Source organism: Melanotaenia boesemani, chromosome 14 (genome assembly GCF_017639745.1).
Source record: "Melanotaenia boesemani isolate fMelBoe1 chromosome 14, fMelBoe1.pri, whole genome shotgun sequence".
NCBI lineage: Eukaryota > Metazoa > Chordata > Actinopteri > Atheriniformes > Melanotaeniidae > Melanotaenia > Melanotaenia boesemani.
In genome coordinates this window covers 28,397,015-28,522,055 of record NC_055695.1, presented here as the reverse complement: position 1 = coordinate 28,522,055, position 125,041 = coordinate 28,397,015, and the positions used below count along the sequence as shown (strand labels likewise).

The following is a 125,041-nucleotide window of genomic DNA, read 5'->3' as shown; positions in this document are numbered from 1 at the left end:
TAGTATTTGGGTGGCTGAGACATTTTAGAGATACTATACATCAAACCCAGATGGATGCCTGGCACTGCCCCTCTCTGTCCCCACTCAGCGTGTGCCTGTTCGGGACCCCATTCATTTTGGGATTTTTTTTCTAGGTGGTGCTGTTGAGCCACATTTGCATTGAAGTGTATGGGGACCTTAGAATATCGAAATTTTCACTGGGCTTGAAGTGTGTGCCAAATTTCACAACTTTTCATGGGTGTTTAGGGGGTCACATTTGGCCTCAAAGTGCTTAGAAGAAGAATAATAATAAACATTTCAACAACAATAGGGTCCTTCCATACTTCGTATGGCTCGGACCCTAATAATAAAAATATCAAGGGCAGCCATGTTTATGACATGTCTCCCTTGCTAGAGCAAATCTGTCAAGCAAAATATAGCACACAGACCACCGTTCTGTATGTTAGGATGCTGGACAGGACAGGGTTAAAAATAAATAAATAAATAAAAAAATTCCTTCCCATGTTTCTTTCGATTAACCTTTGATTCATGCCTGTTTTGTGTTCTGCTTTGTCAGTCTTGCATTTCTCAATTCCTCGTTTCTGTTGCCTTAATCCTTGACAGAATTTGCACAAAAACTTTTTAAGTTGGTACGATGCCTCTTTAGTTAGGGCGGTGCATAAAAAGAAAAACCCAGTTAACCAAAACATAGAAAAACAGTCGTGACTATAAAGATAAATCCTATAATAAAGGTATATCCCAATTCAGGATCTGCGCACTTCGAAGTGTGGATTCGTTGGCTACATAGGTCATCGTGGTGCGCGAAGTACTGTCCAAATTCACCGAATTTGAAGGACCCTCCAAATCCACGCTTCAAATCCGCACTTCGTTTAGTCTCAAACGAAGGCTTTTGGTGATGCATCCTTTGCGGTCTCGTTTCTCCCAGAATTCATTACGCACAAGACGGTGGCGAATCAGCAACCACAGAAGAGTTGTATTAAGTTTAAATCAAGTTTTATTTATTTATTTTTTTAAAAAAAGTATGCTTTTTTTAAACTACACTTTAGTATAAACGTTACAAAACCAAGTACATTTAAAGCATGTTTGTTAAATGATGACATTAAAATTCTGTAATATTTGATATTCAAGGACTTTTAAGGGGTTAATGAAGTGTGTACCGGCTGGAAAACAACAGAGCCTCAAACGTGTTTTTTTTTTTTTTACTGTCGTTGTTGCCGGTCCGTGTCCATCGTCCACTGAAGTGTCCTATGAGTAATTTCAGAGTTTTAAGTGATTTGATGTTCTGTGTTGTTGCTATGGGAAATTCTTGTTGAATAGGTAGGCTGTCCCATTTTATAAACGTTAAGCAGACTTTGAAGTGTGTAGACTACGGAGGACACTGTAGCCTATGTAGTCTGTGCACTTCGAAGTGTGCAGACCCTGAATTGGGACACACCTGAAGAGTTGAGAAATGAAGAACATCTGAGTGGAAGCCAGGGGACTGAAGGGGAGTCACCTGGTAAGGCCAAACAGCTGGTTTACCTGAGAAGCAGGTGGCTTTTTTTTTTTTTTTTTTTTTGTCTATAGATAATCGCCAAATGTCGACATTGGACCTATCCCCATCACAAAATGGCGGCCGTCACGTTTGAGCTCATAACTCCCTTATTCCTGGACCAAAACGGCTGAGACTCCAAATATATGTTCAGAAACCCCCAATGAGTGTGTGACATCAATTTCAGATCGATTAGTCCAGAAATGACCACGTTATAGCTTCTGTCCACGAACTTGACCTGACGCACAAAGTTCAAGTGTCAGATGTGGACGGCGTCTTTAAACACTGCCAACTTCCCCATACTTGAAACTGGAAGGCTCAAATTTGGAAGAGGGGTTCTTCGTACCCTGACGAATGTTGAAGGGAAATCTGGTCTCGGTCAGACAAACAGAAAAAGAACGCCAAAGCTGAATTGCGGACTATCGCGGGTCCTGTGGATTTTTAAAGATGGCCGCCGTGACGTTTCGAGCTCATAACTCAACAACGCCTCATCCCAGAAAGATGAAACTCGCAGGGCATGTCCAGCAAGGTCCCCTGCGAGCCCAATCCATTCCGAAATGAGCGAGTTATGGCCCACTGTCCGCGGTTCGGAACGGACGCCCAATGTTGAGGTACAGGGAGGTGGACACCTCCGATATTTCGAGCTCACGGCTCGACTGAGCGTTTTCCCAGAGAGATGAAACTCACTAGCTCCGTTCATATACTTCCAAAGAGCGCGTCCTGTCGGTTTCAGCCTGATCCGTCCAGAAATAACCCACTTTCCAGAATGCATTGCGTGGTCAGAAGTCTGCCCCCCGGTGGATCGTGGGCACAATTGCGAGTGTGACCCTGACTTTGACCCTTTATTTTGGGGTGACCGTTGGGGGTACGCGCGCGCTTGGGCTCCCGTAACCTGGAGGGGTCCGAGACAATCACATGGACACCCGGCACGCATCTCTACGCCCCCGGGGGAGCCTATGCTGTGTTCCCGAAGAGTGTCCACAAACTACACCCAGACCCCAGTGTCCGGTATAGGCTCTCGTATGCCCTCAGGCGCTAGGGGGGATCTGCACCAAAGTTGACAGTATTCATACCTGTTGGGTCCTTAACACATTACAACACCTGTTGCCATAGCATATTAGCATGCTAGCAAAAAACTAGGTATATCAACATTTCAGATTCTCAGCTGGACATTTTACCATGTTACATAGTATGTTAGCAGGTTAGCTAACATGCTAGCAAAAAGTGTATGAGACGGGTCACGAGGCTCGGATCCGATGGATGCAGCTTGCGGCTTTAATTAGGGTCCGAACCATACGAAATATGGCAAAACCCTATTGTTGTTGAAATGTTTATTAGGGTCCGAGCCAAACGAAGTATGGAAGGACCCTATTGTTGTTGAAATGTTTTTTTTTATTAGGGTCTGAGCCATACGAAGTATGGAAGGACCCTATCGTTGTTGAAATGTTTATTCTTCTAAGAACTTTGAGCCCAAATATGACCCCTTAAACATCCATGAAAAGTTGTAAAATTTGACTTAGACTTAAAATAAAAAATGGCTTTGATTGAGAGCAGTTTCATGTCTTCATACTTACATTAATAAACTACCAGTTACACCAGGCCAAATGGGACTGTTGCGAAGAAAAAAATAAATAAATAAATAAAAAACTGCGACTTTCTTCAAATTTTAAACAAGTTTTATTGTCAAAACACATCTTAGACAAAAAGGCATCAAACCAAGAACAGGCTAAAAAAAAAAAAAAAAAATTCTATCCCGTTTGTTACATAAATATTTGGACTATATGATTTAAATGAAACGGCCTCTCAGCCTCAGTGGGAGGACTGATCAGAGTTCGGATCGCCTGTTAATTTCTTCCTTCGTTTAAATCAGTTATAAATGGATTTTTTGTTACCATTCATGTGATATGAAGAATTTTAGTCCAGGAGACTTTTGTTATCTCTCTTTTCAGATAACAATTTGAACAAATCCAGTGATGTTTTCTTGGAGGTTTTCATGTGTCTAGTGTACTACACTTTTTTAAAAAGGTTATTCTTTGACAAACTGTGCAACTTTTTGTCCTTTTCTTTTATGTATATATAAATAATAGCCACATTTTGATATCACTTTTTAAATGTTACCAGTGGTTAGACTTAGCACAGCAAAGCAACAGGCTGTAAACCAGTCAGTGGATGGATGTACTTTTTCTGTGATCAAATGTATGATTTTCTCTGTAGATGTGAATTTAATATATTTCAAACAACCAGACTTAACTCTGAAACGCGGACCTATTTTCCCCAGCAGTGATCTCAAAACAAAGCAAAACAGCAGTGATCTCTATGAAACATAATTTTAATTAAACATTAAATTAAGCACTGGTTTCTTTTATTGCATCTGTCTTTGTTGGTTTTGTGTGGGTAACCATATAAAGCACGTGATGGTCCAGAAAGAACAGAAAAGAATTAAACAATGGATTCATGTAAAAAAATTATCTATAAATCTTGAATAAAAACATATTTCATGATATTTAGTAATAACTGTACAATGAAATTTCATATAGAAGGTAAAAGGATACATTTTTAATGAGTAAAATAACAAATTTACTGAACATTTTCAAAGTAAAACATTAAATCCACGTCTAACATGCTGCGAGTCATCGACAAAGGATGCCAGAGACTTTGCTGCATGACTGTATATTGCTGAACATGATATATAAACACACACACCTCAAACAAAGATACAGACTGTCATTGATCCTCTCGGTCATATATCAGTTTAACATGATAATGTCTAGATGAAGTCATGTAAAAATGGGAATATCAAGATTTTGGTGTTTCAACATGTAAAAACAGATATGACATATAAGTAGTGCAAAAAAACACAAAATATAGACAAAATGTATATTTAAATCCAACATTTATAAAGTCCTGTGTCCAAGGCAATTAATGTGTATATTTATAACTGTGGAACCTTTTTTCACATCAAACAAGTGACTTAAAAATACAGTATAAATACATTAAAATACGCTGTATGACGGTTCCTCATGCACGGCCACTGGAGCTCTTTTTCTGTTCTGAACTCTAGTGAATATGGTGTTTACATGCTCGTGTCTTATGTGGTAAAAATCTGGTCATGCTTTAAATGACTCACACAGGTTTGATACCCCCATACTGACACGGTTCGCTACACAGTGAAATCTTTTGTAAACAGTACACCTCTTTTATCAGTCTCCTAATCAATAAATCATGCCTTAATAAGAGTAAAGTTAAAGTCGTATTAATTAATGTTTTCTGGTGTATGTGTAAAGTAAACAAGCATTTTCTGGACAACATCTAAATGTTTTCATATGGTTAAAATGATGGAAAATACTGGCAAAAAACAATGGACACACCACATTTTTAGGAGGTTAATTCAGCTTTTCATCTTGTGAAAACATCAGATACGACATAAACCAATTTTATTTCGTAGCTAAATGTTTTGGCTGTGTTAAATATAACCTTTTTTTTTTTTAAAAAAAAAAAAAAAGGTTGCAAGTAAGTATTTTTTTTAATGATTCCATTATTCTATGTGATTATGTTTTTTTTTCATAATTAGGAAATTTCATAATACTTTCCTTTACACCATCTGGAAGAAAAAAGAATAAATAAATACATTATAAAAAAAAAAAAGGCAGAATGTTCAGAAATAAAATAAGAATTATTAAAGTCATACCTGTGTTTTATTTATTTTTACTTTATATATTTATGTTTATTTATAACCAGATCAAGCTGAATGAACATCCTCTAAGTTTGCTGATTTGATGTTTTTTGACAAGCATTGTACAAAATGTCGTCTTGGTTTCCAACTTTGTGGCCAAAACATGATAAATTCAGCTTTAATTGATTAATTCTGGTTAAAACAGAGCATGAATAATACTGAACGTTGATTTCAGTGAAACCGATGTTGCCGTAAAAAGAATTAAAAAAGGGATCACAGTAGTAAACACCAAGGAATAAATATAATTAAACCATTGCAGTGTGTTAACCTGCTACATAGCAGGTAAACACACACAAACAGTTATATATATTCTCTGTTTCCAGCAGTAGTTTAAGGCTTTCAACAATAATCAGCAGTAAGAAACTAAAACATAAACAGTCAGAAACAGTGGGGGCCTGTAAACTACTTTTAAAGCCACTTAACAGTTGTGTTAACTGCAGCGATGTGTTACAGTGTAAGCAGAGCAAGTGCATTTTGTTCTCTGTAAACCTATAATACCAGGTTCAGGATAATCACAGTGAATTGTAAATGGGAATGATGCTGAGATGAAACATTGCTCTTTGGTTCTGTTCATGTAACACTCTTAACGTCCCCTTATGATATGCCCTGTTCTGTGTGTTTATCCAACTTAGTTAAAATGCCACTTTTTAATAACAATCAGCTGAAATCCAGCAGAAATTCCTCCAGAGTTGACAGTGAATTATGTTTCATTTCTGTCTCGATCATCACGTTGAACAAATAACTCAGCTAGAAAGACATAAAAAGTGCTACGTTGTCTTAGAAGGAGTAGAAAAACAAGAACACAGATGCACAGGAAAACCATGTCGGTGTGTGTGTGATTGAGTTTTCTCAAAGTTTAACGGGATTATCAGCTACATACAGCAGGATAACAGGATACAGCAGATGAAGGCGTCTGAGGCCTGCAGACGGTGTTTATGTGAGTCCGATTTCCTCCAGGACGCTGCGAGGGGTCTCTGCTTCCTGTGAGGAGACAGAGGGGCCACAGCTTACTACACAACTTCATACATTTATAGTTTTTATAGTTATTTAAATTATTCATTGTTTTCTGGCTCACAGTCACCTTTATTCTTTTAGTGTTGCCTTTTTTAAAAAATATTTTTTCCTATTCACTATATTTCCACATCAGTGGAATAGGGGAAACTAAAGAGTTGAACAAATTAACTTGTTATATTAAATCGTATGAATACATGCAAATGAAAAACAACTTTGCGATTCTGATCTCTGTTAATTTCTGGAGATTTTATACAAATTAATCTACATTATACACATTCACACACTTGTATAAATAAAAAATAATTAAATAATAAAATATTTATATTTCTATCCCCATTGTTAAATGTGTGTCACATGTGGGTTTATTCTAGTTGGGTATCACTTAAGTTTATACCAGGTCATTGAAATGTGCTGTAAACTGGTGATATGTAAATAAATCTAAGCTCTAATTTCTTACAGTAGTTTAATTTACAGTTGGATGTTTTTTCTAATGTAAAAATGAAAAACTAAGACTAAAGAAATACAATCCTCATATGTGGAATATAATTCAAGTACACCTTTCTTTAGATTAAAATCTATTGATTTTATTTATTTAACCCTTGATATTTGCGGACCATTTAATTTGACTACTGATCTTGTTTGAGTATACAACCACAAGAGAAAAATAATTTATTGACTGAATTATGTCCAACTTCTGTACAATGGCTGGAAATATGATCCCTTTTAGTTTATTAGTTTCCATCTACAGGAAATCTCAACAGGTTAATAAACAACTTAACAGGTTGCAAAATAAAGCTTTACAGTGGTGTTTATTTTGTATTTACATTTAATTTTTTATCCATATTAATTGCCCATTATCCTTATAGTGCCTGTATCCAAGCAGAGTCCCACAGACTGGATTATCCAAATATAACTAGGCCTCCAGTTTTTAGGGCTTTGTTTTTCTATTTACCATTTTTATAAATTGTGTATATAAAGACATTCAAGCTAACTTGTGTTTTTATGGCGATGATACAATCCTTTATATAATGACTATAAGTTGTTTGCTACTGTTTTTGCTCAGAGATTTAAATTGATATTGGATAGTATTATAGATGAAAATCAATCTGGTTTCATGAATAATTGACACATCTTCAATAACATAAGACTAATACTTAATCTGGTTGATTATTCTGACCTTATTGATGAAGATAGTTTCATCCTCTTTTTAGATTTCTATAAGGCTTTCGACACTGTTGAGCATCCCATTATTTTATTTTTTTTAGTTTAGAGAAATTAGGTTTTGGGAATTTTTTTGTTCTGCTATGTCAACCCTTTATGCTAATAGAAATAGTTGTGTTAAATTAAGTACCGGTACAACTCCAAGGTTCCAATTAGGTGCCAATTATTGGCAAGGGTGTCCTGTCTCTGTGTACCTTTTTCTTATTGTGGGACAGGTTTTCTGTCATTACCTGAAATCAAGTAATATCGAAGGAATTTCTGTTGCTGAAAGGGTTTTATTATTGAGCCAGTTGGCAGACGTCACTTGTTTATTCTTGAAAAATGCTGCTCAGGTGCAACGGGCTGTTAATGTCATATCTGTATTTTCCAAAGCTTCAGGTCTTAGTTTAAACCTTAATAAGTGTGTTCTTTTCCCCTTAAAGACATGTGCTGTACCCTCTATTAACAATATTATGGTCAAAGATCAATTAAATTATTTAGGCATTACTATTTCTAAAGTTCAGAAGGACAGAGTTGATCTTAATTTTGCTCCTCTGCTTAAGAAAGCAGAGAGCAAGTTCAACATTTGGTTACAAAGGGACCTGTCTTTAAAAGGTTGTGTTCTCTTGTCCAAGGCTTAAAGTATTTCTAGACTTATACTGCATCCTCATTGTCCTTAGACAACAAAACCACCCAAAAAATTGATCAACTACTGTACAATTTTCCATTGAAAAACTGTCTACATTACATTAGAAAATCAGTTGTTGCCAATTCCTATGAAAACGGTGGCCTTAACTTTTTGGACTTCTCTACTTTGAACTACATGTTTAAAGTCAAGTGGCAAAACAGTTTTTAATGAATGACTCCTTCATGTGAAATTTCATTCCTAAATTTGTTTTTGATAAAATTGGAGGATTGTCTTTCATTCTAATGTGTAACTACAAAATTAATAAGCTTCCTGTCAAGTTGTCTAATTTTCACATGCAAGCCCTACAAGCTTAGAAACTTATTTACAAGCACAACTTTTCACCTCATAGGTACTACATCTGGAATAATGACAGCATATTACATAAAAATAAGAGTATTTTTCTAAAACAGTGGTTTGATAGAGGTATTTTTTTAGTTATGCAATTGATATCGCCTAACGGTCAACTTATGAGTTTTGCTGATTTTGTTTCTCGTTTCTTAAAATCTCAGATAAAGAATATGCTATGGTTATTAAGGCCATCCCGACTGGATCAGTATTGCTTTTTAGAAATGTGCCACTTCAGGCCGATCCTGTTCTAATTCATCCCTGTGAGACCTTCTGTGGAAAAATGGGTTTTTCCTCAGGCTTTAGAAAATGTAACAAGGCTATCCGTAATTTGTTTTTGATCGATAATGTTACCAAACCTTACATTGCTGCATACTGGAATAACTTTGTCAAGGATATTCCGGGGGCCCAAGTTTGGACGCTGACAAACAATTATATTCTAAATAACAAGCTTAAAGAGGTCTCGTTCAAAATTTTACACAAATGTTATCCTGTCAAACATTTCCTCAATAAATTCATTAATGACGATGATACCAACTGCACTTTCTGTTATGCTCACCCTGAAACTGTTCCTCATTTATTTTGGCATTGTGAATACAGTAAAAAAATTTGGATAGATGTTTCCACATTTTTTATTGACAACTTGTTGGATGATTTTTCTTTGTCTTTTGAAGATGTGGTTTTTGGATTCTTTAAATATGATAAAAATTCTGTAAAGAAAGCTTATGTGATTAGGTTATTGATTATTATGGCCAAATTCTTTCTGCATAAGTGTAAATTCTCACAGCATAAACCTCTTTTCTTACTGTTTCATAGAATGTTTATGTCTTACGTTAAATCTTTAAAAACAATTGACGACAATAAGACTAGAAAGACTGTTGCTGCCTGTATTACACTTATTTGTGATTCATAATTTGTAGTCTTTTCCTGTCTCTTCGTATTGGTTACCCCTGGTTCTGTCTCCTTATTTATTTAGTTAGTTTTTTTTGTTTCATGCAGTATTCTGTGTTATCTGTATATGCTATTTTACTTTTGTATTTCAACTTTTATTGTTCCATATTTGTATTTGCTTTTTTTGTGAACTTAAAGATTGTTAAAAAAAAATACAACTTTGTCTGCTCCCTCTGCAGCAGAAAAAAAAAGCTCCAGACTGAGTTTTAGTCTTTACAGAGAACTTTAAAAGGTCTAAAACTGGTTTTAAATTCCCCCAAGACAAAAACAAAGTTTATGATTTTATCAAAAACTTTGACAATCTACACATAACGATATTTGGTCTGTTTTTGTCCCGATTTTGCCTCTTCCCTACCGCTGACGACAAACGCCCGATCATCGTTTGATTTCCCTGTCCAATCATCATTTGGTCTGTGGTGTGTTAAGAGCCAATTTGTCGGCCTTCCATAATTAAAGATTTCTGAAGAACTCTGACGACTTAAGCCTGGTACACACAAAACGATTTTTTTAATCTTGTAAAAATTTTTATCTGGTCGAGATCTCACACATGAAGATAAAAAAAAATCAGTTATGATCGTACTGTGTGTGGTGTGCTCTGAAAATGTAATCACGGAACAACACACACATGACGATGCTCTCCAGTAACTGAAATACAATCTAGTCCTCCGAGCCGGACAAATGTTGAAATGTAGAAGAAGAACCATAGCAACAACCGGCATAAGAAAAAAACGTAGAAGAAGAACCTTAGCAACCACCGGCAAAAAACGAAGAAGAAGAAACATAGTAACAATCGAGAAACACAACACACAGCATGGAAGGGGATATATAAGACGAGAGAATGATGGTGGTCTTGGGACTGTTGTTAACAGAAAAAGCCAGAACTGAAAAAATAACAGACTGGAGACGGCGTGATCACGGACTTCGTTTACTTCCTTGCTCACCCAGTCAGCTCGCTCTCTGATTGGCTACATTCCGTGCTTCATACTACAGTTCACATACCAATATAAGAAAGGCTAATTTAAAAGATTTGGATGATTATTTCTTTCTATGTAACCTTATATTGTTGTTGGCCAAATTTTATATTCACAAATGTAAAGTTACCAAAACAAAACCCTCATGTGTTTGTTTCCTAAAAGAAGTGGAGCTATATATCCGCACCCTGACCTCCTCTGATAATAGGAAAGCCCTGAAAACAGTATCCCTATGTTCGAAATTTAATATATTTTTATAAGTTGTATCTGCTTGTCATTGTTGATTACTTTCATGTAAAACCCCTGGCGTTTCTTGTTCTTGCTTTTGTTTTCTTTTTTTGTTCCCTGTTCTTTTTGTTAATTGTTTGTTAATTTTCCAATTAATCTGTATGTTCTAAGACCTCAATAAAACAATGGGGGGGGAAAAAAAAAAAAGAAAGGCTAATTTTATTTTATTTATTTATTTATTCATTTATTTTACATTTTTATGGAAGAACAAAATTCATCATAAATAAAAGACATTTGGTAAAATAATATGAAAAATGAAGTATTAGAGCATTAGATTTTGAGTCATTGGTAGGTACCATTAAAATTAATTTGTTAAAAGCTCTTTTTTCTTTTTTTTTTTTTTTTTTACAAATTTTCACACAACTTTTCTCCCCATGCTTCCACTTCATGGAATAATAGAGTGATAACCATCAATAGGAAGCCAATATTTAAACAGAATTGATATGAAAAAGGCATTGTCTTTGTAATGCACTTTCTGGACATAGATGGAAATATTTTATCAACATTTTTCTGCTAAATAAATTTTTGATTTTCCTAAAATAGAATTCATCAAGGTTTGTAAACCATTCCTGTACCCCTGCTTATTGTCTTACACAATGGTTTGCAATACTCTCTTCTGAAACCTTGTTTAACAAAAATTGCAGTCAGAGGACTTCATTTTTAAAAACTGATTACTACATTGTTTAAATTTAAGATATTCCATAATTATGATCGACACATCAGACAAACAGCAGATTCTAAACTTTTCTCAGTGATAAAGCCCAGTCTCCCTTCCTACCTTCTGCAATCAGACTTTGCAACTCCTCTACCTGTGTCAGATCTACTATTACACACCTGGTCTAATTCTATCTGTCACCTTTTGCACACACTCATCACATTGCAGTTATGTATCTTTGCATACATTGAACATGCTAAATATATAGGAAAAAATTATGTGTGTATATATTATCATTATGATTATTAGTTTTATAATAATTACTATTACTGTTATTATTGTTATTACTTTTGTTATTATGTTATTATTATTATTATTATTACTATTATTATTATCATATACCATTGCTGCTACAATCATATGCTGTTTTTATTACACTGTCACTTTTACTATTATTATATTGTCATCTCACAGGTGCCCTTAAATGTATCTATTCTATTTTTCTACTTATCTTTTATCTCAGCTTTTTTGTGTATTTTGTGTACTATTCCAGAATTCCCTGTAAGACCCAAAGTCAAGTAAACACATTTAATCACCCACAAATGGCAGAAAGAACACATAGTCAGTTTATCCATTTAAAAACAACAGGTGACTAAACTGCTATGACTAAAACAAAATAAAATCCTAATAAATAATAGGCCTAAATTACAGTCAATTAGTTCCAGAAAACATAAGCTCAGCCTATCAGATAAGGATTGCAAATGGGTTTGAACCATCTAAAATTAAATATTAAACATGGTAATTATTTTTTAAAAAGCTGAGTAACCTATGGGTGGTGGTTGGGGCATTAAAATTATCGACTGAATCAAAATCTATTGAGTAGCTCTGGTGATGAGTTTAAGGACCACAGTAAGGACCACTGATTTAGTTGCCACCCAGTGGTAGGGACCACTCATTACAGTGGTCCCGACCATCGATGGCAGGGACCACTCAGTGGTCCGGACCATTGACTAGTGGCAAGCACCACTCGTTACAGTGTGCAGGGACATTGTATTTATAAAATAAAGTGCTTGCCAGGACACTCAGACGCATTAAAATAAAATACAAGAATGAAAGTGCAATACATTTAAAATATAAATCGCCATAATCAAACATTAAAAACAGTAAATCAATTTAAACGATCGTGCAGCGGATTTTATTTTTTTCTATTTATTACTACTGCTAATATGTATAATCTTTTGTGAGGGAAGTACACCATGTAAATGTATAGTATGCACCGGATAAGCCAATCCAGTTATTTGTTATTTCTCTATATTCCCAATAAAATAAAAATGTTGATAACATCAGAGAAATTTGGATTTTGGTTAACTATGAAGTAGGCATAATGTCAAAAGCCTAAAGGCTGGAATATTGTATATCTTTAGTGACAGTCACCTCTTATATCAACCCAGAAACTGTTTGACAGAGTGCAGGAAAAAATGCTTTAAGGATTCTATTGCAGCCTTACAGAAAGAGCATGGGTTCACCTTAAATTTAAATCTACATTTTAAAATGTCTGATACTGGATGGATTTTATTTATATTTTTTATTTATTATTATTTTTAAAAACTGGCTTCCAGTTGCAACACGCATCAAATTCAAAGCTCTGCTTCTGGCTTACAAAACAATAACCCAAACGGCTCCTGTCTACCTCCACTCCTTAACCTAGAGCTCTCTCTCCACAGTAACGCTCTGCCAGCGAAAAACGCCTAGTGCTCCCTCCACAACGTGGCCACAAAATCAGTAGTTAGACTCTTCTCCTGTTGTCCCCCCGGTGGTGGAATGATATACCTAACTCCGTCCGGTCCACAGAGTCCTTATCCACTTTTAAAAGCAAGCTAAAGACTCAGTTGTTTAGAGAGCATTTCCGCACTTAGCTCAACTCTTCTACTCAACAGAATGAGTTAGAAGGATTTGTCCAGCTCTTTGGCTCAACCAAGTTCTGAACAAGCTCTGTGCACTTATGCCCAAGATGATATTGTGTGAAGAAATCGTGATCTTGTATTTAAACAAAATGACTTACAAAAACTATTCAAAACTAAATATATATATATATATATATATATATATATATATACATATGCACTATCTCTAGCACTACATGACAGCACCTGGGTCCAACTGGACTCACCGCTGTCTGACTACTACTTAATTATGACGTCCCATCTTGTTTGAATTCTTGCTTGAGTTGTTCTTACTCTCAAATGTAAGTCGTTTTGGGTAGAAGCATCCGCTAAATGACTGTAGAATAGAATAGAATAATTTTAAAATGTGTTTCCTTGACTTTGGGTCTTACAGGCCATTTTATAAAACTGTGAAAATTAAAAAAAAAGAAAAAAAAAAGAAAAAAAAGAGCTTTTAACAAATAAATTTTAATGGTACCTACCAATGACTCATTTTTCATAATATTTTACCAAATGTCTTTTTTATGTATGATAAACTTTATTCTTCCATAAAAAATGTAAAAAAAAAAAAAAGAAAAAAAGAAAAATAATAATAATATTCTTATATTGGTATCTAAAATGTATAGTATGTAGCTATCACTTATTTAAATGTCTCCTAGTGGCAAGGACCACTCATTACAGTGGTCTGGACCGTTGATATTGCCGCCCCCTAGTGGCAGGGACCACTCATTACAGTGGCCTGGACCGTTGATATTGCCGCCCCCTAGTGGCAAGGACCACTCATTACAGTGGTCTGGACCGTTGATATTGCCGCCCCCTAGTGGCAGGGACCACTCATTACAGTGGCCTGGACTGTTGATATTGCCGCCCCCTAGTGGCAAGGACCACTCATTACAGTGGTCTGGACCGTTGATATTGCCGCCCCCTAGTGGCAGGGACCACTCATTACAGTGGTCTGGACCGTTGATATTGCCGCCCCCTAGTGGCAGGGACCACTCATTACAGTGGTCCGGACCATGGTCTAGACCAGATCACTGTTTTCGCAACAACCCCTACTGCTGCAGTGGGTGCTGTATGCTGGCAGGCCAATTGCCAGTGTCAATATCATCTCCCCTGCAATCTGTTGCGGTCCACTGGCTGAATACTGCATGCCATGCTGTGTTACTTCGGCGGCGTAATGCGTGACAACTGAGTTTGGTGCCAGGGCAGTTCATCCAGACCTGCCGCAGTACTCCTGGCCTCTTCTTTCTCCCTCCCCATGGGAGGTGGGTGTGGCTACGAATACGGGGATTAGCGTGTGCCAAGCTATTTATGTGTGGATACCCTGCAGTTTTGTCTCCGCGTGTTTCCCTGCCACTCCTCCAGTGCATCGGCGGGTGGAGCCAAACGTCTGTGACTGACAAATTTGCTCTTGTGCCCCAGTGAGGGGTAAAGCACGGACTGATCATTATTGTGGGTGCAGCCCAGGTTGGAACATTGTTTGAGTTTTTTTTTTTTTTTTTTTTTTTTTTTTTTTGCCCGCTTTTAATTTTGATTTAAGTAAATCATGTTCTGTTGCATATTTAACGCACCCCACATGATCTAACTCCAACACATGGGGTTATGCAAGACATTGTCAGATTTTTAATTGTGTTTAAAGATAAAATTGTTGAAAATAAAGATATAATTGTTGTATGGGAACACACCTAGGTTTTTCTTGGGGTTTGCAACCCCCAGATGGCGTTGTCACATTCATTCCATTCCAACACACAGTACGATCAAAACTGATTGTTTTTTATCTTTACATGTGAGGTCTCGACCAGATAAAAAAAAACACATAAGATTTAAAAAAAATGGTTATGTGTGTGCCAGGCCTTAGAGAAAATCATGTTCAGAGGCTGTTTGCTGGAGCGGATGTGTCTCTACCTCTCTCTCTTTTCTTTAGAGGCCTTATTCTGTTTATTTTACATATACTATGCTTTAAAAACCAAAGCATTGATGACAAATGAACAGTTTCAGTGTTCAGGAGTAGGAAAATAACTCGCCAGATTGTTAACTTTGTGATTTTACCACATCACAGCAAAGACCAAAACAATAAAAAGTGTTTGTTAAAATGATTTCTAATCAGATTCAAGGCAGCCAACATTCTTGTCTGGCCAGAGTTTTCATTCTTAGTAAAGTGTGATTTTGTCAGAGCACATTGGATGATCATCATGCTGAAATATTGCTCTGCTGTCTGAGTCATGTCCTCAGCCATTCATGGTGCCATTTTTAAATGTCATCTCTTACTCAGTTTGACTGATGCAAGCCCACCTCAGTGTTAGTATTATTATCATGTTCTAACAGTAAAATGGCTTTTTTTTATTCCTTCTGATCTGTTCAGTGTCCATATAATTTTATAACTAGTAATAAAACTTTTTCCACCTTCTAAATATACACAGAAATTTGGTTGTTCATAAACAATGGAATCAGTTGAAGGTAAGCTTTAGATTATCTGATGTTTAGTGATGTGTTGAGGGCTGTATTTATGAAATCATGAACACTGCTGGTTTATGGCAGAAAGAAGGAAATGACTTACTTTGGCATCCTGAAACAAGGTTCAGCACAAAGGTAAAGAGAGGAATTTAATCAGAGCAGTAAGACAGAAATCTTTCTTCATATCAAGAGAACAAAAATATTTCTACACAAGTTTCTGTAATTAAGGAAAAAAAAAATCCTATAATTCTGTGGTTCCCAAACTTTTCTGCAGGGCCCCCTTTTCATTGACAACAATAATGACCATTACCATTACTTGACCATTACCTGGTCAAGTCCAGGGAAAGACATGCCTCATCAAATGTTATTGTTTTCTATTGGTGGTTGAAATGTCTGTGGATCCATCATTGTTTGATCCCCTCTTTATCTTTCTCTTTCTCTGAGCCATCACTAGGGAGCCCACCCCCAGTTTGGGAACCACTGCTATAATCACAAACCCTTTTCACCACAGACTGCTTACTCCAGAGCAACATTTTGTTGGAATTTCTCATCACCTATGTAGCAAAACATCTTCATCTGCAGAGCAAACAGGGCTGTTTGTTTTATTCCTGACACAGACGTCACCAGATGGGAGGAAAACTACATAAACTCAGAGTAAAGGGGAACACATCAGTAGCTTAATGGTCAAAGAATCATTCGTTTATTTATTGTTTACATTGATAAGTGAATCACTCCGTTCATCATGATGGTCCACTGATTCAACCAGCACACAGATACATGACATCAGATCATACAGAAGATTATTTAGTACGTGGTCAGTCTGCATTTATTTATGAAAGATAACTTGTAAGGTTAATTATTTAAGGATATTTTACATGTCTTTTATCAAAATATGGCAAGCAAAATGATGCCTTGTTTAATCTGTGCAAAGTGCAAAATCATTTTCACATAATCCCACTTTTACCACTTACCTTAAGTCTTGTTTATTTAAACAGAAAGTAATCACAATCATGTTTTTAAAAATTAAGTCACAACTTCAGGGTCAGTATACAACACTTAGAACCACCTCTAGAAACCATTTCAAGGAAAACTGAAATTATACAAAGTCAGAAGATACAGACAAAACTAATCAAATCAAAAGTGTAAAAGGAAATGATAACATGTGACATGTTGCATTCACTTCCCACATGTGGCTGCAAACCAATAATCAAATTCCTTTTGGACATAGTTAAAACAAAGATCACGAGTCTGTGTTTAAGTAGCTTCAGAATTTATCTGTGACCTGATTTTTAAGCTTTTTTTTACATCTAAAATACTCCGTTATTGTATACAGAAACACAGACTCTTTGGTGCAACTGTACCACAGCCTCTGCAACAGAGTTTCCTCCCAAACACAGAGAGGCTGAAGTACAGATGAACAGAAAATATTCTGAAAGAAAAGAACTTCTTTAAAAGATCATTCTGATCTAATGCGTTCCATCTAAAAGGGAAAAAAGAGGTCTTTCATCATGTGTCATCCTGATCCAAAAGTCTTGTCACATATTAGTCAACTTGTCAGCCTTGTTAAAAAAAAAAAAGAATATTTTCAATTAATTAATATTCAATGACTAAATTTTCTTTCAGAGCTTGAAGCTCTCTTATGGAGGACTCCAAAAGTTTTGGAAGTCTGATCAATGTGAAATAGATTTTAAGATCATTTGTCAAACAGCACATTATGACTCACAATGACACATGATGCAAACCTGCTGCTTTACGGTGACAATAAAGAGATGTTCAGCTACTGCAGTGATAAACAATTCAAGATACAGATGACAGGCATGTAAACAATATGTGACAACAATAAGCATTGACTCATGTTGTTATATCTGATATATAATTTTCACGCTTGTTAAACGGGACACTCAGCTTTCTGTCTTTGCTATAAAATGTGCCAAATCCAACCTGAATGTTATCACTTCCTTTCATTTGTGGTAGTTATTCTGGACCGTATTGTCTCATGGCTGTCATGTGTGAAACAGAGTATTGATACACTGCCAAACCAGTGACAATATCAGGTGCTTAGAGGGCAGAAAAAAAAGGTGCCAGGCACTGAGGAGCTCAGCATGCAGGGTGGATAGCAGCAGCAGCAGCAGCGATGGCAGCCAATCAGTACACAGGCACATTAAAGTACTCATGACGGGGCTGAGGGAGAGAAAGGCACACAGCTTAGAAGACAAGACGACATGGATTCATCCACATGACATGCAGGACACACAGCAGCTAGCGCGAGACGTCATTTTAAGTAAAACTACTTTCTCCAACTTTTCTTCAAGCAACAGTCTAGTTAGACTAAAACATTCATAACAAGTTTGTGTCTGGATGATAAACTTGAGGCTGGAGACGCGTGGCTTAGCTTAAAGTCTGAAAACAGAAAGCCTGACAGGTTAGCTTTGCTTCACACTTTAAAGCCTGACTCACGAAATAATGGGCAGAAAATTCTCTTTTTTTAAACTGAAGTCTTTATTTAGCCCTTTAACATAAAATTAGAAAATAAACTAAATAATTTGTACATGTGCACAGTTTATTACTGTGTGATATGTCAGACTTATTGTACTGCAGAAGGTGCGTATGAGATGATAAACATGGATTTTGAGCAAAGTTTTTACCATAAAGTGATGCAACAGATCTGACAAACAGTATATTTCAAGTATGATAGACAGCATTAAAAGGTTCACCCAAGAAAAAGGAAAAAAGTAGCCACACTCTAGTGTAGGGAAAAGTTTATATGAATCAGTAATTTCCTGTACAAGAAAGTAAACCTGTTTCATTATCACACTCAGTTTTATCCAACTACGAGTACAAAGTCAGTCTAAATGTATTAATGTAAAACACCTGGTAGTGGACAGTGTCAAACAGCACAAATAGAGAACAAAGACAAACTAGGACAGACTTGTGTGTATTATGAAGAGACAGCTACTATCGAGTGGGACCAGGAACAAACCGTGAGAGCCGTCCCAACGAGGAGAAACTGAGCTACACACAGATAGATACACTGCTTACACACAGTAAGAGGACTGGCACTACAGGGCTCTAGTGGTACAGACAACCTAAATCCACAAACACAAAGCATTCACCTTCGTGGGTCTAAGTCTGGAAAAGACCAGAGGATTCTGAGGCCATATTTGGGACCATCACACCTGTGAGGCAAACATTCTCATAAGCACAAACACAAGGATGCATGCACCGCCCGTAGACTCCACATCTACAGCTACAGTACGTGCTCAAGGAGCACCACCTCAGCATGGAGACATCTGTTCACAGGGACATCTCCACTCATTTTTATTTTATTTTTTTTAATCTCTGTTGTCTGCCATGTAGATACAGGGCAGCAAAACGTCTGAGGCTTCATTACTCCAGAAGAAGATCTCCCTGCTGGCACCAAAGTAATAACCAGCTCTTGAGAAACATTTCACTGAAGGCTTATCAAAACAGCTTCCACTAAATCCCCTGTGGAATGTTTTCTCTATAATTAGTCCACTATGTGCTTACTAATGCTGTTTCCAACCCGTCCCCCACCCCATCCCCCCAGGTTCATTTTACCCACATAACTTTCATTTGTTTTTGTCAAGATAACATAATAGTTTTTCCTTGGACACGATAATCAGTGAACAGATTTTGTTTGTCTCGTGCGCCTCCATTATAACACTGTGGTGTTTAAAAAGCTCCAGCCGAGCAGCCTGATAATTAAATTGCACTGTTTAGTAATCAGTTAGATCTAATTATGACAACCACAATGACAAGAGAAGACACAATATAAAAGATGCACATAATTTAGCTTTTTTCTTTGGTTTTAAAGTTTCCTCTAATAATAACCCATGAAAAAGCAAAACCAACAAAAAAGTGGTTAAATTATGACTATTTCCAGTACAGCAAGAGCTAAATATCTTTGGCTTCCTTATGTTTTGAAGATCAGCTGCTCTTTTACATAGTTCTGGAACTTCCTTGTTGAACTGGGTGAAAATACGCGCTGTCCTGCAACTGGAAAAGTCCAGTAATACAACAAATGTGTACAAATTCTGTTTCCAGAAAAGCTGAGAAACTCATCAAAATGCAACACAACTTTAACCTGTTAATTATTTAACTAACAGATGATAATTTGTTTAAACTTTAATGGAACAGACACAAATAAAAAAGACAAGTTGCTTTTAGAAAATAAAAAAAATCTCAAATCCACAATTTGATGCAGACAACTTGGCCTCATCGCTACTTTTTGAAGGAGGAAGTTGTCCATTTTCTTTTAGGAGTCAAGAATTACGATTAATCTAATTATTTGAATGTTCACCGACGCCCCGACTGTGTGTTGCCACCATCAAATTCTTGATTTTAATTTTCTGAACAGAATTAATTTGTTCAGTAATGTCACTGAAATAGTTTCCTTTTTACAGGGTCTGTTCATTTGTTTGAACCTTTATTTATCAGATTACAGTTTTTGATGCTGGAGATTTGTGATGTCAGCCAAACAGGGTCTAGGGTGGAGCTACAGGTACTTTGGAAGGTTTGCAGGTATTGACAGATCAACACTGTTTAGTTTTGATGGTCCCCTGAGATTTGTGGAGTACATTTCAGGATTTGCTATCACCTTGCAACAAGAGATCTATGGTGTAAAAATAGTCATTTTGGGCGAGATAAAAAAATATGTACTCTTGTAACTTACTTTTAAAAAGTCTGTTATCCGAGCAGTTTCATTGCTTGGTGTTAGAATAACATCAGACTGGTCTCAACACAGGCAGCAAAGCTCTTTAACCTCAATTTTCTAGTTCAAGTGCAAACTTGAATTCAATTAATTTGCTTTTTTTTTAAAGATCATTGATGAGAAAAACCAGATCAGTTGTAATTTTCTACAATCATTAAATAAACAAACAAATTTAAAATCATCAACATCTTTTATAAAACTGGAAATCACTAGACTACACTGCCTGTTGGTGAGACTGAGTGTTTCCGGGCATGTCTAAAACATTCAAGTTTGAGTTCATGCCTGCTTCGACCCTCACAGTTCGTCGTGTTTGTTTCACTCAGAGTTACGAGCCAGTCAGACTGAGAGAGGTGCATGCAGGTAGACATCACAGCACGCAGAGTTGGAAACCCATGCTGATTGACTGACTGCACCAGTCCAGTAGTTACCAATAGCCTGGATGGAGGCATAGATAGACTCGAGGACCTTTACAAGATCTCCTCATTTGGCAAACTTCCCCAGTCTTCACTCTGGCTCTAGAAATACAGAAATGAGCCAATCAGAGACCTTTTTACCCCTCCGAGGGTATGCTTGGATTGGCCCTCTTGTGGTTAGCACCCTACTTCTTCCTGTCTCAGTAAACATCTATGCACTTAATACACAAGAGTAAAAGCACTAAGAACGCACCGAAAACCTTTTACAGTCACTGTACAATCTGTTCTCTACAGTCTGTGTAGCTGATGGTCCAGCTGACTGTAAATCAATAAACCACATCATAGTTTAATCCAAGGCATTATGAACTGGGCATGACAGCTAATAACGACGGAGCTCGTTCCTAAAACTTCCCGACTTTATTATCTAATTTTAGGCTAAATTAAACTCCAGCTTTAAACTTTCCTGCCCTCATTTTTTCTGATTAATGTGTTATTCACATAATGAAGATAGATCAGTCAGGTGTAGATAAAGGTAATCTCTTCATTTATGTTAAGTCATGTACACACCTTACTTGTATGTTTATTTTTCATCTGTGAGATCCGGTGCTTGCAATCCAGACTAGAAAACTTTTAGTTTTAGTTGCCTTTTTTCTTTTCGACGTTGTACATAAAAATGTGTCCAAACGTTGCTTGTTCTTTACAAATAAAATCACTTTTCTCTGGTGGAAGTTAATGGATTGTCAGGAGTGGACTGATTTCTCCTCCCAGAACTCATCAGCTGTGGCCTTTTAGACACCACATTGAGCAAACAAATGCAGCAAACCCAGCAAGCCTGACGGATCACGTGTGGTATTTTACAGTCACTTTATCAGTGAAGGTCTTAAGACCACCGTTTCCCTGGAATGAATGGAAGACTCAACAATTATCACTCTTCAGTGATTTGACAGATTTAAGAATAAAACAGTCTTATTAGACTTTTATTATTCATCCTATGGATGTTTAATGACAAAAGGGAAAAGATAAGTTGATCTTTAAATGTTTGCTTTTAATAAAACAAAATCACATAAACAGCCTGACAGAGAAACTCCAGGCAGACAATTACACTTTGTTTCTGGGCTGCAACTTGAGCTTTGCTCTCTTTCACCTAGAATTTGTGGCAGCTCTGAAAGAACGATAAAGACTGTAGTGCAGCTTTCTCAGGCACAGAATTACAACTCTGAGGATCTCTCTTACTGATGCGTTGCATTTACATGCTGCCTATGATCTAAAGATTTACTGGTTAGTGTTTGGAAAAAAAACAGCTCCATGACAGATATGAGGGTTGCTATGGGTCAGTAGTAGGCAGAAAAAAAACACATTAACAACCTCAATATTCATGGTCTACTTCAATCACTTTCATTTATAATATTGTTGTTGCTGATGTGTTGTTGCCGGTGGCTTTAGCATCGTGTTGGAGAATCTACAGTCTATCTAATGCTACTGACCTAAAAACTACAGCAAGGTTTATTTGAAGTTTTGCAAACTGTACCTGCAAACAGACGCGTCTGAAAGTCTATATTCTGCAAATCACAACAGGGAAGAATATGCATGTGAGAGTCAATCAAGATAAAAACAAAGCAAACTAAAGACAGAAAAACACAAAGCACTGAAATAGCATGTAAAACCGAAACTTAATGTGCAAGTCTTCTTCGCAGCAAAAGCTTTAGGCAACACCTGTGAAGTAGAAATGTCAACATTTCTTTAACTGAGTACCATTTCTCATTAGGATTCAAGTACAATAAAATTCAACACATATTACTATAAAAAATAAATAAATAAAACATCTATAACCAACATCACTACTCCAAAAGAGTTCAGGTGCATCAATAAAACAAATCTGACTGCGCTCCAGACAACCAGGACTCATTTTCTGAAAGAAAATCCAAACATGATTAATTTTTAAATATTTACTCTGATAGTTTGGTTTTCAAATTCCTACAACTTCAGCTAATCTTTAATTATGTAAAGTTATGTGTGTAAAAAAGGGAACGCCAGACCAAATAAACAAGCTTCAGAAAGTGAAGAAGGAATACAGGGACAGTAAAAAAAAAGACTTAGACAGAAGTAAAGCTGGACGTGTTACAGGTCCACCAAAGCATGTTCGAGTTGTGTACATGTTTACATCTTAACATCTAATGAAATTCTCCTGCTTGTCTGTTTATATGGTTTATTTTGGGAAATTGTAGGTCATAATGGAGCCTGACAATTTAACAAAAACTCTACTTACTTCCACTGAGTAAAATCCTCCAACTTTACAGGCCAGTTCACCAGAGAGCACCAAAGCTCTGAGACTCCAGAACCGAGCTGGTACCAGAACCAGAACCACAATCAGAACCAGAACAGTGTCTGTCTGAAAGGGTTTAAAATGTCCCTGAAACCAAATCTTGACCCTCAAACAAACGCATACCCATGAGGACAGAAGTGAGGTCCCAACGCTCGCAGGAAGTCTCTATAAGTTGGTGTGTAGTCAGATCTTTATCCCCATTATGTAGTAAAAAAGTCAAACACACACTTCTAAAGTTGGTCAGGGAGTGTCTTTCTCTTGTTTTAGTAAAGTTTCGACAAACACATTTCCAGCAGAGTGGTGATGAGAAGGGACCGTGTGAAAACGTGTGGACATGTCTAAGAAATATCCCTCCAGCCTTTGTCTAAACTGATCTGATTAATCTCTTGATGAATTTCCATCCATCCAACAGGAGAGAAAAAAAGTCCAAAATAGCCTTTGAGTGTTACATCAATTAATAAAAAGTATTAAATCACATTCAATGACAAATGTCAGTACATACTGGAAAAGAAGTACAAATACAGATTAAACTAGAACTATCACTAAAATATTGACTTTAATGTGTCTTACCTCCTGTAGAAGGTCCGCCTGTTCGATGGCCTTCAGGACGTTCTTTTTGGACGTCTCCTGAGCCTCGCCACCCAGCAGGAATTCATCCAGAATGAAGTAGGCCTTCTCAAAGTTGAATATAATGTCTAGCTCACAAACCTGTTAAAAATCAAACAATCCTACATATTATGGTATTATGAGTCTGAGTTTACAGTAAGATATTATAAAATAATCCAGGAAGCACAAACGCACACTGCCAAAGTATTTATCCAGCAGCTCTACATATCTGTGAATGATCTCCAACGTGATGAGCTCATTGTCCTGGTCCTCTATGGCACAGCAGAAATACAGGCTGGCATATCTGCAACACAACAACACGGTGACCAACTTCAAGCCAGAAAAACTGCTGTCTCAGCCAGACACAGACTGGATCTTCAACTGATATACATATAAATGGTGCTGAGAAAACTCTTCTCAGTTATTATTAAGGGTAGCTGTTTACTGTGAGATGCAGGGTACTCGTTTAAAAGGCAGATGCTGAATGAGTTAAGCCTTATTCTGTCGTGGCTCTTTATCCCTGCTAATCCCAAAGGCACTCTTTAAGCATTTGATGATTGGCTAATAAAGGAGGTGGTCAGTTGATCCCTTGCAGCCAGAGGAGCTGCAGGGCTGAAGGGACTGTGCATTTAGGTAACAAGTGGCCCACATCTCAAACAAAACAAAATTGCAGCTTTTTTTTTTGGTAGGACTGATGCTTGTAACAAGTTTGGATTCTAGATTCTTAATTCATTCATGGTCCACTTCATACTTGTCTATTGTCTGTGCTAATGAGTGCTAAGCAGAGCCAAACTCTGGAAACACAAAGGGCTCAGTTCAGCTGTTCAACTGCCTCTGAAACATAGAAGCGAGGAAGCATTTTTAACTGTGACTGATTCACATCAGTGTGCAAGACCAAGTTTAAAACACATGCGCACATTAGCCACGTTTACATGGACACAAGTATTCAGATTAAAAGCCTGACTGGAATAAAACTGCTTCATGTAAACACACCAAAACTCTCACTGTAACGGGTGGATTATGCTCCAATCAGCTTGCATGAACACATGAATTCTGAATGATGGGTATAAATTATCCTTACAACACATGCCTTTTACGTCAGCTGTGTGTTAAAATAACATAAACCAGTACTTTTTGTTATGGCTTGTATTGCACTGTTAGCTTGACTTTTTCTTTTTATTTATTTCATTATTATATTACCGTATTTATTTAGCTTTTCCATAATTGTAAATAAATTCAGGCGTTAAGGAGGGAGAAACTGGAAATTGGTAAGATGGTAATAAATATGTACATGCAGCAGTATTTGTTTACACCAGAAAACGCAGTTTCTTTTTCTACTGTCGTTTCTAGAAAGTCAGACAGCGGTACAGTTCTGAGCACGTCAAAATGATTCACTCAGTTCAAACATGTCATGCATGTGCATGCACGCCATGATCGGAATAACCTTTTCAGGCTCAGGTAAACAGCACAAGTCTGATCCAAATTATGCAGAAATTTTGCACATGTAAACGTGGCTACTGTAAAGGAGGTTCTCTGAATAGTACATATGTTGCATCTGGCAGCTTGAGGACACAGACACTGTTTTAAGAAAATAATTTGTCCATATTAAAAAAAAAATCTTTGCATATGGTTCAGTAAAATTGTAATAACACATCAAGTAAAAACAACAGCAACAGAAGGTCGACCAGCAATAGATCAAACCTCAGCTGAGTTTTTAAATGGATTGTGACACATCAGATGGGGTAAAGTAATTCATGCCTAGCTTATTGTCCAGTTAATAACAAAACGTAAACATTTTCTGCTTTTCACTGTCATAATTAGTATCAGTGTAATCATATTCAGCTTTTGGATTTGTGAGGAGATACAATAAATGGCCTTGGAGCAGTTTGAGTCATAAAGCAAGTAATCGGGACAGAGTTCTTATTTTCATAATTCCTCTTTGCAGACCCAACGTTTCACCTCCGCTTTGGGCACCGTAGCTCAGGTTTATTTCAATCATGGCAAGAATTTGACCCCAGTTTCTTTAACTTTTTCCTCTATGGAAAAAAAGATGCTTAACTCTGCAACACAGTCAGCAGGCCTAATCGCTTTTTAATGACATTTAATAACCTTTTCTTAATATTGTCCAATAAGTGACCATGCAATTGCTGTAAGCAAAAAATGTAACATGTGGCAATAAAGTATTAATACATTTAATGGTTTAATTGTAGAAAAAAAACAAAAAAACAAAAAAACAAAAAAACTGGCTCAGCACTACTGGTATCATTTTTGTCGGTCACCCAGGTTCACCAGAGAGTTTGCCTGCTTGTCTGTTGGCATGGCAACAGGATATAATAAGACAAATTAACATTCTTCATTGCTGTAGTCTGAGTGCAGCTCATTCCTGACTCTCCAAGTGCACCATACATATAAATGATGGGTCTATGAATTGCCCAGGAGAGTATAATAATATTTTAATCCAGTTCAACCTTAAAACGTGCTGGTCACAAACTAGTCCAATTATTACCCACCTCTTATATACAATTTTTAGGTCTCTCCACTCTAGAAAGCTGCACATTTTGGGCTTCCGAGCCAGGACCGTCTGTACCAACTCTCTGGTGATCTTCTTTTTCTCCTTATCAGACAAAGGCACGTACCATTTCTGAAGCCTGAGCTTGCCTTGTCGACTGAACAGAAGCATGAACTGCATCTGAAATGAAAAAAGATGAAAAAAAGACGAGGTTGAAAATATGAAAGGAAGGAGTGGGTGGTTGCAGACATCCGCGGGATGCAACAAAAAGCATGAATGAACAAATCATACCACTCCTCGGTAATTTCACTAGTTAAGCCAAATAAAGTAAATTATTTCAACAAACATCGGGGAAAGATAAGACAAATAACTGACGACAAATTTGACTGAATCAAATCAAGTGTTCTCCCAAGACGGCGAGCAAAGAAGCAATCACTGTAATTAAAGCCAGAAAAGAATACTAATAGGTTGATAAGTTGGTGTTCATATATGCTCTACATGCGTCTAATCTTAAAGCACACCGTTTCACTTCAGGTTCAAATTCTGTCTTAACAACACATTTCACATAAATAAATATCATGTATTGGCACAAATTATATAATACTGTATTCTTTTCTATGCTTGTTATTTTCATAATTAGCATCTAGTTGGATCAAAAGCATGACTGATATATTAACCGCTATTAACACTGTGTAAAGTAAGTATCGTTAACACGTTCAAGTTAGCATGCTCTGCCACCGCCTAGCTTGTTTGAAATACGACATGTGACGAACGTTTAGCGCATATTTTAATATAAAAAGCCATGACATGTATCTAGGCTACTTACCTTGAATGTTAACACTGTACTCCCTACTAAAGATGTGCGCTACCCAATACCACCCTGTAACAACACCGGTTTGAAACTTTGCTTTTTATTGGCTGCGAGGCGCTCGCTGTGTTTTTAATTGGTTGCCGTGTTTCAATAATGCCCGCCTTCTCGACGCTTTAACTCGGTGCCTTAAATCTTATTGGCTGCTTTAGCCATCGATCAAATCATAAGGTTCCACCCATTAAAGACTTCATCACGACAAGTATTCCTTGGATAAAAACCAAACAAAACCAGGAGAATTTAGTTTTTATTGCTGCTCAACGGGAAAGCATTTAAATTCAGAAGAAAAATAATTGTCAGTGTTTCTGATAACCTAACTTTAAATTATAATAATAATAGTGAGTGATCTTCCAGTGGCTGACCCTCCTACTCAGATAAGTACCATTTCTGAAACCTGCGCTTACTTTGTGTGTAACATGTAACACTGAGAACGCGCAAATTCAACCACAACACAGGGGTAAGCGTTTAAAAGGAAAATATTTATTAAACAAATGTCAAGAGAGAATGGTGGCTGGCTGAGGCCTCTGGGATGACAGTCTGATCACGTGGGAAGGAGATGTTGAAACTGAGGGTTCCTTTCAGCACATTATCTGTAGAGTGCTCCCAGTGGCATAGCAAATGTTGACAGTGACAGCTGTCAGTGATGAAAAGCAGGAGTAATCCAGAATAAAAGCTTAAATTTGAGACACTGAAAAACTCCACAGTTAAAGCACCAATCCAAAGTCCAGATGTGTGGTCAATAAACAGGCAAAGGTCAAACACAGGAATGCAGATGTCAGGATACTTAAGGGAATAGGCGAGTATCAGAGCACGGATCAAGATAACCTAAAAGCAGAAGAGGTCCATCTTGGGCAAAGCAAAGAGACAGCAGGGACATGAACTTGGTCCGCAACTTGAAACAAATAAGCGCAAGCCTCTACTGGCACAAGGGTATCAATAATCTGGCAAGGGGCAGAGGCTGGTTAGAACCTATGTGGTGCTGCACACAGGCGGGACAGGGAAATTTTTAGGCAAAGCTCAGGTGGGCTTAAGAAGGCTGATTGGTGAACAGTGTCTTGGCCTGAATAACATAATAAAAGAGTATGAAGTGAAAACACATAATAAACACAGACTGTGGAAATGTGAACCATGACATTGCAGACTGAATAAAACAAAAATATAAATGAAAAGATTTAAATTGAATGGGTAAACGTTGATTGCCTGGTGTAGGTATATGTTTGCATCTTATTTGGCGCAAAAAAAGGCATCTGCAACAGGTAATTTTACAACTGCCTGCATCCTCATTTAACAAAAGAGGTCCCCCCTCTGGAAGTCAGACACTGATCATGCAGCTGATGTCAGGGCTTCTGGGTGGACATGCTTACTCACTAACTGCTGAGTAGCTCATTAACTTATTCCCAAATGGAGAGGTGAATCTCAGCTCAGTTAGCCAGACGGTGTTAGTGAGAGGAAATGATTTAGTTTAAGAGCGTCATGGTAAAGCTGCACATTCTGTCCCAGGTGCTGGTGCTGAAATGACCCAGGTCTGAGACCTGCCCAAAGTTTGGTCTCCCCACAAGGTCTGTAGTTAGTCCCAGTATGGCTAAATGTACCAGTTCAGAGCCCAAACTAGGTCAAATCTACATTCTCAAGTATATCACAACTGACTTAGCAACAATTACTGGAACAGAGCTGCTGAAAAAATAAAAAACAACGCCATATCACAACTCAGCATGCCAAAACTTAACCTAACATGACCCCAAATACTTTGCTACCTTGGGGCAAATAAGTTATCTTTTCAAAAAAGATTGATTTATTTAGGACTATTTTCTGTTTTTCATTCTCAACTAGATAACTTGATGTTGAGAAAAGCTAGAGAGATAATAATTTCCAGTTTGTAGCTGTAGCATAAAGACTGGACACAAGGAAACAGAACAACAACAACAAAAAAAAGTAAAAAACAAACAAACAAACAAACAAACAAACAAAAAAAACAACAGTGTCTCTGAAGCTGCATGTTCTGCAGAGCAGTGAGGTGCCAACAATCACTCTCGACTGTTGAGGTATTAACAGAAGTACAGGTGCAACACAAAAGAGCTCCCTAAGGGAGGTGTCTAAGGGCCACTAAGGAGTATTAGATAAGGCCATCATGGGTCTGTGGATTACTGTAATCCTGTCCAGTAGAGTTGGGCATCACACACATGCCATTCCAGTGCAGCTGAAGAAGAAGATGGAGGTCACTACTCGTTTTGTTGCCGTGCTGTTTCTCCTCCTTCTAACTCAAGGTAAGTCACTGCACACCTGCATGAGGGGCATTATTACCAAGCCCCTCTGGACAAAATGAGGGATATACTCATCCTTCTGGTGATGATACGTATTGTAATCACTATAATACAGGCTTGTTCTGGTTATATATAGATTGAAAGATAAGAAATGTCTGTTAATTTGTGCACCTGCAAACCAGTCACATGTTTGTGTCCCAACAGGTTTAATTAAGTTTAATCTTTAGAGTTTCTTTCTGTAGAATTTTGCTTTGGCTGCACATCTCATTCTACCATCTGCTTTTTCATTTTCACAGCTCTGATCACTGTTTATTCACAGGAGGTAAGACTGCAACCCAGACCAAGGTATGAAAAGCGGTTTTTACTGACTCAGAGTGTGACCTTGGATTCACTCCTCCCTTAATGTTCTTCAGGAGGAAGAGGAGGCTGTCCAGGTGGAGGACGAACTGCAGGAGGAGGAACAGCAGGCGATTGAGACATGGACGCAGAATGTCAAAGCCTGCACCTGTGACTGCGAATCTGCTGATTCGCCTACACGCACACCCACTGCCTTCTCACCTGTCTTACCGACCACGCTGCCACCACCTCAGGGTCACTCGTTGAACTGTATGCCGGGTAAGGATGTAAAATCACCTGATCAGGATTTCATTTGTTTTACCCAGCTATGTTAATCAGAAGGACATTTAGATGCTTGTAAACGTCACAAGCATTAAGATTAACAGTGGGCAGAGCAGATACTGTGTTTTTGTTCTGGAGTCTGTATGCATGCTGGGTTCCAGATGGTGTGATGAATCTGACTGCTAATAATAGCATAGGGCTATGTCCCCTCCAATACCCTTTGCCTAATTACTAGCTCAGGTTCTGCATCAATGCAAACTCACCACCAACTATGATGCCATTAAGATTTTTCGGCCGCTATCTTACTGTAAACGGAAATGGGATTGGATGGACAGCGAGGCTGAGGAAACCTGGAATGACAAGTGCTGTTTAGATAATCTCATTATCTGTGCAGGGATGTGAGGAGCAGATTAGGGATCTCAAAATAGGGCGTGCCCTTCATTAAGTATTGAGTGAGAAGGTGCACATCAGATGACGCTTTGATCAACTTATCATGCAAGCCCTTCCGAGTATCAAAGCTCACTGTAAGCTACATCGCCACAGGCAGTAAAGCTGGACAGGAAACCGAAAAGTAAGGGATTACCATCACTGCCAGTGGAATTCTTTAGAGCACATGTGGAGCACAAGAATGTGTCTTAGGTTAGGTCAAATGAAGTGTTTTTAAAACATAATGCCAAAGTAAACCTGACAATGTCCTCCACAGAATGCCCGTACCACAGAGCCCTGGGTTTTGAGTCTGGATCTGTAACCTCAGACCAGATCAGCTGCTCAAATCAAGATCAATACACCGGCTGGTACTCCTCCTGGATCCCCAACAAGGCTCGCCTAAACAACCAGGGATTTGGGTAAGTTGGGACAATCTGCTCTCCTCTCCAGCTCATGTCATGTATGCATGTATGCATGTATGTATGTATGTATGTATGTAATTTGTATGGCTTAAAAAAGATAAATCGATCTTCTATTAGGTGTGCATGGCTGTCCAAGTTCAATGACCAGCATCAGTGGATCCAGATTGACTTGAAGGAAGTGAGCGTGGTATCCGGGATCCTCTCTCAGGGCCGCTGTGATGCTGATGAGTGGATTACTAAATACAGCATCCAGTACCGCACGGTGGAAACTCTTAACTGGATCTATTATAAAGATCAGACAGGAAACAACAGGGTAAGTACACAAAACAGTAGTCAGTTCATGTGAATAATGCTTCCATCTAATCTATTACTCAATAACTTCCAAACCTTCCTTCCTCTGCAATGTATATCAGTTTGCTCCTAGACATTATTGCTAACTGCAGTTAAATCCCAGTTAAATTTAAGGAAGAGTCATATCCTGTTTACTTTCTTCTCCTTAGGTCTTCTATGGGAACTCTGATCGCTCCTCCACGGTGCAGAACCTGCTGCGCCCTCCCATTGTGACTCGTTACATCCGCCTGCTGCCGCTGGGATGGCACACACGCATCGCCATGAGGCTGGAGTTGCTGATGTGCATGAATAAATGTTTCTGAGGTGCACTGCCTGTGCTAATTCCTTACCATCACCTACCATTCCTTTCCACCTGTCAACCTGTCGTATGGCAAAAAAAAAAAAAAAGAAAAAAAAAAAGAAAGCATTGTTCCAGCACTGAAAGAACCATTATGTTATATATAATTTTCAAAATGTTTATCTTTGGTAAGGCTTCAACAAAATCTACATTCGGGCAGGTGGACATATTTGGTGTCCTTGGATGCACTGCTTATTTGTCTTAAAATTGACATAAATGTATTGTCTTAACATGTCCTGTATGAATAATGAGAGAGAAAAATAATTAAAACTGCTTCAGGCAAATAAAAAGAGATTTAACAGGTAAAAAGATCAAATAAGCTTGTTTTTATTGAAGATTTACTGTTACATTTGTAAACATGAATAATCTAAAATTGTTAAGCATTCATTAATTTATGGGTTTATATTCTCATGGAAATGCTCTGTTGGAACAAAAAGCAGATAAACACTGAATATGCTACTAATTTGTGTCTGTAACAAAAGCACAAACTTAATACTTGATTTAATTTAAACAGCTGATAAACATGTTCTGTTATAAATATTACCAAACAAGTAGTCACACATCAGTATTAATATAATACATGGTGCTCCCTCAGCAAAACAATGATCCAAAGAGAGAAATGTACTGTGGCGAGTACAGAGTGTGCACAGTCCTTACAGTTGCACAACACACAACACAATACGGTCATGTCTGGACTCAGTGTGTTACCGTTTCAGTCTTCATACACTGTGTTTGCACATGACAAAACATGAAGTGTGGAAGAATTTACAGAGTCAGGGCAATATTGCTGAGCCGCAAAGTACCATTTCAAAGTGCAACGTTTAGGATTTATTTCTGCCAAGCTAGTCTCATGGCACGTTATATCGAACTGAAATCAATGTTACAGTGCAGAATCAAGCCTTCACTGTGTCTCTTCTCATCCCAAGTGGTTCAGTGTGTGCAATCAGTTCAAAATACAGCAGTGCAGTGATTCCCAACTATGTACATGGAAATAGCCTACTGCATTCAAGCTGAAACCCAAATACTCACAATGATGTGATAAAAGTCAGCAGTAATATAATTTTGTTTTGCAGCTTAAAAGTTAGCAAAAGGTATGTGAAAAGTTGGCAAACAGCATGTGAAAAGTTATCAACAGCATGTGAAAAGTTAGCAAACAGCATAGCATGAGACAAGTTAGCTAAGAATCAAATGAGAAGTAGCATTAGCTAAAAACATACATAAGGAAATCACTAACCAAACTGGCCATCTAACATGAAAATAATCAGCAAATCCTAAAATGCTGGGTGATATTAATAAAGAGCCAAATCTATTGGCTAAAACGCTGCAGAAATAACCGATAAAAGCTAAAAGAAGCTTCAAAGATATGCACGTGAGTACTAAGTTGCAAATAATTTGTTAAAATGCTTAGCTAACTGTTCAGTAAGCAAACAGGAAAAAAAAGGAAAAAAAAGAGTGACTGGTAAAATATATTGACCTAATTAACTTAAACATTATCGTTTCAGTGTACTAATATACACATTTTACTGAAATAAAATATAAAAAATTCAGATGGACACAGCAATAGATGGTAGTGACAGAAGTCCTTGAATTTCTCTCAAAAAGAAATAAAAAAGGTTGGGAATCATTGCACTATACACCCAGAATGGCTTTTATGTTTCCTAAGCTACTGTAAAAAATGATTTTTTAACAATGACAGCAAGAACTCAATTCATACTTCGTAGATCAAACCTTTACAGCGGTTATTTTTATTTTTTATATCAAGTGTATTTGTGCATTTTATAACTGATTAACCACTTGGAGATTGTTCATGTGAAAAAGAGAAACAGAGAAAATACTTGTTAGTCAGTGAAAACTACATCCTTCAATATCAGCTTCAGATGTCCTTTGCCATCAACTGAATCCTTGAATTTTTTTTTTACTCAAAGCAGTGCAAGTAATAAAAAATCTAGGGTGTGTTGTAATACTTGAATAACATTTCAATACATTATTTTACCAAAAATGAGACTGATTTTAAGATTGGCTGTACTTGAAAGTGAAGTGTAATTACTGTTTTAATTTAATTATATACCTGCTTATATTATAAAACTATTTACACACATTGTGCATGATGTGAGTGATCATGTTAGTTGCAAAACCACTAAATGCAGTGCTTAATTATGTCCTGCAGAGGGCAATATAGTTTAGAATAACTATTAGTTTATGGCACCACAGTTTCTAAAATGGCTGCATTTTGTAAAGACGTAATAACCTAAAACATCCTAAAAAAGAGCAATCAGATCTGAGCTTTCAGATGGTCCGATTGCCAGCACAGGTAAGAACAAGGCTGCATTGACTTGCAGTTGCACATTTGAGAATCTGTAACCAGTATGACAGAGCACATCCAAAGACCAGGCAGCTTATACTGAGAGTTACAATCCTGGGTGAGATTAACAAAAGTTACTGACATTACCTGTCTTTATTTGTTAAGAATGCCTTAGATTAATCTTAAGGAAATACTACACAGTAAAATGTACTATATTTCTATATTTAATAAAAACAAAAATACTTACACTTAAAATCTACACTTTATCTATTCATATATATATATATATACATATATATATATATATATATGTATATATATATACTGAGTCTGTAATATATTTACTTTATGATACAAGTTATAATCAGAATTACATAAGTAATAATATAAAGTCTATCAAACATGGAAGCTTTAAAAAATTAAGACATATAAAGGCTTTTGGCCTGTTTGCAAGCAGTGTTTACAACAGTAGGTTTGGTAATAATGTGCTTGTGTGTGTGTTCAGCAGGTGCACTGATTTACAGGGTGTTGGAGGTGTAGGAGCAACAGAAGGGAAACAGGATGCTGAGGTGGATGTGAGAGAGCTGCGGGGGAACAAATATTACAGAGCTGTCTCTTTCAGGTCGTTGAGGTTTGGCAAGCGAGATCTGGACGGGCGTCCAAATCCGTGCCCATTCTGGCCTCCCTTGATGCCCATTTGCTCTGGGTAGGGGTTGCCCTCGGGGCGGCCCATGGCGGATGAGTGCCAGCCGGACTCTAGCTGTCCGGGCAGCGGGTAGGCTGTCTGTCGGCTCTTAAGCTGGGGCGTGCTTACCCCTGAGTGACCCCGGCTTTCGGTGAAAACGCCTTGAGTGGATGCTGAATTAGGCAGCGGCTGGTAGCGCATGTCAGAGGATGCCGTCTGGTTCGAGGATGAGGAGGAGAGGTGCAGGAGCTTGCGCAGAGACTTTAATGGCTGACTCTGAAAGACACATGACCCACTTAAAGTAATCAGCATCATGAAATTAAACATCTCAAACAATGATTTTTTTTTTTTTTTTTGGTGACTCACTGGGGAGTGTGAATCAGACAGTTTCTCAGGCGGCCAGTCCTTGTCCCTATCACGGTCCCGCTCTTGGTTCCGGTCTCTGCTCTTATCGCGGGACCTGTGGCGACTGCTCTGATGACCTGAGGACCTTGAGGACTTCTGGATGACTGTATCCATACCTTCACTTGGAGCCTTTTACACAGAAATAAATGTATCTTTTAGCCATATGTCATTCAGAAAAGACATCTGCACTTCATGCCATCCTTGACGCATGTTATCAATTTTAGTAAAGTTATTTTTGGAAATAGACCTTAGTATTGATTAGTTTCAAGAGCAGTTATTTAAAAAAAACAAAAGAAAACATGGCATGCATCTAAAACAAATCCATAAGCAGTTCCTGAGGAGGAGACAAGACAACTCAGACTTTCGAATAATCTACTCTTCACAAAGCAGAAATCATTTCCAGTGGCTCTGACTCTCTCCTGGCCAGATTGTGTTTATTTATGCTCTGTCTTGAGCAGTAAACCCCCTCACTCCTCCTTCTTCCAGCATCTGAACAAACTGTCACTTATAAATAGAAACATGAATGGAGCCTCATACATCAGTTTCATGCTGAACCAATACTCCCACAGTCAGTTTAACACGTCAAAATGTGGTGGCCTTTATAATTAAGAGCTATTTTTGTCCCACCCCGTTACCTCCTTCATCTATACTTTGTAATCAAGAAATAGGCTTAAATACTATTTTAATAGTTGGTGTGATGTTGGTGAGATGAAAATCTTATTTACATCTGAAAGCTTGTATGCCAAAGCCTCTCGCTCATCCTCAGCTCATGCAGCTTGACCAGAAACGTGCTGTCATGTTGTGGCTGTTTTTTTGTTTTTTTTTAAAATAGTGATTCACATCAGATACACCAGACACAGATGTTACCTGCTAGATCCATCTCTTTAACAGGAAAAACCCCTTGTTTTATTTAAAATATACAGGTCTAAAATCCAACAACAAATATCTATTATCTTAACAAACACTTGCTTTTTTGTAGATTTTGCTTTAATTTTTGAAGATATTAACTTTAATTGCATCTGTGTAAATGGATCTGATGAGTTTGCTTTTTTTTTTTTTTATCAGACACAACTTTATTGCTGGAAAATAAACCAAGCAAACCAGGCTAAAAATGAACCAATAACACCGTGCTGATTAATGTTGAAAATACATGCAGTGTTTGTGTTACATAGAGTTAGGAGGCGATATTGTAAAACAACATGTACCATGGGAGAGGACACTACAGGGAGGACTCTCACTGAGGATCTATGTTTTATGTTATTCTTTGGACTAAACAGGGGGAAAAGACATTTCTTGATGACAGGGGGCCTTCCATCAAGGACTTCCATCTGTAATATAAAGGCACATGACTGGTGGCACAGGTAAGCACGATGCACATAAAAACAGCAACAAATGGCTTTTGTAAAGGTGCCAGTGAGGCAAAGAATATAGAGATCCAGCAAGTCAAAAGACAACAAACAAGATACTGATGCCACTGGCAGTAAACTCTGCATCCAAAGCAGGCCATTTGTCTGTAGAGGTACTTAGAAGAAACTTACCATTTGAGATTTTTTCTTTTTCTTTTTTATTGCTCTGAAGAAACCCTGCTTCTCCTTTTCTTTGGATGGCTCAGATGCATTCAAAACTACAGTATCTGGACCATTCCTGAAAATGAAGGAAAAACTGAGCATGAGCATGTTGTTTCAAAGACCCGATTTGTGTCAAACCCACCATGTTGTCTGGCCAACATGCAGCTAAATATGACAGCGCTGTTTCAACAACAGCAACAAACACTGAACTAATTAGTGTTGCTGTCATACTGTCAAGGTTTAGAAAAATAGTTTTTTTGGCAAACAGAATAAAGTATTTCTGGTTGTGGTAATGTGATATAAGTACCAGGGGTCAAATGCAGGCTGACGTTTGGAGCTGCCATCCCCGGACAAGCCAGAGCCGCGGCTCTGACCCCTGCTGTCATGGAAGGAGTTGTCTGGCCGAGGTGAAGGAACTGTTTAACAACACAATAAACATTGTCATTCTCATTTATATGCAGCTAAAACAGCAAATTAGACTCTGTGAGTTCAAAACTATGACCTGAGCTCAAAAGGCCTGACTAATGTTTTAATAGATAAAATAGAGAAAAAGAAAATACAAAAAATTCATAAGATATAAAAAGAAGAATGTGGTGTAATCCTGCCATATTGGTGCAGCCATTTGCAGCTGGCAACTGAAATTTTGTCCATTAAAACTACTACGTGTAAAATTCTGGGTCTATGGTTGTGGTGCCCCATTCACTGTGATATAAAAGCAGACTGACCACACCAATTTCACCAAGCCTCTTTGAAATTGTGTCTATTAGTGTAGCTATTAGTGAGGCTGCTATGTTAGCTAAGCTACTACTGTAGTTGTGTGTTCACCTTTGCTGATAGTGTGATTGCTAGTTTTGATAAAATAACAGAAATTGCTAGTTCAGCTAGCTAAGTTAACATGTTGATGAATATGTGACAAACATTCTTGTTCCCCAAAGAATGAATCCAAATGGAAATAAAATTAAAAATACTTTATAAATCCCAGAGGGAAACTGATTTTAAAAAAATACTTTACTAATTTTCTTATTGTCTTAGTGTACATTTTTAATTTAAAGCAAAGTGCAACACTGATTATCTCCCAACTTTTCAGCATGTTGCAGCTGCTGAGTTTAGTTAATGTTATTGGCTAAATCTTAGCCATTTACCCATTAATTATGAACAATGTGTTCATGTCAAATGCTCAAATATATGTTGCTGGATTTTTTTACAAATATAAACTGTAGCAGGAAGTTAAAAAAAAGAATTAATAAACTGGAAAGTGCCCGGATGTAAATTGAGTTTTTGAGCTCACAGTCTGAGAGATCACTCCTGACTTAACAAACCTCTGTAGAAGCTGCCCACCCGCCTTGGCATGGACTCGCTGTAGATGTTACGGTTCTCTTTGGAAGAGCCCCCATCTTCAGTTTGCTGATCGTGATATAAGCCAACCTAAGTCACAACACAAGAACTAATCATATAAAACCACAGTTTTAGTGCATGCTTCTCCGTCTGAAATTATACCTTTATTTACCTGAAGGAAGAGAAAAACATGTGGGTGTATTGACTTACGAATGGTCGTTATAATAAAACATCTGCGGAGGCTACGCATGCCTTCTGGAATCAAACTGAAACCTGCTGTGATAACGAGCTTTGCTATGCTATCATAAGAAGTCACATTAGAAGGAAGCAAAGCAACATAGAAAATGAGGAGGCATCTGAAGCAGAGACAGAGAAAGAGAGATGGATAGCAGTTCATGACAGCAGTATCCACCCACATCCGCTCTTGGAAGACTGGATGTGGGTGGGGAGTGGTGGGTGCAGGCAGAATGTCGGACCTCGCTTTTTTGCCGTTGTGTGTGAAAAGATGCGGTGTTGTCCCTTGTGGAGTCTCTTATTGGGGGTCTGCTGTGGGTGACCTCAGTGGGTGCCTGTTCACTCTGTTAATGGAGACATGATGAAGTGTGAAGAAAGCTCAGCATTGCAGCACATACATACAAATACACACATGCACACACTATATATACTATATGTGTATATACAGTATATATAAATACACAATATAGCATGATTCAGCTCATATCCTAACAAGAAAACTACTTTCATAGTACATGCAGAGTTCACAGATGAAGTCGAAGTCATGTTTACCCTAGGACACCAGATCTGACCTAAAAACCTCGGCACAGACCAAGGACATTCTTAAATGAAGCAAGAGTAAATTCTGACTGCATTACTGGACAAACTACGACAGAGTTATCCAGCACAAACTGGTGTCTGAATTTGATGTGATTAACTCCAGTGGGCTTAGGCGTTCTTCAAGTTTGGAGAAGGTTTGCTATGGGCTGATCACTGACCCTGCTCATGTCTTCTTCTCTGGAGGAGCTTCCAGAGTGGCGGGGCAGTGTGCGGTGTTGCAGCTGTGGAGACAAGAGCTGGAGGCTACTGGCTCTGGTGGGCATTCCTTGCCCGACTGACAGCCCCTCGTCTGCACCGTGTGTCCTCTGGTGATCCCTTCGTACATACATGGAGTGGCGATGAGGTCGCTGCTGAGAGGAGAAGGGGCTGGTGTATCCCTGGTTGTAAGATAGAGGGTCATGTGGGGTGGACAATGAGTGGCCGTGGATTCTTTCCATGCTACCTTCCCCGGGATCAAGGGCATCTGGTGACTTTGCCTCTTCTGAGGTCTTATGGCGGGTGGAGGAGCGCCTGTAGGAGGAGTCCAGTGTGTTGCTCTCTCTTTCTGAACGCATGTTTCCTCGGCCAGCTGTGCTGGGTCCCAGTCTTTCCACCCTGCGAGATGCTGGGCTGCTGGGAGCTGTGAGGTCAAGACAGCTGGAAGGAAAAAAGCGAGACGTGGGTTCATCTGCATACAGGTGAATATCGTTTAAGTTCCCCACTGACTTTGCATCGCTAAGTGTCCCATAGCTCTTAGATAAGTTCAGGTAGGCAAACTTGGAAGAGGAGGGCGTGGAGCTGTGGGACTCCATGAAGCTGTGTCGTCCGTGTTTTTCCCCCGATTGAAGTGTGTTGGTCTTCCCTTCCACAAAAGAGTGGCGGTTCTGCTGTGAGCGGAAGTTGGATTTGAGGTACTTGGCTCCAGGACCGTCCGACACCTTGGACCCCAAGTTCATCTCAAAATCGCCCTTGCTCTTGGTGTCACCTGGACTGTGCAAATGAGACAAGTTGCTGCTGGCCAGGTCCATACTGCAGGCGGTGGAGTGGTTGAAGATCTGTGGCTGGTAATTCTTGGGATGCAGGGTAGGGCTGAGGTTGATGGCTGCAGGCATGTTGCCGTTGAGAAAGCTGTCATTGCTAGGGTGGATGTCCTCATGTCGGGGTAAGCTGGAGCACTCTCTGCTGCTGGAGCGGTGGCTTCCTGAGCTCTTCCCCCCATGGCTCCTGTGCATAAACAGAGAGCAAGGATATCATCTTATACATGTAGAAGCCATTTTGTCAATTCTATGGTTTTAAATTGTGAAGAAAATTAAAGCCATATTTTACCCATGAAACTCCACTAATCGCAGACGCCCCCGAGAGCTATTGCTTATATTATCAACAATTTCTCAATATTTATCACATTTTCAGAATAAAAAATGATCACTATCACTAATATGTTACTTAGGTACCTGTATTTATACCAGAAATTATGATGAAGCCACCTACTATCAAACCTTTGATCACCAGATAGATTAAATTGACAGTAATATCTAATCAGGAGCAGCCAAAGATCAACATGTGACAAGGAAGTTCTATGTCTGTCTGAAAGAACAAAAAATAACAAAAGTTATAGTCATCTATGCTAATAAAGGTTCTGTTTTGGGGCCTCTGCTGTTTTTATTGTACTTAAAGCATCTCTTATCACTGCTATGCAGATGATATATAGTTGTACACCTCGTCTAAACTCCACAGTTTGCTAAAATACCTCAACTCTGTTCAATTGTGGTAGCAGACAGTTTTCTTCCATTAAATCAAGACAAAACTTAAATTATTACATTTGTACTACAAATTTGCATGTTTGGGATAAAGAAGACCTCTTGGTTCCTTTGCTAAATCCTCTGTTAGGAACCTTGACGAAACCTTTAATTTGGGTTTTACTTTGAATGCACATGTCAAGTCTCTAGTTCATTCTTATTTTTATCATTTGAGAAATATTGCCAAGCTTAGCTCCATTGTGTCATGTCCTGAACTGGAAATCATTATTCAGGCTTTTGTTTAATCACGATTGGATTATTGCAATGAACCTTATACCTGTTTTATTTTTACATAAAAAATGACAGGGACACCAAAAACAAAAAAATGCTGGGAGTTTTAAGGATTCATTTTAACTAAACTTTATTAAAATAAACCCTGACTACTGTCTTGTATGGCTTATCAGAGTTACATCCTATAATAGGATAAACTAATTTCTGCTTGGCCTGAATCCGAGAGCAGCAGAAGTGGCTAAGACAACATTTGAAGACATTAGAGAGTAGAGTAAAGCCAATGGTCTGTGCAACACCTGCCTTTCGATGGTAATAAAGGAGAGAGCAGGTCCTCATCATTACAGTAAGTGGATGTGGTATAATTGGTCCACACAAGCTCTCAGCATTAACCACAAAGAGCAGAATAATAGTGGTCATAACGCTCCTTCATCATTATAATAAATACAACATTTTGTTATGGGTGCCTAATAAAACAAGCAGCAGTTTTAAGCTCTGTCTTTGCAGCAGAAGTAAGAGATGGTTCAGGGAAGACGAGAACACAGACGAGAACACATCTTCATATCTTTAGGAACCTGTTTTTGCTCCATCTGTTTGTAGAAAAGCTCTAAGACTTGCTTTCCTTTCCTTCATGCCTTTCAATATGAAACCAAAAGCAAAAGAGGCACCATAATTCAGATTCAATTCACTGTTAAAGCAAAAAAAAACAAAAATAAAGTTTAGGCAAGTAGATTGTATTGTCACCTGTAGCCTATACCACCACTGCTGTAGAAGAAGAAGTTGTTGTCTTAACCAGAAAAAAAGAAAAAGAAAAAGAAACAAAAAAGCAAAGAAAACTTCAACTTGATTTACTGATTTCATCTCTACGAATGTCTGGGAAGCAGGTCAGTCATGAGTTTATTGTTTGTCAGCTCAGGCTGGAAACACCAGTCTCAGCTGGTAAGTACCAGATTTAAATAGTGTTTTCAATGCCCTTTAATGTGTTTCAGGTCTTCCTTGAAATGGGCATTAGCCACCCCAAGCAAGCACAGACATATTTAGGTATGAGCGCAGATGCGGTGCAAAGGTTCAAAGGCCTGAATCTGCATCAAAACTCATGAAATTTTTACAAAATACAAGCTCACTGGAATTTTTTCAATCTTAAGACTTTCAAAAGAGGGTGTGGCAAAATTACTTTACAACGCCCCTGAAATTTTGTTAACTGTAGAATGTGTCCTGACATACAATAATGGAGGCATAGCCCAACACCAAAAAAGAGTAAGCCATTTTGTATCAACGAAGTCATTCTGTCATCTGGCTGTGACGCTCAAAGCAGGTGAGAACAAGAGTGCTATCAAAAGGAGCTTGCCGGGGACTGCTTTTGTTTGTTGTTTAAATAAAATTTAAATAAAAAAATAATAATTAGGTAAGCTTTTTTTTCAGTTTTCACAATCTTGTTCCACCCTTTCTTATAAGAAAAAGCAACAGACACCCAGCTCATTGGGCTTTGAATCAATATCTTTACCACTTGCTGGTCACAGTTGCAACAATCGCTATCAAAGAAGGTCAGATGACATCACTGACCCAGAATGCATTGCACAAATAAAGTAATTGTGGACTCTGTTGTTCAAAATACTTGGTAAACTTTGAGGATTCTGTGAAATCATTTAAATATTTAATATGTTTTAGCAGTGAAGTTCAATATGAGAGGGGAGTGTATTTCCTACAGGATATAAATGTTTCTTTTTTTCTGCAGGAAATTATCCCTTCATATAGCATTCATCGGGCCAGACCATTACAGGACAGAAGACTCTAAATCACCAACTGGGCAGGAAATGCCTAAATTTTCTTACAAAGGTCAAGACATTTTGCAGAAATGCCACTTGGTAATGACTGTTGCAGATAATGTGAATAAAGGTCTTTAGGATGGTGTTACCTGAACTGGTCACAATATAAGGAGGCATTAACATGCACATTTAAATATCAGGTAGATAGTGACAAGAACGCTGCATACACACTAGAGTGTTCACCGCTGACCTGCTGGGGGTGTTGTTGTCTCCATGGTGAGGCTTCCTCTTGGAGGAGCGTACAGGTGTGGGAGTTGGTGGGCCAGGCCGCTCCACCAGCCGCAGGGTCTGGAAGGTGTGGTGGTTCAGGCACTGCTCTGTGAGAAAGCGCTCGGTAGGGTTCAGTAATAGGAGGTTCTGAGAAGACAACACATAGAAGGAAACAGTGAGTTCTCAAGACACCCCGAACATTCAGACCTCACAAACAACCGAAACAGTCATGCTCCTGTGAGTCATCGTCATTACCATGAAAGTCAGCCTGCTGTTGCATTTAACAGCATCCTACAGTCACCAAAACAAGCCAAACAATCATATGAAATATGATTCATGACATTTGCTTTTTTTCTTACTCGATTATTAATCTGTCTCCACTCAAACCTACAGTGAAAGCTACTTTTCTAATCTATTTGGGGCAACAGCAGAAGCCAAAAATGTGACTCTTTTCATGTCATATCGCAATAGAGAAGCAGAGAAGCAGTTTGCAAACATATTTGGTTAAATTAATTTGTGATTATTAATGAGAGTGATGCCTGTCGTCTCTGAAGTCAGTCCTGGTGTAAATTTATGTTTAGAGTGAGTCATTATCTGCAGGGTAAAGCCCAAGTGCACGAGCACAGCCCACATTCTTGACACAGAGCTCCTGTTTACAGTGCAGACGCAGCAATAAGCAGTGCTGGAACTGAAGATGGGAACCTGGAGATGTCGACGGCATTGTACAGTCACGATGTAAACACAATGATAATGGCACAATGTACAGAGATCCTCAGTCCTGGTCCTCGAGGGCTGGTGTCATGCAGGTTTCCCAGCTGCAACACACCTGATTCAAATCAATGGATAATTAGCAGACTTGTGCAGAGTCTGACATCTAGCTGTTTACAAACAGGTGTGCTGCAGCAAGAAAACTTCTAAAACCTGCAGGACACCTGCCCTCGACGGACGGTTAAATGGTAAATGAATGAACCCATTCCCTCAGCAGCAATACACATCCCCACCAGACCTGTGATTCTTACCTTCAGCAGGTCAAGCAGGCCTCCACCGATGATTCCCAGGTATCTTCGCTCCAGCGTTTGGGGGTGGTTCACGGCAGGAAACTACAGCAATAATAGACAATGATACCTTCAGGGTTGTCCATGTGAGTACTGAATGAAAAATCACTACTTCAACCCTTTTAGATCTGTGCCTATATTTTGGCATCTGCTCGAAAATGGAAGAATAAAAAATGATGACACATAGCACAAATAAAAAAAATCTTCAGTTTTGCCTAAAAAACACTTTCAGGATGAATATGAACATCTCTTTGGAATGATGCAGCTTTAGCTCTAAACCAGTGTTTCTCAGATGGGGGGTACGTACATGTAAATGACTAAATAGGTAACATAAATAAAATCTAAATGTCAATAAAATACTAAATAAAATAAGAAATTATAAATAATAATAATAATAATAATAATAATAATAATAATAAAATTTTTGATAAAAATCTAATATAATAAATAAAATATATTTAATATATATGAAGATGATAAAAGTGTTTATAAAATAAATATAATAGTTCAATTTTACAATTAAACTTTAAATAAAAATATTTTTATAAATTAATATTTGCATTAGAATATAAATATATATTATATTTCTACATAAGTTATATATAAAGAAATGTCAAATAAATAAAAAATAAATAGAAATAGAATATGTAAATAAAAACATTTATTTATAACTGACTCAAAATATTGAAACTGTGCTTATTTTTCTCCAGAAATTACAGGTTGTTTTTAATGTTTTAGGTTATTTAATTAAGAACCACTAATCTAAATATCTGTCAGATCATAGAACAATATGAGAACGTTATCTCTGCAAAAACCAATAATAATAACCTCTAAAGCAGAACAAATTTAGAGAGGGTTCAGGTTCAGGCAAGGTCTCCTAAATGGCCATACTGGCACTGTATGGCGAAAGTATGTCAAAAAAATGGAAAAACAATGATCCCAGCTGTTGTTTTCCTTTTGCTACAGAACTTACAGAAGTAAATGTAATAAATTCTATACTCGCACAATTCATTCGAAATGGTGTGAATAACCAGAACTGCTACTTAACAACACAAGCAAAGAAGTTACTTAAATTTAATGGCGAATGAAAGTGTCAACAATTTTTATCTTACTGTAGGTTTAGGTTTTTGTTGATGTCTCACTTTAGAAGACCCAGTTCAGGATATCCGTCCACAGTTTTGTGGCCAGTACCTTGTTTTCTTGTAATTCCCAGTGCCAGTCTATGGATTTTGATTGGTGGAGTCTTTGTCCATCTTGTTGTACGTTGTAGAGGTTTTCCTCTTGTGTATTAAGCTAAGTTTACTTCCTGTTCTTGTCACACATGGACTGTTTCTCAATATGTTTACGCATCCAGACAAGTACGCTCCAAATTCCCAGATGTGTACTTGCTGCACCCATTTCATCGAGGATGCATCAGAGGTGACTTATGTGGATTTTGGGCAGCCTATTATCCCAGAATGCAATGCTACACAAACAGAAAGATGGCAGAGAAGAAAGCTCATAACTTTACGCCTCCTCAATTTCACCACTTCCTCCTCAGCTTCAATTAGAACATACCAGCAGTAAGTGAAGTATTTCGTTAATGTTTTAAAAAACAAACAAATTATAGCACCCTGTTTATACACAGCAAGTATCCAGCCCCATCGCTTGGTACCTATCCATTGCTTTCTATTTCTTGACACATGTCGAGGATTTTACTTCTTATGATCTGAAAATACAGAAAGTGCTTTTTGACGAGCTCTCAGTGGGTTGTCATGTGTCTTTTAGAGAGTAATGGCTCCAGTCTGACCACTCCACCATCACATCCTGATAGGCAATGAGTACCAGCTTTTCGTTACCTGTCTGAACAAAGTTCTTCGTCCTTGATCCCTCAGTTTGACTCGACAGGCAGATCTAAAGAGTCTACTAGTGAATTTTGATGAGTGCTGCTCTTTTAGGCTCTTTAATGCTGCATAAACGCTCTTCTTTGCTTTCCCAGATCTGTGCCTTGATCTGATCTTGTCTCACAGATTTATATACAATCCTCTTGACCTGATGACTTGATTTTACCTCACATCCTCTGTGTGGCCTCATGTAGGCAGGTTGTGCTGTCCTGATTATGTCAGATTAATTCAGATGGGATCAGATAGACTTGAAACAAGTTGCGAAGGGACCTTAAGGACCACTGATAGAATTACGATGTACCTTTATCTTGAAAAGACTCATTTTAAAGATAAAGAAATATAATTTCTTAAAAATACAGCTCTTGTGAAAATAAGAGCAAGCTGGGTGGAGGAGCTGAGAGCTGAAATAGATGAAGATATTAAGAACAGTGCCTTACTGAGCACCTCTTGTGTAAAATTAAATATACAATTTAAGGTCTTACATTGACCCCATTTTCTAAAGCAAGACTTACAAAAATGTATTCCCATTTAGGTGCAAATTGTGACTAATGTTGAAATAGCCCTGCCGATCTAACCCACAGGCTCTGGTCATGCTCTGCCCTGGTAAATTATTGGTCTATCTCAGTGGTTCCCAACCTTTTTTTCCTCGGGCACCCCCTTCATGCACCTGCTCCATCCTGTGCTGAAACCACGCTAGTTTTAAGGCTTTCAAAAGTGAGATTCTCCCCATATATAATGTATTCTAGTTGAGTCCTGTCCTTTGATAAAGCCAAAGTTTAAACATATAGCCTTACTTTTTCTCCTTAAAATAGGGACAATTTGTGGACATTAATCACAATGGCTCTAATGTTCAAAGCCTCAGGGACCCCCTGTGCTCTTTGGGGTCCTCCAAGGGGATCCCCGAAGAGCACAGGGTGCATGCTACTTTTTCTGATTGTTTTTTATCAGCTGGCTGTTTCAGTTGAGTTTTCTTTTTGCTATTTAAATTACCCCCTGCTTGTAAATTTTTTGCACATGCTCTGCTGAAGGTTTTTCAACATTCCCACACAGGGTGTGGACTGGATGACCGCTTCTCACAACCAGAAGCTGTTCTTTTTACATCACACATTTCCAAGTGTTACAGAAAGCACACTGTAGGTGGACAGCGTGATTAAACAGTCATCACACATCCTGCATTTCTGATTCTTATCAGAAAAGCAGAAATTCTTATCTTCTTGGAGCAAATGTGCATAAGTTAGCAGGCTGACTGCTTATATCAAAACAAGCACAGAAATATTGTGGAGGTAGGGATTTTCATTGAGCTAGTCCTAAAAATAGCAGGTGCGCAATGTCCATCGTTTGCCTGTTTTACTGCAGAGACCTGTTCCCTGCAGAAAAACAACTTGTGTATTTCTGAGCTTAATCAGGCTCCACACTACCAAAATTTTTAACTATGTCAGGGGGATTTCACTGTCAGAGGATTGGTTGATGGCAGGGAAAGGGAGGGAAAGGACGACCCAGGTCTGATCTACCGGCAGCCTGCCACAGAAGACTTATCACAGCCTTCCTTCACAGCGCACACAGGATACTTGATACACGATGAGTCACTGTGATCCAATCAGTCACGGCACGGCAAACTCGGCTAAAAAAAAAAAAAATAAGACGAGAGTGTAGAGACATAGCAGGGAGTGAAAATAAATAAGGGAAGAAACCAAAGAGGAGGAGGCAGAAAAATCCAGCAAAGGAGTGAGGAGATTAAGTCAAGAGTGATGAGGAAGAGAAGCAGTAACAAGAGCAACATGGAGGCATCGCTCAGTAGGATGAGGGTAAAGAGTGATGAAGGGAGGCCTGACTTTACCCTCAGCCCGTGGAAGCGGGGGTTGTTATAGAAGAGCTTCATCTGCTCTGGTGGCAGGGGCCCCAACACTTTCTGGATGGTGAAGAGCTGGTCGATCTCACTCTCTCCCGGGAACAGTGGCTGCCCGTCACTCAGCTCTCCTAAGATGCATCCTACTGACCACATGTCCACCGCCTTCCCGTAAGGAGCCCTGTGACCACAGATTTAGGGCATGGATAATGAAAGAAAGGCATAAAAATAGTAAATAAAACAATGTGTCAGTGCAATCACAAGATTCCCAAACAAAGCTTAGAAAATAATAAAAATAATGGTAATACCCAAGCAGGAGCTCTGGAGAGCGGTACCATCTAGTGGCCACATACTCGGTGTAATTGGCATCAGTTCCTTCAGAAAGATTACGTGCAAAGCCTGGCAAAAGAAGACAGAGTGAGCAATGTTGTTTAATGAGGAGCTTTTTGATACGCTCTGCATGCTTAGAAACCTAAAAATGACTTCAGCTGGGTAGCTCTCTGAACGCTCATTATGCTGCAAAGTAGGTGTGTTAGGTAAAAGCTGCACTGATGTAACAGACATACCATGCTACTGATGAAGGGGAACTTGTACTGGTACAGCAACTGTACTGTAATCAAATTAGAACTGGAAAGTGTTTAAGCAATATTAGATTGAAAAATATAGATTAGATTCGAAAAGATTTAATCATTATCCTGAAGCAGCTTTAGAGAATTAGTTGACAAGAGTTAGATGAAAAGTTCAATGCCACTCATATTTCTGTATATTACGTAACAAAATACATCCAGGAGATTCTTAGTTTAGTAAGATTAAAGTCCACAGACAGAGGACTTTTAAAGCTCACATATAAACAGGAAACATTTAATTCATAAACAGCAACACTTGCAGTAAATCAGCAGTAATTAACTGCCAACATCTGCGGACATGTTTTTATTTCTGTAAAGTTAATGACAACATTAGTCACAGTATATTAAGCTAATTATTGCATCATAACTCTACCACATCTGGCCTCTTTTAAAGTTTATTTCTTTTTATTTGTTTGATTTATTTAATTCTATTCATTTTCACCTATATATGTATGCATTTTATATTATTAATTTGTAAATAATTTTTTATTATTACTCTTTTCAATTTGTATTTTTCTCTATTTGGGTCTATCTATCTATCTGTCTATCTATCTATCTATCTATCTATCTATCTATCTATCTATCTATCTATCTATCTATCTATCTATCTATCCATCCATCCATCCATCCATCCATCCATCCATCCATCCATCCATCCATCCATCCATCCATCCATCCATCCATCTATTGATAGATAGACATACATGGCACTTTAACAAATACTATGTATAAATCAATCAAATAAATATCTTTATATTAGTTTTTATCTTATAATTTATTTTCATCCCATTATCTGTCATTATATTTCCCCTTTTGTATCTATCATTGACTTTCTTTGTTATTTTAATTCTGTCTTTGTTTTTCCCTCTAGTTTTTGTTCTGAGCCAGCTGGATTTGTCGGTTTCCTCTCCGAGAAATTCCTCCTGTTGATTGAGAAGATTACATAATATATCACCTAATTTAACTTAAACATCCATTCATGCTTGTGTCTGAGTAAATACTCTTAAAGACACATTGTGTTGCACTTTCGATGTGACAGTCCTGACTTTTATCATTTCATAGTCTGAACTCCTTTAAAAATGCTGAATTATGTGGATGCAGTCGAGTCAAACTGGTCATTACTCAAAGCTGCTTGGTCTCTTCAGCAACCAAAACAACACATGATGAAAATGACTGTGCAGGAAGACACAGCCCTGAATGTAAACCTTTGCAGCCGAGTCTGTTTGGCCGTTTCTGCTCTGACACAGAGCAAACAGCACGTCTTTAGTCTCTCACTCCAGATTGTCCACATGATGTTGGCTATGGCATGTTTTACGTTTCCCTCTGCATGTTGTGGTGCCACGAGACTGAATCAAAGCATGATCACACACTTGTTTCCCAACATGTTTCATTAATAGGGATGAGAGAAGAATGCACTGCAGCTGCATGAGAAGCAGCAGAGGGACGCATCCAGAGCCTGAGATAACCACATGACCTGCCGGCTTCATTCGTGAAGCACCGCTTTCAGACAAATATAGCATCTGTTGAAAAGACTCCCTTTACATCACAGCTCTGAGTGTTTGGCCACCTTTCTTACAGCTTGAGGATTTAATAGAGGTGCTCACCAAAGTCGCAAAGCTTGAGGATGTCATCGGAACTGATGAGAAGATTTTCTGGCTTTATGTCTGAGGAGGAAGAACACAGATGGGGAGTAAGTTGGCCGGTGGGCAGCTTCATTACATCATCACTTGCATGAATTTCTGCCTCCACATGTTCACCTCATTGAGATGACTACATGAATGATTTATCTTTAAAAAAAAATCCAGGGAAATTACTTATATCAGGAAAAATGCACAGATTGTAACCCCCCCAAAATCACCAAACAGTGTCATGTGTGTGCCTGGGGATCCTGCAGGCCGTTTGGATGCCTGCTCTGTTGCTTTTTCAGTGCCAAAAGCTCACATGGGCCATCTGGTTCCTTGAACTGCTGCCAGTGATTCACCAAAAGCTTGTCTTGTCAACAATATAAAGGTTTGTTACAATCCATCAGGCCACCTTAAAAATCTGCATTTCCAAACAGAAAAAAATTGGGCATGTTTTCATATTTGACGCTAAAACGAACAGTCCTGGACGGTGCTGCCCTTTGATTTCCTCATGATTTCCTCTCTGTCCCACAATCATTGTCTCCCCCTTTATGTTTTTTCATTATGTGATTAAATAAAGAAAATGAAGAAAAAAAACAGAGATTTTACCTCTGTGGACAATGTCATGCTTATGGCACCAGTGAATAGCTTTGATTAACTGGAAGATGTAGCTCCGTGCTTTTTCAGTCGGCACACCGGTAGGCAACTCCTCCAGCAGCTCAAGCATGTTCTAAGGGCAAGCAAAATTAAAATTTTATATGATATAACTATTTGATTTAATTAATTTATAAATAAAATATTAAAATAAATTATTTTAAATAAATTTAGATCAAATTAAATGAAATTAAATTAAGTTAAATTATCTTAAAAATAAAATAGCCAGAACCCAGTGAGGACTTGAAAAAGACCCTCTCTGTAGATGATGCTTACCTTTTCCACATACTCAAAAACAAGATATAGCTTCCCTCTTCTGCGGAAGGCCTCCTTCAACTCCACAATATTCTCCTGCTTGAGTGTGCGAAGCATCTTAAGCTCCCGTAGTGTTGTTTCTTTAACCTCCTCATTTTCTGACAAGACGGAGACAGAAGAGAGAGAAAAGTCATGATGAGCTTCTTTGTGGTGAATAATACGGGATGCAGGCCAGCAGAAACAAAGAGGATGGAGTGACAATTAACAGCCCAACTGCCCCTTCGTGACAACGAGAACCCTCTTACCTTCACTGTCCTTGAATTTCTTTATGGCCACAATTTCATTAGTCTCCTGCAAGAAAAGCACACAGCAGTCCATGAGAAATGAGTCCTGCTTTTTACAGCTTCTGACATAAATCATGGTAATGGAAAAAGTCTATAAAGATTGCTGAAGGCATACAGTATAGGAACAACCTCGCTATTGCTGCCTTCACTGCTTTTGAGGAATATAAAGTATGGAGTACAAGTTACCATTGGCAGTTCCCAGCAATGTGTTGGAGGTTGTATAAAGATAGCCGATGCATATATTTGTCACCTTTTGGCTTTTCCTTTTGAATCATTGCCATGTTTGGCCTTTTTAGGTGGTTTCTTTTAACATCCGGGAGTGAATACATCTGTAAATTGCCTAAAATTGTATTATTACTTTAGAGTTGGTGGTCAAACATAAATTGTACTGACAAAAACATAAATTGATGATATCTGGCATGCACAAATAAACGATTCACTGAAAGGTTTGTACAAATACAGAACAAATATACTTGGAAAAGTTTATTATTGCAGGGAAAAAAATAATCCTTGTTGGCTGTTTAAAAGGTTTGACCAACTTCTCAAGTTGCCTCTTGTTACTGCTTTACTGTCAGAGATGTACAACCACCACCAGCCCCATTTCATGACATGTCCTACTTAGGCCTGGTATTTCTGCCTATGGCTCAGAGCTGTGCTCCAGTTCACCCCCATCCCTCCAACCCTCCTCACTAAGCCAAAGGCAACATCGCACCACTCCAACATGGATCACAGTGAACAGCAAACTCATTTGACACACATCAGGGTCAAATCTTCATTTGCATCACTGTACTGTCCTTATGCAAGAGAAAAGTATTGGCATAGTAACATGTTTTATGGCTCATCTTTGACCACTCATGGAGGAAATAAGACTTGATCATTAGCTAACAAGATTTCAGTATATAAATGTGTACCTACAGGACTGCATCATGGTAGTCTTAACTAAAAATTGCCAGTGATACTCCTACTATTGTATTAAGCCATTTAAGAACCAAAATATTTTATAAATTCTCATTTTAAAAGAATGTCTCAGAGAACACTTAACTGTAATGATGTCCCCAAAAGCCTTTAACATTAAACACCTCAAGATGGCTATTACATACTGTAAGTATTTATAATTTATATTATTTACATAGTAAAGAGAAATGTGTGCAGAATTAGATAATTACTTGGAATAAATGTTGCTTTAATAAGAACTTAGCGCATGTTTACTTTCTGACTATGTGATTCATCAATATGCGTTCAAGGTTTCTTTATAGTGGAGGAATTCCACTAATAGGAATTCTCCACCTGGAACTTTCCATCAACATCGCTCCCATTGGAAACAGAAAAAAACACAAAGAACTACAAACATGGATACCTAAACGCAAGGAGATGATATAATATAATCACAGTATACTCTCATTTAAACTACAAAATACCCACATTAATAGTCAATAATAAAACATAATAACTAACATGAGGGGTGAGGGGTCGTGGTGAAGAAGGAGCTGAGCCAAAAGGCAAAGCTCTCGATTTACCGGTCGATCTACGTTCCTACCCTCACCTATGGTCATGAGCTGTGGGTAGTGACCGAAAGAACAAGATCGCGAATACAAGCGGCCGAAATGAGTTTTCACCGCAGCGTGGCTGGTCTCTCCCTTAGAGATAGGGTGAGAAGCTCAGTGATCCGGGAGGGGCTCAGAGTAGAGCCGCTGCTCCTCCACAGTGAGAGGAGCCAGATGAGGTGGCTCGGGCATCTGGTCAGGATGCCTCATGGACGCCTCCTTGGTGAGGTGTTCCGGGCATGTCCCACCGGAAATAGGCCCCGGGGCAGACCCAGGACACGCTGGACAGACTACATCTCTCGGCTGGCCTGGGAACGCCTCGGGATCCCTCTGGATGAGCTGGTGAATGTAGCCGGGGAGAGGGCAGTCTGGGTTTCCCTGCTTAGGCAGCTGCCCCCGCGACCTGACTCCGGATAAGCGGAAGAAAATGGATGGATGGATAACTAACATCACTAGACAATCCAAAAACATAAAACAATGTAATTTGCAAAAAAAAATTTCACAAAAAACATTAAAATCTAACTCCTTAAAGTCCCAGTCTGCTTTATTGTCAATTCTGCAGCATGTACAGGATGAACAGAGAATTAAAATTACAATTCTCTCAAACCAAGGTGCATGAAATTCAAGAATATAACAAAAGAAGTTCAGCATCCTGACAGCCTGGTGGACGAAGCTGTCCCTCAGTCTGCTGGTCCTGGCCCGCAGGCTCTGTGGTCTCCTTCCTGATGGCAGCAGGTTGAAGAAGCTGTTTGACAGGTGGGTGGGGTCTCTCGTGATGCAAAGGGCTTTATGGGTGAGGTGAGAGGTGTAGATGTTTTGCAGGGAGGGGAGAGTGGCACCGACGATCTTCTCAGCTGCTCTCACGATGTGTTGGAGGGTCTTCCTGCAGGACATGGAGCAGGCGCTGTACCACACGGTGATGCTGCTGGTTAGGATGCTCTTTATGGTGCCTTTGTGCAAGAAATAGAGGCACTGATTGGCTTTCTTGGCCAGTAATGGAGTGTTCAGGAGAGGTCCTCTATGACATGTACACTCAGGAATTTGGTGCTTCTCACTCTCTACACTGTAGCACCATTGATGGTCAGAGGTGCATGCTGGGGGCGCGTTCTCCCGAAGTCCACAACAATGTCCTTCGTCTTTTCCACGTTCAGAGAGAGATGGTTGTGTTCACACCACAAGGCCAGGTGACAGTCAGTTTCTGGTCACTAGTGGCCTTTCCCTACTGAAAATAACCAGAGTTATGCCAGAACTACCAAACAAAGACTAAAACCACTGTGTACAGTCGCTACGTTTTGGATGACTTCATCTTCTGTCCATGTAAACATGCCAGCTGGACTCCCTCATCAGATTGATTTCAATCGGATTGATGAAATATTTCTTCAGAAGAAGACGACGAGCGTAAACAAGTTGTTGCTCAATAATCCTGAACTCTTTCAGAGTTTCCAACAGAAATGTTGCATCTTCCACAGTCCTGTCCTGTTTTATTTCCACCATTTTCCCAAGTCTTTCCAGAAACTCATCACATCATCAAACCCTCACTTGGTTTAAGCACTGAAGGCAAGAATATATACCACAGAAATTATTATAATAACTGTATACATGGTAGTTTTCTCATGTTGATTGGATCGGGGAAAATGTTCAAACCATCTCACTTGATTAGATTGAATCTTTAATTAAATCGAGACCAACTGGATACACCGAAGTGTTTACATGATGCATTTTTTTCTGAAAAATGCTTCATGTAAACGCGGCTAGTACCAAATCTAAGAAAATGTTGTCAAGCCTAACCCAAATAAACCTGCCTGTGTTTAAACTACATTGTAGTACTCCCCTCAGATGTGGTTTCGCTGTTACTAAATAACAATAATTATGTTTGAAATGTAAAAGGGCTTATTTACTTAACTGAAAACTTTCAGTTTAGTTTTGTTTGTTGTTAGTACTTGCTTAAAGTGTAGTAACTACACCCATTACTTTTTGCGTAACTCCACCCACTGCCAAACTTGAAAAAAGCCTGAAACCACAAGGGTTGGGTTGGGAGGTGTCAGATGAACAGGGAGCGGAGAGTGGGCGGGCCGGGATACATAGGCAGAAATGACCGATAGGCAGCAGAATAAAGTCCGGTGTTACTTTTACACCCCCCAAAAGCACAAATCAGTCCCATTGCAGTAATATTTCATCAGAAACTCTGTGAAAGAATAGAAGTCTGAAACTCGCAAATCTACACCATATAAGTTCACATCCCTTCACATGCGTTGGTGGCGTGGTTTTCTAAGGCAAGGACCCATCTGTTTGCATCTGGAGGGAGGGGTTGTGGGGTTTTTAAAAATTTCTTGTAACATAGATATGGCTCTACATCATGAAAAACAAAACCTGTTTTTCCCACAAAATCACGTTTTTAAAATACATTTTAAAAATACAAATTTTATTAACAGTATATGTGGTTTTCATTACAATTAAGTGATTCTGTTGTTTACAGCTCAAAAAAAACATTTTTGGGTGAACTACCCCTTTAATGTGTAACTGGATGTTTCTGATTGAGCTTGACAAACCCATTAACCAAAAAGCAGATTCCAATTCCCAAAACATCACTCAAATACTCCTTTGAAAAGTTCCTTGTTTACATCAACCTCAGTCTAAAGCAGTTTTTACTCTCTGATGTGGATATAGCTGTCACCAATAAACACTCATTCCTTCCTGCAGAAGCACCGTTATGCACAACCTAAAGATCTCAGACTTGAATCTTCACCATCACCCCCACGTTCATAAAACTTTACTCAAACTACACAGCTGGTGACCTCATATCTTCAGAGACCCCATGTAGCTCATTTCTTTGCTCCAGTTCACAACGCATTACATCATTTAAAACAGTTCAAGTTATTTCTGCTTCAAGTGCAAACTGTACAATGCACCGCAGCCATTCAGACAGCAGATCCTGCTCTTATAAAAACACATCTCACGAGCATTTGCTAACCTCAATCTAAGATATAAAAGTCAAATTAGTCTGTAAGTTATTATAAACTGATCACGTTGGACCGATTAATGCAGATCACCAGTTGCTTTTAACCTTTTTGTGTAACGTTTTATTCTAGGCTCTTTGCTCCCATGTGACAATTGACTATGTGGCTCATATACGTGGAAGAAAATCTAAATGTTATTTAATATAAACATGTTATCACATATCCATGACCTGAATAACACAGATTAAGTCCTTGATTGAAAGTATGTAGATTATTCATTTGATATTTTTGGGCAACCTAAGCTATAGTAACTATTTCTAAAACAACAGGATGCAGAAGTAAGTAAGGTTTCTCACTATGAATATCATAAACAAATCACTTTTGATTACTGTGTACCAAAAGCTATTAAATTAAAAACCTTTTTATTCTGCTTACCAGCTCAATCTAACAGTCACTTTGAAAGATATTTGGCAGATATCTGTTGCAGCATCAATAACGCTGTGATTAAAACTTACTACGATGTAAACATTATCCTCTGGAAGTGATAAAAAAAGAGCAGTTTTTCATTCTGCATACTTGCCCATACACTCACAGGCCACCTTATTAGGTACACTTGTTCAACTTCTTCTTGACACAAATTTCTAATCAGCCAATCACATGGTAGCAACTCAACACATGTAGCCATGTAGACATGGGGAAGACGACTTGATGAAGGTCAAACTGAGCATCAGAATGAAGAAGGATGGAGATTTAAGTGACTTTAAACGTAGCATGGTTGTTGGTCTGAGTATTTACTGTGATTTTCACACACAACCATCTCTAGGGTTTACAGAGAATGGTCTGAAGAAGAGAAAATATCCAATGAGCAGCAGTTGTCTGGACCAGAATGTCTTGTTGATGTCAGAGATCAGAGGAGAATGGGCAGACTGGTTGGAGATGTGGTTGGACATCTCCAGCTGTTTTCTTGAACATGACAATGAGTTCACTGGACTCCAATGGCCTCCACAGTCACCAGATCTCAATCCAGTAGAGCAGCTTCTGAAGCAAAAACAGGGTCCAACCTGGTACTAGCAAGGTGGACCTGACAAAGTGGCCGGTGAGTGTAGTTTACTTAAAAACATTTTCCATGAATGCAGTCATTAGAAATCTGCTGTGTTCTTATGTGCACTAGGTTTTTCCATATGGTTTGACATGTGTCCTGCAGATATCCTGGACATAACTAAGCTACAACACTGAACCTTCAATTAGTGACAATGATTTTGTGTCAAAGCTTTTCAGGGCAAAAGTCAACTGTACTAAAATGCAGAGTGTCTTTGCTGTGATTTTATGACATAAAAAAGAAACTGCTTGGCTTTTGGATGGGCAGTCTAACAGTTTTATGTCTTGGATCATTATGTGATCTCCTTTTCATAAAGAGCAACAGTGTCCAAACATTCTGACTCCACATCCACTTAGTGTAACTGTGATTGGCCATGACATAATTAGGACATGCAGGCGGTGTAACTTATTTTGTAAACAGAGAACAGCATATCAGACAAGAGAAGACTTTGTTTCTAAAGCATGGGAATGGTTAGTTTTTCCAGATCACATAATCAGCGATAAAATCTTAACACAAAGTTTGCAGAAAACCATTTTGGACAACTGCAAGTAAATATTAAAACATTTAATTTCACATAAAAACATCATAGGCAGAAAATGTATCTTCTCAGACAAAAGAAAAGGAGTTCCTGTCTGACCTAACTGAGAGCTAGCTCTCAGTTAGGTCAGCTAACTGACCTACCCTCTTATTTTATTAATTTCCTATGATACATGCAAATCATTTGAGGATTGGTTCATGAAAATAGTCTACACCAGTAGACAAAGTTCAGCAGGAATTCTGGCATGATGACATCATAATCAGTGCAGACTTGGTGGTTTTCAGGCTGCTCTGCTCCTCGAGCTAGCATGTGGCTAAATGGACAGGTTTTTGACAACAAACAGACAAAAGGAGCAGACCAACAGCCCTGCCGTGGAGGACGCTGCTGCAAAAAAACCTAAGAACTCATGGGCATCTAAAATCCTAAAATATAAGTAGGAATGGCTTTACAGCCATACAGAAACAGTGCCATGATTGCCCGAGATGCGTCCTCTGTCTGGAGATTCTAGTTTCCCACTAGTGTAATCTCTGTCTGTCACTCCCAGACACAGACACACACCTCTGTGCACACGAGAGACGCTTGATTTCTTTTCTGTTCTTATCTGTCAACAATTTATTGAAAAGCTTATTGTTCAGTGTGATACAGTGTTTAAAAAATGTTCCTTAATTTTCTTATGCTAAACACATGTAATATTATTGAATAGTGAATAAGAGTAAGAATATACTTTCTAAAAGCTGATGTTTCTTTACATATTTTGTAGCATTATCTGTTAATTTGGGGGTCCCCCAAACAGTGGGGGACCTTAGCATGGAAAATGTTTGGGAACGCCTGGTCTACATAACACATTCAGGGTGTAAACAACATAATGCAATGATTTTCCAGTATCATCAACCCATATTTTATTCTCAGTAGAACATAAACAACATATCAGATGTTGAAACTGAAACATTTAACATTTCATGAAATTATAAGCTCATTTTGAATTTCATAGCAGCAACACGTCTAAAAAAAACAAAACAAAACAGGAGAACAGGAGACAACAAAAGGCTGGAAAAGTAACTGGTACAAATAAAAAAAAACTAGAGGAGCATTTTACAACTATTTATGTTAATTGGCAACTGATCAGTAACATGACTGGGTGTAAAAGGAGCATTTCAGAGAGGCAGAGCCCCTCAGCCTCTCAGAACTTTGCTGGATTTTTCCCTATTTCTTAAAGATGCATCATGTAAATTTCCGACCTTAAAACTCTGCGTTCCGGACTTGTTTGATGCCACAGTGACATCTGTTATGTACATTTCTGGAGCTGTTGCTGCCCGGCAGCATCCTGATACTGAGAAACCGCTTTAAACAACATTTTCTTCCAGGACGTTGCATAACTTTGCAGCAGCGTTTTGCTTTATACACCGAGTCATATGCTAGTAAGCATATATAAACACACCAGCGTTCTGAACATGTACCATGACTGACTCAGCAAAGAAATAAAAGAAGACATCTTCAACAGAAGAGAGGAAAAGAAAGAGAGAAAGAGACAGAACAAGAGATAAGACAAGAGTCAAGAGAGCTCATAGTACAGGTAGGATGCAAGATGGATGCCGAATTAACCATAGACAGGGGCGCATCACTGAGAAAATCTGTAAATACTCTGCAGTGCATCCTTCAGAACTATTAAAAATGACCTGATGGAAGTCTTTTTTTATTTGAGATAATTAATCAGCACTATTGTAAAGGTTTTTTCCACACTAGACAAACTAGACACTCACATTGAAATTGTATGATCGGCAACCACATGCTGATCCATCCAGATCATTTATGTTGATTTCTACATCCCCTTTTGTCCAGGGGTCAGTTGGACAGTAACACAGACGCAGCCGGACCGAGGATAAATAAAATACAATGATCTTTATTAGTTTTCAAAACAAAAATGGGTTCCTAAACACAAACAATTTTTCTCCGGCTAAGGTTTAACTACAAAACAAAACAAACAACCTAAAAGTGTCCCTTTCGGGTTTTATCAATTGTCTTTAACACTAACAAATAAACCAAACAAACCAAAAATGTCCCTAAAACGGGCTACACGCTCAAAGGCGGAATACTAACAAACAAAATAAATACACGCTCTCAGGCGGACTTCTAATAATCAAACCAAACACAAAACCTCCTTATTTCAGGCAGAGACGGTACTCAAACCTAGAACACAATTAGTTTTACATCCAAATCTCCAAAATCCACACACGAAAAGTCTCTGAGCCACACAAGCAGAAATCGCTCTTAAACTGGCATGCATGTGTCCCACCGTCCACAGCTGCCACGAATGATGGTGATGATGACTTCTTAAAGGAGGCCTCTCCTCCGGATTGGGTAGCTGGTTATGGAGTGACGCGTAGGGTGACCAATCATGAAGCAGGGGAGGCGGGTGCTGGGTAGTCTCCACAGTCACTTTGAGCCCAGCACTTCCTGCACCTCCAGTTCCTCCTGGCTGATAAGCCGGCGGGCGTAACATTGATCAGGTTCCAGCTTCCACTTTCAAAACCAGAATTCCTAATATATACTGTACAACAACACACTCAACAGACCCCATGATTTACTTTTTTGGCCCACTGAGAACCATTTAGCAGCAGGCGAATGAACATTTCAGAGACTACAGAGGAATTTTGCTTGCTCAAATATCCCCAGGTGCAAAGATCTGCTTTTGTAGGTTGGGTTTAGATTTATCAAAGCTTATGGAAGATGTTTGTAAATCCAATTAGTCATGAAAAACTTTAGGTGACTTGACAAAGAGAAAATCTGAAAGATTTGTTAGCTAATCAAAGAAGTGCAAGTCTGTGGCATGAAAATTCAGTGCTTTCTATCCATCCAGCTTGTAACCAGTAAAATTCATAAAAAGGTTTTACATCCACGCTGTGCATTCACCTACATGGATGAATGGACTGGGCTGGACAGGCTGCATTCAACTAAGCTTTAGTTTTAGACTTGAAATAGCCTGTGTCTATCAGGGGACAAGGACGACTTTAAATCAGACAGGAAATGCATGTCCTCTCTACATCTCTGTCTCTTCCACTGCCTCCCGATAGGACCCAATCGCCAAGTGCTCCACTCAAGGTGACCCATTTAATGCTTGATGCAAAAGTCCTTTTTTTCCTCTTCTGTCCCAGTTTCCGTTCACTGGGTGCAAAAATAACTGTTCCCTTCAAAGGGGCTGCTTAATAAATCTAGACATTATTGACTGCCACTCAGCTTAATGCACAGTATTAAAATCTAAGCAGACTGCATAAATTCTATTATCTGTGGAAAATGTGCCATCACTTATGAAAACAGATTAGGCTGTAACAACGTTAAAAGATATTACAGATCATTTCTTATCGATATGGGACAAATAGAGAGATGGTGAATTACTTTATGTTACACAGCAGCTTATACAAGAACAATGGGCATAAAAGATAATGTAAATAAACATATTACTCATTTTTCGATCATTGTGTTTCACAATAAAAACTCACAGAAAAGTCTGAGGAATTATTTCCAGTAAAAAACAGATTTCTTGCTGAGTAGAAGAATGACACAGCAAAAAAATGGATAGATAATCCATTAAATCTGGAGCTTTTTACAACTGGACACACCTCAACTAGAAAGCCTGTCTAGCCCTTTACAGTCCTCTAGTTAAAACGTGGTCAAAACTGCAGAACTCAACCTTGGTTCAACCTTTAGGACTTTAACAATAATGCTGAAGTAAATCAAGTGGTCTGATTCTGTCATTATATCTTTTTCCTGTTTAAAATGGAACTGAGAACGAGATGCAAACCAGTGTTGGTCAGAAGTACAGAGAGCTCAAATCAGCTCGTCATGCTACTGTTAACATTCATGGTGACATATATTATGAGATACACTCACAGGCCACTTTATTAGGTATGGCAGTCATATGGAATAGTTCAACTGCTTGTTAACACAAATATCTAATCAGCCAATCACAAGGCAGAAACTCAATACATGTACTCATGTAGACATGGTGAAGACGACTTGATGAAGGTCAAACTGAGCATCAGAATGAGGAAGAAAGAAGATTTAAGTGACTTTAAACGTAGCATGGTTGTTGGTCTGAGTATTTCAGAAACTGCTGATCTACTGGGATTTCCACACACAACCATCTCTAGGGTTTACAGAAAATGGTCTGAAAAACAGAAAATATCCAGTGAGCAGCAGTTGTCTGGACCAGAATGTGTTGTTGATGTCAGAGGATACATGTAGTCATATAGCTATGGTGAAGAGGACTTGGCAGACTGGTTGGACATCTCCACCTGCTTTCTTGAACATGACAATGAGTTTACTGGACTCCAACGGACTCCACAGTAACCAGATTTCAATCCAGTAGAGCAGCTTTGGGATGTGGTGGAACGGGAGATTCTCATCATGGGTGAAGCCGACAAATCTGCAGCAACTGTGTGATGCTGTCATGACAACATGGAGCAAAATCTCTGAGGAATGTTTCCAACATCTTGTTGAAGCCATGACACCAAGAATTAAGGCAGTTCAAGGTAAAAGGGGGTCAACCCGGTACTAGCAATGTGGACCTGATAAAGGGGCATTCTGCTTTCCTGCTTACAAAACAATAACCCAAACGGCTCCTGTTCACCTTCACTACTTTATCCAGAGCTACACCCCCTCTCCACAGGTACGCTCTGCCAGTGAAAGATGCCTACTGCTCCCACCACAACTAAAATCAGTAGCCAGACTCTTTTCCTCTGTTGTTCCCCGGTGTTGTAACAAACTACCAAACTCTGCCTACCGAACTCTGTTCGATCCGCAGACTACTTATCTACTTTAAAGAGCATGCTAAAAACTCAGCTCTTCAAGGAGCATTTACACATTTAGCTTAACTCTTCTACTCGAGGGAACGAGTTAGAAAGATTTGTCCAGCTCTTTGCACAACTCCGCACTGAATAAGCTCCTTGCACTTACGTCCAAGATGATATTGTGTGATGAAATCGTGATCTCGTAATTAAACACAGGACTATTGTAGTAATATATTTAAAGTATAACTAATAAAGAAATTACTTTAAAATTGACTTCAAACTGGTGTATTGACACTAACGATTCATACAGGTCTGGAAAGACTTTTCTGTCTGTTTCACCCAGTGACCTGTCAATCACCTGAGATGGCACCTGGGATGACCAATCAGATTTCAGAGGTGGCCAGCATCACCCCTCTGGCTCCACCCCTGACTTTAAGGCTACATCCACAAGGAGACAAAGCCGATTTCACTATCAAAAATTTTCTTTAAATATGGAATAATTTGCGCATCCACACAAAACCACAGAAAATGCCGCAGTTTATAAGCCATGGCTGTACATGGCGCAGTAATGTTGCCACGGAAGTACACCAACAACAGAGTGGAAGACATGGAGCATCTGCAAAAACTCATGTTGGCCGGGTTTGTGTATGTGGGTTAAGGAGGACTGGCATAATTAATTCAGGAAATTCAGATTAGTCCATCTTAGAACCCAGTTTTTAAAATTTTCAGCCTCCATGTTTTCATGTATACCTATAAGAAATTTAAGTGGCTACACCTAAACCTGTCTTGGTATGGGCATGGCCTAAGCTCCTCTCAGTAAAGTCTCTGTTCTCTCTCATTTCCTTCTCTTAACAGAGTACTTACAAAACTTGGGCATCACAGATTCAGTGAATAACTTTTCTATCTACTAAAAGACCTCCATGGTTAACTATGTGTTGTCAGACCTCCTGAACTTATAAGAAAATATGAACGTGTGTTCCCAGCCTTACAAAATTCATAGTTTGTAAACTTATAAGCACACAGACTGTTGAACTGTTTTCATTACTTTAGAAACCTCAAGCTGAGAGACAAACACAGGAATAGAGCAAGGAGAAAAAGTTATTGCTGAGAATTCTGTTAAACTATTAAACATTTGAAGTCAGAGAGTAGGGAATATTTTAGTGTCTTCACTCTTTATACAAGATACAAAGCACACAAATACAATCCAGCTGTGGTACAAATTACATTAATATTTCATATATGTGCTCTATTCATCAAATAGATTGATAGCAGAAGTACTCTCAGCACCACGCTAGTGAGCACATTAGTCACATGCCTAAGCCTGAGAGCAATATGCCGCAAGGAGAAATTATCCAAACATTAGTGTGCACTGATCTTATCACTAAATTTCTTCGAAATACCAGCATGATGGCATTTTCTGCATTTACAGGCCGTGATACGTGTTCTCATACTGGCTGTATCATTGTGAAAAATGGCATGGGCTATGACACACTGCTTTATCATTGGCTGAACATGTTTGCTAAGAATGGCTTCGTGCTGGCATCCCTCTTCAGCCCTCAGGAGTTCTGTGAACCTAAACCATGCCAGGAAATTACAACCCCATGCCACGGTGGAGCTGCCAGGAGCGCTCACCATAGGAAACATTGTGCCTGAAGACTCTGCTTGGCATGTGCCACATATGTTCTTGCTCACTTGCTAATAATAGAATGACTCGTGATCATATGATGCTCTCTGCTGCTCAAAAGAACACTTGTTGGGTTATTTGCTCTCCAATCACAATTACCTGGTTAATTTTAATAATATGATTGCAGACGGTTGACAGTTTGTGCTATTATCTGACAGGTTTCCTGGAGACTAATAAATCAAAGTGCTGACTTCCTGTGTAGGGAGAAATTGATTTACTTGTTTACTTGGCTGTCTGTTTTTATTTTCTTGCATGTCAAATAATGCATGGACATCCCTGTCAAAAAGTATTTCTGTCTACAATTGACTCAAGCTAATTTCTTTCCATTTGATTTTCATACTAACATATCATTGGCCAGAGTTCATGCAGCAGCCTTTCCTTTCCTTTATTAGTTTACTCATACCAACAATCAATCTGTTCAAGTTTTAAGAACTGGGTAAACCCTGCTCTTTTTACTTTGTTCTAATCCTTATTCACAGATTTTAACCTTGCTACGTCTGACAGAGTCAGACTGCTGTTGCATAATGTCATAGAAAAACACCAGGGAGTTCATTCAGACACATGAGACATTCAGTTTCTGTCAAATTAATCAAAAGTAATGTGTACTGTACTTGAAAAGGTATTTAAAGTCATACCAGAGTCTCAGTCAAACCATTAAAAGACATTTAAACGTTCCTCCATAGACCACTTAAAGTGTTCTTCAGCAGAATGCTTTTGGTAATTGTACTGCTGAAAGGGAAACTTAATCTCATTTAAATTCTCTGGAAAACTGAAGCAAGTCTTCCCCAAGAATTTGACTTTATTCAGGGCTCTAAATTATTCATTCATTATCTTAACCACCTAGTCCATTACACGTTGTGGGTAAGCTGGAGCCTATCCCAGCATTTTAGCAGGTGAGAGGTCACCAGTCTGTCGCAGGGCCAACACAGATATGGACAAACAACCATTCACACACACACACAGAGGGAGAATTTAGAATAACCAATTAACCGAACATGCATGTCTTTGGACGGTGGCAGGAAGCCAGAGAACCTGGAGAGAACCCACGCATACACGGGGAGAACATGCAAACTCCGCACAGAAAGGCCACCACCCCCAGGTTCAAACCTCCCCCCAGCTGAGGCTTTAACCGGCGACCTTCTTGCTGTGAGGCAGCGGTGCTAACCACCACACCACCGTGCAGCCAGTCTAAATTAACATCCACCAAATCTGGGTAAAAATTAAATTTGGCAGCCATATATAAAAACTTACACTTTAAAGGTGAGCAGTTTGGTTTTTTATTCATTGTAAAATCTAACTGTTAAAATTTTCATTTTTACACCGTGATTCAAAACTGAGAGATTTTTGTTGAATACGTTTTTATTTATTCTTCTGTTATTTGTAGACCGACAGATAAACTGTGTATAGAAACTTATTATACTTGGCCGGTGGGTCAGCAAGTGCAGGGGGGTTTGGATGAGACAAGCAGCGTTGGTGGATTTTCAGCAGGAGTGGGATTGGAAAAATAGTCCCGCTCAGGGCTTTATTCCACAGCATGTTTATGGCTAAGTTGGTGCAGCAAATTACTTGTGTTGCCGCTTCCAGTGACAAGTTTAGCTCAGCCAGCATTTGCAGTAAATAGCTGTTTAAAAAATCAAAGTATCTCCAGACAACAGATACGGCTCCTTTTTTCTGTTTCATCATGTTCAACTTCAACATTTGCTACAGCTTCACTTTCTGAACTCGTTCCCTTTGTTTCCTTCTGCACAACGTTTCCAACGTTGTTTATGGCGTTTAAAACTGTGTTTGTGGTATTTGATAAATTCATATCATAAATAAGAACAATTAAAACCCATTTTTGGTAAAAGCTGAAGCCTGTACGACGAAGCATGATTAACACACCCCGGACAACTCTCTGTTATCTGAGTTGACTTACCAGGGCATTCAGGATCCGGATAAGCAGAATGACTAAGCTGGTTATCATGTGCCCACATAAACGAGGCGGTGTTTGTAGCATCTGACCAATCGCAGACATGGAGAAACCCTGCAAAGCAGCCTACTTCACCATGGAAGAGCAGACAATTATTCTTCAGAAATATTAAGAATTTAAACACATCATCTAGGCCAAAAACAACTGTTGCTGCAGCAAAAGCCAGGAAGGAATGCTAGCAGAAAATAGCTGACTCTATTAATGCATAAATTCGTAAGATAATACAATATTAAAGGTCCCAAAATTTTTTCAACAGTTTCATATGGGTTTCAGAGGTCCAACAGAGGTATTTCCCTTCGTGAAGGCACAAAGGGAAAGATCTCAGACTCACCCCTCTGAGCACACATTTGCTAAAAAGCTGAGCAAGTAAGTGAGAGAGGAAAGAGAATTTTCTCATACACAGACTATGAGGTCACATATGACTGTTAGAAAATCTTTAGAAAGTGAATTTTGCGTAATATGGCATCTTTAATTAATCAAACAATATAAACAGACAGCACTCTGACGTTTCGGGCAGCTTCCTCAGTTCCTTCCTTTCCTTTATAGTTTCCATTCATTTCTCAGAGGCTCAGCGCCCCGTGTGTTTTGTGTTCGAATAATAATTCCTCAACGTGACGGCACGAGTAGCTGCTTGTTCCATAAAATCATGGTTCAGCAGTTCTCCAATGTGCGGCCATTATTATTAATCTAATTATTTCAGATGCAGTGCTCGTAGAGCTAAACTGACTTGAGAACAAGTCAAGAACAAATACAAAAACAAACTTCCAACGCTCTGTGACAAGGTTTTATTTCTTCATCAAAAGGATGCATCTGTCCCTAAAAACTCTTTCTCTCCTAAGAGCTCGACATGATCTACGCACTAAAGTGGACAGGATAGTCTAAGGATGGCTAGTTTTCCAAGAGAACTGATTGGTCAGGATGTGGTGCTTTTATACTCCTTGATCTCTTATCCAGAACATAACCTGCTCCATTCGGCTTAAGTTACCATGGTGATTTACCCTGGTAAGAAGTTAACCAGCATCGTAGTGCAGAAAACCCCGGGTTAACCCCGAAGTTACCTCGATAAGAGAAAATCCAGCTCTATAGTACAAGCCTCTGTTATACTGTCCAGCATCATATTCTGTACTGAGGAAGACAAGAAGAGCACACATGCAGGCACAGGCAGAACATCCATATTCCATTCAAAAAGGCTCAAACCATAAACATATTTTTACATGATATTAGGCATACTCATGTGAGCTTGAGCCATTTGTGAGTTAAAGCCAACAGTGTTACAATCACATTGAAATTCTGTTCTAAAACGTAGCATGGCTGCATTAGCAGTGTAGTAAAACATGGGTACAGCCTTGCATTTATTTCACCTGCTATTTCCATGCTTAATCTTCTTTTGTGCATTCTGACAGCACATTTAATGAAACAAACAAGACTGGCATTAGATTACCAAAAGCAACATCACTGAACAGGCTGCACTTAATGTAGTCTGCAAGCACCTTTACAGCCAGGGCAACAGCTTTCTTAACAGGCTCAATCCTTTAAATCTCCCGTGACTAACAAAAACAAATAAATGTAAAACTTTCTGAGAAAACGGGGCCCCAGCACTGTCAATGTTTTACCTCTCTTTATTTAGAGAGGTGTAGAAAACCAGATTATGGGATGATAAGCACATTCAGGGTGCCGCTGTGTGTACTGTGCATTTCTAAGAGGTGTTCCATGCTTGAACAAATAAAGCAGCGATGTTGATCCTCTCCATTCCACAGTTCACATCATGCCACATGCTACAGAACCTCTGTGGCCATTTACCAGCCTTATCCAGGATTTAGATTAGCTGCTAGAGAGAAGCCTTTGTGTTTGAATTACTTCAGAGGTAAGTTTCAACAAAGGTTTTCATTTTATAAGTCAACAGGCCCCAGAACTGGTTTGGAAAAATCTTAAAACAAGAGTATACCACGTTTTACCACAAACAGTCAAAGAAATCTCAACAGACTAGTCTGAAAATGTAAAGAGGCAACTAAACTGGCGACATCAAGCTAGTTGTGTAATCTCTGCTGAGCAAACATGCCTTTTAACAAGAAGTCAATGAAGTCAGGGTGAAACTAAAGCAAGTATAAAGGTTGGTTTCACTCTGTGTTGACATTCCCAGTTTCAGTAATACTGGGAACTAACCAACACATCTGCAACACTTTCAAAACATGGATTTTTGTATTTTGAAGGAAAAGCAGAAGCATTATAAACAATGTTAATGAGCAGGAATCAGGCGTGACAGCATTAGTGATGTCACGATTGCTTTATTTCACAATTAATCGCCATAGTTATTTCCCTTAATGCCATCACTTCCCAGAGAAGATCATGTCCGAACAGTCAGGCAAAAGAGTGCAACTCATGAAGAAAGTAAAACAAAGTTGCGCAACATCCACTTGTCACTGCTTCTGTTGCTTTGTTTTAGTTACGTATGTGTTGCAGAGGAGGCGTGTTGGATTGGGAAAGTACAGCAGAGGAACCATTGAAACTAATGTTTTAAGTCATTCTTGTTGAAAATCTCTGGTTTAAAAAAAAGACCAAGTTGTCCTTGTGGGGGACGACTCAGCAGCTTGTAAAACATGACATAGAAAGTCGGCGAGAAAAGAGAAAATACATCAGATATGTTTCACCACCTGCAAGAAAACCAGTCGGCCTTCTTCAACAAAATAAAAGTGAATGCACAGTAACCGGGTTAAATTATGTTAAAATACTGTTCAAACACAATCGACTCAACATGAGGTTGAAGCCTTTTTTAGTCATTGGTGTGCAATGACCCGTAGAAGCAACCATATTTAATTTTCAAATAGGTGGTCTTGTTTTTTATTTTCATTATTACACTTCAAATGTTTCAAACATCAGTTAGTCTACTAAAAGTCAAAAACTAGCTGAATGTTTGTTTCAGGAGATTCAAAATTCTCTATTCATGCGTAGAAGTGTCCAAAACAATTTTTTATGTATTTTACAAAAAGAAACCTCCCTAGATTCTGTAGCCTTTTCCATGATCTGTAATGTAATATGTACTATTTATTTACTGTTTACAGAGCAGATGGAATCGTTGTTTCCTTAACTTTGTTTCTATATTGTGTTATTCTGGAAACAAAAGATAAAAATAAATTAAACTTAAAGAGCTATAAGAAGTGTTATGTGATTTTACACATTTATAATGTTGTAAAAATAATTAACACATAATAATAATAACTGTTTAACTGTATCCAAAAATAATCCTAATAAAAAATCTATAATTGTGACATCCCTTGACAGCACACTTTAATCTGATCATTAAATTAATCATCACATTGAACACAAACTAAGGAAGCAACAATTTATCATATAAAACTTACTTTTTCTTACTCTCAGCTATGACTGTGAGAACTCCAGCTGTCAGTCATTTCTATTTATTTATTTATTTATTTATTTATTTATTTATTTATTTATTTATTTATTCATTCATTCATTCATTCATTCATTCATTCATTCATTCATTCATTTCAAACTAAAGCACCAGATAAAAAAGTGAATATTTAACACAAAAATCAAAGCTTTCAAAGTTCAAAAAGGGCATAAGATGAAGCCAAATGCTAACTGAGTCCTAACCCTTTTGTCCATAATAACCTAAACACTGAGACTTTCATCTGGATATTTAGCACATCACCATAAACCATAAACAATAATAATAAAAATAATACCCAAACATAAAAAATCATAAAACACATGTACATATTTACTTCGCTGTTTTCAAACAGGTGACTGAAGACCATCCAAACTACTATGCCACTTTCAAAAACACTGCATTCCCGACAGAGGCTGGACCAGGAAAGAATTCTTGAGGACAAATGTGTTCTTTTGGTTATCCATAATTTACACAGACAAGAAATTATTTAAAGATGAAGCAGAACTACAAGACAAAAGCTTCTCCACATCCCACAGTACTTAACTCTTCTGAGATACTTTTGCTATATGTTGCAGTTTTAATCAGGATACTTTCTTTATGTAAAAAAAATAAATAAATAAAATATTTTTAAAAAAAGCTGTCGCAAAATTTTGCATTTGAGCTGTGGTACAAGATTAAATGATGTTGGACTATTTAAAGATAACAGTATGTCCCACTAATGTAACACATAAGGTAAATAAAGTGCAGCATAAATCCAATATTAATTAAAAACTTACATTCTGTCTGCTTTTAGTAAACTTGTGTGACTGAACCACTCAACTCAGAGACGAGTCAGCTCTGGTTCAAGGAGAGCCAGAACCAGAAACCAGAGCAGAGCAACAGTCTGCAAAGCCACAAAATAACCCTGTTAATTCACAAAGTAAATACAGGCTGATTTATTTACTTCCTAAAGTTATGTTCATGAGTTTATGATTAAGTTTAATAAAGACCATGTTAAATAAAATGTTATTTAAACAATTTTTTCGTGCAAATGAGAATCTTTGTTCACAGTGTGAAGATTTATTTATGTTTTACTCACACTTAGAAGAAGTTTATCCCGTGTATAAAACATGGTGGCGGTTGTCTCATGGTTTGAGTGTATTTTGTAGCAATGGGACAGCTTATCATTATAGATGGTGAAATTAATTCAGTCATATCAGTAAATTATAAAAGAAAATGTTGGGACATCTGAATATGAACTGACACAAACACGCACACACACACACACAACCACACACACACGTTATTCCACCATATATTCATTAAAAAAGGCCACTAGTAAAGGCCACATTGGAAATATGTCCTAAGCCAAATACAAATGACTATGTTATGTGAAGTTATGTGACAAAACCCTTCAACCTCACAGAGTTTAAGCTGTTCTTTACAGAAAAATAAGCTAAGATTTCATTGCAGCACTGATCTATAATAACTGGAAATATACAGTTGCAGTTATTGTTTCCCAAGAAAGTTGCAAATACTACAAGGTTCACATACTTTTGTTACTTACAGATATGGATTATTAGTCTGCCTAACAAATGACTCAGTATAGAACTTCTGGTTGCTCTCTAATCACATTTTGTAGTTGTGTGAAAACCTGATCTTTTTGGTCATATTTATTTCAGATGTCATAAGCTTTAAAGCAGCACTTCAGATTGCTGACAGCGGAAGAAAATCGTGAATGATTAAGGTGAGTGATTACTTCAATGTTTGGTGAAATTCAATTATAAAACACACCAGTAGAACTCAGGGCTATGTTTAATATTGAAAGTAAGAACATTTCCACATGCACAATGCAAAGGGAACTCAAATGATGTGACTGAACAGCTGTGTAGTTTCAAGAGAAGCCTAGAAATAAAGCTTTATGCTAGGGTGCATAAGGATTAGACTCTGAAGCAAAAAATGAAGTTTATGTGATCTGGTTAGTCCAGATTTACCCTGTTCCAGAGTGATGGGAGCATCAGGGTAAGAAGAGAGGCAGAAGAAGTGATGTAGTCATCATGCCTAGTGCCTACTGTACAAGCCTGTGGGGGCAGTCTATGATCTGGGCTTGCTACAGTTGGTCAGGCTCTGGTTCAGCAACATTGTGTATTCAAAGAATAAGGTCAACTGATTATACTGAATGAACAGGATATTCCATCTTCCTTGAAGGCATATTCCATATTCCACGATGACAATGCCAGGAGTCATAAGGTTCAAATTGTGAAAGAGTGGCTCAGGGAGCAGGAGACATCATTTTCACATACGGACTGGTCACCAGAGAGTCCAGACCTGAACCCCAATGAGAATCTTTGGGATGTGCTGGAGAATGCTTTGCACAACCGTCCGACTCTCCCGCAACCCTGGATGGAAATAAATCTTGTGACATTGCAGAAGCTTATTGAATGAATAAGCTTCACAGTGAATGCAGCCTTAACCAAAGCTAAAAACTGTCCAAAAAAAAAAATATTAGAGTGGGACTTTTTTGGGATGGCACCTGAAATCTTAACACTGACATCGCAATTCTCTCTGTGCTCCCTCCTTATGGCACAATCAGCCCAGCTGTCTCTCCTGTTTATCCACATCCTGTACAGCAGATGTGGAGTCACACACTGTAATCCACCAGCTTTTCAAATAGATTCAGTTCATTGTGGAGAAACTGGTGAGTATTCTTCCTTTCTATATTTAAGACCACATCTTCATTAAATCTAATCACCCATGTTAAATACATGTATTGTATAACCAAAATACAAGGGGCGTGTCTCCGGCAAAATAAGCACATTCTGTGAGAGGAGGCAGCTGCGCTTCCATATAAATGCAAGCATTTCTCTGGCCAGCAGACAACCCTGTCCAAAGTCACAGCACCATGAAACCCTCAGTGAGCTCATGTGTTGTTCTGCAGTGCAAGTGTCTGCTGATTATGTGCGTTTGTGTGCATGAAGCGTGCATTTTGACTGTGTACCGGCACTGTTGTGTATGCACACATAATTATACAGCATAGATCTGTGAGTTAGCCCTTGAAAAAAAACATAGATGTTCATTCACACTAACAATGCAATATTTTCCAGATGGCAGCGGTCCATATTGATCTGCAGCCATAGACTTCATCCTCCTTTGCTTTTACACATTAAACAGTGCAGGGGCCTAGAGATAGTCTATCATAGTGCTGTGTATTATTGAATTTACACCACACAGAATTTAGGGTGAAAAATGGTCTAATTAAAAAATACTTAGGCCTTTATTATTTGATTAAAAAGAAAATAAATGAAAATTACAATTTCCTCCAGGATGTTGAATTCTGTGATTTCTATACAAATGAGCACAACAAAGAAAACAGCAACAGAAACCAAACTCCATCTGCTCTCTGTTGTGTGGACCAAAGTATTGATGTGTGCTCTGTTGTCTAAAATAGAGACATTGACAGTTGCAGTTGGCCCTGTGATCAATCACTTTGATTAATAAAGCAGAGTTATAATGGACTGTGTTTCCAGCCTACAGCAGCGCTATCTTTTTTTCACCCTCACTTTTAAGTGCTTGCTGAAAATAAAACCGCTGTGTTGGATTTTTTTACTCCTAAACTAACTCCCTGGGATTAGAAACCAGCTGCAGCATGTGAAATGGATGCTGTGACAAACAATGTAATAAGGGCAGATGCACAGTTAACAGAACAAGAAGAACCATGAAAAACTTAGATTAAGAGGGTTGAGGAAATGTTTTCTATCTCTCCTGCAGTAAGTGGGAGGTAGCTTCACTCATTCATACTGAATTGCTGTCAGTTCTTGGCACGTCTTTCTTAAACGGACTAAGATGGCAAGGCTTTTACTGCACTGTGGGCTGTCAGCTCTTCGTGGTTGTGCTATTTTTCTGTTTTGTTTCTGTTTTGGTTTCCTTAATCGTGTGCTAAAATTTATTCCATCAAGACAACCTATTAGAGCTGCTTCGGCAAGAATGAAAATAAATAAAGAATTAGAGGAAATTGCTGTAAAGTGACAAACTTGCCACCGATTACAGTAGATCATTCTCACTGATGAACGTGATATCAATCAAGCACTACTGTGGAAGATAAAAATGGAGTAACCTGCTTTGGACAATCTTTCTGGGCCTCATTCACCACCAGTTCCTAAAGTAGCCCCATGTAACTTTCTGACCTTAAAAATGTGTTTGTTTTAATGGTCACCAGACTACAAACACATCTTTGCAGATTTAATTTAATTTAATTTAATTTAATTTAATTTAATTTAATTTAATTTAATTTAATTTAATTTAATTTAATTTAATTTGGGTCTTTTTAACCACTGTATTAGATGTTTTTTTGCTTTACTGTTTTTATTAATTTACTTATTTATTTTATTTTATTTACTTTTGTACTTATTTTTACTTCCATTGTTGGGTTTTGTTGTTTTTATTTGTGTAATATCATTTTAGGTCTCTGGTTGTTCCTCTAGATGGCCCTTCCTTACTGTGTCAGTGGGGGGTGACTTGTTGACATAACTTTTTTTGTTTTGTTTTTATTTTTGTACAGCACTTTGACCTATACAATGTATGAAAAGTGTAAATAATTGCAAACATTTGCATTTTGCAAACTTGAATTTTTCAGGCAGATTGTTTTTACAGGGAGACAAGCTTGATTTCCAAATTCAAACTCTGAAATTATTTGCAAACTTTCATTTACAACTGCAAGATCTTTATGATTTAATACTGAGCCCATAGAAGAGAGGTTAAAAAAAGAAAGAGACAGAGCAAGAGAGAAGTCAGGAGTCAACATCTGACTTTTTACTGGCAAGAGAGAGCAAAGAGAAAAGACAAAATGCAAGATGGATGCAGTAGAAGCCGTCATTAGGAGGCGCTTCAATGGGTTCAGTAGTGTTTCTTTACGAACAAATTTGTTCTTAAGCCTCACTTTAACTTTTTTATACACTTTTCTTAGGTATGAACCAATCCTACAAATACTCAGGTACCCTTTTAGGGTGTATTTACACCTAATAGCCTAATAGCCTACTAGACTCGGTACGATTAAGGACTCTGTTCAATCGGGGATTGCAACAGTCTCTAGTTTGCTTGCACACTGCACTTTCTCAAACAAATTGGCCATTTTAAATAACTTATTTCCCTTTTTGCTAGAGGATGAGAACTGCATCAAGAATTACTAAAGGAGAAGACAAGACACAATGAAGAAAGAACTGGCTCATCTATTGGTTAATGCAGAGCAACGTCTGTTTCAAACACATCAGAGCAAAACATGGAGCTGCATCAGATCCATGTTAGATCTTAGGTTGATCATAATTCCACATCTGAGCACAAGCCCTTTCTGCCAGACTCTCCGAGCAAACAAACTAAGATTTGAATCAGAAGGGCTGGTGGGAATTCACTCTTTAATTCACTCTTTTCAATTTAAATGCTGACATAAAAAAATCTGTATTTGTGTCTTCTGTTGTGCCGTTTATTAACATACAATGATAAAATTATAGCATAATTTTTGATACCGTATTGATTTTAAAAAAAAAAGTTTAGGTAATTTATAAAGCATTTTGCTATTCTAAAATAAGTTTAGTACACCATCAGTTTAATGTACATTAAGTTAATTCAAAACCGGTCCATCTATTGAGTGTTCCTTTAATAAATCATTTTGGTCACAAAATGACATATTTATTGTTGCTGCAAGATATTGCAGCAACAGAGGTAACAAATCCTTCATAACAATGCAGATTTATTTACAGGGACACTTTAAGGCCATTACATACTCCACAAGAACAGAGAGTTTTGTTGTCATTTTGTAATAAAACAGTTAGAACATATAATAGAAAAAGGAAACTTCTTCTCATTTGATATACTCACTTACAATATGGAATCAGTAGCACAACATTTTTAGAATACCTCTAGCTTAAATCTATTATATGTAAAGAAAATATACCATTAACCAATTAAACTTAAACTTAAATCTAAATGCCCCAAAAATATTATCAAAAATATATAAACTATTATCTAAACTAGAAGACTCAATCTCTCTTCCAACTTCAAAATGGGAGGCTGACTTATCCAGTAATTTCAGTCAAAATGAATGGCCACCAATATGTTTTAATACCTAAAAAATAACTAAGAATTCAAATATGCAACTCATACAATTCAAAATTCTGCATGAAACTCATTATACAGGGCAAAGGATGTTCAGGATGGGTCTGTCACAATCAAATATTTGTTTAAATTGAACTGACAACTACTTCCATGCCTTGTGGTCCTGCACACCTGTCTATAGGTTCTGGCTTCAGGTATGTGAAGACATGTCAACATGGTTTAAATGTAATATTACTGCAAACCACACACTGTGCCTACTAGGTGACATGGGTGAAATTAACATGGTAATTAACTCTGCACACATGATCCTCACAGTCTTATGCATTGCACAGAAAACTAAAAACTAAAAATAATCTGTGTATTCAGCAGTTTAGGAACCTCTTACTAGACCACATCTGAGCTCTTGTGCTCTGGCCGCCCTGGATGGCCGGTGCCGGGAGCTGAAGGTGGACATATCCCAGCCGCAATTCATGCATAGAATTGGAAAGCTATAAACAAACTGTTCATATAATACATAAAGTCACAGTCAAGAGGGAATTTAATCCTATGGCTGGTCTTCCTACGACCATCAGTGTAATAGACAGCACACACATGACCATAAAGGCACCCTCGCCAGATCCATTCCCATAACTCAACCACAAGCAGCATGTCTTCATAAATGTCCAACTGGCCGTGGCACATGGTTTATTGGTACGTATATTTTAACAATCTAAATTAGCTTTTTATTCTAATGATTTGTTTTATCAGGTGATGGAGGAGATGTCGTGGCCTTCTGGTTGATACTAACCTCATTGTTCTCATGTGTTTCCCCTTTATGGCTGCACATGGCCAGTCAGTTTCATGACCTTTTATGGGTATTTTCTGGTATTTACCAGCAGATTTAGGACATCTCCTTTCAGTTTATGTGGAGATTGGCATTTATCAATCTAATAGTAAAGATGTGAACACTTTAGCACTCTAAGAACACGATCGTAAATCTGACAGTTTTCTTAAGAAGATAGTGGTGAACAAAGCCAAATGTCTCAAACTGCTCCTCTGTCTCTGAGCTCTTGTAGGTCTTTCCCAACCTCTAAGAGGCAAAAACCTGATGTGAACTACCCTTGATGTCATCGATGAAAACAAAGCACTGCTAGAGTCCAGCACCCATCCCAAGCATGTTTACACTTTCAGTCCCAACTCAAAGTGCTTCTAGAAAGACAAACTTTAAAAGAAAGTTGTTGGGTGACAGCTCTAAGTCATTGCTTAATAACACTCTGATGCTCTAATAAACAAAACATGTATGTCAGTTAGATTTAAGAGATACTACTTCAACAATTTACTGTTTGCTTTGGTGTTTTCTAAGATTTGTTTACAAGAAGACAAGCAGAAAGGTCATATGTTAAATAGTTTTTTCGTGTGAAAAATATGAGACAGGAACAATACAAAACAACAAAATATATAAAGTTTTGATCGTACCTTGTGTCGGCACTTCAGAACAACACCATAAGCACCTGTAACAGATATAAACCACACGATTAACTAATACTGCTAATTTGTTCATGATTAATTACTGTATGCATTTCAAAGAAACTTCACATGTCAGCATGATTTCTAATCAGAAACAAAAATTACCCCAGTTTATTTAGTTTTCAATATCACATAAAATGAGTCGGATAAACAAATGTTTCCAAGTCTAAATAAACAAAGCATTTTTTGTTGCATCTTATATGTTCACATGAATTAAGAAATAACCTCATTCCTTTGTAAAAGGACAGGTGGTTCAGAAAGTAGGACACAAGTGTTGGCAAGCTACTGTAGTTCTGATATTATCGACCCTGGCAGTCACACACACACACACAGACACACACAGACACACACAGACACACACACACGCACACACACACCCACACACACACACACACACACACCCACACACACACACACACATTCCCTGAGGGTTCAAGAGGAATTTTTGGACTGTGCAGGCAAATGACGAACTGTTCTGCTTCTTCATGAGCCCATCAGCACTCTGCACGAAAGCCCTCTTATGTGCTGTAATTATATTTATACTGATACACAAATACAATAGAAATATATTTAGCATCTTCACTGACAAGGTTTATTGTGTTTAGACAATGCAAACAACTGTCTAAAAACTACCAAACCAGAATTTCATGCTGGAAACACATTTAAAACATGTTGAAATAAAGGCAAACAAGTCCCACACTTCTTAAAGAGTCTACAATCAGCAGATTAACTGATGAGAGGGGAGGGTGTCAGGATTGGGTGTAAAAGGAGCATTCGCCAAGACTCTTTTTTCAAGAAAAGATCGCCACTTTGTGCAAAACACCATAAGCGAATCAGCTAAACAATCCCAAAAAAGGAAAATACAAGGGCTTAAAAACCCAAGCAAGAAACCATCTCTGAAGGCACACAGTCCATCTCAGATGGACAGAGAGACGGTGGACAAATATGTCCATTTTTCAGCTTCTTTTGGGAAAAGAAAATCATCTGGTTCTATTCTGTTAGAAATGAGAAAAAACTATTATAGCTTTCATTGGCAAAAGATCCAAGAGCCAGAGTTTGTGATCATATGAGGATACGGCCGTGTTTGTGGCATGGGTGACTAGCATGAATGCTAAAGCTTGTCAGAAGGTAGCACTGATGAAGAGGCATATATTAGAATTTTGGAGAAAGATGCTATTGTCAAGGCAAAATATTTTCCAGTAGTTTAATGACTGATCCTGGTCTGTCTCCTCATGAAAATATATGATAAAGAGGAGAATCAGCTGAATTCAGCAAGAATGGACACAGATTCTTTTAGCAAAATTCCAACAATTAGCACACTCAGTTTGTAAATAAAGTGTAGTCTAAAGCAGGCATGAACCCAGGGGTAAACATGCCTTTTTCAACTTTTGCCATCAAATAATTAACTTATTTATATTTTCTGCACCCAATTAAGATTCCCTTTGTATGAACAAATGACAGATTTAAGTTTAGCTAAATTTAAGAAAGCTTTCCAATTTGTCTTTAAATGGGTTAAAGGCAATGTTTTTATTTAAAAAATAATGTGTTAATGGATTACCTGCATTACTGTTCTCAGTCATTCTGAGGGCTATGCCAGTCTAATTACAAACACTAGTAATCCCTTACAGTCAGTATTTAGCTGCTCTCACTATTGCTCTTTAGTTAGTATGTTTACTGGCAGGGACTGCTTTAAAAGTGCTTCTGTGCTCATAAATTCTGAATCCCTACTAAAAGCAATAAATATTTAACTGTTAACTTGATAGAAAAAAATCCTTAAAGGAAAAAGAATTGTCAAACATGCATAAATGTCCTCTATTTAAAAATATATGTTAAGTATTTTTTTTACTATTAAGATAATTTGCTTATTTTAAAAAAATGGTTAAGATGCTTGATGACCAGTTCTAATAAACCCTCCCTGTAGAGTAAATAGTACACCAGGAACTAAAATGGGACAGTTCTATGCGCTAAAAGATGCAAAACTACCTGATTTATTCTTTCCCCTCCCTCCTTGGATAAGGTATAGGAGATTATTACAGAAAAGTATTTTTAACTGCTGGAGCGAGCCTGCATGCAACATTTTGTTCCAAATCATTAACAACGCTGATTAATCTCAAGATCATTGAGGAAAAATCTATCATGCTGGATCGAGTGGCGTGCACTGCACCCTGAGTGCAAAGGCAGTGGATAAAGGTGGACAGAAGACACTTGTGTAGCTTTATAGTTTAATGCAGCACTTAAAGTGCTGACTTCTTTCTAGCTCAACTCATCACAGGACAGGCAATCCAGCTCAAAGTTTCCCTGTGTTCTCTAGTGGCGCATTATACACAAATTAAAAATGTGGGAGTAGGGGTGAAAGAATTGTGATGAGTGGGTGGCTTCAGCTCAGGGCTGCACCAGTTTTTTACTAACCAAGTGCACAGTTAAAAAGAAAAAAGAATCTGTGATATTGCAGGTATTTCCTCAATAATTTCACAGTATTTTCTAAATATGGGGAAATACCAACAATATTGCGTAAATAGACTGCAAAATTACGCGTCTAAATGAAAAACCTCTGACGGTTAAAATACACAAAATTTTAATCGTTAAAAGGAAATATAATTGCATTTTGCATAAAAAGACAATATATTTTCAAATTTATCATTATTTCACAAAATTCTATTTTCTTAGTACATAGGAATATATAGTGTTCATTAAACATGAAAAAGCCGAAAACAATATTTAAAAAAAAAAATAATAATAATAATAATAATAATAATAAATTATATTTGTCAAACAATATAATTTAGAATACTAATATTATATAATAGCAATAATAATAAATTGTAACATAAAAATAATATTTGTAATATCATTATTAAATTATTATTACTGGAACGTTGATATTTGCCAAACTGCCAGAGTAGTTGAGACATCATGTAAATTATAAATGAAAATCTGATCATTTAAAGTCTCTTTTCCAATGAAAAAACATCATGTCAAATATTGAAAGAAAAAAAAATAGATTAAGGCTCAGAAAAACTACAGATGAAATATTTCACCTCTTCTGAAGTTATTTGGCAACAATTCAGAAACATGACTGGTTATAAAAAAGAACATCTTTGAAACGTTGAGTCTTAGAGAAGCAAAGATGAGGAGGAGATTGCCATCCTGAGAAACAACTGCGTGGGTGTACAGTTCAGAAATTTCAAAATATTGATTTAATCTATAACTGTAGATAATATTAAAAGATTTATAGAAACAGAAAAATCTCAGTTACCAAAACACATTAATGATTATTATTAAATGTCCGTTATTTTCAGGCCATCAGGCCAAACTGCATTAAAAGCAGACATAATTCTGAAGTGGAAATCCCAGCATGGGCTCAGGAAAACCTCTGAAAACTGCTGTCAGGGAACACAGTTCTTCAGATGAACCCTCCCATAAACACACACCAGAACCAGAAACACCACTTCCTTCTCTGAAGCTAAACTCATTTAAGAAACACTGAGGTGAGGAGGAACCCCCAAACACATACACACTCTGACATATTAAATTAAATGATCTATTAAATTCTTTTTAGAAGCATCCTCCAGGCTGAAGAGGCGAGAGATGATCTGGTGTGATCAGCACGCATTTTAAAAGCTATCATCTACAACAGTGCGGGGATGCATTTGTAAACATGGCATGAATAACTTGCACATCTCTGAAGGCACGTATCACTACAACATGGCTCTGCAAAAGAGTACAGCTACTCGACTGCTTTGCCTGCAGTCCAGACCTGTCACTCAGTGAAAATATTTGTGGTATAAAACAAAAAATACAATAAAGACAGTTTATTTTGTGCAGTTTAAATCCTATATGAAGCAAGAACAGGAAAACATTATAGTGATCACCCTCATAATCGCTGTGATTGATGTTGGACATATAGATGATGCAGCTGTGTTGTACATAATAACTTAAGTCAAAAAACAAACTAAGCAAATATTTTCCCAAAGAAAAATTTAAATCTCTCAGTTTTAACTGATTAAACTGTTGTGTGATAGGTAAAAGCTTCATTTTATTATTACCACAACAAAACAAGAACATGAATCCAGGTCACAGCATCTAACCTACTGAGTTGAACTCATGAGGTATTTAACCCTTAAAACTCCCCTCGACATCCAGCACCCCCGAGCTCTAATGCTTAAATAGTCAATAATTTCTTGGGAATGGTAGTGTGTAACTCTGTGGGGGTAAACTGTGATCGATAACTTAACCTTTAGTTGATAGAAGTTGTTCGGACATTTATATCTCGTTCAGGAAGTTAACAATCCAACCACAAACGCAGTGATTCAGTAAATAACACCATTATTTATCACACTTTTATAATAATAATAATAAAGATCGCTACCACTACTATGTTAAGAAATCTATTATGACCTATTATAACTACTTCCTGTCAAACTTTCCACCAATCAGAGAGCTTAAATTGACAGAAATGTCCAGTCAGGGGCAACAAAGAGATGTCTTTGATGCACCAAAAATGAACTGAGTTGGAGTTGGTTTTGTGAGGATGGTGGGTAAATAGTAACATAAATATCTGTAAATGAGGGGAAAAGTGTAAATATGTAAATATTTTATGTTGTGTGTTTGTTTCAATGCCAATATTTTTTCTCCTGAAAGCCAAGACTTGAGAGAATGATGTGCAGATGAGAAAAGGCTTGGTCACTGTTGTACTTTATGTGTTGCTTTGTCCATTTGTGTACAGCACTTTGTTTCAGCTGTGGTTGTTTTAAAGGGCTATATAAATAAAGTTGAGTTGAGTTGATCTGTGTGTTATGTCTACAAAGACATGTTAAATCTAATAAATTCTGTTTTGTTTTTTTGTTTGCCTTATGATGCTATTGATACATTCACTTAACATCATTTAGCCTAATAATTTGACATCATAATCTGGATATTGACTGATTAAAAGGTTTGAGCTTCTACATGTATTTTTTACATAAAAAAAAACAAAAAAACAAAAAAAACAAAGAACAGCTGGACCAAAAATAGCAAAAAATGGCTCAGACTTTTAAAGGCTAATGGCTTCACAGGCAAACTCAATATAAAAAAAAGAAACAAAAACAAATGATTGATCACCAAAAAGCTCTCTCACAAATGTCAGAGCAGACAAAGAAAGCAGAATAAGTACTCTTACCTTCACCCACAATCCCAAGGACTTCAAATTTATTCATTACATCACCAATGTTAGGGATCTTCATGAAGTCAAACGGTACGCTGTGTGAGGTGCGTGGAGCTCAGGCACAGGGGCCCCGGCTACAGGATGGTGTGAGGTGACCAGCTGTCGGCTCATAGGAAGCATATGTCTACTGAAAGCCATAATATCTTCCACATGCCTTCTTCATTGGCTCATCTTCACCTGCAAAACAATTGCAGCATGAAATAAAAAAAAGTTCAGGAAATGATACTTCAGTTGCATAAACTAGTATATCGTGATTTTGTGAGCAATTCTTGATATCAGAACTGCAGCAGCTGAGGTTGATGTAAAGCTCCAAAAGACCTACAACTCCCAGAAAGCAATTTAATCTCGTCTTTCTTCAGACCTCCCTCGCCTAAATGCCCTCATTTCTCATTCTCCTTCCTTCCAATTTATAATACAGGCCTTCTGCCAAATTGAAGTCTTAAGCATTACCCAAGATAACCCTGATCATATTACCCGCATTATTTTCTTTACATAGCTCCTCTAGAGCTACAGAAGACATTATACATTATCCAAACAGACTGAGGAGCACTCCATATACAGTGCAAATGGACCGTAATGTGTCTTATCAGTGGAGTGCCACTATAGCATAAATTAAGTAAATAGAAAGAAGTCACACTGTATTCCTTTCACAAATAATATTCAGTAAAACAACAAAATAACATAGTCATCCTTAATGTTTCCTACTCAGATTCCTTCATTATTTGCTCCTTTTTTGTAAGAGGGAAACACCACCACACACGCACACTCTTAACGTGATCAAAGCGTTTCCTCTGGTATCCACTTTTATTGAATCAGATAAAACTCCAGACACCACTTTCTCTATTTAATCTTCTCCTTGCTGGAAAGCTCAAGGACTTGCGTAGCCTACTCACACTCCCAGTCTCCTACAGGGCCGTGGGCACAGGAGCTGCTCAAAAAAAAAAAAAAAAAAAACCTCGACACTTAAATAAACTGTGTCTCCCAGAGCTCTAAACACTGCTGTGCAGTCTTATCTTACTCAGCAGCAGGTAAACTGATAGCAACTGTTGTTCATCTCTTCACTTCACAACCTACGTGGGGTTGGTTTGGCATGCAGCTTTTTGTTTTTTTTTTTGTGTGTGTTTTTTTGTTTTTTTCAGGGAAGATTTAAGCCAACTACTCACTAGGCCCACGTTTAGGAGGCTTATATGATCAGGAATGCACTGGGCATCGCTGTGGATCATATATTTTGTCTGTATCAACAGAATGACTCATGCGTGGTAATGGACTGAAGGTGAGGAATCTGTTCACATGATCAGTGCACTGTTTTCTCTGTAGAAATGGGTTTAACATCATTTAAATGACAAATGAGTAATAAAAAAATGGCTGTAACGTTACAGGCATTTGTTGCTTTGTGACAACACATTTTTGACAGCCACACAAAACTAGGACAACAATAAAATGCAGGATTGAATTCATTTTAATTGTAAAATCTTGGATTGTGGGAGATTATAATAAATGTTCTTTTTAATACAATTTTCTCAACAACAAAATGAACATACCAGAGATATGTGTGTGTGTGTGTGTGTGTGTGTGTGTGTGAGAGAGAGAGGGATAGAGAGAGAGAGAGAGAGAGAGAGAGAGAGCCCACAGAATGGATGTAGTTTATTTCCAATGCAGAGCAATAAATCCAACAAGTCAATCATACAGCACAACTACACTGAAGCCAACTTAGTACAAACTCTTAATTCAACAGCTTTCTGGTCTGCACTTTGGTTAGTTGCGTTTATTATTGAGCCAGTTGTGTTTCTTCTGATCTCTGCCTTATACACAAAACACACAACACCGCAAATTAGCTACAACAAACCTCAAGCTTTCCTATGTTGCGTTGTTATTGAAGATATTACATTCGGCAAATAGCTTATAAGTGTTAATTAAGTAAAGATAAAATGAACTACTCACTCAGTCAATGTTTGGAGGAAAAAGATGATGGAGCTGGGCCCATACATATCCACCCACCAACGACGATATTTTCATTGCAGCAGGCAGCTACAGTAACTGGATCGTGCGGTTGACAAGCTGCAAGCACATCACCAGGCAACAGTTTGATTGACGTGACGGCAACCAATGAAAACGGTTCGAACGTTTGTTTATTACAACGCCTCCTTTCTCTGGACCAATCACGAGTCGGAATGCTGTCCAAGGGGGAGAAAAACTGTGCTGCGGTCTGAGGGTGTTTCGTGTGAGGAGAGATATTATTGTTCCAATTTCCAAATTACATAATTCACAAAATGACACCCTGCGTCAAGTTTGATAGCATAATTTATCTAAAGGTCACTCTAAAATGTCTGTAGCTGCAGAAAACTTGCTTGGCAACTAAATTAATAAACAGTGAACTAAAATTTGAAGGACGGCAAAGGAGGGGAACAGGTGCTTTGCCGGGGAATGATTTGTTCACGTCTCTGTATTCATTTGGTTGATGTGAGAGGGGATTATTTGGTAGTCTCCTGTGAGAACCGATTGTCCTTCACATCCTCCACCCTGTTTCACTCACTTTAGACAACAACACAATTCATCTAATGCACAGACATGCAACATTTTTTAGTTATCATAACAAAGCTCAGATAAAGTTTAGAAAATAATAACTTTTAATGATAGAAACTTAAACTATATGTCAATTCAACCCAAAGAGAGAAGTGCAATCTTGTCATTTAGCAAATTAATTGTAAATATAGAGGAAACATCTTGCATAGAAGTAAGACAACAGCTGTGTTTATCAGTTGCTCCAATCATGACATTCACTACATAACTTTTTCAGTGTTTTTGCTAACCAATGCTGCCACCCACAGGATTCCACCTAACACTGGTGGTACACATCTTGGTCACTCTTGTCTTGTTTTTAGAATTAGGTGCTGCCAAGCGTGTCCCAGTCAGAATCAACATCTAAAGCAAGTCGTGATCTCTTATCTCCAAAATCTGGGAGCTAACTCCATCCTCCAGGATGAAAACAGTCCCCCCAAACAGAGCCAGGATCATCACAGGGTATCTCAAGATCATTATATTTATAATCTTGACTGTGATTTTGATCATATTGAGGTTACAGGATGTCACTTTTTACACCACCAGTACAGTCCTGTACAAGAAGCACCAAAAGCAGGAGACACCTCCATCATTACTGAGTCATAAAGGAGCCTTTGTGAATAGTAACTGACTGATCTGTAAATAGAATTATATTAATAGAAGATAAATGACTAAAACTTCTGTTATAAATTTTGGGGATGCAGTCTAGTTTTATCAACAGTCATTATAATAACATAGTAGAGCAAGTCCAGTCCAGTTTCCCCACTGAAAACTCCTATAAACTCCTATAACTGTCTGCATCATAACCTGTTTGAAAGAACAAATTATTTCTCTCTGAGAGTTGGACTGTAACAGGACGGTGTGCAAAGACACATTGGAGAAAATATTATTGGGATTATTTTATTTAATCAAACAAAGATGTTTCCTGCTTTACAACATTCTATATTAAAGTCACAGAAATATGACAGCTTCCATAAAATTGTATAAAGTCATGAAACTTTTTGTGTACTAAATCAAAATAATTTTTTTTCTACAACTAACATAGATTGTTTTACCATATCCAAAAAATAATCAAAAAATGTGTATTTATAAAAATGATTAACATATTTTTGATCATAGATTGTGCATTATTAGGTTACTTCAGTTTGCTGGAAACATCCTGGATAGGGATGAAACAGGTGAGCTAGTGGAACAATAACAACCTCAGTTATGAGAGGGGATATGTAAACTCAATGGCCACTTTATTTGGACCCCTTTTTTTCCTTCAGAACTGTCTTACAGTGAACAGCAGTACAGTGGAGTGCAGTGAACTCATTGTCATGTTCTAGAAACGAGTTGGAGATGATCTGAGCTTTGTGACATGGTGCATTATCCTGCTGGAAGTAGCATCAGAAGATGCTACACTGTGGTCATAAAGGGATGGACATGGTCAGCAACAATACTCAGGTAGGCTGTGCTGGTTAAACCAGGCCACGTTGGTACTAAGGGGCCCAAAGTGGACCAAGAAAATATCCCCCACACCATCACACCACCAGCCTGAAGTGTTGATCCAAGGCAGGATGGATCCATGTTTTCATGTTGTTTCCACCAAATTCTGAGCCTTCCATCTAAATGTGGAGCTGAAATGGAGACTCATCAGACCAGCAACGTTTCTCCATCTTCTATTGTCCAGTGTTGGTGAGTGTGTGTGAATTGTAACCTCAGTTTCATGTTCTTAGCTAACAGGAAGCACCCGGTGTGGTCTTCTGCTGCTGTAGCCCATCTGCTTCAAGGTTGGACGTGTTGTGTGTTCAGAGATGCTATTCTGCAGACCTTGGTTGGAACCAATGCTTACTGGACTTCCTGTTGTCTTTCTATCATCTCCAACCAGTCTGCCCATTCTCCTCTGACCTCTGACATCAACCAGACATTCTGGTCCAGACAACTGCTGCTCACTGGATGTTTTCTCTTCTTCAGACCATTATCTGTAAACCCTAGAGATGGTTGTGTGTGAAAATCCCAGTAGATCAGCAGTTTCTGAAATACGTGACCAACAACCATGCTACGTTCAAAGTCACTTAAATCTCCTTTCTTCCTCATTCTGTTGCTCAGTTTAAACTTCAGCAAGTTGTCTTCACCATATCTAAATGACTAGATGTTTTGAGTTGCTGCCATGTGACTGGCTGGTTAGATATTTGTGTTGAATTGAACTAAATGTTTTATTTGAACATAAAGACAAATAAAAACAGTAAAACAAAACCAAAAGCATACACAAAGAAAAAAAAAAAAGTGAGAAGAAGCCAGTGCTTATTCAATCCAACCCACTTACCACACCTAAAATGTATTTCATAATATACTTATATAATATTAAAAGATCTATGGATCAATAATAATAATAATAATGAATTTTGCATGACCATGTTCTTATATAATGATTTAAATAAATGTAAATTTGGACATTGCCTGTGTTTGTCTCCCAGCTGATTTTACAGCTTAACCCACATACAGTCACGCTGAAACTCATCCTTTTGGTTCCTGTTAACAAAGAAGTGAACAGGTAGATCTAATAAAGTGGCGGTGAGTGGGTATTGCTTACTTTTTATTTTATCTTATTGCATAAATGGCAATGTTCAGATTATATCTCAATTATTACAAACAATTTTTCCCCCAGATTTAAAGGCTAATCAATTCATGAAAAATACGATAGTCTAACATGTTTAGAATCTATTAAATCTATTTCCACATATCACATTTATGACCTCTTCTGTCTTTCTAAATTTGGTTTATTACTGAGAAATTTGTTTGATCTGATAAAAAAGTGAAGAGGTCATGGAAAAATGGTGGGTGGGGAAAGCCCTGTTGGTTTAAAACTGAACTGGGACACTGGTTGTGAGTCATGTGTTGTTTGGTTAACATTATGATGCACTATTTGCTATTATAATCGAGGGCGCGCGTGAACTATGCTGAGCTTCATCGAAACTTTCACTAAAATGTGGCCTAGCTGTTGCCCCCCCCGGAGTTTTATAGTAGTTCAAATTTTTCTATAAAATGTATTCTCCTAAGAAAAATCTTTATAATATTTAGTCAACTTTTTTGTTGTATTATTGTAAAACTGAAAAGACAACAAGTGCGTCGTCTATTTAACATCTTTCTTTCTTTAGTAATCGAAATGGGTTATATAACCCATTGGGAGGGGTTTCCTTACCCTCGAGTGACTTTACTAGAATAGTGGCCGTATTTATTAAGATTATCCGTTGACAAGGTTACCATAGCTCGGGTCAGATAACACGTTTCCAATTTTTGGGAAAGTAAACCAGTAAATTCAACCTTGCAAAGAAATAATAAAATAAAGATGAGTAACTCGTGTGACTTTCCGGAATCCCAAATTACTGACAGACACAGTCAGACGTTGATTGGATAGCTCCAGTAAACCCTTCTTTGATTGGCTGCAAGCGTGAATGGCAGAAAAATGTATTGGCTTATTGAACTACATTATTGAATCCAGCATATCCAGCCTGACTGACATGTATTGGGTTGTCCCACTTCGCTATCTTTGGCATAAATTAGATGAGCGTAAGCATACACTACACTACATTCGTGAAAAAATGGCAGCTGACGAATAGAAAAAAGTGGATCTTCACTCGGAAAAAAAGACGGCACTTGTAAGTTTGTTCCTTTAAATAATAGACATATTGCTCAGGAAAATTACCAACTGGAGCTACTCGACCCTAGCTATGTGTAATTCTCCTTCATAAAATAGGAGAAACCTAACTCAGAAGGTTAACGTTAACGCTAAGGTTAGCCAACCTAGTTATTAGCCAGCAGTGGTGGCTAACGAACCAAGCAGTTTCAGTTGTCAACATTAGGCCCAGATTATTAACTGCAGTTGTATTTTGTTTACGTCAGAAACGGCTCGTGAAGGCTAAGATGCGATATAAAGATGTTTTTAGCTCAACATTTAATTCAGAGTGATCCCGCCTCGGCATTTAGCCACGCTAGCTGGTACCAAGTTAACATTAAAATGTTGATGATGGGTGAGGTATCACAACCAGTTAACAGTAGACGCTGACAACAAACGTTCAAGTTGAAGAGGAAAAACACTTGGGAAGTGTACAAATAAGTGTCTCTAAATAAAAAGCAACATTTAAATTTAGCTGTAACACAAGGCACTGTTTATAACAGCGTCCTTAATTATTGTCAGCGTTTATTAGATGCTACCTTTATCATAATAAAGCCATATTGTGCGGTTAACAACGATCAGTTACTTGAAATGTGCGCTGGTGTTCCTGTTTTCTGTATTTAACATTATAATAGATCTGTATTATTTTACCAGACTTGGTGTGTTGTGTGTGTTTTAGTCGTGGGTGGCATTAGCTGCTTACTGTAATTTGAAAACACAGGGAATGTACACAAACTTAAAAAAAGCTTTTCATGTGGGCTGTCCCACTACCCCACAGGCCTGCTGGTGGACCTCATAAAAAACCCTCATCTGTTACAGGCTTCCCGTCTCAGTGGGAGTTGATTATTGGGAAACCACACTGCTGTATACAAAAGAGGTTCCAACATGCTTTGCTTTATGTATATAAAAAAAACCACACACACAATTTTCTCAATTTGAAGTCAGTAGCACCATCTATGTGTCCTTCCGGTTTGATGTGCATCCCCACTGCACTTCTGTTTTTCTACTAAGTTAAGCCAATTAATCATTTCTTTTCATTTTCCTTATAGTCCCGACCAATATGCACAAACTTTAGTTTTCCTTTTGCTTTAACTTTTTAGCCAGCTGAGACATAGTTTCAGTCATTTGAAAATATAACTGTTTACATACTTACCTGCATGTGCTTTGGCTACAACTTCCCATTTAATGCAAACATTTTTTACCTGTATTGTTTTCAGGATTAAGCTGAAAAATAAACAAACTGGCTGAATATCCTCCACCCTGTTTCTCACCATAAAAGCACCACCTTTCTGGTCATCTGACAACATGGGAAAGACTCCGCTAAAAGGCAAGAGACGACCTTTCGTCATATCATCAAAACGTATAGCTTCTATTTTTTTTTGTTGTTGTTGTTGTTGTTTTGAGTGTCGAAACTGATGTTACTGGGATTTCTTCGGAGATGTCAAACACTGTGTCTTAGCTGGGATGATTATTGATATACTGATTACAGTGCTTTGTTCAGAGGAAAAAAAGAGTTCAGATTTTGAGGCTTGCAAAAGGATAAACATACTGAAATATTTCAGGTTACATAATTAGCAATGTATAAAAAAACTAGATTCACTTGTTTTGGTCAAGAGGAATCACCTATTGTAATGCTATTTACATGCTTATACAGTAAAAAACTTTTTTCTTTTATTCAGATTTATAGCAGGTGTCTTTGTTGCCTTTTATCTTTAGATCAAAAAGATGGTAAAAGGGAGAAACCAGGAAAAACAGTTCCTCCACCAGGTACAACCCCTGCCACAACTAAAGGTAAACATTATCTTTGATATTTTTTGATGAGTTTACTCAAATCCTTACATCTTACCCTGACTTTGTGCAAACTATAAAAAAAGAAATTTAAAAGTCATAGAAGCTGTTTAGTAGGGCTGGGCGATATGAACCAAATCTTATATCTCGATATTTTTTACCTGAATCACGATATACAATATATATCTCAATATATATATTTTTTGTCAAGTAACCAAAGAGACAGCTTTTAATTTACAGCCTTCAGTGCTAAAAACACTTTTATTAAGGATCAGCAGCACATGTGCATTAAAACAGCTGACTGAAATTAAAGTACCTTTATATTAAATTAAATGCTCCTAAAACAAAATAAATTAAAATACTTTTTAATGACCATAATAAAAATACAGCTGTGCAAAATGCAAAAGAAAAGATGCTTTTAAGTCAAAACAAGCTATCTCGATATAAACGATATTCCCTCCTTCTATATTGCGTCTGATAAAGTCTCGATATATTTGAAAATCTCGATATATTGCCCAGCCCTACTGTTTAGATATTCAGAAGAGCCTTAGAGTTGTGTTAGTAGAATTATTATTAATAACCCACTTTGTCATAGAGGGAGGTTTGTCATGTATTCTGTTAGCAACAAGTCATTGTAGATTCTTTTATCCCTCAGTCGAAGCAAAGTTGAGGGATTTTGCTGTGAAACCTGTTTAGATAGTTGGAGTTTATGTGAAGGAAGAATGCATTTAATTCTGGTGTCTGTTGGGAGCTTTTTAGTTAAACAACCAGATAACAGCATTGGCCTTGACATTACAATTTTCTCTTCATATTTTAAGCTGTGAGAAACTCAACTGTGTGGCTGATGTAAGTGAGTTAGAGCAGTAAAGCTGCTTCCATGTAGGATGTGTTGGGCACCGTGTTTCTCTCCCAAACCCATCATTACTGTGTGTTGTGCAACATGAGACTGGATCTGTGCACAAGGTAGGGTGAACCACCTTTTGGTGAGTTTAGGCTAACAGTTGTAGGCTAACAACAACTGTTAGCCTACACTTAACAAAACTTCCTAGCTGCTGCTCGTCTCCTCCTCGTCACCAGTAAAAATGATCCCAGACTGAGGCTAGATCCTGCATCTGAGTCTGCAGCTGGAATAACTAGCAATCTCCTTTTTTTGGTCACCTTACAGCTGGCAGAGGACCAGACCGCACATAAAATTAAACTGGTCTCCCAATTTCTGATTCATAGGTCATCAAGATTATTAACGTGGGAGTCAAAGTAAATGTCTGACTTTTTATCTACATCTACATATTATGTACATCTGTACAGTTATTTTATATTATTACTTTACATATATAAATATATATATTGTTATTTAGGAAGGGAATCTGTAATATCTACAGGAATATAGGATACAATACTGGAAAACAGTAATTAATTAATTTCAAACATTAACAAATAACTTCAGTTAACAGCTCGAAACTATGCAGTCAGATTTTTGATCTGGTGTTATTTAACAAAGAACTGATCCTTTGATTGAATTAACACACTTAAGTGTTTTTATTTTTTTATTTTATTGGAAACATTGACAAGTAGCATATAGTGTTTGTTTTATTTAAATAGTTGTAATCATTCTGTCTCATGTTTTTTTTTCCACTATCAGTTTCTTTTATTCATTTGAGAAAGTGCAAGAGTTGAATATTATCTTGAAAATAAATCTGTATTTTCTGAATTAATGACAGAAGGCGACAACAAATATTACAGATGTACTTGTTCAGTAGAGCCAATATGTGTTAAACCGGTGTGTGAAATATGGGAGACCTGGGATGAAGGTTGTGGGGTTTGAGGGTTTAATGGGTAACCTGTTACCCTTAAAACCAGAACCACTCTGCAGACAGTAGAACCAGCAGCTGCATTTATGTTGACTGGATGATGATTGGCCTTTATGTCATTTTTACTCTGCAGTGTGAGTAATGTTTGAAGCGTTTCTTTCCTCTGTGAGATAAATGACTTTTTATGCTTTTAATGGCCTACTAAGAGCCAAAGTTCTTATCTTGTATGATATTCTTTATTATCTGTTAAGACAGTTTTTATTTTGACATTGGAAAGAGCTCATAGCTGTTGTTTAAGGTTTTCCACACACCTAAACTCCCTGCATTTGACACACCGAATCTAACTAAAGATCCTACTGGACATTGCAGCTTGTGCTGTCTATTGATTGGCCACCTCACACTAACGTCTGTCTTATCTTGGCCACCCCCCATTAAAAAGTTTGTATACTGAGTGCAAAAAGCATAAAAAGATTCTTTCAGATATCACAACATTAGGTCATTTCAAGCTGCACCTCTCAGGGATATTAAGTAGTTATTAAGCATTTAAAAGCAAATCTAAGTTTTAATCTTTTCATTTGTTTATATGTAGATGCTTTCAGCTGGGAAGAATATCTAAAAGAGACGTCATCCACACCAGCTCCACCAAGCTGTTTTCGTCAGGTAAGCTTGAGATGAAATGCCGTCTGTCTGTCATCTGCTTTTTATTTCTATTCAGTCTGGGATGATGTGTTGTGTGATGGCTGCAGACAGCAAAGCTTTAAGTTGTGTTTCTGTCTCTGCTAACACTGGATGTTCATCTCTTAGTTTTTACTTAAAAAGCAGAAAAAGAGGATAAAGAAGAAAATTCTTATATGAACTGCCTTTTTTTTTTTTTTTTTAAATCCAAGACTGATATTAGAACAAACAACACACAAAGTTACATAAAAAAAAGTCTAATATAGCCACTCACTGCTAAGGCACTCGCCATTTTACTTTATCACAACAAAAACAGAAAACTCTTAAGACGGATTTATTTAACAAACTGATTTAAACCGTCTTTTTAAAAATATTGATTTAACCTCTTTAACATCTTTGTCCAGAGATGCATCGCTCCATCAGTGGAGCTTTAAATCGGGTTTATTAAGATAAAAAAATCTCACAAGATTAGAAAAATCGTTATGTGTGTACCAGGCTTATAAATTTTCTTGGTACAATTATTGTCAAAGAAATGATCATTATTTTGTGATTATCATTGTAATTATGTGGTAATTCATTTCACAACTCTGTAAATGTGTTAAACCATATTAAGTAACCAAGAAGGCTCATTCCAGCTAAATCCCCTCTGCCGTGTGAAGAATAAATTAATCCTACATATTACCTCTGGATTTCTCTAAGAGAAAACAAATAAGGTTACAGGGGATAAATAAGACCAGATATCTAGAATTTTCCTTCTACAGCCCCACTGACGGCATCGAGCTCATGCCCAGTCATGTTTGAACAGCAAAACTACAAACAAGACTTTTTTCTTTTTTTTCACCTGTGTTATGTAACGTTCAGTGAAAGATGCTGAACGATCACGTTGTGCTATAAGTCCCACCTGAGTCACACTTAATTATAAAATTATAAAAACACAATGACGTTTAATTTCAGTGTTACATGAAGTGAACATTAACGTCGTTCAATCAAACTACTGAAGATTTGGGTAAAAAGCTGGTGGTCATCCTGCAGGTGCTGAAACTTTTCATGTATTTCCTCCTCTCACAGCAACTTTTTACAGCTGCTTTACAGGCTGATGAGTCGTCCCCCTGGTAATTCTCTTTTTCTATAAGCAGAAAAATCCACTAGGATGACTTAATTCGTTTGTTTGGACGGAATAACTTCTTGAACACACAGAGAAAACAAAGCAACACAAACACGGGGATGTCGTCTAACTTTGCTCTGATCTGCCTGCATGTTTTGGACATAATCTTTTATGGGAAGGGCGATATGGAGGAATCTTTTCGACTGATTAATCATGGCGTTAGATACCGCGATGAATTGTAAAATTATGTAATCATGACATCTCTACCAGCTGTATTTCTCTTCTTAACTAAAAGAATTCTGCTGTTCTAACTTTAACCTTCTACCCACTGTCTGGCAGAATGAACCTTAATCTATAAACTTAACATCTGCAGGCCAGAGTCCCCCCCTCCAATGACTTCAAGGTGGGAATGAAGCTGGAAGCCCACGATCCGCGGAATTCCACCTCAGTTTGCATTGCCACAGTGATGGGTCTAACCGGGGTTCGTCTGCGCCTCCGCCTGGACGGGAGTGACAACAGCAACGACTTCTGGCGGCTGGTTGACTCCTCTGACATCCAACCTATTGGCACCTGTGAGAAGAACGGAGACATGCTGCAGCCACCGCTGGGTAAGAGTGGGAAAGAGACACATTATGGATGGCAAGATGTCTTGAGCCATCCGTTTTTACTCCAACAACACAACAAATAATGCAACATTGCAAAAGATTAAGAGCCTCATCCTATTACGATCCATCCTGAGTAAATCTCAGCAACATAAAGAACAAAAAAAGCATAAATCTTGTTTTGCTTGTACATGGGTTATTGCCTTTAAATAGAACTGGTTCTCTCCTGTTTTGATGCTTATTTGAAACTTTAAACATCAGTTCAGGTGGTGGTGGCCCAGTGGTTACAGAGGCTGGCTTGGTTCTGGAGGACCTGGATTCAAGCCCCTGGACTGTGGCCCCTGAGCAAGACCCTTAACTGCTAAATTCTCCTCGGGCGCTGGAATCTGGTCTGGCAACCCACCCAGCCTGGTTTAACTAGGATGGGTTAAAAATGCAGAGATGGAATTTCCCAGTTGTGATGAATAAAGTATAAAAAAATGAAAAGAAATTAGTAAAGAATTTCTATTTTAAAAATAAGTAACTCAAATCTTTTAAACTTTGTATTTTTTATCCAAGAGCAACACAATTACAACCAGTAAGGAAAGGTTTCTCTCTTATCAATGATAGACCCAAAAAAAAAATCATAAATAATTTGTGGGTTGAATTGTTAAATCCCAGTTTAAAGTCTGACTGTCTTCTCCAGGGTTTCGAATGAACGCCTCCTCTTGGCCCATGTTTCTGTTGAGAACCTTGAATGGAGCAGAGATGGCGCCAGTAACAGCCTTTAAAAAGGTTTGCATTACATCGGAAAGGTTTTGAAAATATTTCTGCACAAACACTAAGGCGCCATCTAAGAATCGTCCGTATATTTTCAGGAACCTCCAAGACCGCTCCAAAATAATTTCAAGTCAGGCATGAAGCTGGAGGCCGTGGACAAGAAGAACCCTTACCTCATCTGCCCTGCAACCATCGGAGAGGTGAAAGGCGATGAGGTGTTTATAATGTTCGATGGGTGGCGGGGTGCCTTTGATTACTGGTGCAAATACGACTCCCGGGACATCTTCCCTGTGGGCTGGTGCTCCCTCACGAAGCACAGCCTCCAGCCGCCAGGCAACAGTGGTAAGTGTCAGACTCTAGGTGGCAGCAGATATCTGCATTGATGAGCTTTGAGGCAGATGCTGCTGTCTGTAATCAATTTTTCATTCATGCTCGTTTAGCTCTCCTACATCCTGGAAACTGCACATACAGCTGGATGAATATAAACCCAGTTAACATTAATCTTCCTGTTGTGTGAAGGTGTGAAGATGTGAAGCTTAATGTTTTAGCAACACACCCAGACTTTCCTCATATGTGTGTGATCTGGTATATCTTTAGAGAAGAATGGCACCTTGATTTTCATGAAGTGGTTTTCTGAGACTGTGTAGAGGACTAAAACGGGTTTATGAAGGTATGATTTTCAATAAATACTGAGAATATAAAAAGATTGTCACGTGTAATTAAACTAGTAGAGGTGGAGAAAAACAAGTGAAGCACTCATTAAAGGCTCGTGTTGCTCTTTTCTTGGTGGATGGTGTGTACATACAGAATCAGGTACAGGCCAATAATTCAGTACTATGATTAAGCCCTTAATGCCTGAATATATTTACAGTTATATAAAAACTAAATAAATATGAGTGTTTCCTCTAGATTTACAGCTTTTTGGGACGGGGCTCTAATGCAAACAGGTAACATACAGGTAATATAATACAGTAACTATACTTTCTGTCTTTATTATAGTAATAATATTGAGTATTTTGTAGAGAAAAATCTCCAAATTGGTCTGTTTAGACTCATCAGTCTGAGTTTCATCCATGGTACTTACATTTATGCTTAACAGAAAACAACAGGAGATTTTAATCTTAGCAACCTTAAAAGCAGCTCTGCTGAATCATGTGTTAATGAACTCAGTAGCTGTAACAGGTAGCGTACCATTACTACAGTGTTACGACAGAATTATAATGTTGACACACGTGATAATGATTAAATAATTTGATCATTTAAAGCTGCGGTCAGCTTTAAACGTCACATTTTCAAACCTCAAGACAGACAAGTTTTCCACAAATGACAGTTTTACTGAGTTAAGTTGTTTTAAATATTCTTAAAGCTCACATCTCAGATATTTTCATTAATAAAACTTACAAAGAATATTGGATCCATTTTAAGCCAGAATATGACTCAGAAATTACTACAACTTAGCTTGTTTAGCTATGCGTGTTCCCACTATGGACATTTATGTTCCTAATGCAACACCAGAGCAGGAAAATCCTCCAGCTGCTCCTTGCTGGGATGAGAGTGTTTCTACCTTCGCCTCCCTGGGAGAATAAAATAAAAAAACTGTGGTAATTTAGTCTGTTTTCCAGCTGGTTGACGTGTTTTCCGACACTTTCTGTCTGCTGGTGGGACTGTGCTCACTTGTTTGTGCACCGGGGTGGAAGTCGCGATACAAAGAGCCGCTACAACATGCTGATAAATGACATCAAGCTGTTTATTTTTTTAATGAAAGGACAAAATATAAACCTGTTCTACAGGAAATGTAACCTGAAATGACTTCAGCTGTTATCTGGAGCTATTTAAAAGTAAGATTAAATTTAAGTAAGTAATATAAAAATAATCTTTATATATTATATACATATAATAAAACAAATAATTAGCTGCATTAATTTGATAAAAAGAAATAGTTTTATAAAGGCCAAAAGTGGTTTATCACAAATTTGACAATAAATAATGTGACAATAAACATCAAGGGTTTCATTTTAATTGTATATTTGTGTGTAAAACCACAATTAAAGGAGGAGTAAATAAAAGCGGCATGCAGGTCAGCAGGAAAAAAAAAAGTATTTTAGGGCAAAGACCTTATTAAAATGTTACTGTACAGGAAAGATGACAGAGAAAGATGGGTGGCATGCAGGAACAGGTTGCAAGCCAGCTGTGTACGTGGGGCACCCGCTTAACCAGTGCTGGACATCCCAGCATGTAGCAAATCTGACCAGTTTGAGCACTGGACCAGCGGTAGCAGTCGAAGGGCGGGGGGGGGGTTGACATTATTATTGTGGATGAAAAAGGGGGCCAGCAGAAAAAGTTTGGGAACCACGGATGTTGCTAAAGATGATGATGCTAAGATCATGGGCGTTGCCATGGTCACCAAAGACCGGATGTTTTAAGGATAGCCGGAAGTGATGTCACCACACACACACATAAATAAATCTAATAACGGACTGGTAATGTAGAGAAGGACTTTTTGAATATCACATTTCATAAGTGCATGTAGCTGTGTCAGATCAGATTATTACAGTAATCTGATTACACCCAGATATCTCAGTGTGTTTGTGCATCTCTGTTGAGGTAGGTACGGTGAAACAGACGGAGGCAGGACAACATCTGCTCCTCACATCCCATCTGTTTACATGGAAAAGAAATGTTTACATAAAAGCAGCTCTGTTAATTCTCTGCTGAACCTTGTTCAGACCCTGGAGGGGGAAGATTTGCAGCTCTGTTAGTTTTCTCTTGAAGACACACTGCAGAACTTTTGCAGATTTTCTCAATGCTGCACCCCCCATCGACGGCTAATCCAGCATCCGTCTTACATCTTACCTGTAGTTTAAGCTCACTCCAGCCACTAAAATATCTTCAATCTTGTCTTTTCTCTTGTTTCTCTTCATTCTGTCTTTCTTTTCCTCTTTTATTTAATGCTGGTTGATTTACTGAAACCTTCAAAAGACCGGTTGTCTCTGTATCTATTTTTCTGGGGAAGCTCTTGCTGTGAATTAGGTTGTTCTGTGCAGGGCTGCGTGTTCATGTTCCTTTGCCATTATGGAAAAAACAGTGTCAAATAAAAAAAAAAAACTAGCTAACACAACAACAACCATCAGACGCTGCAACTTCTCCCTTCATGCTGCTGGTATGAGCTTCCTGTTACGTGCTGCAGTTGCTGAGTCTTTGCATGGATTTAAAGTCGACTGTGTGTTGCAGTTTATAAATCGATTGGTATCTTTTGATGCAATAGGTCGTCCCCATTCATGGGGCAACAAAAATGTCTTCAGCATGTTTGGATTTACTGGACGTTTAGGGCAACATTAGGGTCTAAGCTGTGAGGAACAGTCAAATCAAGGCCATTATCTTGTTTTATTTTTTATTTATTTTTGTTTTTTGTATTGTAGGGGATAATGTACATGACCAATCAAATGTTTGAACACTTTCCTTTTGGATTAAATGGTAACGTGTTTCCAAACCTTTGACTGGTCATGTATGTAATAATTAGAGTCTTCATACGGACCAGTCGGGCTTTAGGGGTTATACATAATGACAAAACTAGAGCTGCAATTAAACATATTACTATTAGTTAACGTACTATTTATTTTCTTGAATAGGTCATTTTATAAATGGCATATGTAGGTATGATTTATGTATTGCAATTATAACAAAATTATATATTATACTGTTAAGTTTGTTTTCTTATAAAAGTTTACTCGTATTTCTTTTACTATGTGAAATGCAGCAGTATATGGATGTGGTTATGTTAGCATCTGTTTTTAAATGGCTCTGACACTTTAATCTGTAGTTTAATTTTGCTTTAATGTTTATGTTTACCCTTGTGGATGTTGTGAAAAAAAAGAGTAGTCTGTGACTGAAGCTGTATGACATCATTTGAGCAACTTCTTCCATCATCTTCATTACTCAGCTGCTTGTGTCCAAACTCAGATGAGCTTCAGATGTTTTCTTGAATTTAACGGCAATGTCAGTCGTTAATAACAGCTCCACAGAGCAGCTTTAAACAGAGATGATGATAGTTTAGAAACCAGGAAAGGCTTAATAATGATGGGACAGGTCTTGTTATCGTGTTTACTGAGACTGTACATTTCACTCCATCTTTTATGACTTAAATCAGTTTTACATGTTGAATTTGTATTTTTGTCTGGGACACGTTTTCATGTTCTCCATTAATGATCTTGTTACAGTAACTCTTCCAAAGAACCTGCAGATTCTTCCATCTTCACCCTCCAAACCCAGCAGACGATCCATACAGCCCCCCTACAGACTCCCCAACCCTCTGCCCCCTCTGCCTGTCAGGAAGGGGGTACGAGGCCGTCGGCCTAAAAGTGAGACCATCGCTTTGCTCAAAGCAGTGGCGGAGGCAGCAGCAGCCCAGAACGGCACGGTCCCAGATAACACACAGCTCGTACCCCGGGTCCACAAAAAGAGAGGGCCCAAACCCGGAAGCAAGGTGAGCCTCAGCTGAAAAAACTTGATCTCTGAATGATATTTAAATACATAATCTGCATTTGTTTTACTGTCAACGTTCCTCTTAATGTGCATTACTTTAGAGAAAGTCCAAGATTCTCCACAGCCCGACACATTTGCCAAGCATCCAGGTTCCACAAGAAAGTCCTCCGAGCCACAACTCTGTGGTGTCAACAGGTAATTATTAATGCTCACTGGCTTCCTGGCTCTCAGTTTAATACTTCTTTCAGTTGGCTAATTCGTTCAATGTGTCTCTTGTGTTTGTGTGTTGTTTCAGTGTGTGTGTATGTGAATAAGCATGGAAACTGTGGTCCCCACTTGGACAGGAAGCAGATGCAGCATCTGCCAGACCACTTTGGCCCAGGGCCAGTGAACTCTGTGCTCCAGCAAGTAGTCCAGTCATGTATAGACTGTGCATATCAGCCTAAAGTCCTGCTCAGTGCTCTGCAGTCTGATTCGGGAGGAGGAGAGGTAGTCAGAGGTAAAAACACACATTAACACTCGTCATAAGCTGCTGTATCGCTGAAGTACTTTTAAAGAAATGAGAAAAAATGACTGACCTCTGTTTTTTCCAGTGAGAACAGATGGTGGTGTTCGTGTGATCAGACTACCATCAGCCTCCAGTGCTTCCTTTGTGTTGCGCTTCTTGGAAACTATGTGCCGTCATCTTCAATGTGACAACCTGTTCAGCAGCCAGCCGTTCAGCCACTACACTGCCTATGACAGGAACAAGTCGGGTAAATCCTACATTCACTTCAACACAAGGAACATCTCTCCTTCATCAGGAAAAACATAATCAGCTTGGTCATTAATTTCTTTCCATGTGATGATCAGAAATGTTCAAATGAGTTTTACTTCATCTCTGTGCTCAGTGAAAGAGGAGGCGTTGGATGCTCCTTCCCTGGCTCGGGGCAGTAAACGCAGTTTGTCTGGAGTCTCGCCACCATATGCAGCCCCCCTGAGTCCTAAACATTTACGTGCTGAGGCTCACCCATCGGAAGGTACAGCTCACTGTCAATGCTGCTCATTCATCCTACACACAAACACAAATTCTTGCTCTAAAACCAGGAGTACGTTAACCTCTTCTTCACGAGGCCTAATTTTCCTGCTACCGATCTAAAATGACATATTCAAAATAAATTAAGTACATATTCCCAGCTGCAAGCGCTGTAAGTATAATGTTGGTTTTGAAAAGAAAAAAGCTGAGTCATAAGATTACTATACCTTAAATTCACCTGGAACACAGTAGAAAACGTAAATGGTTATGTCCTCCAAAAAGAAAACCACATTACTTTCAGTGAAAACCAGAAGATAGAAGCCCAATTCATCATGGAATTAGTAAATGAAGATGAGAATTTGTGCAAAAGTAGAAGCAAAAAAAAGCAAACCTGAACAGTTTTACAAATGTTTTAATGGAGGTGTTACGCAGGTAAATATCTCAGGCAGCCATCAGCTGATGATGGACACCTCTATCAATGGTCAGAGTCAGGAGAATGGAGGGATAGCCCCTACATTCACCTTAGAAACACCATGAGGATCCAGAAAGAAGTGAAGCCCAAGATAGTTTATGAAAGAAAGAGTGAATACTTCACTATAAAACCTCCTTCATCTCCATGGAAACTAGCAGGACCTTCATGATTCATTTAAAACAAAGAGAGACAAAGGAGAAGATATTAGCAGAGTTTTTTAGAGCCTGAATAAAACTTTTGACTATAAAACAACAAAAGTAAGACATGACTTATGATGATTTATTTATTTTTGCTAGTCTTTAGCAGCTAACTCACAGCTCGAGACAGACATCTTTGTAACCAGCAGAGGCTCCTTTCACACTGCAGACAAAAATGACACAAATACGACTTTTCTGTCCATTCGTGACCCATATCGGATCATTTTATGACTGTCTGAACAGCTCAAACCCTGTTTTTTTAATCCGACCAGGATCACTTGATGTGGTGCGACATCGGATACGTATCCGAACTTTGTTTCAGAGTGACCTCAATCTGAACCGTTATTTATCCAGCTTCTACGTCATTGAAGTGAGACAGATGTTAGGCTCTGACTCTGTATCCAGAGGTAGCAGCTGCTGCTACACATAAGGCCTTGTTAAGATTTGTGCTTGTTTTCTCCATCGTCTTCTGTCCCTTATCAGGGGGTCTCGAGTTGTAAATCTCAGCTGCGTTTTTTTTATTTTTAACAAAGTGTAACAGGTAGTACGTTTCCCAGTTCTGCTGATAGCTGCTGAATATTTTCTGCTTTCATTTTTTTTAAACAAAGATCCTTTAGGAATGAAAGAAGTTTTTAATACTTTTCTTTTTTGGAATAAATTTAACTTTGGTGGTGATGAACTGTACATCAGAGTTCAGTTTTCAGTCTGTGGTGATTTGTGTGTTTTAAAGAGCGACATTTTAACGTCACTTGTGTTATGTTTTTTCCAGCAGAGACTCTGCCCCATGAAGAAAACGGACTAATAAAAGAGCAACGCTACATGGACTCTGCTTCCAACTCCATGACCCCTCGACCCCAAGCAGCAAGGAGCTCCTCCGAGTACCACTCCAAGGCCGGCAGCCTCTATCACCATAGCAACAGTACACCTATGCGCCGTCATTCCTCCAACCCTGCAGAGCTCAGCTCCACACAGCCTCTCAGACGAGTTGAAGGTACACAAAGACTAGGATCACACGGCAGGTCTTAATGCTCAAATCTGTTTTTTTGCAGTAATCTGATCATTTATTTATTTTTTTGCGTGGTTCACATTATAATTTAAATGTGATCTCCATCACACTTCAGTGTGAACTGCACATGGTCCTGAAGTGACCCGGATGCACAGACGTTAACGTTAACGCGTTAACACGTTAACACGTTGTGTTTACTGCGGTAAATATGGATGCTATACATGTCAGCGCATGTTTCAGTTTCAAAGTTGTTGACACTGTCCTGTCCATTGTTTACGTTCCACCTTCCCTTGTCCCACCTCCCCTGGTGCAGAATTGTGATGTCTGTCGGAAGACGTCCGCTTGGAGAAAGTTCGGATATGTACCCGATTTAGTACCACATATAAAAGTGGCTCAGGTCTAGTTTGAAAAAATGGGCTTTGTGCTGTTCCGACTATGATAAAAAGATCAGACATGGACAAAAAGGTCAGATTGGAGACATTTTAGCCTGCAGTGTGAACGGAGCTAAAGAATCTCAGAGTAGAATATCACCATTTCCGACTATTTATGTTCAAATAAAACATTATCCTGGACTGATGCTGCATTTGTTGGGTTTGATTTGGTAGCAGCCAGCTCCACCACAGGTCCCGAGTCTCTGGGGTCTGATAGAGACAGTCTGCAGCTGCCCAGTAAAAACCCTGCTTCCTGGTCCATCGAAGAGGTGATGCAGTTTGTCAGGGATGCAGATCCCACAGCATTAGCACCTCATGCTGAGCTTTTCAGAAAACATGTAAGTTTACTAAACAGACACGTTGTGTGACGTTTGTTTTTCATGCATCATGCAGAGTTCTGGTTTTATTTATGGTTTCATGATGAGCCTTGTTGTCTCTTTCAACAGGAGATCGATGGAAAAGCTTTGATGCTTCTGCGCAGCGACATGATAATGAAGTACATGGGTCTGAAACTGGGCCCAGCTCTGAAGTTATGCCATCACATAGAGCGATTAAAGCAAGGCAAACTGTAACGGGAGCCATCTGTGACCCTGCCAGCACCATGAGCAATAAGCCCAGAGAAAGCCAGTGTTTGGAGCCTGACCTGTGGGGTTAGATGCAGGGGTTAGATGTTACACTGTGCTCTTCCTGAAGGGGACAGATCAGATGTGAAAACTTCTTCCTGACTTCCAGAAAAAGTGGAAAGTGTGCTGTGCATTGCTGACGCATTACCTCATCCCCCCATCAGTGAATAAAAAGCTGTTCAAGACTGAGACATCACAGACTTGAAGAAATCCCAAAGGAAAATAATCCCTGTAGTGTTTACATTGCATAGCACATGTGCAGACTTGGTAACTTTTCTTTTTTTTTCTTCTTCTTTTTATTTTCTTTTGATCCTGGGTTTGGATCCCCAAAGATGGAGAATGTTTCTTCTTATATAATGTTTTCATTATTGCTGAATTTCCATTTAATAAGGACGGGTTGGTGTACTGAAAAGAAGAGGAGAAACCTACAAAGCATCAACGTTCTTCCTGGAACTCGTGAAGAGAATTTAAGCTCCTGTCTGTGCTGTTTGGCCGTTTTCATTCGCCACGTTTGCTGAAGAGTATACCTGTCTGCCTGAAGGATGCTGTCTTTGGTTAGGACCTTGTCGGTGTTCCTATAAGAATCATGCCTCGCTTTTTTGTTTTGTGTATTTTTAAACTAAACTTCACATTTCCCACGAGTGTCCTGCAGAATCACTACCTGCTGTGAGGCGTCATGGATTATCGTGTCTTACTGGGTCCAAAGTTGCCTCCGTCTGGTCTTCATGCAGTTCAGCATCAGTTTGCATGCACTCCAAGCTCACTCAAGTTGTGATTTTTATCAATTTCCACGGACAAAATATTTAGAGATGCAGATAAGACATTTCTAAGGGCTTCTGATGTTACGTTTAAATGTACCTTTTTTTTTATACCAGTCATAAATCGTTTAATCTTGTTGGTCTGATTGAGACCTCAGTGTTTTCACTTCTGACCATTATAGTCACTGTTAACAATGAAAACAGATGTGTACAGTTTTATGGGTTTCACCATGAATATCAGCAACCGAATGTACATTTTGTAGAAACCTAATATTTTAAGGAAATCATAAACATAAGTCAGAAATGTGAAGATAAAAGGGGGGATGGGGTGAATATTTAAACAGTGGTTTCCATTCTTTTAATACTTCACACAGCGCTTTTAGTTCAAATATTCAAAGTACTAGACTCTGCCTTGCTTTACCTACGGCGTTTTCTCAGGTTTATGTGCTCTTTCTTGGTAGAAGCTTTTGTAGCATAATGTTTATAACATACTTCAATTTTACTGCTTCTTCCCACCTTTTGTCCCCCACTTTTCCTCAGTTTAAGACTTGTGCCATATTCATATACAACACAGGAACAAAGTGCCGTTGATTTCTTCTCTTGCATCTTCTTTAAAGTACTTGAAAATATGTGTTGCAAAATATCACTTGTTCATTAAGTCATATCAGATTAAGGATGTGTTTATGATGATGTGTATTTTCTGTCTTTTTTTATTTTCTATAAACCTATCAAAACAAGGATGCACGCGTTCCTGCTGTTTACAACAACTGTGGGTGTTTGCTGTGAAAACATGCCATCTGGTAGCTGATTTGGAAAGTGAGGTCCATTATTATCCTTCTCACATCAGCTTCATTTACTTTTTTTTAATCTGAAAAGCAAAAACAAAAAGAAATAAAATAAAATCCAGAATAACTTGGCTCAGTTTAGAAGAAAAGAATGATTGAACTGCTCAGTTCTTGCCTGACAAATTCATAGATCTGGACCCAGACAAGCTCAGCTGTAGAGATTTAAGTTGCCATGGTTACAGCAGCATCACTTAAACACTGTTCAGACTAAACTGACAGTATATTTACTGGTCACTTTATTGCTTCTACTTGTTTAGTTAACACAAATATCTAATCAGCCAATCACAGGGCAGCAACTTAACACATGTAGACATGGTGAAGACGACTTGATGAAGTTCAAACTGAACATCAGAATGAGGAAGAAAGGACATTGAAGTGACTTTGAACGTGGAATGAGAATGGTCTGAAGAAGAGAAAATATCCAGAGAGCAGCATTTGTCTGGACCAGAATGTCTTGTTGATGTCAGAGGTCAGAGGAGAATAGACAGACTGGTTGGAGATGATAGAAAGACAACAGGAAGTCCAATAAGCACTGGTTCCAACCAAGGTCTGCAGAACAGCATCTCTGAATACGCAACACGTCCAGCCTTGAAGCAGATGGGCTACAGCAGCAGAAGACCACACCGGGTGCTTCCTGTCAGCTAAAAACAGAAAACTGAGGCTACAATTCACACACACTCACCAACACTGGACAATAGAAGATGGAGAAACGTTGCTGGTCTGATGAGTCTCCAATTTTAGCTCCACATTCAAATACTAGGCTCAGAATTATGTGGATACGTCATGAAAACATGAATCCATCCGGCCTTGGATCAATGCTTCAGGCTGCTGGTGGTGTGATGGTGTGGGGGGATATTTTCTTGGCCCACTTTGGGCCCCTTAGTACCAAAATGGCCTGGTTTAACCACCACACTGACAAATCTGCAGCAACTGTGTGATGCTATCATGTCCATATGGATCAAAATCTCTAAAGAATGTTTCCACCATTTTATTGAATATATCACATTAAGAATTAAGGCAGTTAAAAAGGAGGTCCAACCTGGTACTAGCAAGGTGGACCTAACATGGCAGCTAATTGTACATAATTTTGTGCTCACACTGGAGTAAATAGTTCTTTATACTGTGTTCTTTAGAACTGGAAGTAATGACTCAGGGATAGGGTCATCCATACTTACAAAGTAAAATGTCTTGGAGCTGCTTTTCCTTCCCCCCATATTAAACCAAAGTAATGGATCCATTTCAGAAATCTGAAGAACATTAAAACAGATGCCCTGGCTCTGGATCTTCAATTCTCTCCTCTGGCCCTACCGACTTTCTTATGGTTGCTGACTCTGGATTTTTACAACCAGTCCCTGAACAGTCTTCTGGAATGTCATGCCACCCTAACATCCAGATCCATCTCATTCACATGCTCAGCACCCTGGTACACCTGTGAGCTGCGAAAAATAAAGACGGCTGGGCGTGTCCTTGAGAGACGGCTCAAAGCCTCTGGCCTGACCAATGCTCAAACAGGCATATAGGGAACACCAGAGGGAAGAAGCTCTGAGGATTGCGGGGTCCAGGTTTTACTCTACCATCATCAATAACAGCCTCAATAACTCTAAATAACTTTTTTCAATAATAAGCCAGCTGCCACTCAGGATGAGATGAAGGACATCATCAGGAAAATGAAGCCGTCTACCTGCGCCCTGGACCGTTCCCCTCAGCCTTGCTGAAGGTTATTTCTCCACTCATCACCAAGATCATAAACCACTCCCTCCTGGCTGGCTGTATCCTGCCTGCATTAAAAGCTGCTGTCATCAGACCTCTACTGAAAAAAGCCACCCTGGATCCAGAGGTTCTCTCCAACTACAGGCCCATCTCCAGTCTTCCATTTCTGTCAAATGTTCTAGAAAAAATGGTTGCAGCACAACTTTTCGCTCACCTCAAACACAACAACCTGTATGAAAAGACACATGCAGATGGCAGATGCATGATGCTCGTCCATACCTTTGTCTGCTCCAGGCTAGATTACTGTAATACCCTCCTCATTGGGATCCCTGGCAAGAGCATTCAGAGACTGCAGTACATCCAGAACAGCGCTGCCAGGATCCTGATGAGGGTGTGCAAACAAGACTATATCACCCCCATCCTGAAAACTCTTCACTGGCTCCCCACCCCACTCAGGATAGAATACAAGGTCTCTCTCCTCACCTACCAGTGCATTCATGGACATGCCCCTCCTTACCAGCAGGAACTCCTCAGTGCAAAACAAATAAAAATTGTTATTATTATTATTATTAAAATATATAAGATAAAAATTATTTGTTCATTTTGCAAGATAAAACTTTATTTTTTTCTAATGTTAGTTGAATTCTAAGCACAACTTTACCAAGTCAGGCTCAAGAGTGATTTTTGACAGTTTACCCTCGTTTTCAACCAGTTTTACCATAGAAGAGGTCACATTAAAAAAAAAAATCAAAACCAGCCAGACAAAAATATTTAGACTTGGAGATTTTAGTTAACTTCCATATAAAAGCACACATACAGTACAGCAAGCAAATATTTAACTTTCAGCACTTTATAATTAATTTGAACTTTGAACTGCTGTCAGTAGCAGAGAGTGCTTCAGGTTGATGCCTTGCCTTCATATCCAGTCGCTCTTCATCTCCTCACTGACCATCCAGTACATAAAAACACTATAAATAAATGTTTCACAAATAATAAATTAGTGGGAGATCCAGTCCGGTTAAAGCGATCAGTTCAACCTGCTCATCCACAGGTACGAGTTAGGATCTTCTGGGATTTCTAAAGTACACAGTTATAAATAAAGAACTAGTTTAAAAAAAAAAAAAGTCGAGCTTCTACATATTTTCCATTTCTGCTCCTTCAGACAGTCTGCATATGGCTGTTATTACTTCTTGGCCTGTAACGTGCAGATTTACATAACTGTTGTAATCAGAGAGGGGGCAATGCTTTCATATCAAATAGGTAGGGCACCCTGCAAGGTTTCTTTTTAAACTAAACTATGACAAAGTGCACTCAATATGATAAATAAACAACACACACACTCACACATACAACTAGCTCCACATTCACAACTCCACTCAGGACCATGAGGGTGAGAAATACCGAGCTCCACAAAATGACACAAAACCACAAAGAACAAATGTTTCACACTGACATGGCTAATTAATAAAAAAAAAGAAGAAGAAAAAAGTTTGTGGGGGGTCTGGTCAATACTTATAAATACACTAATCACCAATAAAACAACAACAACAAAAAAAAAAAAAGTTTTTTTTTCTTACCAAAGCAAAGAAAATGAATTCTTTACTGTGGTTTCTTCACTTCATTTCCTCTCCATGAATGAAATTTCCACCTAGATTCACTTAATAGTTTAACAGAACTCTCTCTCTCTCTCTGTGTGTGTGTGTGTGTGTGTAGGGGGGTTCACAGTGTTTTACACACTTGCTTTGAGGCGTTTTTAAGCTTTGGCTGATTCAGCCGTCAACTAAAATGACTGGAATCTGTAACGCTCGCTATTCTTAACAGACAGATCTGTTTACATGTGAAAACAATATGAAAGCTGCTGCTGTTAAACTATAAATTCTGGGTTTTGTTGCAGTGACAACGGTGGCAACTGTGGTTCTGGTCTTTGGCTAGTTTTTATTAACCTCTTCTTGACTAGGCCTTTTTTTCTGCCTGCTGCCTGAAATTAGATACGCAAAATAAATTAAGCATATCTTCACAACTACAAGGGATGTATAGGTAATCTTGGTCTCAAAAGAAAGCTGAGATGTGAGATTACTACAGAAGTCTCAGAATCAAGTCATATGTTACTGTGTTTGAGTAAAATGTAAATATTTATCTCCTCCTAAAAGAAAACCACATTATTTTCTGTGAAAACCAGAGGATAGCAGCCCTATTCGTCTAAGAATGAGTAAAGTAATGTCTGATGAGGAATTGTGCAAAAGTAGAAGCTATAAAGTGAACCGGAGCTGTTTTACAGATGTTTTAATGGAGGTGTTACGCAGGTAAAATATCTCAGGAAGCCATCAGCCGATGTTGATGTTGAACACCTCTATCAATGGTCAGAGTCAGGAGAATCCAGGGATAGCCCCCACATTCACCTTAGAAACACCATGAGGATCCAGCAAGAAGTGAAGCCCAAGATAGTTTATGATGGCAAGAGTGAATAATTCACTATAAACCTTCTTCATCTCCATGGAAATTAGCAGGACCTTCATGGTTTATTTCAAACAAAGACAGCCACAGAGAAGATACTAGCAGAGTTTTTTTTGGACTTGGAATAAAAACTTTGACCAGATAACAGCTGAAGTAAGACATAATTTATGGTGGATGATGATTTTGTGTTTGCTACTCTTTGGCTGCCAGCTCTGAGAGTTTTTCTTGAGACAGACCTCTTTGTAATCAGCAGTCTCTGCTTTCATGTGACACCTTGTTTGTGTGGTTTGCTTGAAGTGGAGAAGTTAGCAGAAGCTCTGAACTGGACAGTGATGTTCTCATGTTTTTCTTACATTCTCATATAATCGCTAGCGGTTTGAATTCCTACAACTCCCTGTCATTGTGGTATGCTACACGTTACGATTGATGCTTCCTAGCGTGTCCAAAGATCTTCTATACTGCACACATCTTCTGGTACGTGGGGGGGGGGTTCTAGTCAAGAAGAGGTTAAACCAGTTATGCCAAGCCAAACAACTAAATATGGAAAGAAGAATTCACTTCGGTGAGCTACTAATGATTGTGTGGATTTCCAACAGTGGGACAACGTTTTAACAGTCTCGGTCACGTCATCTCTCAGTAAACTTCTTCTTTTTTTTTTTTTTTTTAGCTGTTCAGTGCTCTTACATAAAAATTTAATGGAAGGATGGATCCTGTGTGTCTTTGCTGTAACTACAGAGTCAAACAATATTCTTCACCTTTTCTGTTTATACAAAGACACAAAGAACCAATGAAGCTGCCTTACACAACACTGACAGAAACATTTCTGTTTTAGCATGATGCTGTAAGCTAGCACATTATCAAAAAAACAAAACCATTCAGAAAAGTCTATTGGGTAACTTCTGTGTCACACTATCAGAGATTTTTAGAGCCAATCTGCCCTCTGATTGGATGAAAAAGTGGTTGATTTTGATCACAGAATGTCTCCTGGTGTGTTTCATGTGGTGAGCGTTGTCACTTCCTGGGAAGCAACGCAGCGAGTCTCTGTTTCTTAATAGGAAGGAAGTGGATCTCCTGTGAGCTCACCTTCTTCAGTTTTATAGCTCTGTTTTTAGAGATCTTCTTGTGAGGGTTGTTTGGGTCTTGCTGCTCCCCTTGAGACACTGACGGGACCCCGTAGAGATGCTGTAGGGACGCCCCTTGGCTGCCATCCCGTTTGATGGAGAAGTTCTTGGTGGAGACTCCGGAAAGACCTTTTATCTTCCCACAGAGGATGGCGGGGATTGCGTCTTTCACAGAGACGATGACCTTGGCCGTCTGCGAGGTGCTGACTATCTCAAGATTTCCGGCTCCGCTGAGTGATGCCTCTTGACCTAGAGAGCTAGATCCAGCACCACTGGTGTCCACCAGCCACTTGTGCTGCCGGCTGAACTCCAGGGACGCGAGGCTGCCCAGGAGTTTGGAATCTAAACTCTGAGTACATTCAACACCCAGAGACAAAGCAGGGCCGCTTGTGTCTGGACCTGACTGGAAAGTTACCTGTCTGTCTGACTGGACACACTTTTTCCTCACACCAGGCACCGATAAGTCCAGCACGTTGTCCTGCTGTGGACTGGAATATTCCTGTTTTGGTTCAATTGGACATGCCCTGACAGAGAGGTCCAGAACGTGTCCCTCCTCCAGAGGCAGAGAGGACGGGGATGCATTTTGTGGCTGGAATGGTGGCATGCATTTTCTTGAAGACAATGAGGGAGAGGTAGTATCTTTAGGTGACGTCTGAGTGCTTTTACTCACAGTGCAAACTGGTTTTGGCATGTTCCCCTTTGAGTCCTCAGTCTGAGGGACAGGGATGGGGATAGGGAGAGGGACAGGGAGAGGCACAGGAAGGGGAATGATGACCGGGTAGGGGACTAGGAGGGTGGCAGGAGGAACCAAAGGGGCCAGAGGGGAGGCGTAAGGAGGTGTGAGGGGCGGGAGGGGCAAGAAGGAAGAGCTTGGAGACTGACAGTTTGAGGAACCTGCCTGGGAAGGGAAGAGATCTTGCAAAATGGCTGCAAATGCCGGATTCTGCAGAAGAGAGAGCAGGTTGGCATCCTGCACCTGTCCAGCCGCCTTCGGGTCGACAGCTGGAGGTAAACCAAACGTCAGAGGATTCTGGCACAGTGCGTTGTTCTGGAGCGGCAGCGGTGCACAGTTAGCGCTCTGAGGGATCACAGAGGGACTCATGTGTTGAAGAACCTGCTGGTCCAAAACCAGTGGGAGTGAAACCGGACTTTGGCTCGTTATCAAGTACGGCGCTGCCCCCATTTGGCCAAGCTGAGGCCCGGTCGCTCCGGCCATCTGGAGGTGGATGGGCAGCATCAGAGGACTCTCTCCTAGACACACCGGGTGGAGCACAGTTGTAGCGACTTTCAGAGAGACTCCTCCCGCAGACTCAGCCGTGGGACTCACCACCGATGGCGTGGGGTTGTCCGCATGATTAACGAGTCCGGCTTTGTTCAGTCCCATCACGTTGCCGTCACATGAATCAGCAATGAGTGGATCTGCTCCATCTCCCAGTTTGCTGAGGTCTTCTCTTCCGTCCTCACTGCTGCACACCTCCGTCTGCGGCTGGGTTGCAGTTACAGGCACGTTATCATTACCTTCCATCACAAACGTTGATACAGCTCATCCAACATCAGTTTGAGATCTCATCCATTATTCTTCTGGACAGTGCTGAAAAACAGGAAACAGAGTGTTTGATGGTGAGCAGAAGTTAAAAAGAAATAGAAAATCCTTTGTCCCAAAAGCACACCAAATTGTTGTAGAAGTCTCTGGAATTTTTCCTCTGAGACGCCGCTGGAAGGACACGACATGAGTGTTTTGTCTACTACAGCTCAGCTAAGACTACAGTTATAGCTGCAGGAACATTTGGTATGTTTGTTATTTGATTCAATATAAAAAAGGATTTTATGATCAAGAAAACATACTGAGAAAATATTACCCTGCCTTGCAGTAGGGGCAGCAATTAAAAAGAGATTAAAGGAGAGTTGAAGCTGCAGAGCCATAAATATCCTGAGTTTTAGATGAAACACTGATGAAGTACAACATTTAAACCACTGAGACGTAAAGTGAATAAAAGTAATACTCTGACATGTAAGACCTAATTAACCATTTGGGGTCTGAGCCTATTTTGGTCATCAAATACTTCAGATTTTATGTTTATATACCACATAAAAAATGTTTACCATACCCAAGTTTGCCATCTTTTATTTCAGCACAACTTCACCTACATGATCTGATAATTACTTTTCCACTTTAACCAACTTTATTAGCACATTGAGCCTAAATTACACAAAAATAATCTAATCCAAACTGAAAAAACTTGTAGTACAGTATCAGCTGATTCTACAACTTCTGTTTCTGTGATGAAATCCTGAAAATTGTGACTTATTGATCTTTAAACAATTTTTTTGAACGCACAAAAGTATAAAAAAACAAAAAACAAACAAACAAAAAAGATGTTATATTATTTTCTGATGAGGTAGCACAGACCAACGGTCTAAAAATTCAGCCTGCAGTAGGATGTTTTAACAAGGTAGCACATTTTGACAGAACACCTTCTCTGGAGAACAAGGTGGACCCAAACTGATGCAATCCTGATGACATTTTCTGACTTGACTAATATGAGTTCATATTCATTTTTTAAAGGCTGAGAAGCAAGCCCCTATATCAACACCCACCAAATTCAAAGTTTGGATTTATTTAGTTGAGTATAAATGAAAATTTACTGTCCACTTTTAAAGTTGATGAATGAAGGAAATCATTTCAGTTATCTGTCCTGGCTATGAACACTATTACATAATACATCATCCATGCATGCAAGGTGTCGTTTATGAGCTACAACCTGAAGAAAAGGAGAATAAAAGACAGAAAGGCAATTGGACGGTGTAACGAATAAGGCTGGTTACAGGAAAAGAAAGGAGGTAGGGGAGAATGTCGACGAAAAAGAGATGAAAGACATTTTGTGGTCACTCGGTCCAGAGTTCGTGCACAAACGCCGAGCTGAAGACACAATCACAGATTAAAAGATCTGAATGAGAGAGCTGAAGATACTGTATCTGATTACATGTCAATGAAATGAGGCGTAAAGAAAACTACTTAGTTTGATTTATGTAGACAATTTAGTTTGTTCTGCAGGTTTTGTTCTTTTCTTTTGATCCATTTTTGACTTCTATTCAAATATCCCAAAATTTTGAACAGCCAAATCTGTTCTTGTTATTTAGGTTATGTAAAAAATCTACTAAAGCTTAAAATTAATCGTTATAAATGTGTTTCTTTGTTACTTGATGGAATAGACAAAATTGCTGTTTATCATTTTCATAAAAAATCCTTAATTAAAAACCGTTTAAAGAAACGTGTGAGTGAATTCATTCAGTGTCATGATTCATGGTTCATGTGTTTGGTTTTTATGTTCATGGTTTATGCTCTTGGTTTCTTGTATTTAAGGTCATGTTTAGTTCTGTGTTGCTTTTCTGGTTTCTGGTCATTAGTTCACCTGGTTAATTAGTGTGTTAGTTTCACATGTGCCTTGTTAGTTCCTTCTAAGTCCATTGGTTGCTTGCCAGTTGATTGCTTTCTGTTGGTTGATAGTTACTGTTAGATCTTCCATGCCATGTCAAGAGTTTTGCCACCATAGTCTTTTATTTTGGTAAATTTGGTTTTTGTTATTAAAATCTTTGACTGCACCGGTCTGCCTCCGACCTCTTTTGCCTGCACCTGGGTCCTCATGTCCACGGCTCATGACATTCAGTTGCACTTCTGATCTGGATTATTTTCCTTGAAAAAACAGAAAGCTAGCTAGTGGAAATTCTGATTGGCTGCTAATTAAACAAAGTTTATTTAAGGTGCTGTTAAGAAAAGTAGAAGCAGGTTTGCCATATTTACTCAGGCCAGGTAACCACTGTCTGATCCAAGATAAAATAAATAAAAAAATAAAAAAAAAGGTAAACACGAACTGTTTTAAAGATCTGCTACTGAAATTTGGGAGATTTTCTCAGTGATATATCCCCAAATGAAGGCTAACTCACATCCATTTTTCATCCTGTCCCATCTCTGAGCTCTCTTCAGTCAGTAAAAGTCACTCTGATGTGCAGTTTCTCAGCCTTGGAACGCTGCAGGGCAACGACAGCTCCAGGACGAGTCAGAAACACAAAGTTTTTAGGTCAGAACGCCGGCCCCAAAGTGTGAAAATGTGCCAAAGTTTAAACCATTGGTTTAATACTATATCATTCACATGATGGGTCCCATGTGAAGCTTAGAGTGGGCAATATGAACCTAATTTCACATCCCAGTATTTTTTACCCAAATCCCAATATACGACCTATATCTTCTTATAATTTTTATTGTTAAATAATCAAACAGTTCTAATTTACAGCCTTGAGTGCTAATTGCACTTTTATTCAGGATTAGCAGCACGTGCATTAAACGGATGACTGAAACTTTTACTTATTGTTTATAACTATTTATTAAATAAAATGCAAAATGAATGAAAAATACTTTTCAATGGCCATAACAAAAATAGTTGTGCAAAATGCAAAAAGAAAAGATACTTTTAACTCAAAACAAGCTATCCCAATATGAACGATTTTCCCTCATTCTGTCACGTGTGAAAAAGTCTCAATAGAAAATCTAGATAGAAAATCTATAGATTTTGTCCGGCCCTAATGAAGCTGCTTGACACAACCAGCCTGAGTACAAGGCTTCTGTGGCCTCTTGCTGCACATTATCCTCTGTCTCTCTTTCTGATCCTTTTCCTGTCAAACTTCTCTCAAATAAGGCCTGAAAAACCTTCACATATTTTTTTCTTCTTCTGACAAAGTCAGTGGAAACAAACTTCACAAAGCTACATGGTGAATCTTTCTGACCAGAAGAGATTCAACATTAATACATCCAATGAGGAAGCTATTTTCCCTCACGTCTGTTCTTATTATCTGGTGTTTGTACTTTTCATCCTGCTACGCTTTGTCACTTTAATTTCCCACTCTGTCAAACTCACCTAATTCTCAGTTCAACTCTGCTCCAACAAGGTTCCTGCCTGACTTGCTTTTCCAACCAATCAGTCACATTCTTTAAAACTCTCTTCTCATCTGTTATTACCCCACCAAGCTGATTTTGACACAACCAGCTCTGCTCATCCACCACCAGCATGTAGTTTAGGGGATGCATTCAGTACAATTTGATCTCTAGTGGGGCGGACCAGTAAAATAACAGAACAACTTTCAAATTTTCCCTTTATTTTAGTGCAAAAAACTATAATCATTTTATCTAGATGTTTAAATTTAATGTATTTTATCGTTTTAGGAAACATTAAAAACCTGGAATTGCTTGAGAAAAATTAGTGCAATTTCAAAAATATTTTGCCTCTTTATATTCAATTCCTATTGATTTATTTATATACAACATATCTACCAATAGATGTATGATATTACATTAGATTTAATTATATTAACATTTTTTTATATATTTAACTTTTTCTACATATTAAACATTTACATATTTACTAAATTACATGTGCATTACAACTTACAGATCACAATTAATCTGACATCTGGAACCAAAAAAATGCAATATTTTACATTATGATTAGAGTAACTTGTCAAGAGCTAGAACTTATTTTTAATGTACGTACGTGTACATTTCCACATCTGTACTGGTCACACAGGGAAACAGGACCCAGTTTTGATCAATCTATGAGTTTGAGACAATGTGTGAGTTGCTGCTGTGTTTTACACTGTAAGCTGTCTTCCTCACTACATGACACCTCCATACAACACATGTCCTGCCTGCACTGGCTGTCAACCATCATCCATCTGTAATGATAAGCATCCCTCGGGTGCCTGGAGAGACATTACATCCGATATCAGCATGGTTAATTATTCATAGTGATGGGTGCAACAAGGACAACGTTCAGGTCGTGCATGTGCGGGGACTCTCATTTGCAACATAAAGTATTCTACCTTTAAAGTAAAAAGGCAATTAAATGCAGGTGCTTAAGTTACAATTTTCAAGTAAAACCATAACACTTTTCTCTTGCTGCACTGCTTTCATGTGGTGTTGGGTTGCCTCAGTGAGCAGCAAGGAGGAGACCTCTGTCCCCTCAAGGCTTGTTTTATATTGTTCTGTAACACAGATGAGACATTGTAACAGGGCTCTGATGGATTACACTGGATTCATGAAAGCATCCCTAAAGCGACTTTATTAAAATCCAATAGAAGCTTTTCCGGCATTAACAACATGAAACTCCTGTATTTATTTCCCACCATAGACATATTTTTAATTTTTAGTGTGGCTCATGAGTGATGAGTTGGCTTTTCATGGCAGCCAGCATGAAAGTTACAGACTTATGTGGCCCATTAACTACTCTGTCTACACATGGAGGATTCATCCTGCAAATCACAAGATCACAGGCCAGAAAAAAAAATGGACTCGGATAAATTGTTGACTCAAGTAACTGAGCAAATGCATGGCTATGCATCCGTCTTGCATGCACAAATCATTAAGCAAAAGTTTTTTTCTGTTTAGAGTTATATATGCTACTATTTACCTACTATCCTCACAAAATCAACTCCAACTCAGCTTGTTTTTGGTACATCAATACTGTCTTCTCAGCGTTATTCCAGCCATAGAGGAGGATTATTTTTCTTCTTTTTCAGGCACACATACAGTGTGTGCAGAATTATTAGGCAAATGAGTATTTTGATCACATCATCCTCTTTATGCATGTTGTTCTACTCCAACCGGTACAAGCTTGAAAGCCTACTACCAATTAAGCATATCAGGTGATGTGCATTTCTGTAATGAGAAGGGGTGTGGTCTAATGACATCAACACCCTATATCAGGTGTGCATAATTATTAGGCAACTTCCATTCCTTTGGCAAAATGGGTCAGAAGAGAGATTTGACGGACTCTGAAAAGTCAAAAATAGTGAGATGTCTTGCAGAGGGATGCAGCACTCTTAAAATTGCCAAGCTTTTGAGGCGTGATCATCGAACAATCAAGCGTTTCATTCAAAATAGTCAACAGGGTCGCAAGAAGTGTGTTGAAAAAAATAACAGCCCATGAACTGAGGAAAATCAAGCGTGAAGCTGCCAAGATGCCATTGGCCACCAGTTTTGCCATATTTCAGAGCTGCAACATCACTGGAGTGCAAAGAAGCACAAGGTGTGCAATACTCAGGGACATGGCCAAGGTAAGGAAGGCTGAAAAACGACCACCACTGAACAAGACACACAAGATAAAACGTCAAGACTGGGCCAAGAAATATCATAACACCGATTTTTCTAAGGTTTTGTGGACTGATGAAATGAGAGTGAGTCTTGATGGGCCAGATGGATGGGCCCGTGACTGGATCAGTACAGGGCAGAGAGCTCCACTCTGACTCAGACGCCAGCAAGGTGGAGGTGGGGTACTGGTATGGGCTGGTATCATCAAAGATGAGCTTGTGGGACCTTTTCGGGTTGAGGATGGAGTCAAACTCAACTCCCTGTCCTACTGCCAGTTTCTGGAAGATACCTTCTTCAAGCAGTGGTACAGGAAGAAGTCAGCATCGTTCAAGAAAAACATGATTTTCATGCAGGACAATGCTCCATCACACGCATCCAAGTACTCCACTGCGTGGCTGGCCAGAAAAGGTCTAAAAGAAGAAAAAATAATGACATGGCCTCCTTGTTCACCTGATCTTAACCCCAAAGAGAACCTGTGGTCCCTCATCAAATGTGAGATCTACAGGGAGGGAAAACAGTACACCTCTCTGAACAGTGTCTGGGAGGCTGTGGTTGCTGCTGCACGCAATGTTGATGGTGAACAGATCAAGACACTGACATAATCTATGGATATCAGGCTTTAGAGTGTCCTCACAAAGAAAGGTGGTTATATTGGTCACTGATTTGTTTTTGTTTTGTTTTTGAATGCCAGAAATGTATATTTGTAAATTTTGAGTTGTTATATTGGTTTCCCTGGTGAAAATAAATAAGTGAAATGGGTATATATTTGGTTTGTTAAGTTGCCTAATAATTATGCACAGTAATAGTCACCTGCACACACAGATATCCTCCTAAGATACTAAAACTAAAAAAGCCCCACTCCAACTTCCAAAAATATTCAGCTTTGATATTTATGAGTCTTTTGTGTTCATTGCAAACATAGTTGTTGTTCTATAATAAAATTAATCCTCAAAAATACAACTTGCCCAATAATTCTGCACACCCTGTAGAACTTTCTGCTCACTTGTTGACCTTTGGTTGCTCCTGATTGGACATTACCTTCAATTTATGCTCTGATTGGTCGAATGTTTGACAGGAAGTGGTTGGATCACAATTTCCAGGTCAAAGGTCTCTTATCAACATAATTGTAATAGCAATCTTTTTAAAAAAAAGTATGATAAATAATGGTGTTATCATGGATCAATCATTATGGATTTACCACAGAATCTCTGAATAAACACTACATTTTGTGGCTGAATTCCTCCTGGACAGGATATAAATGTCTGGAAAACGTCTGTAGATCACGTAAAGGATAAGCTATACATCACAATTTACCCCACAGAGTTACATACTACCATTACTGAGATATTGTTGACAATATAAGCCATAGTGCTCGGGGGTGCTGCTGATCTGGCCAAGTTTTTAGGGTTAATTAGTTCCCCACTTTTCTATGTTGTTTTCTTTGTCTGAAAAACGAAATACAGTAAATTGTGTCTCATAGTCTAATTTAGGACTATAAATAGGAAATTCAGATCCATTTTTCAACTATTTGGATGCCGTGGTCTTCTTGCATTCCAGGAAGTTTGAGGCAAGATATTTCCTGCTTGATAACACCGTCATAAGGTGTGTGGCATGATATGAACTCCCTGACCAATATGAAAGAAGTCTTTCTTGGTGAAGGCACTCCTACTGTCACAGACTCCCGATGATTTGTCCCGCTTATGCACAAAGTGAGGAAACAGCCCATATGATGAACTGACTTAATCTTCCCTTTTAACATAGCAACCTTTTCTACAAGGACTTGGCTTTATGAGAGAAAAATTAAAACTGCTCCAAGTCAGGTGACCTGAGGCTAAGCAGTAACAACCACTCTGATGACATCTTGTCCAAGGCCTTCCCACCCTGCTGAGCATGCACAGCAGTTCACAGGTCACTGCGTCACCTCCAGTTCACTTGAATCATGTGAGAACAATGTCAATCTGTGCAGATGAGCAGCAGAAGGAAGTTTAACCAGCACACATTGGAGGGATCCAAAGTACACTGACTGTGCTCCTCTCTGTTGTTTTGCTGTTACATTATCTGACTCAGTGACTCTGCTTTGTCTCTGTTATCACAGATAGGGAAAGTCAAACAAAGATGTCACATCAGCATCATTTAATGACACTTTGATTCTTGCTGATTTCCCACAAGTGAGCTGAAGGACTTCAGTTAGCACTAATGCAAGGGTTTTGAGAGTTGTCTGAGAGTTAAACCTAACTTTATTTCCATGAATAGCTTTAAGATCTTAATCTTCCTAAATCCAGTGTGTTGTCGGTGCAAGAGTTCCCCATTTCCAACGCAATACCACAGTTTGTAGATCAGGCTGTTTAAAATAGCTCAAGTGTAACTCAATTTTCATTAAACGTGTGCTAATGCAAGAAAAATGCGACACAAGCAAACCTGCAATCTCAAGCATTTTCTTTAAGGGCAAGTAAATAGGCTGCACATTTGCCTTCATAAATCTCACAAGTCATCTCTAAGAGGTCTGTGTTTACAAGCCAGTAACAGCTAATTGAGTAAAAAGACAAGAAGAGACCTGATGGAGAGCCAAATGAAATCCCTTCCCTGTCCCTGTTACTTTAATTATTTCCACATTTCCACTTTTTTTCCTTGCCTCATTGATGGAATGTATGCTGTAGTAAGTCAACAGTGGAGACAAAACAAGAACGCCTCAATCTCTATCGCTTTAAGCTGCATTACAGTCCAGCTACACTACAAGGATTACTCTATTTTCTCATATAAATCTTCCATGTAATGGGTTGAGAGTTTAACCACGGGAAACAAAAGCACTGGGGATGGATGGAGGATGGCAGATAATCTAAAGGTCATCCCCATCAACACCCCTCCACTCCACTAGCCAATTACATCTCATTAGAGAGACACACAGACTCCCAACGTGATGGACACTCCTTTCACATCAGTCAGATTTATTCAGCAAACAGTCCTCCAGCTGATCCCCTAAATGCCACAATGAGTCCAACTGTATAATAATCTAAGACGTCTACTAGAACAGCTGAAAATAGTGGTAACCATTTTTCACTTAAACTAGATACAACCCAAAATCATGCAGCACACAGTCAAGCATTTCAAATATGTGTTAGAGTACACATTTCTCCTTTATACAAGGTGAATATTATTAACCCTTGTGGGTCATTTCAATTTATTACACCTTTAGGTCACTAAAAGACAAAAAGTCATCTTCTAAAAACCTCTTTAAAAACCTTACAGATTGACATTTTCCAGTTTTTCCTTCTCAAATCTTTTTGTCAGCTTCAGCTCTAATCAAATCAATGAAATATTTTATTATTAAAATCATTTTAACACTTTAAATGCCTGTTTTTATGGGAAAAATACTTTCCATATAATACATTTTGTGTGGCTGGGGATTTTATTTAAAGATCTATCTTTAATATACTAAAAATTAGTAACCAAATTTATTTTGTAGCATTGTTAGGGTTTTGTTGTTTTGTTTTTTTTCAGTTTCAGATTTATGATTTCCTACCCTTTGAGGCCAACAGAGAATTCAATCAAATATGTTATTGTTTAAAGAATTTTATTCCTTTTAATGCCAGTTTAATAACACGATGTTGCTGTTTTATGAAAAAAGGTAAAAAGATATTTTCCATAAGAGACATGTTTGCGAGCTGAGGGATTTCTTTTAGTTGCTTATTAATGAACTAAAATTGTGTTAAAACGTTGATTTTGATCTTTAAATAAAATCCCCATTCCCCTGATACATATTATATGGAAAATAACAAATTTTATGCGCATTTTTTCATAAAAAATAGCGACATCATGGGATCAAATTTATATATAAAGGGTTCAAATAATTTCAATAAGTTCATATTTTGTATTTTTGATGTGGGGTTACACAATTAGAATGGGGGCCAAAAATTTGAGGGGGGGGGGGGTCCTACTATTTCAGTCACAAACTGCAGGAACCCATTACAGAAATGCTAAAATTTGCACGTGTCAGGACAACACAGCAAAATAATGTTCAAGGTATGAAGGAAAGGCAAGGCTGTTGCAACAGATCATGACTGTGTAACTGTCGGTGGGTTCATGTGAGGATATTTTTGCCTTCCTCCTTCACAGCTAATGCTCCCATTTCCCTCCAGCCACGCGGCTACCAGACAGACACGAGCCCGTCCCCTGATGCGTCTGGTCTCTCTAAGCAAAGCGACAGCTCGCCATGATGAAGAAAAAAAAAAAAAAAAAAAAAAAAAGCTGGGAGGCTGTGTGTGCCGTGTATGCGCACGTCGAGGCACTGGTGGAGGAGGAGGGTGAGGGGCGCGTGAGGCTGCTCTGACATTAAAACAGTAAACATGGCAGAGACACAGAGATGTCCTCGTGCTAAATAATAACCTGTTATCTCTGAAAATCCTCCTCTAGCTTCAGCTAGCCCACATTTCATAACAGAGCTCGCGCTGTCAAACACTGCGCGTGAGTAACAGCGCAAGCTAGCTGCGTATATATCGTCTGTGAATTGGTAAAGAGGAAAACAAATAATTTACAATAAAGCAAATGGCCATTTTAAATCTGACAACATTGAAATAGATGCATAAATTACAGTTGACGAAACGTGCTATTGTCAATAGCCCTTTCAGGCTGTTGGCGACATAAAAACCGTTAAAGCCTTAGCTCACCCTGATCCATGCTCCGCTCCGAAATGTATTTCTTCCATTTAATTTGTTTTTTCATTACAAACATTAACATTTACTGACCTTTCAAGTAGACCGATGCATTAGCGCCTGTATCTTCGGGCCGCTCCGTCTCAATTAACAATGAAATAAGAGCCTTAATATTGTAAAATAAATAGATATGGTCGCTATTTATCTCTTGATTGCGGTCCCGTCGTAGCGACTCCAGACGAGAGTTGCGCACGCAGCATCGTCTGCGGGTCTCTCCTCCTCCTCCTCCTCCTCCTCTTCTGTCGTCTTTCACAAAGGGAAAGATAGAAAAAATTATAGACATTAGATTGGAAATTTGGTGTAAACATGCTATAATGAATCGCAAACATCTGCTCTGTGTTTTTGAAACACAAACACCTGCAGTGTAATTGAGTATTCTACAAATGAACTGATTTATATACAATTTTATTCATATACATTATTTATATACAACTTTAGCCACATTAAAAGGCTAGCCTTTTGTTTTGAGTCCTTCTAGGTGACTCACTGATGGCTGAAGCAGAGATGAATGGAGTTTGCTGGCTGGGGATGGAATCCTGGTGGTGAGCAGGATCCCCTGGGTCTCCATGTCAGTCCCAGCCAGCCTCAGGCTCTGCCTCGGGGCCTCTCATTGTTCCTCAGGAACGCTGTTAATACACTATAATGAGCCTTACAATATACTCTGGAGGCATGACAGCGACTTTGCTGCGGTTACCTCCTCAGTGCGCCTCCAGTCACCCTCTACATTGTCAATATTTTTCACATTAAAGGTGCAGTGTGTACAAAAAATATCAAAGGTCAATGACAGAAAAATTGAATACATCATTTAAAAACTTTGTTTCTATTGGTATCTAATCATTTTACTAAAATAATGTGTTTTTATTATTATTTATAGAATGAGATATTTAAATCTTCCATGGCCTACATACATGGTGGCTGACATATTTGTGTCACCATTTTTACTACGGTGTCTCTGAATGGACAAACAACTCTATGTGTGAAGTGAGAACCATCTGAGCTTTAAAATTGTAGTACAGTAAACTATGGACACTCACAGATGAAAACATGTTTATGTCTGTAAGAATTTTGGCCACTGACAGCCACCATCCATTTACAACTGTGTTTAGTATATGAAGAAATTTTTATGCCCATCTTTACCACTAGATGTCAGTAATTCTTTAACACTGTACCTTAACGATTGTGTTGTTAGCAAGCTCTGCCACTCTGATTAGTGCCTGATTGGAAAAACTAAGGTTATGAATGTTGAGCAGATTTTAATTTACAGCTGTGGTTTGTGTATATTATGAGTCTCTCACATTATTGTGGATGAATTATGGCTCAGCCTTACATCGTAGTTACAATGCTGCTTCAGTTCATTGAAATGTCAAAGCATTTGTTTATGAACAACTCTCTTCAAGTCCCATCGCAGCATTTCAGGTTGAGGTTTGTACTTTGATTGGAGCATTTCAAACTTTTATTATTTCCGTTTTTAGTCATTCTGTTGTAGATTTGTCTCTGTGTTTGGGATCATTGTCCTGTTGTATGAGCCAGTTTAAGCTAATCTTTGGCTGTCAGACATTTAGCCATGGTTGAATAACATGAATATATGTCTTTATACCAAAATACCTGGGTATACAGAGGAGTTAATTAACCACTCAAAAACTATAGGGTGTTCAGGTCCTGTGGAAGCAAAACAAAGTTGAATCATCAGCCCTCCACCACCATGCTTGACAGTTGGTATGAGGTGTTCGTGCTGATATGCTGTGTTTGGATTATGGCTAGATATCTCCACTTCAGTCTTATTTTTCCAAGACTTTGCTCCAGAAGTTTTGTGGAGATTATTTTTTCTTTTTTAGATGCAAACCAAAGCATTTTTTTTCAGTTTCTCTGAGTATTGCACAATCTGACACTGGACTGAACTTGTTGGGACTTTCACTTCTGGGAAGATTGTCAGCTGTCTTAAATGTCTTTCTCTTGTAAATAATCTTTCACAATGTAGAAACATGGACTCCAAATGGCCTTATAACTTTTCAGATTGATGGGCAGCAACAATTTATTCTTTAAGATAGTTGCTGGTGTCTTTCCTCCATTTGAATTCACACGCCCGAATACTGCATACTGTGTAAAACCTGTTCTCACAGAGGAAATCACCTCACTTGCATTTGATTATCATCACCTGACTGCTATTTAACCCTTTCATCCTTGTGGAAATAGTAAGAGTGTCTTTGGTTTATCACACACTACTTCTACAGTTTTGATTAGTTTATGGTAAATTAATAACCACATAGTGCAGTATGTCATGTTGTTCATCGTAGGTGATGTAAATCTAATTTTAAGGCCTTCTTGAAGACTTCTAGGTTACCACATCTGTATAAATGACAATGATCTTATGAGGTGGATAAATATAAGAATATAAGCTTTGACTCTGAGAAAACGTCTATTACACATGATACATTTTACACACGAGGGCATTGTTGCTTGTTTTCTTTCAATATTTTCCACACTCTCTTTTAGGAACAGATCAGGACTGTAATCAGGACAAGTTTTTGTAACCTTTTCTTCCTCACTTATGCCTTTGTAATGTGTATAATGTTTTTTTATTGTCTTGTTGAAAAATGCATGGATGTCTCTTGAAAGATGTGCCGCTTTGTAACCTCAACTGACTTTTTTTTGCATTAATGTAGCCCCACATAACGTTCTCATCTTGAAAATATACCTTTTTGACTCCATTTGATGGCACAGCAACATTTATTATGTACATTCTTGGGGCCGTTATTGCCCGGCAGTGTCCCAAAGCTGTGAATACGCACTTCTGTGATTCTGCATCACTTTACAGCTAAGTTTGCTTTATGTACCCCGTCACACACCAGTAACTGGATATCAACACACTGGCCACTTTTAATGTGCACCATGGCTGATAACTGAGAAAATCTGCCAAACTTCAGTGGTGAGTCTTTAATGCTACATCACTTAAATATAATTGAGCCAAGGGCACTGATGCAAACCCATACCATCACAGAGTCTGCTTTTTGGAATTTCTGTTGCTCATGGTTTAGATCAGCATGAAGGTCCCAAGGGAAAATATATATATATATATATATACATTATACACACATATATATATATATGTCCCACTTTTATCAAATAAATTTGGGAACGTAAATCAGTAATATAAAGTTTGACAAAGCTTTCCAAACAACAAAAATAACAACCACAATGACAAAATGATGAATGAAAAAAAAAACAACAATAAAGATGTGTAATTAAGC

At 38.4% G+C, this 125,041-nt stretch overlaps 5 protein-coding genes across 16 annotated transcripts; 2 read left to right on the top strand and 3 right to left on the bottom strand.

Annotated features, from left to right (window-relative positions):
• Positions 1-5,571: 5,571 nt before the first annotated feature.
• On the bottom strand, positions 5,572-27,258 carry LOC121652594 (AP-1 complex subunit sigma-2). Of its 8 annotated transcripts, XM_042005444.1 has the most exons (7): positions 27,183-27,258; positions 26,358-26,536; positions 24,043-24,151; positions 23,812-23,949; positions 22,447-22,477; positions 18,887-18,949; positions 17,236-17,954 (listed from the first exon to the last, which is right to left on the bottom strand). In XM_042005444.1, the coding sequence occupies exons 2-6, from the start codon at positions 26,534-26,536 to the stop codon at positions 18,897-18,899; spliced, it is 510 nt and encodes a 169-aa protein (XP_041861378.1). In that variant the 5' UTR covers positions 27,183-27,258; the 3' UTR covers positions 17,236-17,954; positions 18,887-18,896. The 8 variants fall into 8 exon arrangements, 7 of the variants coding, with proteins under 7 accessions (XP_041861380.1, XP_041861382.1, XP_041861378.1 ...); XM_042005446.1 differs by lacking the exons at positions 17,236-17,954; positions 18,887-18,949; positions 22,447-22,477 and adding exons at positions 5,572-6,245; positions 15,877-15,885; XM_042005443.1 differs by having other exon boundaries at positions 17,236-18,949.
• Positions 27,259-29,245: 1,987 nt separating this feature from the next.
• On the top strand, positions 29,246-31,888 carry LOC121652593 (retinoschisin-like). Its single transcript, XM_042005442.1, has 6 exons — positions 29,246-29,488; positions 29,782-29,807; positions 29,899-30,100; positions 30,807-30,948; positions 31,069-31,264; positions 31,452-31,888. The coding sequence occupies exons 1-6, from the start codon at positions 29,353-29,355 to the stop codon at positions 31,602-31,604; spliced, it is 855 nt and encodes a 284-aa protein (XP_041861376.1). The 5' UTR covers positions 29,246-29,352; the 3' UTR covers positions 31,605-31,888.
• Positions 31,889-33,558: 1,670 nt separating this feature from the next.
• Positions 33,559-83,921, bottom strand: LOC121652591 (cyclin-dependent kinase-like 5). Of its 3 annotated transcripts, XM_042005439.1 has the most exons (19): positions 83,817-83,921; positions 81,831-82,052; positions 76,622-76,656; positions 51,054-51,099; positions 50,770-50,906; positions 50,449-50,569; positions 49,822-49,881; positions 47,900-47,990; positions 47,583-47,772; positions 43,827-43,907; positions 42,788-42,954; positions 38,927-39,971; positions 38,411-38,512; positions 37,919-38,024; positions 36,907-37,015; positions 36,570-36,675; positions 36,237-36,359; positions 34,993-35,160; positions 33,559-34,902 (listed from the first exon to the last, which is right to left on the bottom strand). In XM_042005439.1, the coding sequence occupies exons 2-19, from the start codon at positions 81,892-81,894 to the stop codon at positions 34,543-34,545; spliced, it is 3,111 nt and encodes a 1,036-aa protein (XP_041861373.1). In that variant the 5' UTR covers positions 81,895-82,052; positions 83,817-83,921; the 3' UTR covers positions 33,559-34,542. The 3 variants fall into 3 exon arrangements, with proteins under 3 accessions (XP_041861373.1, XP_041861375.1, XP_041861374.1); XM_042005441.1 differs by lacking the exon at positions 36,237-36,359; XM_042005440.1 differs by lacking the exon at positions 38,411-38,512.
• Positions 83,922-87,954: 4,033 nt separating this feature from the next.
• On the top strand, positions 87,955-104,551 carry LOC121653101 (sex comb on midleg-like protein 2). 3 transcript variants are annotated; one of them, XM_042006337.1, is made up of 15 exons: positions 87,955-88,075; positions 89,310-89,419; positions 89,809-89,883; positions 92,278-92,348; positions 93,842-94,076; positions 94,756-94,844; positions 94,928-95,171; positions 99,047-99,312; positions 99,413-99,506; positions 99,607-99,810; positions 99,905-100,066; positions 100,202-100,330; positions 101,768-101,986; positions 102,607-102,770; positions 102,879-104,551. In XM_042006337.1, exons 2-15 carry the CDS (start codon positions 89,398-89,400, stop codon positions 103,002-103,004), a joined length of 2,100 nt encoding a protein of 699 aa, XP_041862271.1. In that variant the 5' UTR covers positions 87,955-88,075; positions 89,310-89,397; the 3' UTR covers positions 103,005-104,551. The 3 variants fall into 3 exon arrangements, with proteins under 3 accessions (XP_041862271.1, XP_041862272.1, XP_041862270.1); XM_042006338.1 differs by having other exon boundaries at positions 87,956-88,075; positions 101,765-101,986; positions 102,610-102,770; XM_042006336.1 differs by having other exon boundaries at positions 87,958-88,075; positions 101,765-101,986.
• Positions 104,552-107,980: 3,429 nt separating this feature from the next.
• LOC121653684 (retinoic acid-induced protein 2-like) lies at positions 107,981-122,317 on the bottom strand. The gene is made up of 3 exons (XM_042007325.1): positions 122,281-122,317; positions 121,827-122,039; positions 107,981-111,534 (listed from the first exon to the last, which is right to left on the bottom strand). The coding sequence occupies exon 3, from the start codon at positions 111,466-111,468 to the stop codon at positions 109,834-109,836; it is 1,635 nt and encodes a 544-aa protein (XP_041863259.1). The 5' UTR covers positions 111,469-111,534; positions 121,827-122,039; positions 122,281-122,317; the 3' UTR covers positions 107,981-109,833.
• Between the last annotated feature and the right edge of the window lie 2,724 nt (positions 122,318-125,041).

Coding starts and splice junctions, on each gene's coding strand:
- LOC121653101 (XM_042006336.1), top strand. CDS start 89,398: ATGGGAAAGACTCCGCTAAAAG. Junction 94,077..94,755: donor CATGCTGCAGCCACCGCTGG/GTAAGAGTGGGA, acceptor TGTCTTCTCCAG/GGTTTCGAATGAACGCCTCC. Junction 95,172..99,046: donor CCAGCCGCCAGGCAACAGTG/GTAAGTGTCAGA, acceptor ATCTTGTTACAG/TAACTCTTCCAAAGAACCTG.
- LOC121652591 (XM_042005439.1), bottom strand. CDS start 81,894: ATGAAGATCCCTAACATTGGTGATGTAATGAATAAATTTGAAGTCCTT. Junction 38,513..38,926: donor GAGAAGAAGACATGAGCAGG/GTCAGTGATCAG, acceptor CTCCATTAACAG/AGTGAACAGGCACCCACTGA. Junction 36,676..36,906: donor CAGCCTGCATTTGACCCCTG/GTACTTATATCA, acceptor CTTCATTTTCAG/GAATGGTCCAGATACTGTAG.
- LOC121652593 (XM_042005442.1), top strand. CDS start 29,353: ATGGGTCTGTGGATTACTGTAATCCTGTCCAGTAGAGTTGGGCATCAC. Junction 29,808..29,898: donor TCACTGTTTATTCACAGGAG/GTAAGACTGCAA, acceptor AATGTTCTTCAG/GAGGAAGAGGAGGCTGTCCA. Junction 31,265..31,451: donor ATCAGACAGGAAACAACAGG/GTAAGTACACAA, acceptor TCTTCTCCTTAG/GTCTTCTATGGGAACTCTGA.
- LOC121652594 (XM_042005443.1), bottom strand. CDS start 26,536: ATGCAGTTCATGCTTCTGTTCAGTCGACAAGGCAAGCTCAGGCTTCAG. Junction 23,950..24,042: donor TGGATAAATACTTTGGCAGT/GTGCGTTTGTGC, acceptor GATTTTTAACAG/GTTTGTGAGCTAGACATTAT. Junction 18,950..22,446: donor TCAGACGCGTCTGTTTGCAG/GTACAGTTTGCA, acceptor TTTGCCTCACAG/GTGTGATGGTCCCAAATATG.
- LOC121653684 (XM_042007325.1), bottom strand. CDS start 111,468: ATGGAAGGTAATGATAACGTGCCTGTAACTGCAACCCAGCCGCAGACG.